Source organism: Microtus oregoni, unplaced genomic scaffold (genome assembly GCF_018167655.1).
Source record: "Microtus oregoni isolate MIOR12 unplaced genomic scaffold, Mior012 000050F_010, whole genome shotgun sequence".
Taxonomy (NCBI): Eukaryota; Metazoa; Chordata; class Mammalia; order Rodentia; family Cricetidae; genus Microtus; species Microtus oregoni.
Genome location: NW_024543234.1, coordinates 5,093 through 126,988, shown reverse-complemented (window position 1 = coordinate 126,988; position 121,896 = coordinate 5,093). Strand labels below are relative to the sequence as shown.

Below are 121,896 nucleotides of genomic sequence, written 5' to 3'. Positions count from 1 at the left end.
AACATTGCCAAGATACCAAGAAATGAAGGCTGCCCTACAAGGAATTTTGTTTTTCTTTAAACAGTGTAAGAAAAGAAAATACCCTCATAAGTAGTTTGAATACCTAAAATGTTAGATTTTCCATCGTTTATACCAGTAAATAAACAGAGGCGGCATGGGGTAAGGGAGAGTTGCAAGGTGTGAAAACAGTATGTGGTTTCGGAGTTTTCTAATTTTCCATTTTTGTGTGTGTGTGTGTTTTTTTTTTTTTTTAGTTTTTTCGAGACAGGGTTTCTCTGAGCGAAAAGAATTTAATTTAGGCAAGAATTTTGAACAATGAATCTTATTACCAACTGTGAGACCTTGGATAAGTCACCTCACTCTCTAGCGCTTTCCATTTATGAGCGAGCGCAGTGGAGGGTCTACTTGTAAAGACTTCAGGGAAAGTTACCTGAGAAATCACCTGCTACCGAGTTGGCGCTGATTAAATGCAAGTTGCTGCAGGCTATTGCTTCCTGGATGGGACATTCCTCAAAAATGTCGGAAACTTTGTTTTCAACTAATTAGTCCTCTCACTATAAAACAACTAGAAGCATTGCTATCATACCCTGGGTTAGCCTATTTGAAGCAAAAACGTCTTTAACTTTACACTACAGGAAAAACTCACTCAACTGGTGGCGGGACCGCTTCGAAGGCGTCCCCCACCCACCCAACTCTTACCCCAATGCATTGCGGGAAATGTAGTCTCTAGCTAAAATCGAAAGGGTGCAGGAAAACGGATAGAAAACTACAACTCCCAAGAGGAGACGAGGCGGGACTATTTCCCAGTCTGGCGGTTGCTCCGTGGGAGGGAGTTGGCACTCTCTGCCTACGTGGGAGAGAAGGCAGGGTTGGGGGGGGGGGAAGTGTGGCAAACCTCCCGAGGCACCGCCGCCAAAGGCAGATTTGGTGGGAGGAGAAGTAGAGGGGTGAAAACAGGCTGGGAGGGGAGAGGTAAGGAGGACAAATAGGTCGCCGCTCCTGAGGCGGCACAAAGTTCTTCAAGATGTGGCTGAAGCCCGAGGAAGTGCTGTTGAAAAATGCGCTGAAGCTGTGGCTGATGGAAAGATCCAATGAGTACTTTGTCCTGCAAAGGCGTCGAGGCTACGGGGAAGAAGGCGGAGGGGGACTTACAGGTAAGTGGCGGCCAGCAGTTGCGGCCGGCTACACCTGAGTTAGGACTGTGCCCACCGTCACTTAAAAGGTGGCGAGGCGAACAGTTATTCGTCGCCACCCGCCGTCTTGTCCTAAACCCGCGGCAATGGACGAGGGACTCTGCTCCCGCTACCACCTTTCTGCGGCTACCACAGAGTCCCGACTGTACTGCCCTGGACTAACAGTTGTTCTTTGGGTCGGACCGGGGATGGGGACAGCTATGGAGGAATCCAGTACCTGGGGAGAGGTTGCTCCCCATGGGGGAGGGGGCTGGAGGCCAGTGTCTGCTAGCTTGACTAGTCCCCTTAAGACCAGCTGTGGGAGCGGGTTCGCGATTGTGAGCTTAACTTTTTTCAAAACATACACAAATAATCACCACCCTGGGGAGTGAGTGCACGGGGTGGTGGTGGGGCGGGGTGGCATTGTGAGGACGTGGGAATCTTAAGGAGAATGAAATTCCCGTCACACACTGAGAGAGCGGCTTCAAGTGAGATTTGGGTCAGGGCGTGGGGATGCTTGATGCTGGGGAAGTGGAGGAACCCTTAGAATTACTCACCTCTCCCAATTTTGCATCTTTTGATATATATATATATATATCTTCCAATTTTCAGTCCTTGGTACCTCTGTTTCTGTTAAGCACACGTTTCTCTCCAGTGAGTTTGGCACTGCCTCTTCTTTCAAAGATGTGTAAGTCAAACCAATTAAACAGAAGGAAGTTCCTTCCTAACCCATCCTCCCACAGTTCTTAATTTTAAAAATTCAAAACGGGTCCATGTCTGAAGAATCCAAAGAAGGCTATTTTGAGATCCTTAGTCTTGGGCAGAGGCTTTCAAACTTTTGGTCTTTGGGGGAGGCAAGAGCTGTTTTCATGCTAATTCCTGGCTTGGTATTAGGACCTTGAAGTGGTCGACCCGACCAGGCTTAATTTGGGAAAGGTGATGGATGTAGAGGAAAGAAACAAAAATCTGAAAACCTACATTTTGAGCCTCTCAATTTTTACCTGTTGGATGACATTTGTCAAATTCTTTAATATATGCAACCTTAAAGCATATTGTATGCTACTCTGACGTTTGGCAATTATAATTCTGTTCTCAGCCTTTAAAGTGCTTGATTAAGGGAGGAAGGTGGGAGTAGAGGAGAAAGATCAGCTAGTTTACTAGAAGATTATAATGAGAACCAAATGACTGAGGCTTGAATGAAGAAGATTCTTGGTTTAAGTGGCATTGATTTCCCTCTTCAGTTAAAAACAAATACCATTGCATGGCTGGGACAGACTGCAGAGCCACTGGCAGTGGCACCAGGATTTATCCCATTGCTTGTACTGGCTTCTGGGGAATTATTCTCTTTACAGGGATACCTTGCTCAGCCTAGATATAGTGGGGAGGTCTTGGACCTTCCCCAAAGCAATGTGCCTTACCCCCTCTGAGGAGTGGATGGGGGGGGGGTGTAGAGGAAAGGGGAGGAGGGGAGGGAGTGGGAACTGGGATTGGTATATGTGAAATGAAAAAAAGATAGTATGTTTTTTTTTAAAAATATAAAAAATACTGGTGCCAACTTTATGGAGATAAGAGTATAAAATGGAGGATGATGGTCACAAAGATATATTTATGTTAAGGCAAGCCTCCCCTAATGTGGATAGAATTCATATGTTCAATGAGATATATAACTTTATAAGTAACATTCATCTTATCCAACTTCTAATGGCCTCCAGGCAGTATGTAAACAAAATTTGCCCTAATAAACCCGGCATCTAACGTTTTTAATCTTTCAAAATTACAATTTATTTTACAGAAAAGTTTTCATTTAAGTGGCAATTTCATTTAAATGAGAATTTCTTATGGCAGGTCAATTATAAATGGATTTTTTCTCTCTATCCTATCTACCCCTCATATTACTTCCCCATTTGCTAGAAAGCAAGGAAATTTGTCTGAAGAAGTAAAAGATTTCTATCAATCGTGTATGTATGTAGTGACTTATGGCACATTTGTTTCTGCATGATTGTTGTACCTGTGAAACTGCAAGATACCTGAAATACCCAAAGTCATGTAAATTAAACAGAAGGACTCCAAAAGGAGCAAAGAGCTATTTGCTGGGCTGTGCTCGTTTGCATGTGCTTTCATCAGAGCATGAGTGTAGACTGGCATAAACTCACCTTTGTCCATCTTATTTCCTTTATGTGTTGTGTTCTGTGCTACCCCTTTATACGACTACTTTCCAGGTTTTATATAATGGAGAAATGATAATGCTCACCAAGAAATGTTCATTATTGTACTTTAAGATTTGTTTTCGCCAGGCAGTGGTGGCACACGCTTTTAATCCCAGCACACAGGAGGCAGAGACAAGTGGATCTCTGGGAGTTCGAGGCCAGCCTGGGCTACAGAGTGAGTTCCAGGACAACTAGGGCCATACAGAGAAACCCTCCCTTAAAAGACCAAAAAAAGTTCTGTTTTCTTTGGTATGTGCTAACTGACAGTAACCACCCAGTACTATAATGTCTTGAGTATGGATTTGGGGAAGTGAGTTGGCTTCATTTTGGGAGAGAGGTCTAATTATATAGCTCAGGCCAGCTTCGAACTCACTGTTGTCCTTCCTCAGCCTCCCACCTGCTGGTGTGATAGGCACACCACCGACACACCAAGCCTCGTGGACTCACCTTTCTTCCAGAATGATGGTTCTATCAAGAGAATTTTGACATTAGAATCACAAGATCCCTTTTCTAAATTTTTTAGAGACTTAGTGGACATCTGGTAGATAAGTAACAATTTATCAAACTTTGTTCTCCTTAATTATCCTGGTCACAGCAGAATGGAATTTTTTTTTGGAAATTTTTGTTATATCTAAAGTGGTGGTTGTTGTTCTTTTGGTCCCTGCCCTAGCCACGCCCACTCCTTTTAACTCCTGACCTCCGCCTTGCCCGCTCTCTTCCTGCTTTTTCTCTCACACGGGGCATTTGTCTCTCTCTCCTCTCTCTCCTTTCTTTTCTCTCTCTCTTCTCCTCTCTCTCTCTCTCTCTCTCCCTCTCTCCTCTCTCTCTCTCTCTCTCTCTCTCTCTCTCTCTCTCTCTCTCTCTCTCTCTCTCTCTCTCTCCCTTCCCCTTTTTAATAAACATTTATGGCTATTTCCTGTGTTTGTATGTCTGACCGCCGCCACCGCCGCCGACTGTAGTCGCTTGCTCACCCGCCGGAGTTTGCTGCGGGGCAGGGGGACCCCAAAGGGATATTTTTTAAAGAATAAGATTGGTGCCGCGTGACTCGGATGATTCGTCCGCCCCGGATTTTCACCTGGGGCCGAAGTTCCGGCTTTCGGCGCCGTCCGGGACTCAGCTCCCTCCCGGGGCAGAATCAGGACCTGAGTACGACCACGTGTTCCATCTGCTTGGATCAACTAATCGTGAGTGTCCCCATCTCGGCCAGCTTAACCATCTCTTTTAACCTAAGGGTTTGACCGTTGAGCTCCCGGCAACCCTTCACGGTTTCTAGGGATGGGGGGACCTCCAACCGCGGGCTTTCAGGGCCTCGGTTGTTCCCTTCGCTGGCATTCAATTCGGCTTGTCTCCTGTGCTAAGCCTGTGCCTGAGACGGCTGGCCTTAGCCAGCCCCTCAGCTCACCCGCGCCTGGAGGCCCGGGGTCTCCAGTTCTCCCTCTTTTTCTTTTTTCATTCCTTTTCTTCCTTCCTTTCGTCGTAACTGCTGCTACGGTGCAGCACGCCGCTCGGTGCGGCCTGACCTAGGCTGGATCCCTCTTGGCTGCGAGTCGATTCAGCTAGGTTATAGCCTCCCCCCCTATGGAATCGGACGCCTTTCCATAGGGCCCGGAGGTTCGTGCCATCTGCATCTCGCCTTAACGGGGAGCCGTTCTCGTTGTAGGCTTGAGGTGCCACGGTTTTTGCGGGTATTTGCACGGCCTTCACCATGGGAGTCAAGCTATTCAGACCTATCACTCCGGTCTCATGCTTTAATGCCTTACACTTACACAGCCGTTTTTTGGTTCCAGCCTTTTGCCCCTTCCCTGTGCGGCTTTTATTGTGGCATGGCGGGCTCTAGCAGAGCAGACTACACGTGGTGGTCGCCATCTTGGCTGAGGGCCAGACCACGTGACCACACTCTCCCGGTTTTACTCCCGGTTTTACCCTGCCTTCTCACCCGGTTTTCACTAAAATCCTGTTAACTCTGTTACATGTGTTTTGAGCAATGGCATGTCTCTGACAGGGCCCATCAGAGTCGTCCACTTGCCCAATTCCTGTTCACTCTTTCTATACACAATAATACATATATTTTAAGCTGGTATGTACCTTTAAGTCTCTTAAGCTGTTCTCTACCATTGTCAGTAATATAACCTTATATTACAAGCTTTTTTCCCCTCTATTTGCCTTTTTACAAATGTAAATCTTACCTGTTGAGAGCCAGTGTGGTCAAGCTCAGACCCAACTTTCCAAACAAATTCTATACTATAGTTATACCTGATAAACAGCCCTCAACTGCTCAGAGATCTGGGGAATGTGATATTTAAGTATTTAATTATTAAAAACTTTTCACAACAATAAAAAAGAGACAGGTTGGCTCCTAGCAGCTGCTCTCTGCTCCCTCCAAAGAAGACAGAAGACAGACACACGCAGAACAACGTCCTTCTGCATTTCGCATCGACTGCAGAGCGCTGACCATTGGGAAAACCTGCCTTTCATCTAAAGTAAAGACCTCTAGACGTGGACGGAATCACTGGAATCGACAGCCTAGCTGCTCAGGTCAAGGTAGGCCTGTCTTCCTACAGATTTCTTAGCCCACAGGATCTTCTGCAGTCTGGCAGGCCCTGCGCTAAACAGCAAAGGTCAAGTGCAACCTTCAGTGACCATGGAGGAACCAAAAAGAGTAGCTCTGGGTGCCAACCAAGTAAGTTCTCTGTCATTTTTTTAATCAGTAACTCAAGTAAAATCTTATCCTTCTCAAAGATCTCTGACAGTTTGACAGCTGAGAGGTTTTGCAAGGTGACCTCACCAAACAAATTTCAAAACAAGTTTATCTCTTATGCTACAGTCATTATGTGTCTAAAACTTCTGTTTTCACAAATCCAAGGAGTTCTCGTGAGTTCCAGGGAGCCGAATTAAAGAATCCATCTTAAACAGGTCAGATACCCCCTCAATCCCCTGGTCCTAAAAATTTTTTTTTCCCTTAATTTAACTTTGTTCTTTGTTCTGCCAATACCTTAAACAGGGAAAGAGATACCAGACATTTCCATGCCACAGACATCGGTCAAAAGCAAAGAGACCAGCTATGCCAGGATGTTCCCAGCACCCAGCCTTCTCTCGCGCCCCCCCCAAAGACGACGCCCACAATCAGCCGGAAGCAGTCTTGAGAATTCACCGCCCCAATTCCTTCAAACTGGAGCGTCTAATTTGCTTTTTATTAAAAGCAAGATGTGGGAATGTTGTTCTTTTGGTCCCTGCCCTAGCCACGCCCACTCCTTTTAACTCCTTGCCCGCTCTCTTCCTGCTTTTCCTCTCACACGGGGCTTTTGCCTCTCTCTCTCCTCTCTCTCCCTTCTTTTCTCTCTCTCTTCTCCTCTCTCTCTCTCTCTCTCTCCCTCTCTCCCTTCCCCTTTTTAATAAACATTTATGGCTATTTCCTGTGTTTATATGTCTGACCCGCCGCCACCGCCGCTGACTGTAGTCGCTTGCGCACCCGCCGGAGTTTGCTGCGGGGCAGGGGGACCCCAAGGGATATTTTTTTAAAGAATAAGAGTGGTGGTGATGGTGGTGGTTGCTGTTTTTCATTAATTTTAAGAATGTTTTATTCTGGATTTCTCTAGTTGCCTCACATTCTCTCATGGTTGATAAAGGTAAAGACTTCACTATTGAAGCTAAATTTAGAACCTTGCTTTATATAATTAAAATAATTTGTGCATATTTGGCTTATTAAGCACAAATCAACAATTTTCTCTGCTTGGCGCATGAGAGGCACTACAAAGACTGCATCCTGTTAAGTACTCTACTGAATGAGGCTTAGGAAGACCTGCCAATCAGGAAGTCTTAGGTAGTTTGCCGACACTATTTTCCTCTTTAATTTTTCATACCTGACTAGTGGTAAGCAGGTTCTTAGACATTAGACTCATAATTTCCATTAAGCAGACCTTTTTTATTCCATGTAGAGCAAAACTAGATAGTATACATTCAAACAAAAGATTTTAAAATATTCTCTTTCCTTATCCCTTCTTTTATCTTGGCACTGTCCCTTTGAAATTAAAGCATCTGTATAAACTAGAACATGGTTAAATTTGAAGTAAGCATTTTATTTTAGAATATTTGAAGTAAGTTCTTCATTTTATATTTAGACTTTATAAATCACTGTGAATGATTTACTCTAAACATATATATAATAAGCAGAATTTATAACCATTTAATGATCATGTCACAGAAACCCTAAGTTTTTCTTTTTTTAAACCTTCAACTCAAGAGTCCAGCTCTGAAAATGTTCATACTGCATATGTATTAGCAAAATACTGTGGCATTTCATGCTCACAAAGGAATCATCTGATAAAATGTTTGGTACCCAAAGGGTAAACATGTGATTTTTATGATAGGAAAATCCTGCTCCCTATACATATACAACTCATGCTAAGGGAAAATTATCATATTGGCTTATTAAAAAGAAAATCCCACAAGGCAAACACTAAGAAGGGAAAATCACATTTTGTGCCCATGCCCCAATCCTTGGAGCATCCGATCCTGGTAAAATCAAGTAAAAATTATCTTTAAAGATCTCCTGGGAGTTAGAGAGATGGGTCAATGGTTAAGAGCAGTGACTGCTCCTCCAGAGGACCAGGTTCAATTCCCAGCACCCACATGGTGGCTTATAGCTGACTATAACTCCAGTTCCAGGAGATCCAACATCCTCCTTTGACTTCCACAGACACCAGACATGTATGTAGTGCACAGAATACATACAGGCAAAACACTAATACAATAGAAATAAGTAAATTAAAAAAAAATCTTGGAGCAAGAAAAAGAACCTTTATAGGTTTTGAGAACTAAGATGGTCAGTGTTAATCAATTTTCTAGTTTTTAAAATTAAACTAAAGTTACTTTTATATTTGACATATGAATCTATATGTCTCCCCCAAACCCTTTGCACATGATCTGAGTAATTATGACTTTGGTTTCATGGCCCTAAGGTGCACAGGAGCAAACATTCCAATCTGTGCCACAAAGGAAGGAGCCCCAGGGGCAGATCGGGGAAGGAAAATAGTGAGACACATATCAACCAATACCTAAAAAGCATGAGGCTTATAGATCGGCAGTCAATCTTACTTCCATCAGGAAAAAAAAAATGACCAAACTGGCCATCTTTATTTTTCAAAACTTCAACCTGGCCTTTCATATTTAAATACATTATATATAGCTTTGGGAGATAAAAAATATATAGATATAAAACACATGTCACACACATACACGGTGTAGTGTGGTGGTGGTGGCGGTGGCGGCCGTGGTGGTGGTGGTGGTGGTGGTGTGTGTGTCTTTAAAGGTATTAAGATATTCCAGGCAGGCAGGTGAGCACGGTGGGAAAGATTCCTCCTCTCTGGATGTTACATTATGGGATTTTTGCCAGCATTCACATTGTGCAAATGCACCCATCTTCATTAGAAGATTCAAAGACCGCACTGACTTTATTAAGCCTGTTTCTTTTACCTTCTTTGATCCTTTAATATGTATTTGGTTTCTTTACAGATGTAATATTTTTTTACAAATAAAGGCTTAGCATATTCATCTGTGAAAGGAAGATAACATCTTCTCTATCTCAGATCACTATAGTGTTAGTCAAATGGGTTTTGAAATCTGTAACAGTCATTTCATATTAAATGTTACTTTAGGTCCTGAAAAACCAAAGAAGTCCGTCTCAGTCCTGTCACCCTCTTTCTTCCTCTCCCTCTGTCTCTCTCCCTGTCTCCCCACTATTTTGCCCTAGTAATTATTTTTTTGTAAATTCTTCAATAAGTAAAGATTTCAGTTTGAGAAAGAACTGTGTATGCGTGTAAAAACTTCTAGTTTTCAAGTATATGTCTTTTAAAATGTTCAAGGATGAAAAACACAACCTAAAAATTATTTTTATTAACCGCTTTCTGAAGCTCTTAGTGTAAAATTGGCAGTGTTCAAAATGCCATGTGGCTATTGGGTTAGTCTAAAATAAGCACTCACAGTTCTGTTTGCAGGGCTTAGGTCTGGTAGCACAATAGTAGAATCAGGAAAATGTACCACCTCTGTCGTATTGGAATATATTTTTTACTAAGTGCATTGCCAGTTTACTAATTAGTTTTCTCATTAACTTTGAATGAGGTTGACATTATAAAAAATTCAGTAAAGGTGTACTGGCCAGACTTTGTAAGCATGGCAGCTTACAATTAAAAAATCAGCTGTAAGGTTACAGCAGTTATTACTGTGGACAAAATTTCTAAACAGGCATTTTACAAAGACTAGAGATGAATCTTATTTGTAATTAGAAAGTTCATTTACATCATTCTTTTGCAGCTAGAGCAGTGATGTCTTAAACAGTGCCTTCAATCTCCTTTATAAACATTTGTTTGTGTGTTTGTCATCTAAGCTAGCACATTGGTAATGAACACATCAAAGTTTGCTTTCTGTTGCTGTGATAAAACACTCTGACCAAAACCAACTTGGGGAGGAAGGGTTTATGTCATCTTATAGTTTACAGTCCATCATCTGGGCAGGCCAAGGCAAGAACCCAAGGCAGGAGCTTGAAGCAGAAACCAGGGAGAAACACTGCTTACTGGCTTGCTCCCAGACCTTTACCTTTCTTATAGCAGCCCAGGCCAACCTTCCTAGGGTTGGCACTTCCCACAGTGGGCTGAGTGCTCCTACATCATAAGCAATCAAGAAAATGCCCCCCAGATGTTCCTGCAGGCTAATTTGATGGAGGCAGTTCCTCAGTAGCTGTTCCTCCTTCCTAAGCGTATCAAGTTGAAAGCCAGTATTAGCCATCACAAGCACGATCTTTAACTTGTAGCTGTGTTAATGGCCTTTTCTTTAACATCCAACCCTTTATAATTCCTAGTTTGCCACCTATAAATTGGAAGGGGCAATTAATGCTATTGGTCTGTGTATTTTTTATTAGATTTTATTTGTTTACTGTAGTGTGTGTGTGTGTGTGTGTGTGTGTGTGTGTGTGTGTGCGCGCGCGCGCGCGTGCGTGTGAACAATAGAACAACTGAGAGTCAGTTCTCTCTTTCAACATCTATGTCTCAGGATCAAACTCAGATAGTCAGGTTGGGCATCAAGTACATTAACTCACTGAGCCATCTTGCCAGCTGAGCTCTGTGCTCTTAACACTGGATCCTGTTACATTTGACTGAGGAACATTTAAAAGCAACTAAATGATATTGGTATATTTGTGGAGAAATTAATGTCTTGGATTTAATTTAAAATATTTCTGGAGGGAACAATAAATAAAAGTTGATAATTATTGAAACTAGATTATGGATACATAGAAGTTCTGCTATATTTTATTTAGTGCTTGAAAATTTTGTAATACACAGTAAAAAAACCAGAATAATAATATCCTTATAAAAAGATCAATTAAATCATAATCCCTGGGCTTCAGTGCTTTCAAAACTTAAGTTGTAAAACTCTTCTAAATGACTCAAATTCGTAGTTTGAGTTGAGAATCATTATCATGAGAGATAAAAACAATCAAGATTCAGAAAGATCTGAAAAATTTGAAGTGCTCTAAAGCAGTGATTATATAACCAATCAAACTGCAGAGTATGCAGCCCAGTCTCAACTGATATATCTATAACATAACTGCTGCACCTAAGGTCAGGGATCATTGCAGAAGAGGATGAGAAGATTGTAAAAGCACTAGGGATAAGGAGTTTGTGTCTCCTAGAAATGTAGGAAGCTACACCTGGGAAGTCTCAGTGAGAAGACTACCAATTACATGAAATGAACAAGGACAATAACTGTAGACATGCCAAAGTAGATGGGGGAAAGACCACGAAGCCTCAGCCCTACACAAAGAACTATTAGTAATTAAAGAATTCTGAGAATGAGAGAAACAGTCTTTCCCAGGAAAGAGCACACCAATGGATTAGCCAATACCAAATGGTCGGTCCCGAAAACATGTGTACAAATGGCATTTTATACAGACTAAACAGGTTGTATTTGTGCATTATACGCATAGACGACAACCACAGCAATCAAAAAGAGGCCATGAATTTTAAAGAAAGCAAGGAGATGTACATGGAAGTAGTTAGAGGGAGGAAAGGAAAGGGAGACATGATAGAATTATAATATCAAAAATTAAAAGGTTATTAAAAAGAAAGATTTAATTTTTGAACAAAAAACCAATTATTTAAAATGGGTAAATGTAAACATATATACACCATTTTAATATATATATATATATATTCTCTACTGTACAAATAATACCTAGGTCAGTGCTTACATTTATAAAAAGGATCAGTGTATTTTTTATCACAAGCGTAATTTAATAATGATGTGGTATCCAAAACAACTAGTCATCTTAGACTACATTAAAAGAATTAACTAGAGATGGTGCTTAGTGGTAGAATGCTTACCTAGCTTGCACAAGGCTCTGTATACTGAAAAACACAATAAAATATTCATGGAATCCGTAATACAATGGTCTATGTATGTTCAGACCTTATCTGGAATCGAGGTGAGTTTGTTTTGATTTGTTTTGGAGGTAAGTCTCAGGTAACCCAAGGTCTTGAACTTCCTGTGTAGCTGAGGATAACCTTGAACCCGTTACTGTCCTTCCTGCCTCCAACTCCAAATGTTGGGATTATAGAAGCTACCATGTCTGGCTTAGTAGTCATGTTTGAGTGACACTTTTAACCACTATATCCAGGATAGGTATGTAGTTGGTGAAAACTAAATTGCCCTTCAAAATGGAAAGAGTTTAAGACACTGACAACAGGCCATTAAACAAAGCACAGAGTCATTCTACACATAGAGCTCTATGTACAGATCATAAACCCAAATAGCAGGCCCTGGCTATAACCTTGGCAAATACAATTCCTTTTGTATTTTAGAAATAGGCAGCCTTGGAGAAGTAAAGTCCAGGGATACTGTATAGGAGGTCAATGTGCTAGAGGTTAGATTATATGACCAGTCAGGATATTTTTCATTTCCAAAGTCTGTGGTTCTTTTTCCAGTTAAAAAGATTGGCTTGTGGATAGTAATTATTGTTCACAAAAATAGTATCTTTTGAAAACCCTCATGTAACTTGGCATTTTTGGTAATTTTCCTGTGACATTTAATAAAAGTATAACTCACATTAATTAATGAACTTATTTCCTTAAAAATGTGGGTGTAACTTGCTTTTTTCAGGATGCTACAAAAACCCATGAGTCTTTACCAGGGTCTGTAATGTTGATTGCTATGTTAGTTATAGTCATTAGAAGGATGATTTGCATATCTTTATATTCTGAAATTTCTTATTTGGCCATGCCGCTGACAGTGTCTAGTCTATTGTGAATTCGTGGTAGTTACAAAGGTTTCCCATGAGTAGGCTGATTCGGGGCCTTCAATGTTCAGGCAGGCACATGATGAACCTCTGTGTATATGGAAAAGCCACCCAAAGTTGTTTGCTTATTTTCTTGTACTTTTAGAACTCAGGGATTGGCACATATTAATTCCTGTATGGCTTGCAGGGACTGATGATGATTAGAGCTTAACGAGCTTGAAGAGTTCCCCAAGTGACTAGAAATGTATTCTAGTGCTAGCTTCCAAATTACTTGTTGCATAGTTTCATATTAACTGCCTAATTCATGCACTTAGAAAATCCTAACAGTTTCCTTCTATATTATGTAAGACATAATGCCGTCAACATTTCTGTTGCCAAAAAAGATGTTAGCCTTTCTTGTCAGTGATTTTGACCACTTTGTCCCTAGGGTCACAGGCCATCAGAGGATTGTTGTATCACTTGGAAATGATTTTGTGGCCTCTCCTGTCTGTCCTCTCTTCCTCCTCAGATATCCACATTGCCACTGTTCTTTCTGCTAAACTTTACCCATTTAGTTTTCGCCAGTTCTTCTAACACTACCTTTCATAATGTGTGAATAAAGAAATAACAATTGAGCTAGTTTTATTAAAAATTTCATGAATAAATAAATAGTTTTCCTTGCAACTGTTTTTTTGTCTTTCCAAATGTTGCTTAAAATGAACCTCTTGGAAGACAAGTGTCAAATAAAGTGGCAGTGCAACTGCCCTGTGGTAAATGAATACTTTTCCGCCTTTGAGAAAGGATCTCAGGCAGCCCAGTCTGACCTCACACTTGGCATATAGCCAACACTGGCTTTGAATTCCTGCTCTTCCTCAGTGGTGGGATTCCAAGTGTGCACCCCACATCTAACTTTTAGTAAATACTTTCATAAGTTTTAATTTTTTTATCCTGACAACTTTGTCAATTTATTTATTTATTTATTTATTTATTTATTTATTTATTTATTTATTTATTTATTTATTTATCTTTGGTTTTTCGAGACAGGGTTTCTCTGTGGTTTTGGAGCCTGTCCTGGAACTAGCTCTTGTAGATCAGGCTGGCCTCGAACTCCCAGAGATCCGCCTGCCTCTGCCTCCTGAGTGCTGGGATTAAAGGCGTGCGCCACCACCACCCAGCCTTCGTCAATTTATTATATGCATATTTGTATACATATGAATTGATTTTTCAGCCAATCTCCTTTTATATTTTGCTACTTACTCTTTGGTCTTGGAAATATTTTTTAGGCTCCTGCCTTCAAATTGAGAACATTCTCCCTTTCTTCGTTTCCTGCGTAATTTCACTCCCATTACTCTGAGAAGACTATCTGCATATGTTTAGCTCCTCTTTCCTTGATCCTAGAGCAAATGTCCAGCTTCTTATGGCTTCTGCTTTGATGTTTAATTACCTTTCTTTTTCTGCTGAAATCCTCTGATATTTCCCTCCTCATTAGTTGAAGTATAATCATTTCCTCTCTCTCTCTCATTACCACCAGCTCTTATCCAGTACCTCCTCTTAAATAGTATTTGTCTAGATTTTATGATTCTTGGTGCTTCAATAAAATCTTCCATTCATACCTTACTTTGATTTTCCTTTTGCAGTGCTGAAGATCAAACCCTGGGGTCTTATGCATGCTAGGCAAGCACTCTGCTATCAAATGAAATCAGCTCGATCCCCAACCCACACCCTAACTTTTGACTGTACCTAAGTAACTTCTTTCCTTTATAATCTACATGCTGCCATTGCAGAAGTCTTCGTTTTAAAAATCCTGCTTCATTTTCTTGTGTAAGGGTTGAAATACCTGGAATATGGACTAGGAAAGCTTGCCATTATACAATTTTAAAGAGGCTTGATTGAAGTCCACTAAAGGGTGCTATCCTAATTTGAAGCATACCAATAGGCAAAACTTTATCCTGCTTGATTTTGTTATTAACTTCTTTTTATATAAAGAATTTTTCTTCAGATTATATCATTTCCCCTTTTCTTCTTTCCATACCCTCCCATGTACCTCTCCTTGCTTTCTTTCCATTGTCATTTGTATGTATATCTTCAGGGCTGAACATTTGGTTTTCAGGTCATATATATTTTCTTTTAAAATTTCATTTTTAAAAAATTATGTACAGTATATTTTGGCCATATCTTTTCCTCATACAACTCCTCCCAGATTCTCTTCTCATCCCTATATACACAGCTCCATGCACTATCTCTTTTCCTCATACAACTCCTCCCAGATTCTCTTCTCATCCCTATATACACAGCTCCATGCACTATCTCTCTCTCTGTCTCTCTCTCTCTTTATCTCTCTCTTCCTCTCATAAACAAATGTCAAACAAATGTTTAGATTCGTTTATTATATGTACATGAGTGATTTTCCTGCATGGATGTCTGTGCACCACATGCATGTCTACAGATGGTTGTGAGCCATCATGTGGGTGCTTAGTCCTCTGCAAGAACAGCCAAGTGCTCTTAACCACTGAGCCATCTTTCCAGCCCCCAGAAATCTTTGTTGAGAATTTTTCCCACTATCAAAATCCTTGATCATATTACTGACATTATGCTATATTTGTGACCCTTTTGTTGTATTTTTAGTCCCATATCCACACTTCTATCTTTTCAGCTGAGTCAAATTTCCCTTTCTATCTTCTATTCTCCAGTTTGCTTCCCTTCAGGATTGTAATGATTTCCTTTCCCACATATGCCAGCTTACTTATATTTTCAATGAAACCTAATGGGAAATCTGAACTCTTTACAAGTGGATCAAACTAGAAGAAGAGCCAAAAGCCTGGTTTATAATTGTTTTTCATTTTTCCTGAAATTACACATGCTGAATTAAAAAGAAATGCTCATAGAGCAAAACTGTCTCTCAGCCAACCAAAGCTTTCAAAATAGAAAAGTAGATGTGTATATTGGAACTATTCTATAATATAATAAGGTAACACCTTATGCCTTATTGTGCTTGTAGTTAACAAGCCCAGAGATAGGAAACATAGTTACCCTCAGAGACCTTATATTCCAGAGAAGGAGGCACATATTATATATGAAACACTTAGAAAGTAGTTGTAATAACCAACCTACTAAGTAAATACTCAGTTCTGGAGTCTAGAGTTTAAGTGTTATAAGTATTCAGAGAACAGGGGAAACATTATTGCTTGGCATCGCTACTAATGATTTCATAGGGGAAGTGGATCTTAAAGGAAATATGCAATTTGGATTAGCTGGACTTAGCTAGAAGACTTTTGTTAACATTTCTCAGTAAAAAGATAATTGTTCGGCAAAGACCCATGGGGAAAAATTAGCTAGCTATTTAAGAAAACAGAAATTTTTGTTCCAGGAAGTAGTAGGGAATAAAGTCAGACAATTACAAAGGAACTAATTGAGCAAGAACCTTGAATTCAAAATTGAGGAATTAGGAATTGTTGAAAAGAAAATTATTTTACTGAATCATTCTTAATAATGAAAATTTTACCTTCAATTTACATATTTAAGATGTTCTTATACAATACAAAAAAGCTAATATTGAATGTTCCACTGTGTGCCAAGCAAATTGCTTTAAGCTGGTAATTCTTACCTTGTGGCTTATGAACCAGTTGGAGGCTGAATGACCTTTTCACAGGGGTAGCATTAACAAAATTAGTTGTGAAGTAGCAACAAAAATAATGCTCTGGTTGGAGGTCACAACAACATGAGGGAGGATATTAAAGGGTCACAGTGTTAGGAAGGTTGGGAAGCCCTGCTCTAAGTGGTGTTTCCTTTCACCTTTATAATGGATTCTTTATTGTCACCCTTATTTTACAAATGAGGGTGTAGAGATGGAAACTACTTTAACAGGCTCAAATTGGAGAAAGTCACAAAGCCAGAATTCATTCTCACATAGTCTTTGATACTAGATTCTTGTCTAATAAATACACAGCCTTCTTAAAGAACTTCTTAAGTACTGGAAATAAGATATTTGGACAATTGAGCCTCGCATGTTTTTATTGAAAGATTATTTTCTTAAACACATCTTGTTTTGATAAATATTAGTCTTTCCATTACCCCAAATATGTATTTCTTGTTTGGTCTGTGTTATGTCTGGTTAGGTGTGGGTGTTTATATGTGTGTGCATGTGGTTTGAGGCCAGAGGACACCCTTGGGCATTGTTCCTTAGATGTCATCTATTTTTTCCCTTTGAATTGTGGTCTTCTGTTGGTCTGGAACTCACCAGATAGGTTAGGCTGGCTAACCAGTGATCCCCAGGGACCCAACTTGCCTCTGCCTCTCCAGTAGTGGAATTACAAAGTATGAGCCATCATGTATGGCACTTTTAATGTAGGTTCTGAGGATTGGAATCAGGTCCCTGACTGAAGTATCTCCTTATCCTCTATATATATTGACTTTAACAAAAAGGTCTCAAAAAGACCCTTTAGAGTAGAATTTTTTTTAAAAACATAAGTTCATAAATTGTCATTTGAATTGATACTTTTTTTTTATCTCTTATAAAGTTTTTTTTCTATTATCACAGGGCTTCTAGTTGGGACTCTTGATTCTGTCTTAGACTCTACTGCCAAAGTGGCTCCATTTCGCATCCTACACCAGACACCAGATTCTCAAGTTTACTTGTCAATTGCATGTGGTAAGTATGATTGTTTAAAAAGCCTTACAGTTCAAATATAAGCAAGATACTAAGATAATTATAGCAGAACTCAATGAGCTTCAAATTCCAAATTGAAGAGTTAATAATTACAGAAATGAAAATACTTTTGCTTGGGCTGGAGAGATGGCTCAGCGGTTAAGAGCATTGCCTGCTCTTCCAAAGGTCCTGAGTTCAATTCCCAGCAACCACATGGTGGCTCACAAACATCTGTAATGAGGTCTGGTGCCCTCTTCTGGCCTGCAGGCATACACACAGACAGAATATTGTATACATAATAAATAAATAATTTTTTTTAAAAAAAGAAAATACTTTTGCTAAAACATTCTTATTAATGAAGATTGTAATCTTATTTAAATGTATAAGATATTCATAAAAAAGGATATTCATATCTAAAAACAAAATCAACTAATATTGAATGTCGCTGTATACTAAGCATTGTTACAAGTGCTTTGTATGTAGGAAAACTGAATATTCAAATTTCCTTATACTCCTCAGTTGTTTTAAGATTTGGAAGCAAGTTAAATGCAACTGTTCTTTGTGAGACTAGCAGTCCCACTTCCCTTTAAGAATGATTACAGGTTATTAGGAAATTAAAAGGCTAGTGAGCAGGCATTGGTTACTGTGACTGCCACCTGACTCCTTTATAAACTTAGTAATTCTTTACCAAACTGCTGGGAAGATTGGACCTTCCCCATTAAATACCAGTGTTCTTTCTTCTTCTAATAGTAACTGAGATAAGGAGAACATGGTTATGGTAAGCCCAAAACTTAAAGATTCTTCCCTGAAAAAGTAGAAGTCTGACATTTGAATTTTTTATTTACATACCTGATGTTTCTCAAAACTTTGAAATATAACTTTGAAATAGAAAGAATGATTTGCAGGTACAGCTACATTATCATTCATACCCCGGTGGTCCAGAGCTTTCCACAGAGTGTATTGTGGGTAGCGTGGGAAAGAGATTATGATGAGTCTTCCTAATAATACAAATCAGAATAATTTTAACTCATATGCAATATTTGTCTTTCATTTCTATGTCATTTCATTTCCATTGTAATATTGAACAAAACTAGAATCTCATATTTATGGTCTTTTTAAATATTGACTGATCTCTTCTTTTCTCCTCCCCTCTTTTCTAAAGAGTGTGTGTGTGTGTTTGAAAAAATACACATGAATTTGTAGACACGTCATGTTTGTGAACATACAGCATACAATTACATTTATTAGGATGTGTAACTATGAAAGAAATTCCCCTCTATATTTCCTTTAGTCATCCTGCTAAGTCTGTTCTCCTAACTCTTTTAAATTACATTCTAGCAAAACTAAATGCAGATAAGATTAAGAGAATTTTATAACCTCAGTTCTGAAACTTATTAGTCAAGATGGTTTTGAGAAGTTTTTTCTACTTTAAAAAAGTAAAATCTTGCTATTCTTGCAGATGAAACTGATATATAAGTATAATTCTTATTCATAAGATGAATAAATATCTAACTGGATTATAGAAAATGAACAATTTTGCAGTGTCAATAAAATTTTACTGTGATCCTCTCTATATCATGAGAACATTCTGTGCAGTCAAGGTTATTTCTTTTTAATGATATCTGTATAATCCATATTTCCAGAAAGATTTTTAAAGATATTTGGTAATAAGAGAAGTGGGGCTGGATAATGAAAGTTTCTCCAAGTGAAAGCAAACCTAGCAATAAGAATATTTAATATAACCCTCAATAAGACAGCTAAGACTGACGCTGGTGCAATAGGTCTTATGGTTTAATATTGCCACAAGGTTTCTGACTTTCATCATGCAATGTCTGTAAGTTTGCTGCGTGTTTTAGCAAATTCACTGGCTCTTACCAAAGGGTTTGTATGTTTAGTAACCATAGTAAAGAGTCCACATTTGTACAGCAATGTGAAGGACTGTCACATGCTTACTATTTTCAGTCTTGAAGAATTTAGACACAATGCTAGTAGTTGTATTTGACCAAGGGGTAAAATGTGAGTGTGTGTGTGTATCTGTGTTTCCTACATGTTTCTTTGTAAAGATAATGGTTTCTTCTGGGCACTAATTACTGTTATCTTATTTTCAGAATTTTTATATTTCCTTATGAGTTATTTTTCTCCCATTTCATTAAGTATTATATTTTTCTATTTCTAATAAATTTAACTCTATTGTTTGTGCTCATATATTCCTATGAAATAGAGAATAAATATATTAATTTCTATATAGCCATCTTTTGTGAAAGTGACCAAGTAGTTTCATTTCCTTTTAAACTGAATTTGTTTGAATATAAAGAGAAGGTTTATTAAGGCGTTTCCCTTGAATAATTTTTCTCTATATTATTAATCAGGGGCCAACAGAGAAGAAATAACAAAACATTGGGACTGGTTGGAACAAAATATAATGAAGACTTTATCAGTGTTTGATTCAAATGAAGATATTACTAATTTTGTACAAGGCAAAATAAGAGTAAGTGGAATGGACGGGTGAATGAAGAAGATGTGGTATATATTCACAGTGGAGCTTTATTATCCCATAAAGAAGAAATTATATAATTTGTAGACAGTGTGTAGAATTGAATACAACTATGTTAAGCAAAAAAACCTAGTCTCAAAGTCAAGTAGCCCGTGTTTCTTTCATATGCAGAATTTAAATTCTACATCACTCACACAAAATGAAGGATGCTACTACCTGGAGGAAGAAGGGGAACTAATGGGAACAGAGAGAAATGGGGATAAAATGAAAGACAAAAATTACATGTTTCTCTCATACACAGATTTAAATATATATTAAAATTTAGATTATAGAAATAGAAATACCATCAAACAACAAATATTGCATGTTTTCCTCATGCACAAATTTAAATATGTATTAAAATCTACATCATATACATGTGTATATATGACATTGAAATTGGGAGTAAGAAGGGATCTGTGGGAATGGAGATAGCAGGGGACAAGAGAGGGTGATGGACGTGAATTATGTGCAAAGTACAATGATGTGCATTTATGGAAATGTCATAATTAAACCCACAGGATTTCTCACTGTAACAGTCCTGGCTGTCCTGGAACTAGCTCTTGTAGACCAGGCTGGACTAGAACTCACAGAGATCTACCTCTGCCTCCCAAGTGCTAGGTTTAAAGGCATGTGCCACCACTGCTGGCGTTTTATATATTTCTTAAACAATAAGAAATTTTGAAAATTAACTTACCTTTAGTTTCATCATTACTTAGTTGGTATGAGTTCTGAGCCCTCAGATAAAATGTGCATGATTCCAAAAGAGAATAAGTGATATGGATGTATTCTGTAAATGGAGCCCTAAAATGGAGTCTTCTTCAGGAAAGATTGGGGTGACATAGAAGGTCATCCTTTTACTGGCACTTTTTATGCCCTTCAGAAGCACATGTCTGGATGCCAGGATAAGTGCTTCAAGAAATTGTGCAATGGCTTGGTTTTGGTGCTCTCGTGAACATTCCCAGCGGTGTTTTCATTTCACTGTCGCTTAAATAGGATTTTGAACAAAGCTTTTGTTTATTCAGAAGATGTTTGACACCTACATTTGTGATAGCTTCTTATAAAGGAAAAAACACTGCTACAAAACTAAAGACAATGTGCTCACCTCTATCCTAAGAGAAGTATGCATATGCAGACATGTATACATACAACCTATATATCCATAGAGATCTATTTGATCAATACCTAAAATGAGAAACTTAAAATCTATACTTAAATATGAAAAATATTTTTGTTGCTAGGTGATGGTAAGTTTTCTGAAGCTATTTTATCTCTTCCAGGGACTAATTGCTGAAGAGGGAAAAGATTCTTTTGCTAAAGAAGATGATCCTGAGAAATTTCGAGAAGCTCTTTTGAAATTTGAAAAATCTTTTGGTTTACCAGAACAGGAAAAATTAGTAACGTATTATTCCTGCAGTTATTGGAAAGGACGGGTTCCTTGTCAGGGTTGGCTCTATCTAAGTACCAACTTTCTGAGTTTCTATTCTTTCTTGCTAGGATCAGAAAGTAAGTGTCTGTTTATTGCTTATTATGGCTTTCAATTTTCTCAATGACCTATCAACTCAGTGGTGTTAAGTTCTGTGTACAGTAATGAGATTGATATTGAAAGTAATTAAATTATATGTTCACATCAAAGAGGTTTCAACCACAGAAAGAATTTAAGAATCTCTATGTAACACAGGGAACAATTAAAATGTGGATAGAAAATCTTAGACATAAATTGAGTAGCAGATGAATTTTAAGCGATAAGAAACTAGCATATAACCACTTCTATCTTCTTAGAAGCTGCCTGCTTGCTTTCATATGTGTTTTAATTCTTGTTTTAAACATACAACATAAAGTAAGCCATTGCACCTCCTGATCTACATATCATTTTGCAGCCACAAAGGATCAAATGGTATTATTTATAGCATATGTATAACTTTTACATCAGTGGTTATATAATGAGATGATTATATATAAAGAAACAGATTTAAACGTCACATCAAAATCTTTTTCTAATTCTTTAAAATGGTATCTGTCCCAAGTATTGGATACATAACTCAGTGGTAGCACATGTCTGGCATGCATAAGGCCTTGGGTTCAATCCCAGCACCATTAAAAAGAAAAATCAAAAAGTCAAGAATATATACCTGTTTTTTAGAATCACTGATTATTATATATTTATTACAATGCTTCAAAATCTTAATTAACTTTGACTTATAAAGTACTGTATTATTTTTCCAGTGGTCATGATATAAGAACTGAATTATGAACATAAATCAATATTGAAAATGTAATTGCACTTACAAATCTTATTTGCAGTTAAACTCATTATCTCCTGGGACGCAGTCTCAAAACTAGAAAAGACTTCAACTGTTATACTAACAGAGAGTATTCATGTATGTTCCCAAGGAGAGAATCACTATTTTTCAATGTTTTTGCACATTAATGAAACATACCTTCTTATGGAACAACTGGCAAACTATGCCATAAAGAGACTTTTTGATAAAGAAACATTTGATAATGACCCAGTCCTTGATGATCCTCTACAAATTACCAAAAGGTATTTCAATATTAATATTTACTTCTCTTTTCATCTCTCATTTGTTGGGGATATGGGGGAGTCATGCATGCCCAGGCATAGGGACAAAGGTCAGAGGATAAGTTGCAGAAGTCAGTTCTCTTCCTTCCACAGTATGGTTTGTGGGGATCAAGCTCAGCTCCTCAGCCTTGACAGCAAGCACCTATACTCTCTGAGCCTTTTCACAAGCCCCAATATTTACATTTTATAGTATTGTTTGGCTGTAAGAATGGTTTAACAATGATTAACATTAAAAGTTAAATGCTCTATATTATATGATAGTTTTTTCTTTGGCATTGATCATTGATGTTTATATTTGTAAGTTTATTTGAATACATTTCAGAACTACTCCTCCTCCGTGAAATTTAATTCTAAGATATAATGGAAGTTAGGTTTGGAAATTATTTTCTTAATTAAATAGGATTTATATTAGAGTATGTCTTCGTTCTGATTTCTGTTGCTGTGATGAATCACCATGACCAAAGCAACTTGGGGAGGAAAGGGTTTGTCTTAAGCTTCTTTATCTCTGTTCATCATTGAAGGAAGTTAGGACTTCTCAAACACGGCCAGAGCCCGGAGGCAGGAGCTAATGCAGAGGCTGTGGAGGGATGCTGCTTACTGGCTTGTTCTCCATGGTTTGCTCAGCCTGCTTTCTTATAGAACCCAGGACCACAGCCCAGGGATGGCACCACCCACTATGGGCTGGGCCCTCCCCCATCATTCACTAACTAAGAAAATGTCAGGCAGTGATGGTGCAAGCCTTTAATCTCAGCACTTGGGAAGCAGAGGCAAAGTGAGTTCCAGGACAGCAGGGGCTACACAGAGAAACCCTGTCTCAGAAAAAATAAAGGAAAGGAAAGGAAGGAGGGAGGAAAGGAGGGAGAAAGGTAGGAATTAAGGAAGGAAATGCCTCACAGGCTTGTGTTCAGCCTGATCTCATGGAGGCAGTTTCTCAACTGAGGCTCCTTCCTCTGATGACTTAGCTGTGTCAAGTTGACTAGTGAGCACAAGGTAATTTCCAAAATGTAGAGAGTTTAATGTGGTTAGGTAACCCTAAATTTGTCTGTTTGTAGTCTAGATAATTTAAGTTCTAGAGTAGTTAAGCATATTGTTTAAATTAATTTAGTGATACTATTAACATTTTTTTCTGTAGAGACAACTCCCCTTCAGACTGGAGAAGTCTCTTAAAGTTCCCATTTCTCAGAGTCTTTGTTTCCTTCTGTCATTTCTTCCTCTGTGGGCCCTTATTAGGAATGAATGAAATGTGTGGTGGTTAAATATAAAAGAACTACACAAGTACTAATCATTATTAGTGCCTACATCAGAAGTATCTGACTAGTGGGAATGGGGGCATGTGTATCTAGTCCCGGTACTTGGAAGGCTGAGGCAGGAAGGTCATTAGTTCTGGGTCAGCCTGAACTCTACAGGGAGGCCTTATCCTCCAGGAGGAAAAAGACTGACTGATCATTGTTCATCATTATATTCAGTTTGCTGAAAGTGGACAGAGCCCTTTCGTCTACTCAACACTTAGACAGTTGACTGAAAGGGACTTGGCAAAGGGGAGGAGGAAAGAAAAGCATTCAGAATTAGCTAGTGAAAGTCGTTTGGGGCAAGGAAGGTGAGGATATAGCCTGGGAAAGTTTAAGAGAAACCTAATCCAGAGCCTTTGGATAGACTAGACTAAGTGATGCGGAGGTTTGTCATATACTAACTAGGCCCGATTGGGTAGCTAGTCATTTCTCACACAGTTCCTAAACTATTCCCAGCATTCAGATGCAGAAAGATTACTTGATGAGTCTGTAAGCTGAAGTTTTATACTTTACCAAAGTTAGGTCTCTGCATGTTTTACAAATGGAACTCTTTCATTGAGAATTTAAGGCTCAGGGCTGGAGGGATGACTCAGAAGTTAAGAACACCAGCTCCTCTTGCAGAGGCCTGGGGTTTGATTCTCAGCAACCATATAGTGGCTCATAGTTGCCTGTAGCTCCTTTTCCAGGAGATCTGATTCCTTCTTCTGACCTCCATGGGGACTAGGTACACAAGTGGCAAACAGACATCCACGGAGACAAAACATTCATACAATAAAAATAAATATACGATTTTTTTAAAAGAAAGGGCTTAAGGCTGGAGAGATGGCTTAGTGGTTCAGAGCACTTAACTGCTCTTGCAGAGGACCCAGGTTCAGTTCCTAACACCCACATCAGGTGACTCATATCCACTTGTGTCTCCAGCCAAGGGATCTGCCATGCCCTGGCCTCAAACATCTACATGCACATGCTCCAAATAAACTCATACGGGCATACCCACATTCACAAACAAACACAATTTAATGATCCACTTCATATTGCATTAATGTTAGGCATTTGCTTTTGTAACGTTTTTCCTCGATTGACCAGGAGAAACGTTCTTTTAAAAAAGTATTTTCTTCTCCTTCACAGGACCCCACCCCTAGGTTAAGAAACACAAGTAATTAATGACTGCTAAGAAAGGGAGAGCTAGTTTTCCCCGGGGATGAGCTCCTGATTGGTTCACTAATACCAAGTGACCAGCCCTAAAATCATATGCGTGCAAGTAATACTAGACAGATGCAGGAAGTTGTATTTATTTATTTTTTCATTCATATATATTAATACATGATATATAATAAGGAACATATATATAATAAAAAAGGGGCCATGAATTTGAGAGGTTGATGGGAAAGGGTGGGGCTGGAGGGAGGGGCGATATAATATTTTAATTAAATATAAAAATAGGGGACTGGAGAGATGGCTCAACAGTTAAGAATACTGACTGCTCTTCCAGAAGACTTGGGCTCAATTTACAGCCCCTACATAGTGGTTCACAACCATCTGTAACCCCAGTCCCAGGGGATTCCAACACCCTCTGGCCTCTTCAGTACTGTGTACACATGATACACTGGTTCATAGGCAGGCAAAACCCCCATACACGTAAAGGTAAATAAAAAGGGGAAAGAATCCAAAATTAAAAAAAAAAACTTTTAAAAAGTAAATTTGTTTACCTTACATGTCAATGAATTGTCCATTACCAAGTCTTTATTTAAATGAGCATTTTGAAAGCCACATATATCTAAATCTCTTTTTCTGGTCAGTGAAGAATAAACATCTTCCTGAAGAAGTCCTCAGATCCCATTTGTAATAGAGCATCTTTATTGCTTCCGTTTGCTGTACAAGTAAGTGCTCTATAGTGGGAACAATCTGCAAGCACAATTGCAAGCATTTAGTGTAGATCCATTCATGCGTTTTTAATAAAATCAACTTGAAAATGTTTGCAGAAATAGGGCTTAACACAGCAGACTCCTTTTCCTTTTATAATAACGTGTCACAGAAACTTTTCTATACACATGAATAGACTGTGTGATAAATCATCCATTTAGTAATAGTGAAATAACCCACCAAATTCCAACTTAAGTAGAGTAAAACTTTGGGTTTCTGGTTATATATATCAGGATTAATTTGTTAGACATGATAAAGTACTACACTTTCAAACAGTAGGTGCAGGAAGGCTGAATTTAGTTTCCATTTAGCTGGCTTTGAGTTAGGCATAATTTTCTTACTACCCCAGATGGCATTGCTGCTTAGCACAAGGTATTTAGTGCTCCTGGAAAAATCATGCTGTTTAGAGCAACAGCTTCGTATTCATCTATTTATCTGTCAGTTAACAAGGTTCATCTTTGTTTACCAACTCATGTCCCATGCCCAGCATGGTGCAGGCAGTGTTGTTCTGTTCTGCTCCAATCTTGGATGCTTTAAACAATCTTGCAAAATTCTGCCGAACTGAATCTTGATGTTCCGTTTTATACTCTGCTTTTCCTCTTTGAACTTTAATGCCACCAATTTCAATTACTTAATCTTATTTATATAACTGCAGGATTTTCTAATAACCATATATGTAAATTACTGTATTCCAAGGTTGGTTTTCACCATTATTAGTGTTATAATACTGGTCCTTCAGGAAATCACCCCTAACAGATTATTTTGAGACCTATAGTTCTCTAACTTTTGTGCATCTTAATTTATGAAAATGAAATTAAAAAAAAACAATAAATGAAATGATCAGGAATCTGTTATTTTATTTTTCCATATAAGAATTTATTCAAGAACATACTACTTGATGTTTAATCTTTATGCTTTATGGTTTCTATTGATTAAATCAATATGGATATGTGTATACTTTAGAATTCATCATTTGAGCTTTCTTTCCCATTTCTCTTTCCTACAGAGGTTTGGAATATCGGGCCCACAGTGAGCAATTCAAAGCTTTTTTTAGGCTACCCAAAGAAGAAACTTTGAAAGAAGTACATGAATGTTTCTTATGGGTACCATTCAGCCACTTCAGTACTCATGGAAAAATGTGCATTTCAGAAAACTACATCTGCTTTGCTAGCCAGGATGGGAATCTATGTAGCGTAATCATTCCATTACGAGAGGTAATATAAATTTCGGTGCATCTAAGTTTGTAATTCATGGCATACCCTTTCATTCTGTGACTTAGCAAAAGGCCCAGTAAATGTGTCCTCTTAGCAATGTACAATAATCATTGAAGTTCAAAATTACTTTTCAAGTTAAAAACACTAGCATGTGAGATACTTTTAGTTTCCTTTCAGTAAAGCTTTGCCAAAAGTGAAAGTGGGAAAAAATTTGAAAGCAGAGAAAGGTTTAGAGTGGCACAAAATAAACTTGATCATTCTGACCCTTAAGATAAGATCACCAAAATTTAGACTGTCACATTTGATGTACTTGTTTAGAAAGAATGGATTTGGAGACTTTCATGACAGTGAAAAATCAGTACTCATCACTGATTGTTTTGTCCATGTTGTCAATTTTAAAGGACATATTACTTTAGCTTTTTCTTTGAAAGGTAAAATAACTTGAAATGAGAAGATTTGTATCATCATTAGCACAGATGTCTCTCTGAGTAAGTCATACCCCAGACCAAAACTTTCAGCCATGACAGAGAAAGCCAAACACATACTATCTGAATGTGTCAGCACTGGGAGAAAATGTGATTCACTTATTTATCTTCTTACTCCCCAGGTCTTAGCTGTAGATAAAACTGACGACTCCAACAGATCCGTCATCATCAGCATCAAAGGAAAGACAGCTTTTCGTTTCAGTGAGGTTAAAGACTTTGAACAACTGGTGGCAAAACTCAGGCTCAAGTGCCGAGCAGCTTCAAGTCGATGTGACCTTAGTACAGAGGTGATTTCTATAGCCATCACAGAATTTTGCAGAAAAGCTTGTGTTTACAATAGTCTAGTCTTTCAAAAAGGAATTTCTAGTAATTGTTCTATTTGTACCTTTATTTCTTTTTTTTTTTTAATATTTATTTATTTATTTGTTATGTATACAATATTCTGTCTGTGTGTATGTCTGCAGGCCAGAAGAGGGCACCAGACCTCATTACAGGTGGTTGTGAGCCACCATGTGGTTGCCGGGAATTGAACTCAGGACCTTTGGAAGAACAGGCAATGCTCTTAACCGCTGAGCCATCTCTCCAGCCCCTGTACCTTTATTTCTTAATATAAAAGCCTAAATCTAAAGAAATTATATACTCTATACTATGCACAGAAGTAAAAATGAAGGACTTTAACGTGTTTAGGAACTAATACTTAAGAAATGCTATTAATTTGATCTTCCTACTGTACATGCTGTTTTTCAGTAAGCACAACTTATATGTTCTTCCAACTTGACTTTTAACCCAGTCTATGTTTGGAGAATATAACAGGACCTTACTGGGGCTGAAGAGATGGCTCAGTGGTTAAGAGTACTGGCTGCTCTTACGGTGGACCTTGATTCACTTCCCAGCCCCCACACTGGTTCTGTCAGAACCGCCTGTTACTTCTGTTCCAGGGGAACTGGTGATTTCTTCTGGTCTCTGAAGTTATTGAATGCACATGGTGCACATACATAATATGCAGGCAAAACACCCATCTACATAAAGTGAAAAATTGAAAATTTCCTCTTATTACTACAGAAATGCAATTTTAAACCATAATTAATATTTTAATGCCTAAATGTTTAGCTTTACCAACAGAATTTGATTCTAGGAAGAACAGTGGCATAGTCATTTACTAGCAAAGTATTACGGGAGGGGGATGATGAGATGGCTTCGCAGGTACAGGGACTTGCCACACAAATCTGACAAATATGATTCTTAGACTCTAAAGTAAGGATGAAAGAGGAGAACTAACTTCACACACACAAACACAAGAATAAGTCGATAAAATAATTTTTAAACACAGAATGATTTTTCTATGAGTTTTAAATTATAAAAATATAGCGATGATAAATACTCTGAACAAAGAGTAGTTAGGACCTGATCTTTAATGTCTTTCCAGGAAAGGTAGACTGATTGAATTCAAATGAATTTTCAATTCAGAATCCAGGAGCTCTGTGTTTTTACATATTTATAAAATGTATCGAATTGAACCATATATTTTAATTAAGGATTCAAAGGTAAATAATTAAAATTGACTTTGATGGTTATATTACTTTATTTAGATTGACATAGAGAGCCCTTTCTCACTGTAGAGTGAAGACTGAAAATATGCCAGTTCATTTATAGTGCAGTATTGGTAGATGAAGCCTTCCCTCCAGGAAACCATGCTGTTTTCATTTATGTCATCTTAGTACCAGGTGCTGAATCCTCATGTAGGCCACGAAGAATTTTTATTGCCCATACTTTCACATAGTTTTTTTCAAATTTCCTTATCCAGAATACTCCTTAGCTTGATGTGAAAACACAAATGAAATCTAATCAGTCTTGATAATTACTTTAATACTCTCATATAATTGCTTATATAAAATTTGTTATGTCCTTACTCCTTCAGATTTAATCTGTGTTAGATCCAGTATTCTGAGTATTCTTCCCTTTTCTTTAATGTATTTGCCTCTGTAATGTGGGAAGAACTGCAATTTTTTTCTTGGAGGCCTCACATTTCTCTGATAGCTGAGTATCTGCCATTGTCAAGGAAAGATTTTGTTTCAAAATGTTTCCCATTTCTCTGGATACATCAGAATGCTAAGGATTTCTAGTTTTTCTTATCCGTTTTAGAGCCTTTGGTATAGATACATTCAGAAAGCTTACTAATCATTATAGCAGTTTGCATGGAAGCATGATTTTGAATTCTCATATTTTATTTTCATTGAATTTTAAGTCTCTCTGTCTCTCTCTCTGTCTCTCTCTCTCTGTCTCTCTGTCTCTCTCTCTGTCTCTCTGTCTCTCTCTCTGTCTCTCTCTCTCTCTCTCTCTCTCTCTCTCTCTCTGTGTGTGTGTGTGTGTGTGTGTGTATACTCTTGCATGAACACACATGTCTTAGTGTTCATGTGGCTATCATAGGTCAACTTGTGGGAGTCACTTCTTTCCTTCCACCATATTGGTCCTGGTGATTGAACTCAGGTCATCAACCTTGGGAATAGGTACCTTTACCTGCTAAGCCACTTCACCAGCTCAGAACTGAAGGTTTTCATCTGAGCAGTGATGAAGAATTTTGACCCATTTTAGTATTATCTGTATATCTCTAGCTATATCTATATTCATCAAAAATTAGTAAAGAGAAAGCCTTTTAAAATAAGAGATAGGGGCTAGAGACATATCTCAGAGGTAGACTACTTGTTTAGAATGGGTAATATCCAGCATTAAATGCCTAGCACTTTTTAAAAAAAGCCAGTGCAATTTGATTTCTAAATAACAAAAGTTGTTGCTTCATTCTTCTATAGCTATGATCAACTTACCTAAACAATGATAAAAATGCATTGTGTAATTTTAATAAATCCAGTGATTTTTATACTACAAAACTCTTAAAAATCTAAATCCCAGAGTCTAAATCAACAAATCTAAATCTCACTATAGAAAGGACTGCAGGAAGTTTGTCCTTTATCATATGAGGACATAAATGCCACCAAAAGTAATAGGGATTATGCATAAGCACCAGCTCTGTCCAAATTTTAACTAGGTATCAATTACAATGTTCCATGGTTTCGTAAGTTACACTAAAACCTGGGTGCATGAACAGGTTTTATAAAATTCTGACCAACTGCTTAAAAATATATTAGTCTTGTTTTTGAGGTGTACAGTAAAGAAATATTACTAAATTTTTTTTTTTTGGTTTTTCCAGACAGGGTTTCTCTGTGGTTTTGGAGCCTGTCCTGGAACTAGCTCTTGTAGACCAGGCTGGTCTCGAACTCACAGAGATCCGCCTGCCTCTGCCTCCCGAGTGCTGGGATTAAAGGCGTGCGCCACCACCGCCCGGCAAAATATTACTAAATTTTAAAGCCACTAAATATGAGAAAATTTGACTCTTTTAGCTTAGCTTGGGGCTAGACTAGAAAGCACTGCTGGAGCTCCTTTTAAATTGCATTATAAATTAATCCTGACTATAGAACAGTGGTCCTCAGCCTATAGGTCTCAACCCCTTTGGGGGATCGAATGCCCCTTTCACAGGCCTCACATAATAGACCATCAGAAAACATAGATATTTACATTAAAATTCATAACCGTAGCAAAATTACAGGCATGAAATAGCAACAAAAGTAACTTTATGGTTGGCGGTCACCACGGCATGAGGAAATGTATTACAAGGGTTATAGCATTAGGAAGGTTGAGAACATCTGCTCTAGAATATCAAGAAATGTCGAACTGGTTTTATGCCTTACTGTGTTTAGATAGGCAAATTTCAACAAATTATCAAGGCATATGTAAATGTATCTAACTGGTGCTTGATTTTGCTTTAATTTCTATGTTTTTAATTATAAGTATAGAGTTCCAGGAACGCTTATTCTTGATAGAATGATATATTGCCTAATTCTAGAATTGCAAATAAAAGGTGATAGAGCTGGAACCTGTAATCCCAGCTACTGGGAGGATAAAGCAAAAAAAAAAAAAAAAAAAAAAAAAAAAAAGATTGCAAGTTTAAGCAGACCCTATGTAACTAAGGGAGACCCTGTTTAAGAATTAAAAAAACTAAAAATGACTAGGAATGTGTGTGTCTCAGTATTACTGCACTTATTTAGCATGTATATATCCCTGGATTCAATCCATATTTAAAAGACAAGGGAGGTTTCTTTTCACCAAGGACATTTCACCAAGGACTATTATTAATACATTTTATTATTTGAGGACTTCATACATGCGTAGAATGTATTTTGATATATTCACCCTTACTCCTTGTTACTCCTCTCAAATCACTTCCCAACCCCTCCCAACTTCACGTTTTTTCTTTTTTTAAAGAACCTACTGAATTCAGTTTGTGCTGCCCATATATGCATGGGTGTGGAGTCATCAGCACAAAGAAGCATTTTTGATGAGGAATGAGAGTTGTACTAATGTATAGCTATAAGAATATGTGTTTAGAGGCAACTTCATATTATATCATTCATTTAGCCAAATAATAGTACTAGGTTCACGCTGAGACCTATGCGCTTCCCCAGCCATGGGTTCTTTGTCACATTTACAGTGCTAGCCATATGTTTCTTCTTTTGGAGTGGGCCTTGAATCCCATCAGAAAGCAGTTGATCACCCCTGTGATATTTGCGCCAATATTGGACCCATCAGTGTATATTACTAGGCCACTCACAGGGGTCACAGCTAGATAAAACTGTTGATATATTTCTCCCTCAGCATCCTGAACAGCAGCACCTTTTGGTACTATGCAAGGTACCCAGTAGGGGGAATTCTCCCTAGGCAGTACTAGCTTAATTCTGCGTGTCCATGAGCACAGTGTGTGGTGCTCAGGAGCAGCAGCCTTAGCATCAGGTAGCCTGTACATTTAGGTGTTTCTAGGATAACTTAGGAAAGTAGCCTGGTACTGGGCTGTTTATTTGAAACCCATGGCTTCTGAGAAGAACGTTTTCCCTTGTGCTGAGTAACTCCAAGGTGTGTGTGTGTGTGTGTGTGTATACCCTCTCATCACCTCTTCCATTTAATATCACCTGTGTTCTACTATTTTTTCCCCGAAGGAAAACAAGAATACAGACAGAAATAGTAGTTAAACCCACATAACTGATTTTTGCTTACCTTAAGAATAAGGCAATACTAGCTAGAGACATCCCTCTTTAGGTAAAGGCACTTGCCACCACGTCTGACACCCTGATTTTGATCCCTGGTGGAAAAGGAAAATTGAGTCCAGCAAGTTGTCCTTTGACACAGACACACACAGAGACACTCCCCCCCCCTCTCTATATATATACATATAATTTTATATATATGTATATATATATGTGTGTATATATGTATATATATACACACACACACATATATATACATATAATTTTGTTAAAGAATAAAAATGTGTGTTTACTGTGGCTACAATTAAAAATAGGTATATAGATTAATGTCTGAGTTAGGAAACCAGAAATTTTGTTAGAAATATAATTAGCAACCTATTTTAAATTATGGAGTATGCATGGGATGCCATTTACTGTAAGCTTCTGGTATTTGAAAGAACTGCTTCTCTGTAAATTTTGTCTTTTTAAATTTATAGCTCAACTCTGTCTCCCAATCACTATTGATTGTGCTGTGTTTATAAGTTATTTAAGTCTGTTATTTTATAGAAAGGTTATACACAAAGAAATATTAACCTTTGCCCTATATTTCCTTCACTGTTAAAGCCATATCCTATTTCTAAAATCAGTGTTTGATATAAAAAAGAAAAATGGAAAAAAAGGCTTAAGGGTACATGCCATAAAATAAACAACCTCTATTACTTTCTACTTGGGATCGGATGTTGCTCAGGCAACAAAATGTCTGAGTGCCAAGTTTATTGCTTTCATAATTGTGAGACCCAAACCCGTGCCATTTAGAAGTGGTATTAGCTTGAGTTCCAGGACAGCCAAAAAGCTACACAGAGAACCCCTGTCTCAAAAAACAGAAAGGAAGGAAGCAAGGAAGAAAGAAAGAAATGGTATTAGCCATGAAGTAAAAGTCAGAGAAAAAAAAAGCAATTCACAAGAATAAAGCTTTGTTGCTTAAATAATCTACTTCATTGCACTCTTTAACAATTCAAATGTTAAATTGTTTCACACCACTGTCTTTGTGGATGAATGTGATTTTCTGACTGCTTCAGAGGTAGTTATGGATGCAACTAGAATACTTGCTAGTGCTCTTGTAAACTTATATTTAGGTTTTTTTTACTTAAGAGTATTTTTTATTCCTCTTCTTGAATACTTTTCTAATACTTTGAATAGTATTATCAATAGATAATCGGTGCCTCGGTTGTATGGTTTAAATTAAATAATGTGCATTGCTTGAGATTCGACTTGCAAACATCAATTTTTCTGTCTATATTTACAAAAGATGCTACTTTCCATCTTCCCCATCCATGAACATCATTTTTCTCTTTCTAAAGCTGGTAAAATTTGAGGGGGTCAAATGATTTTTCTTTGAAATCACTTAAAATCTCTGGCATAGTAAATTTTCAGAAGCAATGTAAATGGTATGTATAAAGTAAACACAGATGTAATAAAATCACGTGGAAATACAAATAACGTAGGATAGATAAACCAAGATTAAAAGCTGGGCAAGGTGGTCCATGATGGTAATCCTAGCACCCCAGAGACTGAGGTTGAAGGATTCTAAGACCCAGGCAAGCTTTAACTATGAGACTCTCTCAAAAACAAAAGTAAAACAAGCAAACAAAAAAATTTCTGTTGTAGAAAATCAGGGCTTCCTGATTTTAAAATGTACTATTCAGCTATAGTGAACAGCATTGTGATTGAAGCATTAGGACAGACACATATGAATGTAATTTTTTTTTACTCATTGGGAGGCCTGCCACCCAGCTCCCAAATCATCACATGGAGACATTCTTTCATGTGAATACCCGACCTAAGCTTGGCTTATTTCCAGCCACTTTTTCTTAACTTAAATTATCCTTTTGCCTTAAACCAACCTTTTGCCTCTGGGCTTTTACCTTTCTCTATTTCTGTGTATCTTTTGTTTCCTTCTTACTCCATGACTGGCCGTGTGGCTATGTGGCTGGTCCCTGGCATCCTGCTCTCCCCCCCCCCTTTTTTTCATCGCTCTTCTCTTTTTCTCCTATTTATTCTCTACCTGCCAGCCCCAACTATCGCTCTCCTGCCTAGCTATTGACCATTCAGCTCTTTATTAGGCCCATCAAATGTTTTAGACAGGCACAGTAACACAGCTTCACAGAGTTAAACAAATGCAGCATAAAAGAATGCAACACATCTTTGCATCATTAAACTAATATTCCACAGTTTAAATGAATGTAACACATCTTCAACTAATATTCCACAACAGTAATGGAATGAAGAGTATAGAAATAAACCTTACCATTTATCATCCATTGATTTTCCAACAAGGATAGAAGGCAATTCGGTAAGGGCTTAAAGTCTTTCCCCAAATGATTTTGGGACATAGATAAATATTTACAAGAAGTGTACCTGGACTCTCCCTTTAAAACACCTATAAAATGGATCAGAGAACAAAACTGAGTCTGAAACTTCACAAGTCTTAGAGTAAATGTAGCAATGAGTCGTTATGCCCTTGAATTGAGGACCGATTCCAATAGGCATTTCTCCAAAAGAAGATAATGAAATAGCCAAATAAGCACATGGAAACTTTTTCTGTATTGTTTGTTGCTAGGGAATTTCAACCTAAAACCATAATAGCATGCTATTGATTCATACCCACTAGCATAGCTATTATTATAAAGGTTGCTAATAACAGTTCAGGAAGATACAAAGAACTTGAAAATCCCGTGGACTGCTGCTTGGAATGTAAAGTGGTATACTGCCTTGGAATACAGTTAGTTCCTCAAAATGTTGACCATATATTTGCCATATGCCCAGTAATTCTACCCATCGATATCTACCCATGAAGACTAACTGTTCTCACAACGACTGTTCATAGAAGTGTCCAGTGAAATATTCATAATCACCATTTTTTTAAAAAAAACATTGTCTACAAAATGATGATTAAATGTAATATGTTCATACAGTGGCATGTTGTCTTAGTTAGGGTTTCTATTGCTGCCACAAAACACCATGACCTAAAAGCAAGTTGGGAAGGAAAGGGTTTATTAGGCTTATGCTTCCATACCAATGTTCATCACTGGAGGAAGTCAGGACAGGAACTTATGGAGGGCAGGAACCTGGAGGAAGGAGCTGATGCAGAGGTCATGAAGGGGTGCTGCTTACTGGCTTGCTTCCCAGGACTTGTTCAGTCTGTTTTCTTTTTTAAAATAAATTATTTTGCTGCGCACCGCGGCCCTGGTCTGCGCTCTATGCGCTAGACCCCAGTTTGCGAGCTTCGGGCAAGGGACTAGAGGTTGAGAACACGGACTCAGAGACAGACCGACACATGGACCTCCAAACGCTGGTTCAGAAAGCCCCACTTTAATTAACACCATGTAGGCTTAAATGCACTGCAGTCAATGGCCAACAGGTGAAAATCCCATCCTCTGATCCTCTAAGCTAGGCACAGCTTCTAGTAACTTTAATTAGAAGGTTCTAGGAGGGAAGAGCAGCAGAAGGCCAGGACTCATTAGTCCTAACATATTTTATTTATTTATTTTAAAAAGAAAACAATCTTTTCATTTTAACATACCAATCCCCGTTCCCACTTCCTCCCTTCCTCCCCTTCCCTCCACCTTTTCCCCCACCCCAGACTCCATCCACTCTTCAGAGAGGGTAAGGCACATTGCTTTGGAGAAGGTCCAAGGCCCTCCCTAATATATCTAGGCTGAGCAAGGCATCCATCCAAAGAGAATAGGTTCCAAAAAGGCCAGTAGGAATAAATTCTAGTGCTACTGCCAGTGGTCCCTCAGTCTGCCCCAGCCATACAGCTGTCACCCACATTCAGAGGATCTACTTTGGTCCTATGCTGCTTCCTTCCATGTCCAGCTGGAGTTGGTGAGCTCCCATTAGCTCAGGTAAACTGTTTCAGTGGGTGTGCCCATCATGGTCTTGACCTCCTTCCACTCTTCAACTGGATTTTGGGAGCTCAGTCCAGTGCTCCGATGCAGTTCTCTGCCTCTGTTTCCATCAGTTGCAGGATGAACGTATTCATCAGTCTGACTACAGGGCAAGGCCAGTTCAGGCACCCTCTCCTCTATTGCTTAGGGTCTTAGCTGGGGTCATCCTTGTGGATTCCTGGAAATTTCTCTAGTACCAGGTTTGTTGCTAATCCCATAATGGCTCCCTAAATCAAAACATTTCTTTCCTTACTCTCATCTCTGTCCTTCCTCCTTCTCAACTATCCCATTTCCTCAAGTTCTCCCCCCCTCCCCTTCTCCCCTCGTCTTCCCCTCTGCCCTCTCTACTCCCCCACCCCCATGCTCCCAATTTTGTCAGGCGATCTTCTGTTTCCTCTTTCCAGGTGGATCTGTGTATGTTTTTCTTATGGTTCACCTTGTTAGCTTCTTGAGGATCATGAAGTATAGGCTCAATATCCTTTGCTTTACAGCTAGTATCCACTTATGAGTGAGTACATGCCATGTTCATCTTTCTGGGTCTGGGTTATCTCACTCAGGATAGCTTTTTCTAGTTTCATTCATTTGCATGCAACTTTCAAGATGTCATTGTTTTTTACCACTGAGTAGTACTCAAATGTGTAAATGTGCCACATTTTCTTTATCCATCCTTCGGTTGAGGGGCATCTAGGTTGTTTCCAGGTTCTGGCTATTACAAATAATGCTGCTATGAGCATAATTGGACAAGTGTCCTTGTAGTATTATCGAACATTATTAGCCTGTTTTATTTTTTTACAGAATCCAGAACCACCAGTCCAAGGATGGAAGTACCCATAATAGGCTGTACTGCCCCCCATCAATCACTAATTAGGAAAATATCTTACAGCCAGATCATATTGAGCATTTTCTCAATTGAGGTTCTCTCCTTTCAGTAGTTTGTGTGCCAAGTTGACGTAAGACTTCCAGCATACATATTATTATAGGGCAATAACAAGCAATGACGTGCTGATTTATGTTATTCCATGTGTAAACCTTGACAATGCTATGCCAAATGAAAGAACACAACACATGTTATAGGATTCCACTTATATGGAAGTCTGAAATAAGCCTATTTATAAATACAGGCAGTTGTCTAGAATCTGAGTGGAGTGGAGAAGGTGTACAAATGGTACAGGATATTTTTTGTCAGTTTAAATTATGCGAGTAAGACCATGCATGTGAAATTGGAAATGTTTCTGTTTTCCTAGGGAAGCTATTTAAGGGTGAAGTTCCTGACTAGTGTGATAATTTTAACATTTTAAGAAGTTATTTTTAGTAGAGTACATGATTTTATATGTGACAGTTCCCATTTTATAACTGCTTCAATGAATTTATACCCCCCCCACACAAACACACATACATAGTTAGTTAGTTAGTTAGTATGAATTTGAGACAGGATCTCACTTTGTACCCTAGACTGGCTTTTAGCTTGCAACGTTTAGTTTAGCCATTTTTTATTCATCTTATATGGTATTTCACACTGGTATAAATTTGTATTTTTTAAAACAACTTATATCATTGATCCTATTTTGTGTGCTTGTAGCTTTAAGTTTTTGCAAGATACTTTTGTTGGCTAGCATATTTTGAATAGATCACCTCTACTGTATGCTCCCATCCCAGGCTGCTGACACTCTGCTCTTGATTTTACTGAGAAGTCTTTTTTTTTAAACATGCTGCTTTTTTTAAAAAAAAAATTGAGGCAAGGTCTTTGCCTTCCAGCCTGATCTAGAGTTCACTATGTAGCTTAGGCTAGCCTAGATTGGCAGTAATTTATTGTCTCAGCCTCTTGAGTACTCAGATTATAGGTATGGACATCCACGTCCAGTTTAACACACGTTGTTTATCTCATTTTGGTTTCAGAATTCTCTCTTTGTAGTTGACTTTCATAGGCTTTGCTATGATAAATGTCGGTAGCTATTCCTAATTTCTTTCTCTGAGTTTGCTGAACAGCTCCTTAGTTGGGATTTCGTGAGTAATATTTTAGGAAAATTGGAGTGTTTGTTGCCATTGTCTTTTTTTCAGATACTTTCCTCTCCATTTTACCTCTTATTTTCTTTTAGAACTAGTATTACACATAGATCGTCGATCTAATGGTTTCCCACAAGTCTGAGACTCCATTTATTTTTCTTTATTTTCCTTTTTCACCTGAGGGTAATCTCTACCATTTGCCATTCTTTGTTCATTCTTCGAGTGACCCTTTCAGTTCAGTTATCCTCTATACAATTTGTATGTTTACAGTTTCCATACCTTTATTGATATCCTCTTATTTTGTAGAACATAACTATCTTTTGTATATTTTGCCTTTTAAAATAATAGATTTTATTTGAGCACTTTTGGGCATATAGAAAACCAGGAAATAGTTTCCCTCTACTGTTAACTACCTTGTCTTCTGACTATGATTTCTCTTTTTACTAATATATTCTCTTGTTTTGGTAAATCGGTTAACAATTGATGAGCCAGTACTAATGTTACTATTAAATGATGTTCATAATTTACAGTAAGTTTCATTTTTATACTGTACAGTTTTGTTGCATTCAGACTGCAATATTGCTGCCATCACAGCATCATATAGAAAAATATCAATGCCCTAAATATCCCATGTGCTTTTATATGTTAAACCCCTTTCCAGCTTCTGGAAGCTATTCATCTTTTTATTGTCGCTATAATTTTGTATTTTCTAAAATGGTGTAGAATTGAAGCATATCAAATGTAGCCTTACAAATCGACTTCTTTCACTTTGAAAGATGAATTTGTCTTTTCTCAATAATATAATTTGATATCAGATTTATTTTAGTGCTTAAACATACCCCATGTTTAGATGTACCACAGTATTTATCCTTTCACTCTCTACAGGACATCTGGTTGCTTCCAGCTTGGGGCAATTAATGAGTTACTATGAGCATTGGCGTGTGTGCTTTTGTGTAGATGTGAGTTTTTAACTCACGGGTATATGAGTGGGAGTACCATTGCTGAACTGTGTGTTAAACATGTGTTACCTTTGTAAGAACTGCCAAACTCTCCTGCAAAGTAGCCGTACCTTTTTAAAAAACAGAAATGAATTACAGTTCTTGCTTCATATTTTCAAAGTCGCTTACTATTGCCAGCGTTTTGATTTTAGTAGGTGTGAATTGCTTTTCAAAATTTATTTACCTAGTCCTGTGTTGTGTTGAATATTTTTGTATGTTTATTTGCTGTTTATTTCTTTTTATCTTTTGCGTACTATTTATTGGATTATTTATTGTATTTTTCCTCTCAGTTCCTTCAGTTCAAGCTACAAATAGTCCCTGTAAAATTATTTGACCTCTTATGAATCCTTATAAATACTACCTCCTTTCCATTGAAAATGCCATAGTCTGACTTTTTTCCTTTGCCTCCTTGAGTCTAGCCTTTTCTTAATGTTTAACAGGAGCAGTTGTTAACATATTCTTAGATAAAGGGTCTAGGAAACACCAGCTTAATCTTTACCATATGTTACTCAAAGCTTCTTTAGTTGTGCACTTGGATTTGGCTTTGCTAATAGTTGCTCTAGCTTTTTTGTTTGCCTTAGAAGCCAGATCTTGTTTTGAGAATTGTCTTGTCATGTAGGGAAACTGAGAATGAAGCAATACATTTCTAAAACCAGCAAATTATAGCTCATTTATGTTTAATAATTTGTTCCTTAGCTTCCTTTATTGAGAGAGCCAGATTTGAACTTATGCCTGTGTGGCTGTTATGAAATGGTGTGAGTGGAACCCTTGCAGGTATCCCTATGACTGGTGAGGGACAAACATGGCCAGGCAGATAGAATTTACTGGGAAGTTTTATTGGGGGAACGGAAGGGAGTTGGGAAAGGGAAAGGAGAGAAGCAAAGAGGAGAGAGAGAGAGAGAGAGAGAGAGAGAGGGGGGGGGGGGGGGAGGGGAGGGGAGGGGGGGAGGGGAGGCGAGGGGAGAGGAGAGGAGAGGAGAGGAGAGGAGAGGAGAGGAGAGGAGAGGAGAGGAGAGGAGAGGAGAGAACAAGAAAAGTTCTGCCTTCCCCTTCAGAGGAACAGTGGGAAAGAGAGAGCAAGAGTGGGTGGAGCTTGTCTTAAAGGAACCTTTGCACTTGCATACATGCTAGTGATGTAGCAGCCATAGGACCATAGGATTGTGGGCTGGCTAGGGTACTGCCTGCTAGGTGACAGGGGCCAGTATAATGCCTGAATCCTAACAGTAGCCCCCAAAGCCTTTCCCTGGGGGCTGGTGATGTGGCTTGTGGTAGTGTCCTGTAATCTTGAGATCCTGGGTTTATTCCCTAATGTGGGATTTCCCCTCTGTATACTGCAAATATATTTTATTAGCATTGGTGAATAAAGAAGCTTCTTTGGCCTATGGCAGGGAACAATAAAGCCAGGCAGGAAATCCAGAGATATAGAGAGAGTAGGCGGAGTCAAGGAGACGTGATGTGGCTGCCAAAAGAGATGCCCTGGAAACTTACCAGTAAACCACAAGGCTCGTGGTAAAATACAAAATAATAGGAATGAAGCTGGGCGATGGTGGCACACGCCTTTAATCCCAGCACTCGGGAGGCAGAGGCAGGCAGATCTCTGTGAGTTCGAGACCAGCCTGGTCTACAGAGCTAGTTCCAGGACAGGCTCCAAAGCCACAGGGAAACCCTGTCTCGAAAAACCAAAATAATAATAATAATAATAATAATAATAATAATAATAATAGGAATGGGTTAATTCAAGATGTAAGAGATAATTAGTAAGAATCCTGAGCTAATGGGTCAAGCATTGTTTTAATTAATACAGTTTCTGTGTGATTACTTCAGATATGAGCAGTCAGGAAATGAACGAGCAGCCTGTGCCTACAATTCCCCACATGCCAATAATTTAAACAAACAAACTTGTACTCTTGCCAAAGCCCTTGTTACCTCTTTGTACAGTGGAGCAAATAGACATTTCATAAAAGCCCAGAGAAGCGTGGGATTTAGACAGAGAGAGAATAAATGTCAAGGGTTCTGCTTGAGTCAAGCTATAGAAATGGAGAGAGATGCAAAGTGTGTTAGCAGACAGTTGGAGAACCAAGAATATAGTGCAATTCTATTCCTCTTCCCTTTGATTTCTTCTTAAAACATTCGATTCTTAGTTTCCATCTCCTGGTGGCCATTTCTATATCCCTTTCCTAGTGTAAATACTTCATTCCAATCTTCTGTCATTTGGTTCACATGGTTATCTTTATTTCAGATACCCTTCATCCTGCCTACCAGGACAGTGACTTACCTCTCAAGACATAAAATGAATTCTACCTTCTCTCTAAGGCCTATGTATTCACCCTCCCACGCATGTGTGCAGAATAAAGACATGTGCAGTACAAAGCTACAGTACCCATATGGAGGTCAGAGGTCAACTTTGGTGTCACTTCTCTCCTCTGACCTTGTTTGAATCAGACTCATTCTTGTTCGCTCTGGACACCCCACTTCTGGCCTTGTTTGAGGCAATCACTCTTGTCACTGTAGCTGGTTTGCAAGCCTGTAATCTGGCCTAGAAGTGCTGAGATTGTACACATATAGTACTACGTACAGCTTTGCATAGGCTCTGAAGATCTGAAGTTGGATTTTTATGCTTGTACAGCAGGAACCTTTTGTTTTTGTTTTTGTTTCTAAAGATTTATTTATTTATTATGTATACAGTGTTCTGTCTGCATGTGTGCCTGCAGGCCAGAAAAGGCACCAGATCTCATTACAGATTGTTGTTTTTTGTTTTTTTGGGTTTTTTTTAATTTATTTATTTATTAATGATTTCTGCCTCCTCCCTGCAACCGCTTCCCATTTCCCTCCCCCTCCCCCGATCAAGTCCCCCTCCCTCATCTGCTCGAAGAGCAATCAGGGTTCTCTGACCTGTGGGAAGCCCAAGGACTGCCCACCTCTATCCAGGTCTTGTAGGGTGAGCATCCAAACTGCCTAGGCTCCCACCAAGCCAGTACGTGCAGTAGGACCAAGAACCCCACTGCGATTGTTCTTGAGTTCTCAGTATTCCTCATTGTCCGCTATGTTCAGCTAGTCCGGATTTATCCCATGCTTTTTTAGACCTAGGCCAGCTGGCCTTGGTGAGTTCCCGATAGAACATCCCCATTGTCTCAGTGTGTGGGTGCACCCCTCGTGGTCCTGAGTTCCTTGCTTGTGCTCCGTCTCCTTCTGCTCCTGATTTGGACCATGAGATTTCTGTCCGGTGCTCCCATGGGGGTCTCTGTCTCTGTCTCCTTTCATCGCCTGATGAAGGTTAATATTCATGAGGATGCCTATGTGTTTGTCTTTGGATTCACCTTCTTATTTAGCTTCTCTAGGAACATGAATTATAAGCTCAATGTCCTTTATTTATGGCTAGAAACCAAATATGAGTGAGTACATCCCATGTTCCTCTTTTTGGGTCTGGCTTACCTCACTCAGGATAGTGTTTTCTATTTCCATCCATTTGAGTTTGTTTGTTTTTTTTTTTTTTTTTTTTTTTTTTTTTTTTTTTTAATAATTTTTTTATTAAGAAAAGAAGAAAAAAAACATAAACAAAAAACAAGTTTCCACCTCCTCCCAGCCTCCCATCTCCCTCCCCCTCCTCCCACCCTTCTCCCCCTCCTCCCACCCTTCTACCCCTCCCCCCACTCCTCTCCCCCTCCCTCTCCAGTCCACAGAGCAGTCCAGGTTCCCTGCCCTGTGGCAAGTCCTAGGTCCTCCCCCCTCCGTCCATATCTAGGAAGGTGGACCTCCAAACTGGCTAGGCTTCCACAAAGCCAGCACATTAAGTAGGATCAAAACCCCGTGCCATTGTCCTTGGCGTCTCATCAGCCCTCATTGTTCGCCATGTTCAGAGAGTCTGGCTTTATCCCATGCTTTTTCAGTCACAGTCCAGCTGGCCTTGGTGAGCTCCCAGTAGATCAGCTCCACTGTCTCAGTGGGTGGGTGCACGCCTCGTGGTCCCGACTTCTTTGCTCATGTTCTCCCTCCTTCTGCTCCTCATTGGGACCTTGGGAGCTCAGTCCAGTGCTCCAGTGTGGGTCTCTGTCTCTGTCTCCATCCATCACCAGATGAAGGTTCTATGATGATATGCAAGATATTCGTCAGTATTGCTCTCGGATAGGGTCATTTCAGGTTCCCAATCCTCAGCTACCCAAGGAACTAACTGGGAACCTCATGTTGGGCACTTGGAAGCCCCTCTAGGGTCAAATCTCTTGCTCACCCTAAAGTGGTTCCCTTAACTAAGAATTGTGGTTCCGTGCTCCCCTATCCACCTTTCCTTTATCCCAATTCTCCTGATTCCCCAAGTCCCCCCTCCTTCCCTTCTACCTTTTCTCTCCCCATCTCCCCTTACCCCCATCCCACCCCACCCCCAAGATCCTAATTTTCTCCCCGGCAATTGGGTCTACTTCCCTTAGCCAAGAGGATAACTATATGTTTTTCCTTGGGTTCACCTTCTTACTTAGCTTCTTTAGGTTCACCTATTGTAGACTCCGTGGCCCTAATTTATGGCTAGAAACCAATTATGAGCGAGTACATCCCATGTTCATCTTTTTGGGTCTGGGACACCTCACTCAGGATAGTGTTTTCTATTTCCATCCATTTGCCTGCAAAATTCGAGAAGTCATTGTTTTTTACCGCAGCGTAGTACTCTAGCGTGTATATATTCCATACTTTCTTCATCCATTCTTCCATTGAAGGGCATCTAGGCTGTTTCCAGGTTCTGGCTATTACAAATAATACTGCTATGAACATAGTTGAACAAATGCTTTTGTCATATGATAGAGCATCTCTTGGGTATATTCCCAGGAGTGGTATTGCTGGGTCCAGGGGTAAGTTGATCCCGAATTTCCTGAGAAACCGAAACACTGACTTCCACAGTGGTTGCACAAGATGGCATTCCCACCAGCAATGGATGAGGGTACCCGTTCCTCCACAGCCTCTCCAGCAAAGGTTATCCTTGGTGTTTTTGACTTTAGCCATTCTGACAGGTGTAAGATGATATCTCAAAGTTGTTTTGATTTGCATTTCCCTGATTGCTAAGGAAGTTGAGCACGACTTTAAGTGTCTTTTGGCCATTTGAACTTCCTCTGCTGAGAATTCTCTGTTCAGTTCAGTGCCCCATTTTTTAATTGGGTTAATTAGCATTTTAAAGTCTAGTTTCTTGAGTTCTCTATATATTTTGGAGATCAGACCTTTGTCCGTTGTGGGGTTGGTGAAGATCTTCTCCCAATCAGTAGGTTGCCTTTGTGTCTTATTGACTATGTCCTTTGCTTTACAGAAGCTTCTCAGTTTAAGTAGGTCCCATTTATTCAATGTTGCCCTTAATGTCTGTGCTTCTGGGGTTATACATAGGAAGCGATCTCCTGTGCCCAGCTCCTGTAGGGTACTTCCCACTTTCTCTTCTATCAGGTTCAGTGTGTTCGGGCTGATATTGAGGTCTTTAATCCATTTGGACTTGAGTTTTGTGCACGGTGATAGATAAGGGTCTATTTTCATTCTTCTACAAGATGACATCCAGTTGTGCCAGCACCATTTGTTGAAGATGCTTTCTTTCTTCCATTTTATACTTTTAGCTCCTTTATCGAAAATCAGGTGTTTATAGGTTTGTGGGATAAAATTCGGGTCTTCTATACGATTCCATTGGTCGACTTCTCTGTTTTTATGCCAGTACCACACTGTTTTCATTACTGTAGCTCTGTAATAGAGTTTGAAGTCAGGGATGGTAATGCCTCCAGAAGATCCTTTATTGTATAGGATTGTTTTGGCTATCCTGGGTTTTTTGTTTTTCCATATAAAGTTGATTATTGTCCTCTCCAGATCTGTGAAGAATTTTGATGGGATCTTGATGGGGATTGCATTGAATCTATAAATAGCCTTTGGTAGAATTGCCATTTTTACTATGTTGATCCTCCCAATCCAAGAGCAAGGGAGGTCCATCCATTTTTTGGTATCCTCTTCAATTTCTTTCTTCAATGCCTTAAAGTTCTTGTCAAATAGATCTTTCACTTCCTTGGTTAGATGTACCCCAAGATATTTTATGCTGTTTTTGGCTATTGTGAATGGTGAAGCTTCTCTGATTTCCCTCTCTGCTTCCATATCCTTTGTGTATAAGAGGGTGACTGATTTTTTGGAGTTGATCTTGTATCCTGCCACATTACTAAAGCTGTTTATCAGCTGTAGGAGTTCTTTGGTGGAGTTTTTGGGGTCGCTTATGTACACTATCATATCATCTGCAAATAACGAAAGTTTAACTTCTTCCTTTCCAATTCGAATCCCCTTGATTCCATTATGTTGTCTTATTGCTATTGCTAGAACTTCAAGCACTATATTGAAGAGGTATGGGGAGAGTGGACAGCCTTGTCGTGTTCCTGAGTTAAGTGGGATGGCTTTGAGTTTCTCTCCGTTTAATTTGATGTTAGCTGTCGGCTTGCTGTATATAGCTTTTATTATATTTAGGTATGACCCTTGTATCCCTAATCTCTCCAAGACTTTTAACATAAATGGATGTTGAATTTTGTCAAATGCTTTTTCAGCATCTAATGAAATGATCATATGGTTTTTTTCTTTCAGTTTATTTATATGCTGGATTACATTGATAGATTTTCGTATGTTGAACCAGCCCTGCATCTCAGGAATGAAGCCTACTTGATCATAATGGATAATTTTTCGGATGTGTTCTTGGATTCGATTTGCCAGTATTTTGTTGAGGATTTTTGCGTCGATATTCATGAGTGAGATTGGCCTGTAGTTCTCTTTCCTGGTTGAGTCTTTGAGTGGTTTTGGTATCAGAGTAATTGTGGCTTCATAAAAGGAGTTTGGTAATGACCCTTCTGTTTCTATCTTGTGGAATACATTAAGGAGTATAGGTATTAGATCTTCTTGGAAGATCTGGTAGAATTCCGCATTGAAACCATCTGGTCCTGGGCTTTTTTTGGTAGGGAGGTTTTTGATAACCTCTTCTAATTCTTCGCGACTAACAGGTCTATTTAGATTGTTCACCAGGTCCTGATTTAACTTTGGTATATGATATTTATCTAAAAAAGTATCCATTTCCTTTACATTTTCCAATTTTGTGGCATATAGGCTTTTGTAGTAAGATCTAATGATTCTCTGAATTTCCTCTGTGTCTGTGGTTATGTCCCCCTTTTCATTTCTGATCTTATTAATTTGCAAATTCTCTCTCTGCTGTTTGATTAGCTTGGATAGTGGTTTGTCAATCTTGTTGATTTTCTCCAGGAACCAGCTTTTTGTTTCATTGATTTTTTGTATTGTTTTCTGTGTTTCTATTTTGTTGATTTCAGCCCTCATTTTGATTATTTCCAGTCTTCTACTCCTCCTAGGTGAGTCTGCTTCTTTTTTTTCTAGAGCTTTCAGGTGGGCTGTTAAGTTTCCAATGTGAGCTTTCTCTGTTTTCTTTAAGTGGGCACTTAGTGCTATGAACTTTCCTCTTAGGACTGCTTTCATAGTGTCCCATAAGTTTGAGTATGTTGTTTCTTTATTTTCATTGAATTCCAGGAAGACTTTAATTTCTTTCTTTATTTCTTCCTTAATCCAGCTATGGTTCAATATTTGACTGTTCAGTTTCCATGACTTTGTATGCTTTCTGGGGGTAGCATTATTGTTGAATTCTAACTTTAATCCATGGTGATCTGATAAGACACAGGTGGTTACTAATATTTTTTTGTAACTGTGGATGTTTGCTTTGTTACCGACTATGTGGTCGATTTTCGAGAAGGTTCCATGAGCTGCAGAGAAGAAGGTATATTCTTTCCTATTTGGATGGAATGTTCTATAGATGTCTGTTAAGTCCATTTGATTCATTACCTCCACTAATTCTCTTATTTCTCTGTTAGGTTCCTGTCTGATTGACCTGTCCATTGGTGAGAGAGGAGTGTTGAAGTCTCCTACTATTAGTGTGTGCGGTTTGATGGCTGCCTTGAATTTTAGCAATGTTTCTTTTATGTACGTGGGTGCTTTTATATTAGGGGCATAGATGTTCAGGATTGAGACTTCATCCTGATGAACTGTTCCTGTTATGAGTATAAAATGCCCCTCTCCATCTCTTGTGATTGATTTAAGTTTAAAGTCAACTTTGTTAGAGATTAGTATGGCCACACCTGCCTGTTTCTTAGGACCATTTGCTTGATAGGCCTTTTCCCAGCCCTTTACTCTGAGTAGGTGCCTGTCTTTGTGGTTGAGGTGTGTTTCTTGTAAACAGCAGAATGTTGGATCCTGTTTTCTTATCCAATCTCTTAGCCTGTGCCTTTTTATAGGTGAGTTGAGTCCATTGACATTAAGTGATATTAATGACCAGTGGTTGTTAACTCCGGTCATTTTTTTTTAGTCGTAGAGTTTGTGAGTTTCCCTTCTTTGTTTTGTGTTGGTGAAGGGTCTCTAGATGTCTGAGGTATTGTGGTCATTGTTGGACTCCTTGGTTAGTGATTTTCCTTCAATTACTTTCTGTAAGGCTGGATTTGTGGCTGCGTATTGTTTAAATTTGTTTTTATCCTGGAAAATTTTATTTTCTCCATTTATAGTGAATGAAAGCTTGGCTGGGTATAGTAATCTGGGCTTGCACCCATGGTCTCTCAGTTTCTGCAGTACATCTAACCAGGACCTTCTGGCTTTCATGGTTTCCATGGAGAAGTCAGGTGTAAGTCTGATAGGTTTACCTTTATAAGTAATTTGGCCTTTTTCCTTTGCAGCTCTTAATATTCTTTCCTTATTTTGTATGCTTTGTGTTTTGATAATTATATGGCGAGGGGATGTTTTTTTTTGATCCAGCCTATTCGGTGTTCTGTATGCTTCTTGCACCTTCATAGGAAAATCTTTCCTTAGGTTGGGAAAGTTTTCTTCTATAATTTTATTAAATAGATTTTCTGGACCATTGAGCTGCCCTTCTTCTCCTTCTTCTACTCCTATTATTCTTAGGTTTGGTCTTTTTATTGTGTCCCATATTTCCTGAATGTTTTGTGATGAGAGTTTGTTGGACTTGCTGTTTTCTTTGATCAGTGTGTTTATTTTCTCTATGGTATCTTCAGAATCCGAGAGTCTTTCTTCTATCTCTTGTATTCTGCTGGTTATGCTTGTTTCTGTAGTCTCTATTCGTTTACCTAGATTTTCCATGTCCAGACGGCCCTCTGTTTGTGTTTTCTTCTTTGCCTCCATTTCAGTTTTCAGGTCTTGAACTGTTTCCATTATCTGTTTGATTGTTTTTCCTTGGTTTTCTAGGGTATCATTCACTGATTTATTCAATTCTTCAAACTTTCTGTTATATTTCTCATCCATTTCTATAAGGGCGTTTTTTACATGCTGTTTAAGGGTGTCAATCACTTTCATGAAGTCAATCTTTTCTCCTTCCTCTTGATTAAGGGGTTCTTGTCCTCCCGTTGTGAGGTCGCTTGTTTCTGGTAGCTTCATGTTGCTTTTCAGCTTGTTGGGCGAATTCTTGCCTTGACGTCGGCCCATCTCTTCTTCCAAATGCTCCCTATGGATCTTCTTTTACCGGATTAGGTCTCCTTGCCTACCAAACGCTGTCTCTCCCCAATGTTGGCTCTCCCAATGCTGGGTCTCCCCAATGCTGGGTCTCCTGGCGCCGAAAGATCAGGCCTCCGTGCTGGTTGGGCAGCTCGCAGACAAAGCGCCTACCCCGCTTGGTGCAGGCAGGCCACAGAAACAAAGGAGCTGCTGCCCGCCCGGGAGCCCCGGGTACTCGGACCCAGCGCCCAGATAGGCTGCGCTGGGCAATGCTACGCGCCAAAAGAGGGCAGTGGGGGCGAAGTGGGGAGGGCTCTGGACGGAAGCTGGGTGGGCCAGGAAGAAAGAGGCAGCAGAGAGCCCAAGCAGGACAGGGGGCCAAGAAACCCCCGAGCTCCCCGTCCCAGGCTGGCGCCGTGGGCCAGAAACTCACCCCAATGCTGGGTCTCCTGGCGCCGAAAGATCAGGCCTCCGTGCTGGTTGGGCAGCCCGCAGACAAAGCGCCTACCCCGCTTGGTGCAGGCAGGCCACAGAAACAAAGGAACTGCTGCCCGCCCGGGAGCCCCGGGTACTCGGACCCAGCGCCCAGATAGGCTGCGCTGGGCGATGCTAAGCGCCAAAAGAGGGCAGTGGGGGCGAAGTGGGGAGGGGTCTGGACGGGAGCTGGGTGGGCCAGGAAGAAAGAGGCAGCAGAGAGCCCAAGCAGGACAGGGGGCCAAGAAACCCCCGAGCTCCCCGTCCCAGGCTGGCGCCGTGGGCCAGAAACTCACCCCGATGCTGGGTCTCCTGGCGCCGAAAGATCAGGCCTCCGTGCTGGTTGGGCAGCCCGCAGACCGAGTTTGTTTGTTTTTTGAGACAGGGTTTCTCTGTGACTTTGGAGCCTGTCCTGGAACTAGCTCTGTAGACCAGGCTGGTCTCAAACTCACAGAGATCCACCTGCCTCTGCCTCCCGAGTGCTGGGATTAAAGGCGTGTGCCACAATCACCCGGCTTACAGATTGTTGTGAACCACCATGTGGGTGCTGGGAATTGAACTCAGGACCTCTTGAAGAGCAGCCAGTGCTCTTAACCTCTGAGCTATTTCTCCAGCCCCCTTGTTTTTGTTTTTTGTTTTTTTTTTTTTTTCGAAACAGTTTCTCTGTAACTTTGGATTCTGTCCTGGAACTAGCTTTGTAGACCAGGCTGGCCTTGAACTCACAGAGATCCCTTGGCCTCCCAAGTGCTGGAATGAAAGGTGTGTGTCACCACCGCCCAGCACAAGAACTTTTTTATATAAATTTATCTATCTTACTTTCCAACCACAGCTTCCCCTTCCTTTTCTCCTCCTCCTGCCCTCTGCCCCCCCCCCCAATACACCCCCTTCATAACTGCTCAGAAAGGGGCAGGCCTCCCATGGACTTCAGCAAAGCATAGGATATCAAAGCTGTCATAAGATCAGGCACCTCCCCCTGTACTCAGGCTTGGCAAGGCAATCCAGCATGAGTAGTAGGTTCCCAGGAGCCAACCAAAGCACCAGGGACAGCTCTGTTCCCATTACCAGGAGTCCCACATATAGACCAAGCTACACAACTGTCACATATATGCAGAGGGTCTAGGTTGTTCCCTTGTTGTGGTTCAGACTCTGTGAGTTCCCATGAGCCAGGCTAGTGATTTCTGAGGGTTTTCCTGCAATGTTCTTTATCCCCTGGTTTCCTACAACCCTACCTTCTTCTCCTCAGCAGGACTCCCAGAACTCTGCCCAGTGTTTGGCTTTGGGTCTCTAAAGCTGCCTCCCAGTCACTGGATGAAAGCTCTCTGGTGACAACTGGTCATCAATCCTATCCCAGGGTATGGTCAGTTCAGGCTACAGCAAGAACTTTTGTACACTGAATCAAAATACCCTATGAGGTATTTTTTAAAGACACACCCATAAGCCTTCCTTAATAGTTAGGGTATATTATAATAAATAAATGCTACCCCCAAATCTTTGAGTCTTAACATTAGAAGCATTTATTTTTTAGGTCACAGCTGAATGAGAGCTAACTAGGGCAGTGCCAATCAATCTCACCCCCTAAAGTTCACATGGGGTTGCAGGTTCCTAATGGCTTCACCACCTTCTAGTATTGAGATTAGCAACCTATAACCTGTTCTTGTAAATAAAGTTTTGAGATATAGCCATGGCATTCAATTATGTTTTGTCAATGAGTGCTCTAATACCACAAGGGGAAAATTGATTAGGGACTTTATGGTTCATAAAATCTTTGTCCTTTGGGCTTTTGCAAAAACACTTTTGTTGATCCTTCATCTGAGGCTTTCTGGACCTGTGAAGAGAGAATCTAGATCCTTTATTTTTTTAATGTAATTTCTTCAACTCTTTAGATATGCTTATTATCTGCTTCATAATGTTTGTATATGAAATCTAACAACTAGTCACTCTCAGGGACGTTTTCTGTAGGCTGCTTTTTTAAGTTCTTGATTTTATTTTTAAGCCTGCCTTCCCAAGATCAACTTCTGAGTTAGCAGAATTTAGTAATCATTCGATTAGAGATTAGGTTTCCTTAATTGCCTTGAACCTTTAAGTCTTCCATCTTTTATCTGAGGAAATATTTTGTGTAAAGATGTTTCTCCAACTTCAGAAGTTTATAAATCACCTTTCTTTTCATTTCCCACATTCAAAGACAGCCAGAGTTGAATAACTCTTTTCTGCACATGTATTTCCTTGAGCAGCTCATTGCGTACTTCTAGATACCTAAGAATATGTCTAAACCTTTCAAAGTGCCATATGGTTATCTGGTTATCCATATCTTTCTTTCGGATTTCTAGCTGCACCCCCCCCCACACACACACACTTTTTAAGCCCCAAATGAAATCACAGAGTTAAACAGCTATGATGTTAGAAGCAGGTCACTGGGGTTTTCTTTAATGCCCTGGTAACAGGGCTCTTTTTCAGAGCTGAGCTGTGATTCAAATCAAATAACACCTTAGAAGTAGAGACTTGCCAGGAGCTGCCAGTTTGATCAAATATTGATCAAATTTGATCCTATGCTAAGGATAAGGTGGCACTTGGGAAACTCCAAAAGATGCACCTGCTGCCTTCTTTCTGGCTTTTCTCAGTTAGGGCAGGGACAGCCTCAAGTTAAAGCCACTCAGGCTCTGATGTTCTTACATGGAGGATTTTGTGTATCCTTCAGCTCATGGGAGGATTTTGTGTATCCTTCAGCTCCCTCTCCTTTTCTACATATGCCGGGGATGGATGCTTCCTTCCGCTTCCCCTCCTTTTCTGTATGTGCTAGGGATGGAAACTTCTTTTGCTTCCCCTCCTTTTCTGTATGTCCTGGGGATGGATGCTTCCTTCTGCTCCTCCTCCTTTTCTGTATGTGCTGGGGATGGATGCTTCCTTCTGCTTCCCCTCCTTTTCTGTATGTGCTGGGGATGGATGCTTCCTTCTGCTTCCCCTCCTTTTCTGTATGTGCTGGGGATGGAAGCTTCCTTCTGCTTCCCCTCCTTTTCTGTATGTGCTGGGGATGGAAGCTTCCTTCTGCTCCCCCTCCTTTTCTGTATGTGCTGGGGATGGAAGCTTCCTTCTGCTCACCCTCCTTTTCTGTATGTGCTGGGGATGGATGCTTCCTTCTGCTTCCCCTCCTTTTCTGTATGTGCTGGGGATGGAAGCTTCCTTCTGCTCCCCCTCCTTTTCTGTATGTGCTGGGGATGGAAGCTTCCTTCTGCTTCCCCTCCTTTTCTGTATGTGCTGGGGATGGAAGCTTCCTTCTGCTCCCCCTCCTTTTCTGTATGTGCTGGGGATGGATGCTTCCTTCCGCTCCCCCTCCTTTTCTGTATGTGCTGGGGATGGAAACTTCCTTCTGCTTCCCCTCCTTTTCTGTATGTGCTGGGGATGGAACACCAGCTGTTTAAGCTTGCTGGAGAGTCACACTTCCACTGAGTGTATCTTCATCCTGCATTAGTTTTCCTTGATTAAATTCTTTAAAGTCATTCTTTGCCTTTGGTTAGCTTGTGGTGTTCTAAAATGATTTGTGGTTGACAGTATTTTGTTGCTTTTGTTGAGGAATGGACTCACTGAGATTCTGACAGCCTTAATTTTGGCAAGAAAATAATGCTTCTGAGACATTTCCTTAATATTTAATATATCCGTAGATTGTGGCTTATGAATACCAGACAGAACATTAACACATTTTTCTTTCCTTTTTTGTTTTTTGGGGTTTTTTTTGTGTTTTTGGTTTTGTTTTTGTTTTTCAAGACAGGGTTTCTCTATGTAGCAGCTGTGATTAGCCTGGGACTTGCTTTGTAGACCAGGCTGGCCTCAAACTCACCGAGATCTGCCTGCTTCTGCTTCCCAATTGCTGAGATTAAAGTGTGTGCCACCACTGCCCGGCAACACATTTTTCTTAATGAAACCTGTGAACATCCACTGAGGGCAATCACATTTTGACTTTCCTTTCCAGGTTGCTGTTAGCTCTGACTCTACAGGCCCAGCTGATAATTTTGAGGAGCAACCTTTGACCTGCCAAAAAGAATGCAGCAAAACAGTGAACACTGAAGCTTTAATGACAGTGTTTCACCCTCAAAATTTGGAGAATCTGGATTCTAAAATGGTAAGGAAACAAAATAATTAAATCTATGGATTGGAACAGTCAATGAAAAAAATCTTAGAACATACTAGATCAGTGGGTCCTCAACCTTCCTAATGTTGTGACCCTTTAATACTGATGACCCACAACCATCAAATTGTTTTGTTGATACTTCATAAATGTAATTCTGCCTCTGTTATAAGTCAGAATGTAAATATCTGTGTTTTTTGGTGGTTTTAGGTGACCCCTGTGAAAGAGTCATTCGACCTCTAACCCCTAAGGGGGTTGTGACCAATAGGTTGAGAACCGCTATACTGGATGGTATCAGAACAGAAAGATTTACTTTTGAGGTTTGAAGTATGTCTAGTTGGGCTCAACGACACTCAGACCATTATCAATAGTGATAATAGTGGTTATTGAGTCTTAGTCGCTTAGATTTCTAATAATTTGTGATAAAACCAAGTTGATTTGGAAAAAACGGTAGTTTGGAGCTTTTGCCTCCTAGGTGTTAGACTTTTGCAATTTTTAGAAGTTTAACTAGTAATGATAGTAAATTAAAACTGTTTGGTGTTGGTAGAGGCCGCTTGTTCATTTCCAGGCTGACCAGACTCCTGAAATAACCACACAGAAATCTGTATTAATTAAAACACTGCTTGGCCAATAGCTTAAGCACATTGCTAGCTAGCTCTTATATCTTAAACTAACCCATTTCTATTATTCTGTGCAACACCACAAGGTCGTGGCGTACTGGCAAAGTTTCAGCTGGCAGCTTGCTACTTTCTCTGGGGGCAGCTACATGGCTTCTCCCTGACTCCGCCTACTCTCTCTATATATCTGTTTCATCCTGGCTTTACTCTGTTAAGCCATTGGCTGAAAGCAGCTTCTTTATTAACCAATGGCAATAAAACATATTCATAGCATATTTCACCTCTTACATCAGTTAAGTTTGTGTGGGTTTAAGTTTTTATGTTAAAGGTCTAGTATTTTACAATGTGAATATGATTTTTTATTTTGTAAGGTTTTGGTCTGCATAAATGATTTCATGGTAAATAGGATGAGCAAATTATTTTAAAGGGATTAATTTTTCACTCTTTACTTTGATTTTTTCTATCACAGTTGAAAGAAAAGATGAAGGAACAATCTTGGAACATCTTATTTTCTGAATGTGGGCGTGGTGTTAGCATGTTCCGGACAAAGAAAACCCGAGATCTAGTTGTAAGAGGGATTCCAGAGACATTGCGGGGAGAGCTCTGGATGCTTTTCTCAGGTATTACATTATTTGCTTTATTCATTTAACAGGCAGACGTTAAGTATGCCGCTTCTAGTCGTTATGTTCTATGCACAAAGATGGCCAGGATATAAGTTGAGACTAGTCAAAAAGGGAAAAAAACTATATTTATATGTACTTGCCTAAATATCTACATATCTACTGTCTGACAAGATTAATTTAGTAGGCAAGATGTGTATAGTTGGTGGATATAGTGTTCATATCTATACCAATAAGAGAAAATTAAAAGAAAAAACTTAATTAAAATGTTATTCTCTGATAAATAATAACTTGGTGTAGACTCGTGTTATGTTTCCCTTTTTCTTCATTTTCTTTGTTTTTGTGTATTCGGATATTATTAGAGCATAAACCTAAACCTTAAGGTAATAAAATACAAATGTGTCACTATCTGCAGATCTCAGCTGTGTTTTATTGTTCAGTTTGAATGTGGATGTTATTGTCCTTGCAGGTGCTGTTAATGACATGGCTACTAATCCTGGTTATTATGCTGAAGTAGTTGAACAATCCTTAGGGACCTGCAACCTGGCTACTGAAGAAATTGAACGTGATTTACGCCGCTCTCTGCCTGAGCACCCAGCCTTTCAGAGTGATACTGGCATATCTGCTCTGAGGCGGGTACTGACAGCTTATGCATATAGGAATCCTAAAATAGGATACTGCCAGGTATAACTTCACTGTGATCTCAAATATTATGTGCATATTTCAAATGTTATTATCAAATTCAACTCTCGAATTTTGGGACATATGATAATGAGAGCTGAGATTGATAGCGGATATTATTAAAATAAGTAGGTTGATAGTGGGAGCATTTTTAACTACTGATATATTTACTATTTTCTTTTTTAATATTTGTTTTTATTTATCCATATGTGTGTATCTCTGTGTGGATATTTGCCACATGGAGGTCAGAATAGGGCACTGGATGTCCTGGAATTGGAGCTACAGACAGCTGTAAGCTGCCCAACATGGGCACTGAAAACTGAACTCAGGTCCTCTAAAGAGCACCAAGAGTTTCTAACCACTTTCTTTTCGTTTAACAACTGGATTATTGTTCTGTAAAAGACACTGTGTCACATATTTAAGGCTATATAAAGATATATCATATAAAGATCATATCAGCAAAAATATATGGATCAGGTCTGAGGAAGTAAAGCTAAGTGGGTAACATGCTTGTAGTACAAACAGGAGAGCCTGAGTCTGAATCTCTAGCATCAATGTAAGAAAATCCAGGTATGGCAGAGTGCATCTGCAAGTCTAGTGCTGGGGAGAGGTGGATCCTGAGGGCTTGCTATCCAGCCAGTCTAGCTGATACAGCAAGCTTTGGGTTCAGTGAATAAACCGTGTCTCAAAAATAAACAAACAAACAAATAGATAAATAAATAAATAAATAAAATGGAATAATAATTGAGGAAGTACTCACAACATCGATCTTTGGCCTTCACATGTGCCTGCAACAGAAGAGCACACCCATACGCATGTGTCCATATGCATATGCAGACAATAGGTAGTTAAATGAATATTCATTGGGAAATTGAAAATCCAAAGAGACAAACTATTAGATGAATACTAAGTATGGTCAGGATTTATAATAAATTATTTTCACCTGGGAGGATCAGGGAAGGCTTCATGGAAGAGGTAGCATTTGCAGGTCTTGGCAGTTTATGAATCTGGGACATATAGAAATGGAATTAGAGAACTTTCTAAGTGGAAGGATTGGTGCAGCCCAATACAAATAGAGGGAAATAAAAAATATGCATAGGGCCAGGTACTCATGTACTATTTAATAAAGGAGAAGATGAATAATGCAATAATTTATTTGAAGAAAGCACTGGGTAGTTTGGGGTTGGTCAGGGGTGTGAATTTTATTTTCGAGGCAATGGGGGAGTCCTTGGTAAAAATCCTTTAGGGGTACACTGTGTTAACTGGGTAGTTGCCTGCTACTAAACACAAGCAGATAATAGCTGAAGTATTACAGACTATTATTTATTAGATGAGGAAAAACAATCATTTAAGTCAGTAGACAGTTCTCTTTTGTGGGATTATTAAGGGGCTTAGGCTATGGGTTGAAAATATACTGTCATCTTAGAAGTAAAACTAAGATTTTGATAGCCATTACATGGACTCTGCAGATCAACTTGGGGAATATTGCATAGTAACAATATTAAATTTCTCAAACTATAAACACAGGTTGTTTCCTTCTTTATTTAGTAGATCTCTAGTTTCTTCTTCTTTTAAGATATTAGATAGCTTTCAATGTAAATTCTTTCTTTTTGGCTTTTTTGAGACAGGGTTTCTCTATGTAGCAGTTCTGGCTGTCCTGGAACTTGCTCTATAGAACAGGCTGGCCTCAAACTCACAGAGATTCACCTGCCTCTGCCTCCCAAGTCAATGTAAAATCTTAAAACTTCTTTTGATGATAATTTTGTTTCTCAGTATTTTAATCCTTTTGAGATTATAGTAAATGCATTTTTATCTCTTTTTATTAGTTCTTGCTAGCATATTAAAATACAAATTCATCTTTCTATATACTAATCTTGTCTTCTTTAGCCGTGCTCAGCTTATGTTGGTTTCAGAAGACCATTTGTAGATTTCTTTCAAGTTTCAATATATGTGTCTTGGGGTTTCTATAGCTGTAAAGAGACACCATAACTACAGCAACTCTTAAAAAAGGAACATACTTAATTGGGGTGGCTTACATTTTCAGAGGTTCAATCCATTATCACCATGGCAGGAAATGGCGGCATGTAGGCAGAAATGAAGCTTATCACATCTTGATCAGAAGGTGACAGGAAGTGGTCTAAGACACTGGGTGGTATCTTGGGCATGTGTAAGACCTCAACTCTTGCCTCTACAATGACACACTTCCTCCAACAAGACCACACTTCCTCCAACAAGGTCCCAACTTCTAATAGGCCACTGCCTTTGGGGCCATTTTCTTTTAGCCCACCATATTAAGAAATCATGGAATCTGAATAGTGACATTTTTCTTGATTCCAATCTGAATACTGTTCTTCCTTTTTTCTTGCCTAAATGGATATATACCTTCGATATAATGCTAAATGGAATTGTTAATATTATTATTTAACTTTGTTGAGCTGGCATCTCATTATTTTCCTGGCTTGTCTCGTTCTCCTGGGCTTCAGTGATCCTCTCACTCCGTCCTCTTGAGCAGCGGGGATTACAAGTGTACCCCAGCACATGTGATTTGTTATTTATCTTAGGGAGAGCCACCCTTTTGTCATAAAGTATACAGTGAACTGTGGAGGGTTTGTGTAGATTATCAGGTTGAAGAATTTCCTTTCTATTTCTAGCTTCTGAGAAGGAGTATAGATGTGAGTGCAGTGAAACCCACCTGCAATCCTAACACTTAGGGGCTAGGGTAGGGCTGTCTTGAATACAAGTCTAGCCTGGGCTGCATACTGAGACTCTGTCTCAGAAAATCAAAGCAGGAAAAGGAGTATTGGATTTTTAATATTTTGATATTATAATTTAATTGCAATTTCTCCCTTCTCTTTCCCCTCTCTAAAACTACTCTCTCATACCCCTCCACTCTCCTTCAAATTCATGACCTCTGTTGTCACTACTTGTTATTGCATGTATATATGTATATGCATATATTTTCCTAAATATAATCAATTCAGTCCATATAATTTACTCATATGCATGTTTTCAGGACTGACCATTGGTACTGGATAACCACTGATATCTCCTCCCTGGGGAGGACCACCTCTCCTATTCCCAATTTCCTCACTTGCCAGTAGTTCTTTGTGTAAGGCTGAGGCCTCATGAAATTTTGTCAGATATTTTTTCTTTGTGTGCACTGACATTATTATATGATTTTTATTAAAATGAAATATTTCATTAATTGGTTTTCATATTTTGCACTCCATTTGCATTTCCAGGATAAATACCAGTTGCTCTTAGTATTTATTTTTGCATGCTCTCTAGTTTGGTTTCTTATTGTTTGGGGGGGATTTTACATTCATATTTAAAAAATACATTACTGTATAGTTGTCTCATAACACCTTTCTCTAATTTTGGTGTCAGGATTTTTTTAGAATGAGTTGGATAATGATTCTTGCTCTTAGATTTTACATGGTTTGTGAAGGACTGGTATTACTTCTTTAAATATTTAGTAGAATGTCCCAATAAAGCCATCTGTTCTTCATTATCTTTGTAAAAAGTGTTTCCATTACTATTTTAATCTCTTATTGTATATCCATTCTGATTTTTCCTTCCTCTAGAACTGGTTTTAGTAGGTGGCATTTTTTCAAAAACAATTGTCCATCTTATCGAATTTGTTAACATATGGTTGTTTGCAATGTACCTCTTTTCAGGTGGCAATAATTGTTGTTCACTCTCTCTTTTTTATCTTTTTAGTTAGGGTACCTAAATGTACATAATTTTAGATAATTTTTTAATATTTTGGTGATCCTAACTTATTTGTTAAAATTTCTTTTTAATATATGTTTTCATTAATCTTTCGAGAAATTTGTACAACATGTCTTAATCATTTTGACCCCCCTGCCCCAACTCTTCCCAGATTCACCCTCTTTCCCTTCCTACCCAACTTTGTATTCTATTTTCTTCCCCTGCCCCATCAAGGCCAATTTGTGCTGCTTAAATATTCTTGGATGTGTGGCCTCCCACTGCAGCATGGTAGGCATATCAAGGGATGCATTCATAGAGAAAATTGACCCTTCCTCTCCAAGCAGCTAAGAATTACCCATAGCCACTCAAAGAGGGTTGGAATTTTGTGGAACTTTATGCCCAACTACCCTATATGCGCTAGGATTTGGGCTGCCTTAAGCTTGATTATGTCTTGTACATCCTATCACAACCACTGTGAGTACATATTTGCAGATGCCCTGCTGTATCCAGAAGACACTGTTTCCGTGTAGTTGTTCATCACCTCTGCCTCTTACCCTTGTTCCGTACCCTCTTCTGCAATGATGCCTGAGCTTTTGGAGGAGGTGGTGCAGTATATATGCTTCCATTATGCCTTAATATTCTATAATCTCTTATTCTCTGCACTTTGGCTAATTGCAGTTCTCTGTGTTGATCATCATCTACTGCAAAGTTTCTCTGATGAGGATTAGGAGATACTTTAATGTATGGGTATGATATCATTAGGCATTGGTTTAATACCATGTTCATTTGACAGAATAATAGTAGTAGATTCTCTACTAGGATCTATGATATCTCCAGCTATAGATTCTTGACCTGATAGTGGTTTCAGGTATAGGTCTCTTTTTGTGGAATGGGCCATAAACATATGATCAGAAAGTGGGTGGTTACTCCCACAGCATTTGTTCCACTGTTGCACCAATGGGCAATGTCTTGCAGGGCCAGCCATTATTGTAGTTCACAGAGTTCACAGCTGAGTAATACTGATGATACTGAACTTTCTTTTCTTTTCATTTTCTATTCCCTACCAGTTTATGATTGCCAAAAGCCCAAAATTTAGCCAGTGATGAGCGCTTGGTCTTATTCTTTCTTAACATATGTACAGGCTGGAATATAGTTCAGTGTTACAGTGCTTGCCAAGCATATACAAAGCCCTGGCTTTCAGCCCATGTAGCTCAGAAAAAGTGTACATAAAGCTATAGATGTGTCTAAAGCAATGTGCATGAACATGGGCTTCTAGATTGCTAAAGATATGCTAGAGTTTTTCAAAGCCCCCAGATTTTCCTCAAATGTTTTTGTTAATTTCTTGTTCATCCCAGCTGTTAGCCATTGTCTCGGGCAGCCACATGCTCAATAGCCACCTCTGATTATTTTTAAGAAACACTCCAGAGAAAAGGCTTTTGTGCTAGATGAACTCTGCGTCAGGTCAAGTAAAGACAGCTTTGTAAATGTAGTCTTCCAGAGGAGTACCAGACAGATTGAATAATGACAGTACTCTACAAATGGTACTTTGAAAGAACTCCAAGCCCTTTCTCATCTGTCCAATATAAACAGGAAGTTAGGTAGCAATGCAATGGAAAAGAAAGAATATATGTAAAAATCATTTGTTAGTAGAAAATCTAGAATTTGAATCAAAATTGCATGTACCGGATAAAGAGTTTCTGCAGTGATGAGAATCAGAATATCTAAGAAAACAAAGTATTTAATAGGGAGGTGGTGTTAAATTTTGTGAATTAATGAAGTGATTGATTTGATTTGGTATCTAAGGGATAATCTCCAGGAAATAGTTATAAAGGTTGTTTTCTCCAATATTAGAATATCATCCACAATTATGTGTTTTATTTTAAAGACTCAATAATTGACATTTTAACGCATTGAAATCAGCCTAATTGGTTTTTATTTATGGTGCTTTATATCCATGATATTACTGCTTCATTTTCCTTTAATATTGCTGTATAAAATACCTGGCTAGCAAATGTTAACCTAACTATACATTGCTTTACTTTGGATTAACTTCAAGTCCTCATATTTCCTTTATTATCACTCACTTATCATTATTGCTAGTCAAAAGTTCTATGCTTGAATAAGAAGTGCAGTTATTACCTAAGCAATAACCACTTTTTTGTTTCTTTTCTGGGAAATTTAGGCGATGAACATTTTGACTTCAGTATTGCTTCTATATGCAAAAGAAGAAGAAGCTTTTTGGCTTCTGGTTGCTGTATGTGAACGAATGCTGCCTGACTATTTTAATCGCCGAATCATTGGTAAAAAAGAAATACAAAAAGAATACTTACATATAAGCACGCATACATATATCTACACATGAGCACTGGCTTCATCTATTTCTGCTGCATCGCCAAATGGCACAGACAGTAATTTATATTGTTTTAATTAGTGATAAGAGGCAGGGAAGTCCAAGAGCATGGTGCCAACATCTGCTCAGCATGTTGGCAGGGTCTTACTACATCATAATAATGTGGCATAGGATATCATATGGCCAGACAGCAAGCACAGTAGAATTAGCTTTCTTTATATAATAAATCTGCTTCCATGAAAATTTACCTTAATCCATGCATTAACTAATCTATTCATTAAGGCAGAGACCTTGTGAACCAATCACTTCCGGAAGGTCTTAACTCTAAATATTATTAATACATGAATTGAAGAATACTTTAGTTTCTAACCTAAGAAATTTTTTCAACATCAGAAGACTTAGTCTTTTCTAAACTATGTTAATGTCTATTGTCTATTTCGTAGGAGAGTGATTTTGTTTGTGAATCTGGGGGACTTTTGCTTGTTGAGACAAGGTCCAGCTGTATAGCTCAGGGTGCATAGCCTCGGCCTCCCAATTGCTGAGATGACCCAGACTTCTTACCTATTAAATTGCCAGTCAAACTGAAGAGTTGGTAAATTAGATTGAAAAAGACATAAAACGTAAGCCATGTCAAAATGTCACATTGACTGATACTCTAGGGCAAAGATCTTTGAATATTGGATGTGTACTTGGAAAAATGTTTGTTACTTTTTCAAAATTAAGGACCTGGCTTGCTTTTTAATGAAAATGAAATTTTAATTTGTGTTTATAAACACTAGATTGCCAAAATAATAATGATTTGAGACATCGAGAACTACTAAGGAAATTTTAATAGTTTCTTGATGGGAGGGAGATTTTAATCAACTTAAAGTTTCTATATTTGGATGGGTTCACATAGAAAATGAATCAAATTTTTCTTTGTTAATTATGTGGCATTGTCTTTAGTTATCATATATATAAGCATCTGTGATCCCATTTTAATACCTATAGGTAATCTACCCTTTGTACCTTCTTAAGTTTTCAGTGCTGTGACTAGGTCTTGATTATGTTGACTTTTGTCGTAAGTTCTATGTACGTTTATTTTTACTTCTATCAAGATTGAATTCTTTTTGCACTAAGGCTATATAGCTGAGTGATAGCATGTTTGTCTGGTATGCACAGGCCCTGAGTTCCATCCTACCACCACAAAAGGTAATAAATTCTTTGAAGATGATCTCACCTCATTAGTAGTATCTAGTGCATGTCTCTGACTGTAAGAAGGACTCAGGAACTCCTCAAATGAATTAAAATGGAATTTCTCAAGTGTTCTTAGGTTCATGACACTCAACTCGCAGCTGCAGACATGTGCAAATTCTAGGAAGGCAATAAAGGGCTCCTGTTTGAAGGAATTGAGCTGAGCTGTACCAGGAAGCGGATGAAAATGGAGCAGAGGCATAAAGAAAGCTTTTCAGGAGGTGGTCGTTTTTTTAACTTGCTTTAATGTTTTCCAGGTGCCTTGGTGGATCAGGCAGTGTTTGAAGAACTTATTAGGGATCACCTTCCTCAGCTGACGGAACACATGACCGATATGACCTTCTTTTCCTCGGTTTCTCTCTCGTGGTTCCTCACACTCTTCATTAGTGTGCTGCCTATTGAAAGCGCAGTGAACGTGGTGGACTGTTTCTTCTATGACGGGATAAAGGCCATTTTACAGCTGGGATTGGCAATACTTGACTATAATTTAGACAAACTTCTGACGTGTAAAGATGATGCGGAAGCTGTGACAGCACTAAACAGGTATTGTAAGAACTCTAGCATTTAAATCTGGAGGTAGGCGGGGGGGAGATGGGTTAGCAATTGAGAATGTTTGCTGCTATCTCAAATGAGTTCGGTTCCCAGCACCCATGTCAGGCTGCTATCCAACTCAAGGGTTCAATAGCCTCTTCTTGCCTCCATGGGCATTCCAACATGTATGTTATATGGACAGACATACACATAAGTAAAAATTTTAAATCCAGTGGAGATAGGAGTGATTACATTGTTCAGTCTGCTTAACTTACCAGTGAGGAAACTGAGTCCTAGAAACTTCAAGCAATTGGCTTTAAGTCATAGAACTGGTTGAAAGAAAGGGCTAGGCCCAAAGTCCTGCCCTTTGTCTTTAAATAGAGTACAGCAAAAGTATATCACTCTGATGAGAACAGTTAGGTTCCTTTCATATTTGTGCTAACATCATTAATTCAGTAAATCCTAACATTAGCAATTCTACTTTAAACTAGAATGTCTATATAGAAAGTAATGTGAGGGGCAAAGAGCTAGTTAGTAACCAAGTATCCAGTAGGGGAAATTATCCTGCTTTCCAGGTGATATCAGTAAGGTAGGTTGAATTTTATTTTCCTGGTATATTTTGTATGAATGCTACTTTGTATTGGGGCACATGGGGCTTTGAGTACTAGATGTATTACACATACATGTGTGTGAGTTAAGTGAATGAAAATGAATTGGCAACTGTTGTAATGCTTCATCAAACCCCATTCTGTACAGAATAATATATACATCTCCCTTTGGCCTCTGGAACTCTAAAGATAAGGCCTCAGTTTTCCTTTTGAAAACTGGTTTCCCCTTTCAAGCCTCTATAGAGCTGATATTCAGTCCATTCTGGATGGGTTTGGACTATTTGCAAAGTGTGCTCTGAACCTGTTCACTTCCCGCATGTTCTTTTTCACTGCCATGCATCTAATCCTTCTATCCACTTTCGGAATTCCCAACCATCTTTTGATTCTTCTTCATACTCCTTCCCTCGTGTTCTCATTTAAAATTGACCTCTGACTGACTTAGGAACCATTAGCTGTGCTGTTCTCTGCTACAACTATTTTAGTTGCACTAATTCTTATGTTATTGTCATTTTGGATAGGTTCTTTGACAATGTCATTAATAAGGACAGCCCATTGCCTTCAAATGTTCAGCAGGGTTCAAATATCAATAATGAAAAAAGCAGTCACACTAAAGTGGATATTACAGATTTGATTAGAGAATCCAATGAGGTAAGTTTTATGTACCATAAATATGATTACTTAGCATATTTAAATATTATAAATAATTGCATGGCATTCTTGTATATTAAGAACAGCAATGCGAACAAAGTAACAACTTAAAATCTAACTTTACTATAATATTGAGTTCTGTGAATTGACCTTAGGTTGTGTAATTTCCTCTGCCTCAACTTGTTTTTCATTAAATGATATTAAATTCACTTGCTTTCACAAATGATGACCACGTCTAAATATGTCTCACTCTAGAAAAAGTTAAAAAATGATTTTCCTTCACAAACTAAGACTTTGACCAGTGTTCTTACTCAAGACACACTGTAGATAGATACAATTTTCTCTAGTGAACATATTTAAAACACTGAGATGGAAATGTGCAAAGTCACTGATAGAAATAGAATCAAGGCCTCAGAGAATTGAGTCTGATGAAATTCAATTGTAAGAGAAGTGGATATTTATTATGAATGAGTAGCCACTGCAATCCTTTCTTGCAGAAATATGGTAGTATCCGCTATGAAGATATACACAGCATGCGCTGTCGAAATCGGTTGTATGTGATCCAGACCCTGGAGGAAACAACAAAGCAGAATGTGGTGAGTATCACCTGGGGCAGGGGGTGGGGGACCCTCAAGGAACTTTGCTCTCTCTTCTTAAAAGATAACTTTCCATGTGAATAAAATGAAAGACGGTAACTTACAGAGCTAGGTTCGGGCCTTGTAAGTTTTTAGAGGAGAAATAGTTGTTTGCTTCTGGCTGAATGCTTGTGTTTATTTCAGTGTGATTCTGTTATTTGACCTTCAACTGTACTGTGGAGCAGTACTGAATTAGCATTTGAGCAACAAACATCTGTGGTTCAGTTAAGAATAGCTTGGGCTGGAGAGATGGCGCATTGATTAAGAACTTGTACTGCTCTTCACAAGGACCCAAGCTTCCTAGCACATGTACCCAGCAGCTCACAACCTTCTAGAACTCCAGCTACAGTGAATCCAGCACCCTCTTCTGGCTTCCATGGGCATTACACTCAAATGCACTCAAACCATATACACATAATTAAAAATTAAAATTAGAAGATAGCTCTCATAATAGCAAATGCTTCTAATAAATATTATTTCTCTGTAATACTTAAAAGAAAATTAAAAGCGTATAAAACAGAATTCACTCTTAAAGCATTGCTATGATTCCGTAGGTAGCTGCTAATATTGGTTTCCTCTGGTCAGTGAGATTACTAGATCACTGATCCCAAGGTGAAGAATTTTACTTTGCTGTTTATAATCTTCTACACTGTTTAATTTTTATCATTATGATTTATTGTTTTATAAACCTCCTCACTTAAAAACTGGGTCCTCTGCTGGCCAGTGGTGACACACACCTTTAATTCCAGCACTGGGGAGGCAGAGGCAAGTGGATCTCTGTGAGTTCCAAGGCAGCCTGATCTACAGAGTGAGTTCCAGGACAGCCAGAGCTGTTACACAGGGAAACCCTGTCTCGAAAAACGAAACAAAACAAAACAAAACTGCCGGGCGGTGGTGGTGCACGCCTTTAATCCCAGCACTCGGGAGGCAGAGGCAGGGGGGATCTCTGTGAGTTCGAGGCCGGCCTGGTCTACAAGAGCTTGTTCCAGGACAGGAACCAAAATCTACGGAGAAACCCTGTCTCGAAAATTAAAAAAAAAACAAACAAAAAACAAAACCTGAGTCTTCAAAGATGCAATCTAGGAAAATTAACATTTCTGACGATCCTAGTTTAGATTTCAATTAAATAATTCAGCAATGTTACTGTGACATGGGACAGAGAACCTTTGTTTTTGCTTCAAAATATTAACTTAAAATATTGGTTACATACATTTATTACAGACAATTCAAGCATTACAGAAATATCTCAAAAATGAAGTTTTCTTACCCCAAGTAACTATGGTAAAATGTTTCAAGTGCATCCTTACATTTCTTTTTACTGTGTAAGATCATAAAACATATTCAGGCTGGTGGAGAAAGAGAAGATAGATTTTGAAAATGAGATCACACATTATACCAGTCATTCAAATATATAATGATCATTGCATATCAGTATAATTAGATCTAACTCACTCTTTTAGTGCACAAAGTATATACCATGATATAATTAATTCTTTGAGAATTTCATACAATGTATTTTAATCATGTTCATTCCCCTTCACCAACTCCTCTGAAATTCTTCCCACCTCCCGATCCACTTATCTTCATGTGCTGTGTCTCTTTTAAACCCACTGAGTCCAGTTTTTCTGGCTGAGTAATCCTTGGAATGGGGCTTGCCCTGGAATACAGTCAACATACTAGAAAACTGTCATTGCCCCTCCCAGTACTCATCAAATGCTAGCTCCTCAGCTAGGAATAAGGCTTTGTGTCTACCTCCTAGGATTGTGTCTGGTTTGACTTTTATGGGTCCTGCGCATACTATCATAATCACTGTGAGTTCCTATGTACACCTTCTATGTTGCATCTGAAAAACAGTTTCCATGACCTTTGTATCTTACAATGCTTCTGTCTCCTCCTCTGCATTGATCTCCAAGCCTTGTGAAGTAGGGTGTGATATAAACATCCCACTTAAGCTTAACACTCCAAAGTCTCTACCTATTGACCACATGTAGGTTTCTATATTAATAACTGCCCACTGCAAGAAGCAGCTTTCTTGAGTGCACTGATATATGGGTAGTTGAATATTGAATATTTTCTTTCATATGTTTGATTGCTTTTTCTTGGTTTTCTTTAAGCGATTTGTTGATGTCTTCTATTTTTTGTTTGTCTTTTTTCCCATTTCTTTGAGGGAATTTCTCATATTCTCTTTAAGGACCTCAATCATTCTCCTGAAGTTACTTTTTAGGTCATTTTCTTCTGCTACATCTATATTTGTTGTTCAAGTCTTGCTGCTATAGAGTCACTAGATTTTACTGGTGTCGTGTTGCTCTTTGTGGTATTGCGTATGTTCTTACCTCATCTTTTCCTCTAATTGGTGTAATTGGGGCTGCCTGTGACTCTGGTGATCAGTCTTCCAGATGCCAGTAGCTGCCTGTGACTCTGGTGATCAGTCTTCCAGATGCCAGTAGCTGCCTGTGACTCTGGTGATCAGTCTTCCAGATGCCAGTAGCTCCAAGGCTCAGATGGATGCTCATCGTACTGTAGTCAGTGCCATGGTTCCAGTCACCCTGTTGGTCACTCCATGTTCCTGGAGGTTGCCCAGCACTCCTGGGGTTTGCTCTATGACATTGAAGTTTGCTGTCTCAGTCACACTGTGGCCTAGGTTGCCAGCTCAGTCCTGGTCCTGTGGAGCTCGCCTCTTCAGGCATGCTCCAGCCTAGGTCGCTGGCCCAGTCCTGTACCCACAAATATCCCTGGTATAGATCTGCTCCTGTTCCCATGGAGTTCACTGTCCCAGGCCCACTCCAGCCCAAGTTGCTGGCTCAGTCCTGCTCCTCTGGAGTTTGTTACCTCAGGTCTGCTCTGGCCTAGATGCTGGCTCAGTCCTGCTTCTGTGAAGTTTGCTGCCTCAGGCAAGATCTGGCCCAGGTCACTGGCTCAGTACTGCTCCTGTAGAGTTTACCCTCCCAGGTAGTAGCATTTCTTTGACAATTATATTTGTAACCTATCATTTCTTCCTCGTTATTGTTCATGTTTTATGATGTCTGTCAGAGTCTTCAAATTACAGATTTTACATAGTCAAGTCTTTCCTTTTTCTTTCATAATGACTGGTTTTCATTTAAAACTTAAGCCTTTCTCTAGCTAAAATTATACAAATTATAAAAGTACCTAGTTTTTATAAGCTCACAGTACTGATGATAGTTTTCATTTTAACATTTAGCATACAGGTTAATATACCTGGAAGATTTTGTTATATATGATATCAATATTTTCCAACTAAAAACTTTCATTGAAAACTATTGCATGGTCTGTTCTTATTGTATTGTACTTTTCATACCCTGAATTTTCATGTGCATATGTGGGAGCAGTTCTTTATTTTACTTTTTGTTATTACAACTATGTCTATTTGAATTAGTGTACCTTTATAGTACATTTTGAAATCTGGTGAGACTTTAAATTTTTCTTTTTAATATCCATTATAGTTATCTGACTTTTTAGATGTCCTTTAGCAAGCATTTATGATTTTGATCCTGTACATTGTCCTAGTTAGGATTTCTATTGTTGTGATGGAACACCATGACCAAAAGGTACTTGAGGAGGAAAGGGTTTATTTCTTACATTTCATGTTACAGTCCATTATCAATGGAAGTCAGGGCACTGACTTGGTCATCATAGTTTGCTCAGCCTGCTTCCTTCCAGAACCCAGGACCACCAGCTCCAGGGTATTCCCACCTACAATAGGCTGGGCCCTCCCCCAGCAATCACTAAATAAGAAAATGCCTTAGAGGCTTGCCTCCCTACAGCCTGATCTTATGGAGAAATTTTCTCCAATTGGGGTTCCCTCCTAGCAGATGACTTTAGATTGTGTCAGGCTGACAAAAAGCTAACCATCACATAGGTCTTAAATATTTCTTATTGATTTTTTTCATAATGCATTTTGTGGCAAAAATGACTGAGATGTTTTTCTTTACATTTTTTCAGTTATTTATTGGTATAAGTGCAAATCTCTTGATTTGGGTTTCTTGCATTTTGTTGTGGCCACAACACTGGTTGACTGATTGTTCCACCTTATACTAGCACTTTTGGTGTCCTAAATAAAGAGTGCTTAATTTTCAGTGCTAAGAATTTTGGCCCTTCCTAATAAGTAATCTTCTTTTCTTTTGTGTGTTTATTACTTCATGATCTTGAAACCTTGAAGTAATATTGAATAATAGCAATAGGAGTAGGCCTTTTAGTCCTACTCCTAAATTTAATAGAGATGCCTCCCATATTTTATTACTATTGATTTCAGAAGGATGTCCTTTATTAAACTAAAGAAATTTTATTAAGTTTCTAGGTTGAAAGGATGAAGATATAGCTCAGTAGTAGAGTGCACACACAGAGTTCTAACTGAAATGGGAACAATTCTTTTTAAAAATTAATAGTGAGTTAATTTTTAAAATTATCAAAAGTTAACTTTGATACAATGACTTTCATATCTTCAGATTGTGTGGCTTTTTATTTACTAATATAGTAAATTTTATTAAAGAATTATTGGAATTCCAGAAACAGAAGAAGCATTGCCAAATTCTTTCTATGAGGCCACAGACACCCTGATACCCAAACTACAAAAAAACCCAACAAAGAAAGAGAATTACAGATCAATTGCACTCGTGAACATAGATGCAAAAATACTCAATAAAATACTGATAAACTGAATCCACGAATACATCCAAAATACCATCCACCATGACCAAGTAGGCTTCATCCCAGAGATGCAGGGATGGTTCAACATATGAAAATCTGTCAACCCATAATATAAACAAACTAAAAGAAAAAATACCACATGGTCATCTCATTAGATGCTTTAAAAGCCTTTGACAAAATCCAACACTCTTTCATTAAAAAAGTCTTGGTGAGCTCATAGATACAAGGAGCATATCTAAACATAATAAAAACAATATATAGCAAGCTGACAGCCAAGATAAAATTAAACAGAGATAAACTCAGAGCAATTCTACTAAAATCATGTATAAGACAGGGCATTGTAAAATGAATCTGGCTATAATATCATTAATGTTCTATTTTGATAATTTGACTAAACAGTTTAGCAAGGTTCTCTGTGTCTGTGTTAAAATAACATTGATTTCAGAATTTCTTTTGCTTTTTTAGAGACATGGTCTCAGTATGGAGCCATAGTTGGCCCTGAAGCTGGCTATGTAGGCCGGACTTCCCTAAAACTGTTCTTGTCTCCCAAGTATTGGGATCAAAGGTGTGTACCACCATGACCATTAAGGATTTATTTTTTGTGAATGCTAATTTTATGCCAATTTAGCTTATGTTGCATAATAGATTTTGTAGTAAACTCATATTTTCTATGCTCTGAAATACTTTAATGTACATAGGATATCACTGTTATTAGAAAGTTTGAGAAAACAAGCCTCTAAACCTTTGGGTCTGCTAACTTTTGATGATGGGAGCTTTTCGTTGCCATTTCTGTTCTGTTTATTCAAATTGTTTGCACATTGAGTTAATTTTGGTGACATATTTCCCAAGGAAATTATCTATTTTAATCTCAATCTTCAGATATATTTGCATAACACTTCAGAATTCATTTAGTTGATTTTATATGCTGCATTCTGTATGATGAACACCTTGATGACTTTCATATCCATCTTTCCATGTTATCCTTCTTAAGTTTGTATTACATTTATTTACTGGAGGGGTGTACTCATGTGCCATAGCATCCATGTGGAAGCCAGAGTACAAATTATGACATTTGTTCTCTCCATCTACATGGGTCCGTGGGATTGAACTCAGGTCATCAGTCTTGGTAGCAAGTACCTTTATCCACTGAACCATTTTGTCAGCCCATATTTATACTTTGCTTCTCATTGATATTTATTCGTGATATCTTTTTATCACACCAAGATCTATTTTACTTTTTCAATTAATTGACAAAGTAGTAATATAGTACTATATTAATATTAGTACACTAATGTTGAAATAGGAGCGGCAGGGCTGCATCCCTGGCACCCGGCCGCCCACATGGCTAGCTCTAGCTTATGCCCCGAAATAATTACACGGAAACTGTATTCTTTTAAACACCACTTGGCCCATTATATCTAGCCTTTTCTCAGCTAACTCTCGCACCTGGACTAGCCCATTTCTCATAATCTATGTAGCCCACGAGCTGGCTTACCAGGAATGATCTTAACCTGCGTCTGCCTGGAGTGGGAGAATCATGGCGACTCCTTGACTCAGCTTCTTTCTCCCAGCATTCTGTTCTGTTTTCTCCGCCCACCTAAGGGTTGGCCTAACAAATGGGTCTAGGCAGTTTCTTTATTAATAAGAAATCACTCCCACATCATTTCCCCTTTTTCTGTTTAAACAAAAAAGAAAGGCTTTAACTTTAACATAGTAAAATTACATATAACAAAACAGTTCTCAAGCAAGAATTACAGTTACAATATTTATATCTACTTTATCTTTTATCATAACTAAGGAAAACTATAACTATCTATCCATTCTTCAACTCCATCAAAGACTCCAGAAGGATATAATATTACCTAAGCAAACAAGAAATCCAAACTCTAGAAATGACAGAGACATCTCACTGCCTGGACAGTCACCCAAAGTTCCTCTGTATTGTTGGGGCATCCATCTTCGGCCTACAGGCCCATAGTTTCCAGCAGACATTTCCATAAAGCAGGAAATTTCAAAGGCAGTCACTATCTGCTTGTCCTGAAGAATGTCTTGCAGACTCTTTCATGAATCAGGAACCCCGAAAGGCCATCTCACCTTTAGGCAAGTTTAGCAGTCCTCTCTCTGCAAGTTCTCTTTGTCCAGTTTATGCAACAGTCCAGGCAAGAACAGTTTCTTGCCCAAATGGCTATCCAACTCCATAAGGATCCTCTTCGATGCCCATCTTCCTCTTTAAGTAGATTGGCGCTGTCAGGAGCAGACGTGTCTCATTGTCATGAAAAGCCCTAAGTTATTAAAACATTTAAATGCTATATTCTGCAGTCTTTGAAAGATATGAAGAATGCCTATCTGAAGTATATCTCTATATATCTAGAAAATCTAAGTAACATGACTACAAACTTGACTATTATTTATGATTATCCATCAACAACCTATATTTCCTAATTATACATTACATTTTTAAATGAACTACACAATCACAATACGTTAATCAAGATCAAGAAATACATATACATATAACAAAATTGACCTTAAAATCCATACCAATGCAAATTATTCATATCTATATCATATCCCCCATTAAATGTAAAAGAACATTTATAAACAATATTTTGGGAACATGGGCGCAGGTTTTTCTCTCCAAACTGCTTCCTGCTGAATGGGGGCGCTGTTAATCAGATCATTTAGGGTGTAACCTGTATGCCAGGTTTATCTCAGTTGGCAGTTGAGTGAAGTAATTTTTTGAGGGTGTTCACAGGAACTTTTCGGGAGGTCGTGGTCTATCATACCATATCGGGATAGATGCAATCCACAGGGTCTGGTCCTCTGTGAAAACAAAAGAAGACCCTCTCCAAAGCATCATATCCTTAGACCCAAATTTTGAAATCGTAATATCCTTATATCTATTCTGGTTTCGCTTGGCAGACCATGTAATGAAATGTCTCTCTGTACTTAGCTCCTTCACAGTCAAAAATTTTAAAGAAAACACAATGTACACAATCCAGACTCTCTGTGAATTTTCCATTTTTATGTGGCTTATTTTTCTTTATTTCTTTTAATCTCTTAACTATCTGTACTCTGTCTCTTTAAAGACTTTACCTTTTTTTATAAACCATTAACTTTATTTTCTATATTCTTTTTCTTTTCTCTCTCAAGCCTACGTACATTCATCCAACACTGTGATCCATAGAGGTCTTTTATGTCTGAATCTGTCGTATTGTGAATCTGTAATTATTTTACTATCCAGGAGCATTTCTTAAAATGTTAAGCACTTCTTAAAAACTTAAGTTGCACCATGTACAGGTAATATGGTACTGTCTGTGTCCTGCCCAGTCTAAACCTTAACTGCGCTGTTATTACAGTAATTACGGTAGTACCTGCCAACCAGCACAGTTCAGCATGGAGCAGTCACTCCTGCCTCAGATCCATTTGGTGCCCCTGAGCTGCGCACAGTTCCAGGCACACAGCAAGTCCACATTGGAGCCGCACTCAGCAGTTTAATTCTGAGACTGAGCGTGCAGCACAGAAACTCTTTTTATCCAAGTTACAACCAAATCTGACATGCAGAGCACTGCGCAGTATGGCAGCAGGAATCCGTCATGCTCTTCCTCCTGCCTAAGCCTGATTCTGCTGTCTGCCCAGATGCAGGCGGGGAGCGCTGAGCCATCTGCATGGTCTCAGAGCTCTCTCCTTCTGATCCCAAGCAGGAACACAAACATCCAGTCCCATGAAATCCATTGAAACGCTTTATTTTTATTTTTTTTAATTTTTTAATTCATTTATTTATTAAAGATTTCTGTCTCTTCCCCGCCACCGCCTCCCATTTCCCTCCCCCTCCCCCAATTAAGTCCCCCCCCCCCCCTCAGCCCGAAAAGTAATCAGGGTTCCCTGTCCTGTGGGAAGTCCGAGGAACCCCCACCTCCATCCAGGTCTAGTAAGTTGAGCATCCAAACTGCCTAGGCTCCCACAAAGCCAGTGCGTGCAGTAGGATCAGAAACCCATTGCCATTGTTCTTGAGTTCTCAGTAGTCCTCATTGTCCTCTATGTAAACGCTTTAAAGCCAGAGTTTGTGCTGGCCGCACAGTCCCAGGAAGCCGCACAGTCCCAGGAAGCCTTACTTTAAAATGACGCAGCTTTTTTTCTGCTGCTGTTGCCGAATCAGGAAATCTCTCTACAGCACGCCACCAACAAACAGCAAAAATCTGTGTTAAACTCTCTCTCCCTTATTTTTAAGCCTTCTCAGGTTTTTTAAGTGGATTTAGTCCATCACGTCGGGCGCCACTCTGTTGAAATAGGAGCGGCGGGGCTGCATCCCTGGCACCCGGCCGCCCACATGGCTAGCTCTAGCTTATGCCCCGAAATAATTACACGGAAACTGTATTCTTTTAAACACCACTTGGCCCATTATATCTAGCCTTTTCTCAGCTAACTCTCGCACCTGGACTAGCCCATTTCTCATAATCTATGTAGCCCACGAGCTGGCTTACCAGGAATGACCTTAACCTGCGTCTGCCTGGAGTGGGAGAATCATGGTGGCGACTCCTTGACTCAGCTTCTTTCTCCCAGCATTCTGTTCTGTTTTCTCCGCCCACCTAAGGGTTGGCCTAACAAATGGGTCTAGGCAGTTTCTTTATTAATAAGAAATCACTCCCACATCACACTAAAGTTAAGTAGTAGTTATATCGGAAACACAAGGTTAGTTCAGCAACTAACTAAAAATCAAGAAATAACTTAGCAATTGTTACTAGAGCTGCAATAAAAAAAATGATGTGTAGGTTTAAAAAAAGAAAAGAAAATATTTTCTCCTTGTAGAGGAAAACACCAAGTGAATTCAAAGACTTTTTAAAAGGAAATGCTGAGTCTAAGTTGCTTTTGATCTTTTTAAAGTTGCGTGTTGTATCACAAGATGTGAAGATGAATCTTCAGGAATTGGATGAACTTTATGTCATTTTTAAGGTATGTTGTTCCTTTTTAACGAAAATTAATCTTTTAGCGGAATTTTATCTCCATTGCTCTTAAACATTTTTATGTTTTAAGAGACATATTTAGAAAAATTCTTTGACTTTTTTCTGATTTAATGACTCTCCTTTTCCATTTTTTTTTTTGTAGAAAGAGCTGTTTATATCTTGTTATTGGTATTCGAGTTGTCCAGGATTGAAGCATCATGACCCCAGCCTGTCATATTTGGAACAGTATCAGATTGACTGCCAGCAGTTCAGAGTGCTGTATCACTTGTTGAGTCCCTGGGCTCATTCTGCAAACAGAGACTCACTAGCTTTATGGACATTCAGATTGTTGGATGAAAATTCTGATTGCCTTATAAACTTCAAAGAATTCTCCTCTGCAATTGGTAGGCTGATGCCCTTCTACTTTCTAAAGCAAAACATAACTATGTTCTCTATGCCCCCAAAATATTCCCTACTACCCCAAAATATTTTATCTTGCTGCCTATTACTGCTAGTTTAGGTCAATTTTGGATTACATTGTCTTCAGGTTTAGTAATTATGAGCCTTTTTTAAATGTGCTTGCTGTTAAACCTATGCATCTTGATCTCTTTTAATAATTTATTTTTACTTTATGTTCATCGATATTTTGCCTACATTTATGTCTGTATGAGGGTGTTGAATCACCTGGACCTAGAGTTACAGATGGTTGTGAGCTGGCACATGGATGCTGGGAATTGAACTCAGGACCTCTGGAAGAACATCTAGTGTTCTTAACCACTGAGCTATCTCTCCAGGCCCATATATTGATTTCTTTTTTGCCCAGCCCTCTCAATGAAACAAGCTGTTTGATGTGGGTGTTTTAATGGTTTAACATGAAGAAAGAGAATGTCTAGGATTTTTCCACACCAGATAGATAGATACAACAGAAGGATTTTCCCCCTGGGTAAAAATCTAACCACATAGCCTAGATAAGTGATACAGAAATACTAAACAAATGAGTTGTGCCTATAGTCGATAAGTCATAGGTTTTGTTCCTTTGTTTTACATACCCCCCCCCCCAGCAATGATTTCTTTTCACTCATTATCTTGCAGAGCAGTTCTCTCCTCAAATGAATCATAAAGCCCCATTCCAAAAGAAAAGGGAAATATGAGGTTGGGAGAAAGGCGCTTGTGAATAGAGCATGCTATTCCCCTGGTGGAGTGTTTCGGTTATGTGCTTGAAAGTGAAAATCTTACTGACTGGGTAGTTAATTGTTAGCTTAAGAAACACTATGTTGCCTGGTGGTGGTGGTGCATGCCTCTAATCCCAGCACTAGGAAGGCAGGGGCAGTTCAAGGCCAGCCTGGTCTACAGAGAGAGTTCCAGAATGGCCAGGGCTGTTACACAGAGAAACCTTATTTTGAAAAACTAATGAGAGAGAGAGACAGGGCTGGGGGTGGGGGAACAGACTGACTGGCTGACTGTGTTTTAGATCCTAATTCCTGTCTACTGTCTGTATCTTAATCACTTTGGGTGGAAATGGTTGAATGTTTAGTTAATGTTTAGTTACCTGAGTTTTCTAACTGAATTTTATTGAACAGATATAATGTACAATGGAAGTTTTACTGAGAAGCTTAAGCTGCTTTTTAAGATGCATATTCCTCCAGGTAAGACTTTACCAGTCTTTAATGGTATATAGTAAGAGTTCATTCCACTGTAACAGGCATCATTGTACATATAATTTCACTTTAACAAATAAAACAGTTTTCCATATAATTTAAAGTTATTGCTTTATTGTGGTCCTCAAGTAATATCACAAGTATTTTTGGTGGTGTAGGTATAGATATAGACAGGATGAAATCTGTAGAAGAGATTCCATATATCAGTTGGATCTTTACTTTCCTATTAGTAGGCAATCATCTCTGTCTGTCTCTTTCTCTCTCTCTCTCTCTCTCTCTCTCTCTCTCTCTCTCTCTCTCTCTCTCTCTCTCTCTCTCTCTCTCTCTGTGTGTGTGTGTGTGTGTGTATGTATGCAGTTTAAGATATAGTCTCAATATATATCCCAGACTGAGCTCAGTCTCAGAAGTGCAAGGATAACAGGCATGTGCTACCATGTCCTGCTAGCTAGCTCTTAAATGATAGCTTGTATAAGAACTTATGTATCGTTGGAATTTTGGGATACTGTTGAATTTGTGCTGTTGCAGATGGGTCTAAATTAGCATGTGCACAACCTTTATTTTATATCCAGTGTCACCCTTAGACCCTCACACAGGCTCATGGTTGAACGCATGCATAAACACACACATAAAATATATTTTATATGCACTCTCTTATTTTAGCATCATAATCTTTGAAAGATTATATTATCCTTCCAATTTTTACAAAAGGAGACTGAGGGTTGGGGAGATTCAATTATGTCCCAAATATACTTGATATGAGGCCCATCCAACTCCAAAAGTTTTTTTTTTCTGTTTTGCTCTACTTCTCCAAAGTCACCATGCCCTTTCAGTTTTCATAAATTTTTTCCACTGTCCTTAGGATTATTTCCCAACACATCCCTACTGTTAAAAAATATATTGCGAAAAGTGGCTTGGATTTAGTAATTCATTAAAATCAAATAGCACTTCATAATTTGTCTAATGTTCTCCCTGGCTTCCTTTAAAAGCTTTTTAAAGGCTTTTCAGGTTAGCAAGGAATCATTTAGCAGACCAACAAACTAAAGCCATGTTTAATCCTTCAGACGCCCAAATCACTAACACAGCATTAAAAACAAAAGTCAAACCACATAATAATTTAATTATAAGAATAAATTTTATTAGATTATGTTACCATTTAAATGTTTAAATTTTCCATGTAATACGTTATTGATGGAGAGGTTGAAAGTAGGAATATTAAGTAGGATAAAATATAAGCTAGGAAACACTGTGTCTCCGTTGACTAACAGTGGGGAACAGTAAAGCTCTGAGCTTCAGGTTTCCTTATTAGTGCAGGAGTTTTAGATTTCATGTTCAGAGCTAATCTAACTACCAGATTCGTCTTTCCATGACTCTCTAAAAACTGGTAAAAAGCAAGGAGGTTACCCGTGCTCCCGTAGATGACCTCGGAAGCAAAAGGACTCAGTGCGTTTACAAAAGAGTCCACGGAATTAGAAGGGATTAATGGTGGTGGAAGAGGGAAGAAAGAAATGGGGCGATGGATTTGATCATATACATATATGAAGTTCTTAAGCAATAAAAAAGAAGAAATGCAAGGAAGAAAAATTTTAGAATTCAAAGTGATGAAATGTTTATTTGGTACACAACAACAGAGCAATAGTATTTCCACTTTTCTGTATGTACACATTTCTTATATACTTCATCTAATTTCTACTTTTCAATTTGTCTGCATTTAAGAACCACTTCTCTGCCTTCACTGCTAGTAAATGTGATTTGGCTTATATGCTTTCAGCTTATACTGAAGTGATGTCTAAGACTTCTTCCAAGGGCGATGAGCTTTCCACCGAAGAATTGCTTTATTTCAGTCAGCTCCAGGGTAAATAAATATTCCTTTAAACTTTGAACTGAATTTGTGTTGTTTTAAATTGGGTCTCAGACTGATCTCAAACTCTTGGGCTCCAGTAATCATCCTGCCTCAGTCTCCCAGGTAGATAGGTAGACAGGACCATGGGCATCTTGATGACTAGCTACTTGTGGAGATCTTATTGAATTGGAGTCACTGTACCTTTTACATTGTGATACTACGATAGCAGTTAGCATAGTCTGTAAATATTTGACTGATTAGACTGTGCTTAATAATTTTTATTTTTTGAAATTTCTTATTATTTAAAAGGAAGTATATATAAAAGATTTTTGCTTTTAATTGTATTAAAGAAATTTTGTATCAGGCCATTTCTATGCTTTGATAAAGGATGGTGAAGCTGATAGAATCATTGATGATTTACAATCCATAACTTTTATTTAAATAGTGAATACTTCTTATAAATCAAGTGTACAATAGAAGAATCTGCTTTCTCACATAAATTGGAAGTGATACACACTTGTGTGTGTGCTTTTCGCATTTGTTTCATTTTCATAGGTACATGGTCTTACAGAGAACATGTGTGTGTCTATTTGGTTACTGTATGTAAAGTGAGCATTAACAAAACCTCAAAACCCATCTATTTAAGTCTGCCCACTTTATATAGAAGAACATTGAGTACAGAAAGCAGTGAATTGTGCAGGGTTTCACAATGAGTTCTTGTCTTACCCAGGGCATATGGCTTCTTCTTCAGACCTCCATTATGCATAGGGCTTTCCTCCTGGTAATAAACATAATGCTTCTTAATTTGAAGGCAGTCAAATAGAGAAGCTATCACTCAGAAGCAAATACTTAAGTTTGATGTATTACCATCTAGGATTTTTTAAATATTAATATACAATGTTCTTTTCTTTTACTATGAATATTTTTGATACTTTGCATTCTAAGATCAGGAGATCAGGTCACATAAAATTGCTTTGGTGGGTCAAAAGCATAGTAAGTGCTTATAAGTCTTTATACAAACTATTCTTTTATTATTTTACTTTTAAAAGATACTTAAACATTTTATAATATACAGTTGCCCTCTTTTCCCTTTAGTTTCCAAGCATGCAGATGAGAAGGAAGCAGAATCAGGAAAAAATACACCTGAAAAAGGTACCATGAAACAATCTAGGAATATCATTCAATTTATTAAATTATTAATTCTATAAATAGTAATAGCTATAAAGGGGGAGGGGTTAGGTTTCTTTAAAGGCTGTAGATTTGTCCTGATATGGTTTTCTAATTACATAAAAGAAATTTATTATTTCTCTTTTGTTACTTACATCTCAGAGGTTATAAAAATTTAATAGTAAGTGATCCATATTCATTTTTTTATTATTTTAAAGATTTCATTTGAATTGCAAAAATAATAGATAATCTTTGTGGCAGAAATTCAGGCAGCATGTAGTCTTTCTTACCCCTAGACAAAGCGAGCCAGAAGGAGAGGCTGTAAACATTTTATGCTATATCCTTTTTAGATTTGTTTCTTTGTATACGTGGACATATGGAGTCATCTCTCTTTAAAATATCTATAAACACTCTTCCACTAGGTGCTTTTTTTTCTTATGACTGCCTGGCCTTGGCTTGTTTCTAGCCATCTTTTCTTTTTCTTTTTAATTGTTTTTAATTGAGCTATACATTTTTTCCACTCCCCTCCATTCCTCCCCTCTCCCATTCTACCCTCTCCCGTGACTCCCACCACTCCCAGTTTACTCAGGAGATCTTGTCTTTTTCTATTTCCCATGTAGATTAGATCCCTGTATGTCTCTCTTAGGGTCCTCTTTGTTGTTTAGGTTCTCTGGGGTTGTAAATTATAGGCTGGTTTTCTTTGCTTTATGTTTAAAAGCCACTTATGAGTTAATACATATTTTATTTGTCTTTCTGGGTCTGGGTTACCTCACTCAATATGTTTTTGCCTACAAATTTCAAGATGTCATTATTTTTTTACCACTGTATAGTACTCCGGTGTGTAAATGTACCACATTTTCCTTATCCATTCTTCGTATGAGGGGCATCTAGGTTGTTTCCAGGTTCTGGCTATTACAAATAATGCTTCTGTGAACATAGTTGAACACATGTCCTTATGGTATGATTGGGAATCCTTTGGGTATATACCCAAAAGTGATATTGCTGGGTCTTGAGGTAGGTTGTTTCCTAATTTCCAGAGAAATCACCACACTGATTTCCAAAGGGGTTGTACCAGTTTGCACTCCCACCAGCAATGGAGGAGTGTTCCCCTTACTCCACATCCTCTCTACCATAAGCTGTCATCAGTGTTTTTGATCTTGGCCATTCTTACAGGTATAAGATGGAATCTCAGAGTTGTTTTGATTTGCATTTCTCTGATAGCTAAGGATGTTGAGCATTTCTTTAAGTGTCTTTCAGCTCTGTGAGATTCATCTGTTGTTTAGGTCTGTACCCCATTTTTATTGGATTACTAGCTCTTTTAATGTCAAGTCTTTTGAGTATTTTGTATATTTTGAAGATCAGTCCTTTGTCCAATGTGGGGTTGATGAAGATCTTTTCCCATTCTGTAGGCTGTTGTTTTGTCTTGCTGCCCGTGTCCTTTGCTTTACAGAAGCTTTTCAGTTTCAAGAGGTCCCATTTATTAATTATTGCTCTCAGTGTCTGTCCTACTGTGGTTATATTTAGGAAGTGGTCTCTTGTACCAATGTGTTCAAGTGTACTTCCCACTTTCTCTTCTATGAGGTTCAGTGTGGTTGGTTTTATACTGAGGTCTTTGATCCATTTGGACTTGAGTTTTGTGCATGGCAATAGATATGAGTCTAGTTTTATTCTTCTACATGTTGATATCCAGTTATGCCAGCACCACTTGTTAAATATGCTTTCTTTTTTCCATTTTATGTTCTTAGCTTCTTTGTCAAAAATCAGGTGTTTGTAGGTGTGTGGATTGATATTCAGGTCTTCTATTCAATTCCATTGGTCCTCCTGTCTGTTTTTTATGCCAATACGAGGCTGTTTTCATTACTATAGCTCTATAGTAGAGTTTGAAGTCAGGGATGGTGGTGCCTCCAGAAGTTCCTGTATTGTACAGAATTGTTTTGGCCTGGGTTTTTGCTTTTCCATTTGAAGTTGAGTATTATTCTTTTGAGTTCTGTGAAGAATTTTGCTGGGATTTTGATGGGCATTGCATTGAATCTGTAGATTGCCATTTTTTTACTATGTGAATTCTACCTACCCAAGAACATAGAAGATCTTCCCATTTTCTGGTGTCTTCAATTTATTTCTTCAAAGATTTAAAGTCCTTGTCTTACAAGTCTTTCACTTCTTTAATTAGAGTTACTCCAAGATATTTTATGTTATTTGTGGCTATTTTGAAGGGTGATGTTTCTCTGATTTCTTTATCATCTGTGTGCAGGAGGGCTACTGGTATGAGTATGACTACATGACATTATTGTTGGACCAAAGTGTGCTGTTTTGATCTAAATACATCATTTTCCCTCTTTTTCTTTACTTTTGATATTCATCAAATTTCCAAAAGTAAGTTTTTGTCTAAATAGAAGTGGATAATGTTTTCTGAAAGCCAGTGAGTGAGATCAAAGCTAAATTCAGATTGTGTCCTGGACTGAAAGAGATGGGCTCTTTTACCTCAGAGATATTTTTTTCACTTTCACTGATTCTTTTTGAGATTTGGGGAAATATTAGTTGTTCATTATAAAATTGTTTATTTCTTTTATTTAGGCAAAGGAAAAATTGATATTCAAGCCTATTTAAGTCAATGGCAAGATGAGCTTCTTAAAAAAGAAGAAAACATTAAAGATTTACCAAGAATGAATCAGGTATAGAATTTTCCAAGTAAATTTTTTTTTAATTAATGCGAGTGCATGTAGCCCCATGGTTCAGTCACCAATACCACAAAAGAAAAGGAAAAGAAAAAAAAAACTTACATACTATTGAAAAAAATAGTTAAATAATCTGCAGGTTGTCAACTTTAGAAAATTCAAGTAATCATGAAAGAGGTCAACAGATTTTTTTATATTGTACATTAATTGCTTAAATGTATTTAGTGTTTCTATAGAAAATTTTTATATGTGGCATATTTCAGCATTAAAAATATACATGTATTAAGTAACATTCAGTTAGTGCCTACCTGATGTCAAATCTATTGCTACGTACTAAGAAATTACTAAGATAGATCTTATGTAATCCCCAGTGACCTTATATTTGATGCTGCATAGGCGATATTAAGAACTAGGGTAGACATTATTTAAATTGATCTCTTTCTTATACATTGCCCACGTGTTCTTATAGTCTTAAAAGAAAGGCTGGTTGATTGAGATACCGAAGTTCCCCAGAACTTTACCAAAACAAAACTATCCAATAGCTTAGAGTGTCTTAATGAACTTTCCAGTTTGATGGTTAAATAAAGGCTTCCTAAAATAAGCCAATTTGGGTTACTTATTCGAAAATCATTATAAATGAAAAGGACTATAAAAAGGAAGGCGGAAAGCATTTTTATAATATATTTTTATGAAGCATATTATTTGTACTTGTTTTATGTACATACAAACATGTAAGGTTGAACAACTGAGTTGTAAAACTCTTGGATTTGAATAGCTTTTAAATTGACAAGTACTTTCCAGGAATATTTAGAATTTCCTGAGAGCAGTTTAGCAAACTAACTAGAGTCTCTTAACTTTGGTCCCGTATCTGCCTTTAAAAACACGTACATCCAAAGGGATTTCTTAAGAGTTCTTACACTACTAGGTAGATCCCAGAAGTCATTCTTCCCTAATGTTAAGGCATCTAAGTTCAATGTCCATTGCAGCCCTTTAATATCAAATTAGAAGTCCTTAATCCTTTTCTTAAAATTGATTGATGAGAATTACATGAAAGAAAATATGAAAGTTTACATAATCAAAATTGTCACCCAACAGTAAATAAAGACAACTTCTTAATTTATAATATTCTTCATTTATAATATTCTTCAATTTGACAATTATGTGAGAGGGCTTAAATGAAATATTCTTTCATGGTTCATACCTCCCTTCCTAGAGCAAAGATGTATCATGGAATTAGTCCTCAGTTCTGTGGTGAAGGTTGTATATTACAAATTTTATACAGGATTCTCTCCACTTCTGAGTTCCCCTTCTAAGTTTCATTTTTATTTGCTAAGTCTAATGTTAAAATGTTATATTTCCAACTTGTGTCTTCTAGTCACAATTTATTCAGTTTTCAAAGACCCTGTATAATTTATTTCATGAAGACCCGGAAGAAGAGTCACTCTATCAAGCCATTGCTATTGTTACCAACCTTTTGCTCAGGATGGAAGAAGTTGGAAGGAAACTCCATAGCCCTAAATTAGCAGCTAGAAGATTCTCCGGGACAGCCTGTGATTCTGGAGTCCGTGAGGGGAATGCAGAGAGCAGTGTGGAGAAAACTCCTTCCTCTCCCAGGGAAGAGCATCAGTGGTCTTTTGCATTTGAACAGATTCTTGCTTCCCTGTTAAATGAACCAGCTTTGGTGAGGTTTTTTGAGAGACCCTTAGACTTAAAGGCAAAGCTGGAGCATGCAAAATGCTCCCAGTTAAAGTCTAGAACCAAGGTCTAAATCTCTGCCGCTGTTAGCTTTACCAAGATTCCTATACGATCAGCTTGATTCCTGAGACTACTCAGGGATGTATGGCATTGCCTATGTGCTTGAAGGCAAAAAGAAAGGTACTCAGAAGCACAATGATTCATTCCTTTGTATTAATTGCAGTTAAAAAAATTCTATGTGTCCCAAGATATCCAGCATCAGGGTCACATGCTCAGTGGAACCACCAGAGGGCACCACCATATCACTTTAGGGAGTCAGTTTCAAGTTTGTGCTGCTGTTTCCATGGGATTAGCGGCTTTTCAAAAGGCAAAGTGTTTATTAGTGATGCTGTTATGGCATATTGGTGAACTTTGCTTTTCAAATTGCCCCAAGCCTGTCAAAACTGAGCTTTAGAACTGTAGCCTTAATTATCCAGGAAATTGCCCATTTAGGGCTTTGCTTTCTATGTTATGTTACTGGAACTTTATTAACTTTTAAAGCTTAATTTTGTTCAACACAGAAATATAAGTTCTTAAAAAGCAGCTTCTGCACTTTCTGTTCTTGAGGGTTCACAATTTGCTGGTTGACACTACTAACTATGCTACTGCTAAAGACAAATGAAGAAGTCAATTCTGGACTGATATAAGGAAAAACATCACTGGGTTTAGGGTTACATAGAATAAAGCCACTGTTTTGAGAAAGGTTAAGAGACAGTTCAGTTGACTATATAGCTCTTTCGTTTACACTGAGACATAACTAAAACTTCTTTAGTGTACTGTCATGTGCGGCCTCTTCTCAGAATGGCTTGTGATTGCTTGTGTCCCAGCTTTATATTTTGAATTTTCATCAGCTGTGTTTTAATTTATAGGAGGTAGTGTGGAACAGTTACACTAATACTGAACTGCTTCATTAGTTTCACAAGCACATGAAGTATAGTTCACATAGACTTTTACTAAGGCACTATGTACAATTGCCAGCATCTACCTAAAAAGGTTCGACTCTCTGACTTAGATGAGCAATTTTTTACATACTTTAGGCTTCTTCTAGGTCAGACATTACATGACAGTCCATTTAAATATAAATGGACTTTGATAGCACTTTATAAAAACTAACAATCAAACCACATGGACCTGTCCTGTCTTCTGCCTTCTCTGACAAGAGTAATTTATTAAGCAGTTGACTTAGGGAATGGGGCAGGAATCAGCCTGAGGAGTTTCTGCTTTCATGCTAGGCTTTGATTTCAAGCCCTCTTACTTAACTAGAAACAAAGAGAGAGAGAGAGAGAGAGAGAGAGAGAGAGAGAGAGAGAGAGAGAGAGAGAGAGAGAGAGAGAGAGAGAGAGAGAGCAGACCTTCATGGTGACCAAAGAAGTCTCCCTTTCTGGGAAGGAATTGGTGTGGTCAGGCTTTAGCAAGAATAGACTGTGAATAAAACAGAGGGCTATGCCATGTAGCATATATTCTTTTCAATGAAGCAAAAACACTTTTCAAGTTGAGTCTTTGAGAATCTGTAAGTTGGAATCTACCAAATACTGGTAGCATCTTTAAGATTTGATTATACTGTCTTTTCAAGGAAATTGCCACTTAAAAGAGATAATTTAGAACTAAGCCTTTCTGCTTTGACTCAGAATTGATGTGCTAAAATATGTCCTGATTTTCAATCTTAGTTAATAGTTTATATGCGAACTGTCACATCTGCTCTTATGTAATGATTGTTAAATTATACGACAATAGCTCTAGAAAAACATATGGTCTGTGCTTATATACAAAAGCACTGTTACACACACTGTGTTGAATATTTCGTCAGTTGTATTTACAACAAATCCTTTCTTAAAAATATGCTGTTAATTTTTGATATTATTTTAAAGTCAGAATAGTGAAGATTACTGAATATTGTATTTTAAGCTAGACTAATTGAAAATAAATACTTAAAAAGATTTTTAGAGTTTCAAGAAGATTATAAATGAAGGTTAACAAGCCAATAATGTATTTTCTGGTTCTGCAGGGAAGATAAGCTAAACACATTATAGTTTTATAGCTGCTGCCTTGTTAAGCAAATGAGCTGTTCCTAATATTCAGAATATTTTGTTGTGTCAAACTGGACCAGTGCATTATGACTTTTACATTAAATGTTATAAAGTGACTTTGTCTTTATAAAACTAAGTATTAAAATCTATTATATTAAATATAAAATGTTTATTTAAAAAGTGAATGTCGTGTATTATCCATTTTACGTACACATGGTTAAAATATCATTTGAGGGTGTCCTTTCTACTGCAGTTTAGAATCTTGTTGCCAGAAAACCAGAATTTATTCTCAACTAGATTAGGCACAAAACTGTTTATTACTAGATATTAAGTGGCATGTATCTTTATTAGAAAGACCAACTTACTTGAACTTTCAAAAGCAAGATCCAAGAGCACACCACTCCCAGGCTACCAGGACAGCTGCTAATTCTTTTGTAATTAGGAAACTTTCAGAATGAAAATACATCACTACTCCTGCTCCCTCGAGAAGGATCCATCTGCAAATGGATGCCAAGCTCCTCGCCCCCTCAGCACCCAGGTACTCATGACCAAATGGCTGTAGGGCAGCCAAACATCTTCACAGTCATCTTCAGCAACAGAGATGTCAGAAGCACAGAGTCCAATTGCTTCTGCGAGCCAAGTCTCAGATGTCTAGAATCATAATTGTAAAGGAATGTGGGAAATGGACTTTTAGCTTCTGGAGTACAGGAAACACTCCAATAGACTAGTATAGATGTTAAGAATTGTGTGAGTTTTTTCCCTTCTGTTGCTGCATAATAATTAGTACAATGAACATTTATTTTCTCACTGTTTTAGTATGATAGGATGGGGTTTCCGGGAGCTCAGCCTAGCTAGATCCTCTGGATAGGACTACAAGGCTGTGACCAAGGTATAATCAAGACTAGTCTTCGGGTAAAGGTTCGACTGGGTTAGAAAACACAGCCTCTTGTAGGTGGCCCCCTCTGCTCCTAAAGGCCTCCCATAATCCCTAGCATCTGTAGGTCTTGCCACATGGGCTTTTCCAACATGGCTGCTTCATTGTGCTAGAAAAGATAGCCTCGAGGGTGAGTCTGCCTGGAAGAGTATCTTATATGTGACATAACCCCGATAGCTGTACCCTGCCTTTGCCATGTGCTTTTGATTAAAACCAAGTAACCAGTTCTGCTTATGTTCAAAGCGAGAGGATTGCATAAAAGCATGAAAAGCAGCAGGCAGAGATAATGAGAGGTGCCCCTATCTGCTGCCGGAGCTGATCGGTGTCATTATCTATTATCTTCACAGTGCAGCACACTAAATAATCAGTAATAGCAGCAGCTGCTGCCCCTGCCCATCATCACATGAACCTTCCTCCTGTGAACAGGAGTACACTAATCTCTCCTAAAGGAAGATCCAAGTCTGTTGGTTACTTGAATTCATCTATGGCTGATGTTCATTCCTCTTTATTCATTCTCAACCCCATCTTAATATTCCTACCACGTGTAAACTAAATTATAGAATTACTTAGTGTCAGCTGATATAAAAAGCAGGAGAGACTATTGAAGGAAATTGATTATTGTGTATAAAGAGATGCCTAAAAGAGATGGAGAAAGTGGGTGGGGGTGGCGCCTGCAGTCCTCATTATACAGCTAGTCGGGGCTGTCATTGTGGTGGGGAGGCTTTGGTCTGATCACACCATAAACTTGCTCTGGTATATACATTGATGAATTTGAACACATGCGTATTTGTATCACATCAAAAATACAGAATACTTCCTTCACCCTAAAGACAAACTCCCTCATGTCATCCATGTATGTATTCTCTCACATCCTAGCCAGCAACTGATCAGTTCTTTATCAAGCTTATAAAACACCTGATGATTACTTCACCAGCATGTCTGTCCCTTAGGACCATGTAACTAAGGAATGGTTGCTTAGATACTTGTTACAAGAATGTCTGAATGTCAGCAAGCCGTAGGAAAGACAGAGAATACAGTTCGTCTGGTGATGGAGGTCTTGCTATAAAGCACTCTGATTCTGAAGTACGGGTTAAAGGGATTTTGAATGTCACACATTAACCCCCACCCATTTTCAAGAAGATCTTATTAGTATTTTAGTAGTTTTCATTTGTCTTTGTTTTGTTTTGTTTTATCAGCTATAATCTCTTTGGGGGGCTTGAGGTAGACATACAGGTGACATCGATGCCGGTCGCACGGAATCTCTAAAGGCAAGGCAAATTATTCTGGTAAGTACATTGCTAGGCATGTAATCAATCATCAGAGAAAGCATATTTTATTCTTAAGCTCACATTATGCTGCGGCTTCTATTTCTGTCAGTAGAACTACATTTTCCCAACCATCTCATCCATCAATAGACTTCCGAATTCCATTCATCTCCCTTTGCAGGCAGCATCTTTTCTTGTGGCTAATTTTAAGATCTTTTTTAATTTTGCGTGGATACGTGAGGTGGGTGTGTACACGTGAGTGTAGTTATCTTTGGAATCCAGAAGAAAGCACTGGGTTCCCTGAAGCTGGAGCCATGGGCCAGTTGTGTGCCATCTGATATGGTACTGGGAGACCAATTCCAGTCCCTTGCAAGAGCAACAAGTGCGCTTCCTTGCTGAACCATCTCTCTGATACATGCTTTTAAGAAATTTTCAGAGTAGAAGGAATGAGAATATGAGCAAAGAGGTCAAGACCATGAAGGGTTCATTCACTGAAACAGTTTGCCTGAGCTAATAGAAGCTCAACCAACTCCAACTGGACCGGGAAGGAACAAGCATAGGGCCAAACTAGTTCCTCTGAATGTGGCTGACCATTGTATGGCTGGGGCAGAGTGAGGGGCCATTGGCAGTGGCACTGGGATTTATCTCTACTACATGTACTGGCTTTTTGGGATCCTGTTCTCTTTGGATGTATACCTTGTTCAGCCTAGATGTAGTAGGGAGGGCCTTGGACCTTCCGCAAAGCAAAGTACCTTACCCTCTCTTAGGATTAGAGAGGGTGGGGTGGGAGGGTGTGCGGAGGGAATGGGAGGAAGGGAGGGAGGGAGAATTTGGATTGATATTTTTTAAAAATTAGAAACTAAAAAGAAAAACTTTTTCAAAAGATATATTTCTTTTGATTTTATGTGCATAAGTGTTTGCCTATGTATCTGTACCACATTCATGTCTGGTGACCACTAAGGCCAAAGAGGGTATCAGATCCCCTAGAACTGGAGTTACAGGTGTTTGTAAGCTACCATGTAGACACTGGAAACTAAACTTGGGTCCCCTGGAAGAGTAGCAAGTGCTCTTAGCCCCTGAGCCCTGCCTCCAGCTTCTTGTTTTTAAGATCATGATCTTTCCAGTGTTCTGAAGTTGCTTATGATTTATCTGCTTTTTAAACATTTTTTTTAATTTTCTTTTGTGTATGGGTGTTTTGGCTGCATGTATGTCTGTGGACCACTGTGTACCTGTCACTCACAGGCCGGAGGGGGCATCAGATCCCCTGGAACTGGAGTTACAGATGATTCTGAGCTGCCGTGTGGGTGATGGAAACCGAGCCTGGGTCTGTTGGAAGAGCAGCCAGTGCTCCTAACCACTAAGCCATCCCTCCATTTCAAGTGTGTTTACTGTTCAAAGTATTAGAGAATGGAAATAGAGTTGGACAGAAAGCCATGGCATTTCTCCTTTAGTGGAGAGCATATTTTTCCTGAGCCTCAATTCCAGAATCACAGGAAACCAAGAACTACTCAAGTGATTCTGTCGCTGTTCTCATGTTTTCCTGGATCAGTCACTGCTTCCAAATGTTCCCAGACTTTATGAGGCTTCTGTCTTAGTTAGGGTTACTATTGCTGTGATAAACACCATGGCCAAAACCAACTTGGGAAGGAAAGGGTTGGTTTGGCTTCCACTTCTTTGTTGCTGTTCATCACTGAAAAGAGGCAGGACAGGAACTCAAACAGGGCAGGAACCTGGAGGCAAGAGCCTTGGAGAGGTGCTCCTTGGGGCTTGCTCAGCCTGATTTCTTATAGAGCCCACAATGGGATGGACCAACAATCATTAATTAAAATGTCCTTATGGGCTTTTCTACAACCCAATCTTATGCAGGCATTTTCTTAATTGAAATTGCCTCCTCTCAAATGATTCCAGCTTGTGACATATTGATATAAAACTAGCCTTTATGGCTGCTAAGACGGTGACCCAAAGCTCTACCACCTCTAACAGAAATGAAACCACATTCTCTCATGATCTGTTAGGTCATAGAAGGTCACATCAAGGAACACATGAACATCTTCCAACTCACTGGGTCCAACCCTTTCTTTTTATCTTAAAGTTGATCCCCTGAGGATCACATGTTTTGGAAAGGTTGCCCTCTTCATATATGACTTCTTTAATATGAAGCATTTTGAGAAACTGTATACTCCCTCCCTCACTCCCTTAACATTTTTGAGTGGGGAATCCTACTAGGCCTGTGACCATTTTTCTCAGGGCCTAGTGTGGGAAGTCCATCTGTATATGTGTTGCTTTTATTGGTTAATGAATAAAGAAGCTGGCTTTGCCTGTGATAGGGCAGAGTAGAGCTAGGCAGGGACAACTAAACTGAATGCTGGGAGAAAGAAGGTGGAGTTGAGAGACACCATAGAGCCGCCAGAGGGGAAAGCCATGAACTGCCAGCTAGAACCTAGCCTGTAGGCCACAGGCCTCATGGTAAAATATAAAACAATAGAAATGAATTAATTTAAGATATAAGAGTAAGCCAGAAATATGCTTAAGCTATTGGCCAAACAATATTGCAAATAATATAGTTTCTGTGTGATTATTCCAGTTCTAGGCAGCCAGGAACGAACAAGGGGCCTCTTACAACAAGGACCCCCTGAAATTCCAGTGAACAATGATTTTTTTTATTTCCATTACATGTGTTTGAATTTTTCTAATTTATTTAATTTTTAATAATATATTTTATGAAAAGTAGCTTATTTTTGCATACATTCTAAGAGAGTAAGTAAGGGAAAATTAATTGAGAACTGATATACATAGGTTATAAAAAATAATCTTGTTCCATCCCACCTATACTATCTTATGACCTCCGGAACATATTAGAATTGCTTATTCTGTAGTTCATGATTGCTGGTATCCTAAGTGTCTGATTTCAACTAGTGAGACTATCTCACTTCCTTGTCTACCACTCCTGGAGGAATCTCCTTATATGATTGCAATTAAAAGTTGTAGTTATCTATAGCTCTTATTTACACTAGCAGTCAAAGGCCACAGGTTATTAATTGTTCCTCTCTCCTGAATCAAGATATGAATGAAAACACTGAAAGTGATTAAAAATGGGCTCTTTGTCTGATCCCTGGTTTGTAAAATACCAACAGTGGAATACAGCAAGACTGAAATGGGAACCCATGAATTTCTATTTTCTGTCTTCCATCCTCTCTGGATTTTTCGTCATTTCTTTAACAATATTCAGTAGAAGTAACTCCTCTATTACTAAAACTTCTTCAACAATAATTGTGGGTCTGCGGGCTGCCCAACCAGCACGGAGGCCTGATCTTTCGGCGCCAGGAGACCCAGCATTGGGGTGAGTTTCTGGCCCACGGCGCCAGCCTGGGACGGGGAGCTCGGGGGTTTCTTGGCCCCCTGTCCTGCGTGGGCTCTCTGCTGCCTCTTTCTTCCTGGCCCACCCAGCTTCCGTCCAGACCCCTCCCCACTTCGCCCCCACTGCCCTCTTTTGGCGCGTAGCATCGCCCAGCGCAGCCTATCTGGGCGCTGGGTCCGAGTACCCGGGGCTCCCGGGCGGGCAGCAGTTCCTTTGTTTCTGTGGCCTGCCTGCACCAAGCGGGGTAGGCGCTTTGTCTGCGGGCTGCCCAACCAGCACGGAGGCCTGATCTTTCGGCGCCAGGAGACCCAGCATTGGGGTGAGTTTCTGGCCCACGGCGCCAGCCTGGGACGGGGAGCTCGGGGGTTTCTTGGCCCCCTGTCCTGCTTGGGCTCTCTGCAGGGCCTCTACTCCCCGGGTGCTGCCTCTTTCTTCCTGGCCCACCCAGCTTCCGTCCAGAGCCCTCCCCACTTCGCCCCCACTGCCCTCTTTTGGCGCGTGGCATCGCCCAGCCCAGCCTATCTGGGCGCTGAGTCCGAGTAGCCGGGGCTCCCGGGGGGCAGCAGTTCCTTTGTTTCTGTGGCCTGCCTGCACCAAGCGGGGTAGGCGCTTTGTCTGCAAGCTGCCCAACCAGCACGGAGGCCTGATCTTTCGGCGCCAGGAGACCCAGCATTGGGGTGAGTTTCTGGCCCACGGCGCCAGCCTGGGACGGGGAGCTCGGGGGTTTCTTGGCCCCCTGTCCTGCTTGGGCTCTCTGCAGGGCCTCTACTCCCCGGGTGCTGCCTCTTTCTTCCTGGCCCACCCAGCTTCCGTCCAGAGCCCTCCCCACTTCGCCCCCACTGCCCTCTTTTGGCGCGTGGCATCGCCCAGCCCAGCCTATCTGGGCGCTGAGTCCGAGTAGCCGGGGCTCCCGGGGGGCAGCAGTTCCTTTGTTTCTGTGGCCTGCCTGCACCAAGCGGGGTAGGCGCTTTGTCTGCGAGCTGCCCAACCAGCACGGAGGCCTGATCTTTCGGCGCCAGGAGACCCAGCATTGGGGAGACCCAGCATTGGGAGAGCCAACATTGGGGAGAGACAGCGTTTGGTAGGCAAGGAGACCTAATCCGGTAAAAGAAGATCCATAGGGAGCATTTGGAAGAAGAGATGGGCCGACGTCAAGGCAAGAATTCGCCCAACAAGCTGAAAAGCAACATGAAGCTACCAGAAACAAGCGACCTCACAACGGGAGGACAAGAACCCCTTAATCAAGAGGAAGGAGAAAAGATTGACTTCATGAAAGTGATTGACACCCTTAAACAGCATGTAAAAAACGCCCTTATAGAAATGGATGAGAAATATAACAGAAAGTTTGAAGAATTGAATAAATCAGTGAATGATACCCTAGAAAACCAAGGAAAAACAATCAAACAGATAATGGAAACAGTTCAAGACCTGAAAACTGAAATGGAGGCAAAGAAGAAAACACAAACAGAGGGCCGTCTGGACATGGAAAATCTAGGTAAACGAATAGAGACTACAGAAACAAGCATAACCAGCAGAATACAAGAGATAGAAGAAAGACTCTCGGATTCTGAAGATACCATAGAGAAAATAAACACACTGATCAAAGAAAACAGCAAGTCCAACAAACTCTCATCACAAAACATTCAGGAAATATGGGACACAATAAAAAGACCAAACCTAAGAATAATAGGAGTAGAAGAAGGAGAAGAAGGGCAGCTCAATGGTCCAGAAAATCTATTTAATAAAATTATAGAAGAAAACTTTCCCAACCTAAGGAAAGATTTTCCTATGAAGGTGCAAGAAGCATACAGAACACCGAATAGGCTGGATCAAAAAAAAACATCCCCTCGCCATATAATTATCAAAACACAAAGCATACAAAATAAGGAAAGAATATTAAGAGCTGCAAAGGAAAAAGGCCAAATTACTTATAAAGGTAAACCTATCAGACTTACACCTGACTTCTCCATGGAAACCATGAAAGCCAGAAGGTCCTGGTTAGATGTACTGCAGAAACTGAGAGACCATGGGTGCAAGCCCAGATTACTATACCCAGCCAAGCTTTCATTCACTATAAATGGAGAAAATAAAATTTTCCAGGATAAAAACAAATTTAAACAATACGCAGCCACAAATCCAGCCTTACAGAAAGTAATTGAAGGAAAATCACTAACCAAGGAGTCCAACAATGACCACAATACCTCAGACATCTAGAGACCCTTCACCAACACAAAACAAAGAAGGGAAACTCACAAACTCTACGACTAAAAAAAAAAATGACCGGAGTTAACAACCACTGGTCATTAATATCACTTAATGTCAATGGACTCAACTCACCTATAAAAAGGCACAGGCTAAGAGATTGGATAAGAAAACAGGATCCAACATTCTGCTGTTTACAAGAAACACACCTCAACCACAAAGACAGGCACCTACTCAGAGTAAAGGGCTGGGAAAAGGCCTATCAAGCAAATGGTCCTAAGAAACAGGCAGGTGTGGCCATACTAATCTCTAACAAAGTTGACTTTAAACTTAAATCAATCAGAAGAGATGGAGAGGGGCATTTTATACTCATAACAGGAACAGTTCATCAGGATGAAGTCTCAATCCTGAACATCTATGCCCCTAATATAAAAGCACCCACGTACATAAAAGAAACATTGCTAAAATTCAAGGCAGCCATCAAACCGCACACACTAATAGTAGGAGACTTCAACACTCCTCTCTCACCAATGGACAGGTCAATCAGACAGGAACCTAACAGAGAAATAAGAGAATTAGTGGAGGTAATGAATCAAATGGACTTAACAGACATCTATAGAACATTCCATCCAAATAGGAAAGAATATACCTTCTTCTCTGCAGCTCATGGAACCTTCTCGAAAATCGACCACATAGTCGGTAACAAAGCAAACATCCACAGTTACAAAAAAATATTAGTAACCTCCTGTGTCTTATCAGATCACCATGGATTAAAGTTAGAATTCAACAATAATGCTACCCCCAGAAAGCATACAAAGTCATGGAAACTGAACAGTCAACTATTGAACCATAGCTGGATTAAGGAAGAAATAAAGAAAGAAATTAAAGTCTTCCTGGAATTCAATGAAAATAAAGAAACAACATACTCAAACTTATGGGACACTATGAAAGCAGTCCTAAGAGGAAAGTTCATAGCACTAAGTGCCCACTTAAAGAAAACAGAGAAAGCTCACATTGGAGACTTAACAGCCCACCTGAAAGCTCTAGAAAAAAAAGAAGCAGACTCACCTAGGAGGAGTAGAAGACTGGAAATAATCAAAATGAGGGCTGAAATCAACAAAATAGAAACACAGAAAACAATACAAAAAATCAATGAAACAAAAAGCTGGTTCCTGGAGAAAATCAACAAGATTGACAAACCACTATCCAAGCTAATCAAACGGCAGAGAGAGAATTTGCAAATTAATAAGATCAGAAATGAAAAGGGGGACATAACCACAGACACAGAGGAAATTCAGAGAATCATTAGATCTTACTACAAAAGCCTATATGCCACAAAATTGGAAAATGTAAAGGAAATGGATACTTTTTTAGATAAATATCATATACCAAAGTTAAATCAGGACCTGGTGAACAATCTAAATAGACCTGTTAGTCGCGAAGAATTAGAAGAGGTTATCAAAAACCTCCCTACCAAAAAAAGCCCAGGACCAGATGGTTTCAATGCGGAATTCTACCAGATCTTCCAAGAAGATCTAATACCTATACTCCTTAATGTATTCCACAAGATAGAAACAGAAGGGTCATTACCAAACTCCTTTTATGAAGCCACAATTACTCTGATACCAAAACCACTCAAAGACTCAACCAGGAAAGAGAACTACAGGCCAATCTCACTCATGAATATCGACGCAAAAATCCTCAACAAAATACTGGCAAATCGAATCCAAGAACACATCCGAAAAATTATCCATTATGATCAAGTAGGCTTCATTCCTGAGATGCAGGGCTGGTTCAACATACGAAAATCTATCAATGTAATCCAGCATATAAATAAACTGAAAGAAAAAAACCATATGATCATTTCATTAGATGCTGAAAAAGCATTTGACAAAATTCAACATCCATTTATGTTAAAAGTCTTGGAGAGATTAGGGATACAAGGGTCATACCTAAATATAATAAAAGCTATATACAGCAAGCCGACAGCTAACATCAAATTAAACGGAGAGAAACTCAAAGCCATCCCACTTAACTCAGGAACACGACAAGGCTGTCCACTCTCCCCATACCTCTTCAATATAGTGCTTGAAGTTCTAGCAATAGCAATAAGACAACATAATGGAATCAAGGGGATTCGAATTGGAAAGGAAGAAGTTAAACTTTCGTTATTTGCAGATGATATGATAGTGTACATAAGCGACCCCAAAAACTCCACCAAAGAACTCCTACAGCTGATAAACAGCTTTAGTAATGTGGCAGGATACAAGATCAACTCCAAAAAATCAGTCGCCCTCTTATACACAAAGGATATGGAAGCAGAGAGGGAAATCAGAGAAGCTTCACCATTCACAATAGCCAAAAACAGCATAAAATATCTTGGGGTACATCTAACCAAGGAAGTGAAAGATCTATTTGACAAGAACTTTAAGGCATTGAAGAAAGAAATTGAAGAGGATACCAAAAAATGGATGGACCTCCCTTGCTCTTGGATTGGGAGGATCAACATAGTAAAAATGGCAATTCTACCAAAGGCTATTTATAGATTCAATGCAATCCCCATCAAGATCCCATCAAAATTCTTCACAGATCTGGAGAGGACAATAATCAACTTTATATGGAAAAACAAAAAACCCAGGATAGCCAAAACAATCCTATACAATAAAGGATCTTCTGGAGGCATTACCATCCCTGACTTCAAACTCTATTACAGAGCTACAGTAATGAAAACAGTGTGGTACTGGCATAAAAACAGAGAAGTCGACCAATGGAATCGTATAGAAGACCCGAATTTTATCCCACAAACCTATGAACACCTGATTTTCGATAAAGGAGCTAAAAGTATAAAATGGAAGAAAGAAAGCATCTTCAACAAATGGTGCTGGCACAACTGGATGTCATCTTGTAGAAGAATGAAAATAGACCCTTATCTATCACCGTGCACAAAACTCAAGTCCAAATGGATTAAAGACCTCAATATCAGCCCGAACACACTGAACCTGATAGAAGAGAAAGTGGGAAGTACCCTACAGGAGCTGGGCACAGGAGATCGCTTCCTATGTATAACCCCAGAAGCACAGACATTAAGGGCAACATTGAATAAATGGGACCTACTTAAACTGAGAAGCTTCTGTAAAGCAAAGGACATAGTCAATAAGACACAAAGGCAACCTACTGATTGGGAGAAGATCTTCACCAACCCCACAACAGACAAAGGTCTGATCTCCAAAATATATAGAGAACTCAAGAAACTAGACTTTAAAATGCTAATTAACCCAATTAAAAAATGGGGCACTGAACTGAACAGAGAATTCTCAGCAGAGGAAGTTCAAATGGCCAAAAGACACTTAAAGTCGTGCTCAACTTCCTTAGCAATCAGGGAAATGCAAATCAAAACAACTTTGAGATATCATCTTACACCTGTCAGAATGGCTAAAGTCAAAAACACCAAGGATAACCTTTGCTGGAGAGGCTGTGGAGGAACGGGTACCCTCATCCATTGCTGGTGGGAATGCCATCTTGTGCAACCACTGTGGAAGTCAGTGTTTCGGTTTCTCAGGAAATTCGGGATCAACTTACCCCTGGACCCAGCAATACCACTCCTGGGAATATACCCAAGAGATGCTCTATCATATGACAAAAGCATTTGTTCAACTATGTTCATAGCAGTATTATTTGTAATAGCCAGAACCTGGAAACAACCTAGATGCCCTTCAATGGAAGAATGGATGAAGAAAGTATGGAATATATACACGCTAGAGTACTACGCTGCGGTAAAAAACAATGACTTCTCGAATTTTGCAGGCAAATGGATGGAAATAGAAAACACTATCCTGAGTGAGGTGTCCCAGACCCAAAAAGATGAACATGGGATGTACTCGCTCATAATTGGTTTCTAGCCTTAAATTAGGGCCACGGAGTCTACAATAGGTGAACCTAAAGAAGCTAAGTAAGAAGGTGAACCCAAGGAAAAACATATAGTTATCCTCTTGGCTAAGGGAAGTAGACCCAATTGCCGGGGAGAAAATTAGGATCTTGGGGGTGGGGTGGGATGGGGGTAAGGGGAGATGGGGAGAGAAAAGGTAGAAGGGAAGGAGGGGGGACTTGGGGAATCAGGAGAATTGGGATAAAGGAAAGGTGGATAGGGGAGCACGGAACCACAATTCTTAGTTAAGGGAACCACTTTAGGGTGAGAAAGAGATTTGACCCTAGAGGGGCTCCCAAGTGCCCAACATGAGGTTCCCAGTTAGTTCCTTGGGTAGCTGAGGATTGGGAACCTGAAATGACCCTATCCGAGAGCAATACTGACGAATATCTTGCATATCATCATAGAACCTTCATCTGGTGATGGATGGAGACAGAGACAGAGACCCACACTGGAGCACTGGACTGAGCTCCCAAGGTCCCAATGAGGAGCAGAAGGAGGGAGAACATGAGCAAAGAAGTCGGGACCACGAGGCGTGCACCCAACCACTGAGACAGTGGAGCTGATCTACTGGGAGCTCACCAAGGCCAGCTGGACTGTGACTGAAAAAGCATGGGATAAAGCCAGACTCTCTGAACATGGCGAACAATGAGGGCTGATGAGACGCCAAGGACAATGGCACGGGGTTTTGATCCTACTTAATGTGCTGGCTTGGTGGAAGCCTAGCCAGTTTGGATGTTCACCTTCCTAGATATGGACGGAGGGGGGAGGACCTAGGACTTGCCACAGGGCAGGGAACCTGGACTGCTCTGTGGACTGGAGAGGGAGGGGGAGAGGAGTGGGGGGAGGGGTAGAAGGGTGGGAGGAGGGGGAGAAGGGTGGGAGGAGGGGGAGGGAGATGGGAGGCTGGGAGGAGGTGGAAACTTGTTTTTTGTTTATGTTTTTTTTCTTCTTTTCTTAATAAAAAAATTATTAAAAAAAAAAGAACTAAGAATGTAAAAAAAAAAAACAATAATTGTGTATATTTATGGAACACAATGTGAAAATTTCATTTGTGTATATTGGAATGAATAAATTAAGCAAGTTGGCATATAACACTTCAAATTCTTTTTGTGATAAGAATACTTAAAATGTACTCTTTCTGGAAATTTAAAACACATATTACATCATGATTAACTATGATCCCTATGCTCTGCAATAAATCCATAAAACATTTCACTTTGACCCTCATACCATCTTCCCTCATTTCCTTCTCACCTATGAGGCTGTGACCTCCAGTGCACTCAGGGCACCTGAATGATGGCTTGAAGGAAAACACAAACCATTCTTGTATCAACTTCTTTCAGTTGAGCTTTTTAATATGTACATTACCTTTATGTTATTTGTCTTTCTGTACCTGGTGTATTTGTTACAGGAAGTGAACTAGATGAAGGCAATCATTTTAAACAGGTTTCTCTTGCTAATGAGTTTACATTTACATTTGACATGTTTTGAATATTGGCCCTTTATCAGATGAATAGATTGCAAGTACTTTCTTCTAATCTGTGGGTTTCCTTACTCTCCTGGCTGTTTCCTCAACGATACCAGTGCTTTTAGTTTGATGCAATCCCATGGTTTTGTTGTTGCCTGGTTTTTTTTTTATTTGGATTCATAGTCAGGAAACTGCTTATGGCAATTTCATAGAGTTTTATAAACTTTAGGGCACTTTGAGGTGACTTTATATGGCAGATATTCAATTGTCCTAATTTTTTGAAAAGACTTTCTGATCTAATCAACTTCATTAAAATCTCCCAGCCATAAGATGGGTGTGGTGGTGAAGGCCTTTAATCCCAGCACTCAGGAGGCAGAGGCAAGTGGATTTCCTTGAGTTTGAGGGCAGCCAGGGCTACACAGACAGACTTTCAAAAAAAAAAAAGAAAACAAAAACATAAATAACTGGAATAAATCTTCAGATTTATTTATGTACAAAGCCTTATTCAAAAAATTGTTTAGGGGGGTGATATAGTCATTGGTAGAGCACACGTACACTGCCCTGTGTTATAATCTCAGCACCATAAAAATTAATAAGTGAAGAATTTTGTAAGGAAGGACATGCCCTATCTTCTCTTGATATATACTTCAGTGAGGAGCAGTCCTGGCTGCCCCTAAGGTGTGTCCTTCTGTATGCTTCTTGGTGTAAATTCTTGTGCTGATTCTCAGTACTGTTCAACTGTCTTCTTTGCATATATTACATTATTTTCAAATAACAAAGTCTAGACAGATATTCTTGAAAAGCCAAATCTATAGTGACAAAGAAGAGCCCAATGGTTGCCCCAGGGTACTTACTTGTAGATGTGACCACAAAGAAGCAACCTGAGTTTTAGGAATTGATGGAACTTTCCTGTATCCTGTAGTTAAGACTGGCCTCAAACTCATAATCCTCCTGCCTCTACCTCCTCAGTGCCACCTGCCTCACTACCATGCCCGACTTTGTCTTTTTTTTTTTTAATAATTTGGGGGATGTTTTACAATTCTTAACCAGTAAGACAGAACATGTCTAGGCAAAGCAATATGAAACAAAAAGTCTCCAAAAAATACCATTGAGTTTGTCTTGGCTTGGCCATCTACTGCTGATAATGAGGCCCATTTTTAAGTGTGGTAAATGTACCCAGTGATTCTCCATTAAAGAAAACTCGGTTTTCCTTTGCAAGGAGATCTCAATGGAGATAGATTCTTGGTTGGGTGTGGGCATCCATGTCCACTTTCCTCTGTCAAAACTAGGACCCCAGTCACAGGCCCTGGAAATTCTAAATGACTTCTTTTGCTCTATGAACCCCAAGCACACAGTTCAATGGATGCAGTCTTGCTGAATGGACATATATCTTGGATACATTATAGAGCCCCGCCCCCTGCTGAGCCTTAGCCCTTTCCCTTCCCTCCAGAGATAAAATAATACTGATTGATTTCTAAAACCACAAAATTGTTGTGCAGATTTTTGAAAACTATATACATAGAATCTCACAGCCCTGATGAAATAAATATGTATTCTTTCGTGTTTAGCTTCTTTGACTCAGCATTGTGCTTATGGAATGCTCTCCTATGGTGTCTCAACACAGCTCCCTTTATTATACTGTGAGATTTCATTGTATAGATATAGTAAAAAAAAAGTCCTTCTACTTTTGATGGAAATTTGCCTGTCCAATTTGGGAGTATTATAAATAATGTGTCTATGAGGATTCTTGTATTTGGGTTTTTGTGCCCATATTTATGCATTTCTTTGAGGTGTTTATATATCTAGAAATAGAATTACTGAGGCATATGGTAACTCCGTGTTGAATATTTTAAGGCACTGGCAGATTGTTCTCTAATGTGCTTAAGCAGCTTTACATTTTCAGTAGCACTGGATCAGGTTTCCACTGTCTCTGCATCCTTGCTAGCACCTGTTCTTTTCTGTCTTTTCATTACAGCTCTCTTAGGATATAGTAATATTTAGTTGCAGGTTTTAATTTGTCTTGCCTTGATGCTTAATATTGACCACCATTTTATGATCTTATTCTTTGTTATCCCGTGTCCACCTCAAGTTCAGATATTGAAATCCAATCCCCATTACCTCATAATTTGACGATATTTGGAAACAAAGCTTTTAAGGAGTTGATTAAATCAAATATAAGGCCTTGTCCCAGGGCCAGTAGTGCCCCCAGGGAGAGACAGGGTCCCATGAGTCTTGCCCTCATTCATGACTGACTGTGCTCAAGCCCAGTCTTAAAGCGGCTGGGAAGGAGAAAGGAGAGAGTGGAGGATAAGAATCATCAGGATACATTACATGCATGTGTGATGTTGTTGAACAATATATTTAATTTAAAAATGAGGCCTTTACATTGGGGTGTTAATCCAACAACAAATTGTTTCGGGTCAAGAAAGACAGACTTGCACAATTTTATACATATGTAAAATTATCTGAAGTTGTTTTTGAGTAATTGATAAAAAAAATTCCAGCATGCATGGGGAAAGTGTTCACAGGGCACTGGGGAGTAGTGGGGGGGGTGGAGTGAGGAGTGAGGGGTAAATATTACCAGTATATTGTATACCTACATGAAAATTTCAAAGAATACAGATATTTTTACAATATTTTAATTTTTTTAAGAAAAGAAGGTTAGACACCAGGGGTGTGTGTAAACAGAAGGATGAGAACATGAAGAAGCCATGGGAAGGCAGCCATCTCCAAGCTGAGGAGACAGGCTTCAGAACCCAGCACTGTTAACATCTTGGTCTTGGCTCTCTAGCTGCCAGAATTATGAGACAGTTATTTGTACTGTTTAACTCACACAGCCTGCCCTATTTTGTTATGGCAGACCTAGCAATGGAATGTCGCTGATGATGCTGGACATCTTCCCATGTGCTGATTTGCCATCTGTATACTCCCATGGGCGAGGTGTTTGTTCGTGCCCTTTGCCCATTTCCTAACTGGTTGGCATATCTACTTCTCTTTTTTCTTGTTTGGTTTTTGCTGTTGCATTTTGAGGACTCTATAATCTAGATGCCAGTACTTGTCCTTTGTCTCATGGAAATCGTTTCTCTGACTCAAAGTCTCTTTAACAGAACAGGAGTTGTTATTTTAATGAGATCCAGTTTAGCCATTTTTTTCTTTGCAGTATCATAAATTTAATGTTGTGTTGGCACTCTGCCTGCTTGGGGACCTCAAAGGTTTACTAGTTTCCATTGCTCTATGATGCATTTTTTTAAAAATACATATATTTATTGTGTATATTACCATATATTTATTGTAAGTGTGTATGTGCATGCACACATGCCATGACACCTACACACATGTAGGTGAAAGTAGCTTCTACATAGCCCGAGCTGGTCTGGAATTTACAAACTATCTCAGTAATGCTTTACACTTAGAGCAGTCCTCCTGTCTCAGCCTCCCAAGTACAGGTATTATACAGTGGTATGTGCCAACATGCCCGGCTCTGTCAGCATTTTTCAAAACTACAACATATTGTCCATAACCAAAGTTATCCTGCTATACAATAGGTCCCTTGAACTCGTTGTCAGTAACTGAGATTCTATGTCCTTCCACCAATATCTCTCCAGCCTCCTTTCTTTGCTCTCTATCCTCTGCCCTAAGCAACCACCATCCTGTCTCTACGAGGTAAACTTTAGGAAATGAAATCAGTGTGTTGAAAAGATAGTTATACTCCTATGGTCCTTCTAGCACTGCACACAGTAACGTACAAATAGAATAACTCGCAGGTGAATGGATGAGGCAAAGATGGTATGCATGCACCATGAATGCTGTTTGGCCTTTAAATGGAAAGCAACCCTGCCATTTGTGATGTCTGACTGGAGGGTACCATCTTAAGTGAAGCCACCCGCAGAGAGACAAATGGCAGATGATCTCACTTATATGTGGCATCTGAAAGAGTTGATTCATTTTGAATTTTTTAATAAAATAGGAGGTTAAATTCAAGCTTTGGGTTTTGTGCCTCTGCCTGTGCAGTTGTTCCAGCACCATTTCTTTTTTCTTTTGGACAAAGTCTTTTTCCCCCAGAATTGCTTCTGTGCTTTTGACAAAACTCAATTTGCTGTATGTATGTGGGTGGATTCACTTTCATTTTTAAAAGGCATTTTTGCTGGAAATCAACTTCTAGATTACTTTTTTGTGTCTGTTTATTGTTTCCAGGACTTTAACAAGATTATTCTATTGTGTTTGGCTTTTATTGATTCCATGCAGCTGCTAGTTCTATTGTGTCTCTTGTGAGACTAACGTATCTGGTGTTTTTTTTGTTTTGTTTTGCTTTTTTTATTTTTTTGACCTCTAGCAGCGGAACCCGTGACTTAAATCATAAAAGACCAATGTAAGCCTTCTAAGGAACACTTGGAAAACACCTATATATAAATTAAAATCTCACAGATATGCACTCATAGATATTGTTTGTGTATTTTAAATGGTTAGTTTTCAACCCACCCCTTTCCTTTTGAAAATATCTATTACTTATTTATGAATTAATGGCAGGCTCTCACTATGTAATTAAGGCTAACCTCAGACTCACAGACTTCCTGCCTCCACCACCAGAGTGCTGGGATTACTGTTTAAGCCACCGTGCCAACTTTGTTTCTCTTTTCTTTTTAACAATGTGTTTTTATTTTATTTTAGTGTGTGTATATGTGTCACATGTGTGGATGCTCAAAAAGAAAAGAAAATGACATGGGATCCCTTGGAGCTGAAGTTATAAATGTTTGTGAGTCAGCAGCACAGACAATAAGAGCTACAATGAATAAATGTGACCTCCAGAGACTGAGAAGCTTCTGTAAAGCAAAGGACACTGTCACTAAGACAAAAAGGCAACCTACTGACTGGGAGAAGATCTTCACCAACCCCGCAACTGACAAAGGTCTGATCTCAAAAATATATAAAGAACTCAAGAAACTAGACCGTAAAAGGCTAATCAACCCAATTATAAAATGGGGCACTGAGCTGAATAGAGAATTCTCAACAGAAGAAGTTCAAATGGCCAAAAGACACTTAAGGTCATGCTCAACTTCCTTAGCGATCAGGGAAATGAAAATCAAGACAACTTTAAGATACCATCTTACACCTGTCAGAATGGCTAAAATAAAAAAACACCAATGATAGCCTTTGCTGGAGAGGTTGTGGAGAAAAGGGTACACTCATCCATTGCTGATGGGAATGCAAACTTGTGCAACCACTTTGGAAAGTAGTGTGGCGGTTTCTCAGGAAATTCAGGATCAACCTACCCCAGGATCCAGCAATACCACTCTTGGGAATATACCCAAGAGATGCCCTATCATACAACAAAAGTATATGCTCAACTATGTTCATAGCAGCATTATTTGTAATAGCCAGAACCTGGAAACAACCTAGATGCCCTTCAATGGAAGAATGGATGAAGAAAGTATGGAATATATACATATTAGAGTACTACTCAGCAGTAAAAAACAAAGACTTCTTGAATTTTGCATACAAATGGACGGAAATAGAAAACACTATCCTGAGTGAGGTAAGCCAGACCCAAAAAGAGGAACATGGGATGTTCTCACTCATATTTGGTTTCTAGCCATAAATAAAGGACATTGAGCCTATAATTCGTGATCCTAGAGAAGCTAAATAGGAAGGTGAACCCAAAGAAAAACATATAGGCATCCTCCTGAATATTAACCTTCATCAGGCGATGAAAGGAGACAGAGACAGAGACCCACATTGGAGCACTAGACTGAAAACTCAAGGTCCAAATCAGGAGCAGAAGGAGAGAGAGCACGAGCAAGGAACTCAGGACCGCGAGGGGTGCACCCACACACTGAGACAATGGGGATGTTCTATCGGGAACTCACCAAGGCCAGCTGGCCTGGGTCTGAAAAAGCATGGGATAAAACCGGATTCGCTGAACATAGCGGACAATGAGGACTACTGAGAACTCAAGAACAATGGCAATGGATTTTTGATCCTACTGCACGTACTGGCTTTGTGGGAGCCTAGGCAGTTTGGATGCTCACCTTACTAGACCTGGATGGAGGTGGGTGGTCCTTGGACTTCCCACAGAGCAGGGAACCCTGATTGCTCTTTGGGCTGACAAGGGAGGGGGACTTGATTGGGGGAGGAGGAGGGAAATGGGAGGTGGTGGTGGGGAGGAGGCAGAAATCTTTAATAAATAAAAAAAGAATACAAAAAAAGAAAAAAAAATAAATGTTTGTGAGAATCCTTCTTGTTCCTATAGAGGATGCAGGCTCACTTCCCAGCCATCACATCTCCATGTCAGATGTAAAAATTCTCTTCAGATCTGGAATTTATTTCAGCTTTGTTGACTGCAACATGCTTCTTCCTCTTGGGCTGGTTCTACTCCCTGTTAGCAACTTTCCTTGGCAGGTATCCCATGGCCTTGGCATTTCCAACATCTTGGGGTCTCCAAAGCTATCCAGGCTTCAACCTCACAGCCTCACACGATGGCCTCTCTAGTCTTCCTATCAGGGACACCCCTGACAAATGCAGCTTTCCTTAGTTGAGGTGGCAAATTCCATAGCCCCTTTCTTCTATCATTAACTCCAGAACCACATGGCTGAAACTTCCACGTTCTGCTGATTGCTGGGGCAATTTTTATAAAGAAAAATATTTAAATGGGTGGCTTACAGTTTCAGAGGTTCAGTCTATTATCATCGTGGTTAGATATGGCAGCATGCATACAGACATGGTGCTGGAGAAGGAACTGAGAATTCTACATCTTGAGCTGCAGGCAACAGGAAGTGAGCTGAGACACTGGGCATATCTTAAGCATAGGAGAACTCAAAACCCCCCATGTGACATACTTCCTCTAACAAGGCCACACCTTCTCCAAAAAAGTCATCCCTCCTAATAGCAATACTCCTATTGAGCTTATGGGGGCCATTTTCTTTCAAACCACCATAGGAGCAAAGTTAGAAGCAAGAGGATCTATAGCTCAAAGTTATCTTCTGTGGCTGCATAAAATACGCAAGACAAGCCTGTCATACATGAGACCCTATCTCAAAAAACAAACAAAAGAGAATAATTTTGTGTTGTAAGCCTGTTTTGCTTTGTTTTAGCATAGGTCATAGTTTCCCAAGAATGTCCTAGTGATCAAACAGGTTTCCATGGTTATGTGCAGATGGAGTTTTCACTGTTATCCTAAGGCACAGTCCTTACTCCCAGACTTACTACATGATGACTATGAACAACTATGAATGCTGTGAACAACTGGAAGCTTGGCACAGCACTTAAATAAGAGAAGCACAGAAAAGCAAGTGTCATGTGTTCTTATTGTCATGTGGAAATATTAGAGCATCTCAGAGCACTAGAGGATGGCAAGTACATGAGAGGATGGGAACTGACGATTATTAAAGGGCATAAGAATACAGTTGAGTAGAAAAATGACTCCCTATGTTCTATGTAGAATGGAGGAATTACTGACTAATAAGGATCAATCAAATAATTCAAAATGACCAGTACAGAGTTTTTTTTAAATATATATTTATTGTGTATATAGTGTTCTGCCTGCATGGGTGCCTATACACCACCAGAAGAGGGCACCAGATCTCATTACAGATGGTTGTGAGCCACCATGTGGTTGCTGGGAATTGATTGAACTCAGGACCTCTGAGAGAACAGGCAATGCTCTTAACCTCTGAGCCACCTCTCCAGCCCCCAGTACAGAGTTTTAATGTTCCTAACATAGAAGAAATCTTCGTAGGAGATAGATAAGCCAATTACCATGATGCTGTTTTTACTTGGCGTTATAAAAGTACCAGAATCCCCAATGATAGCATGCACCATTAGTGTGTCAGTTTAAAAGTTATTAACTTATAAAAAGAATTTGAATTAAATTTGAATGTATGCTCCGGTTCCTCAGAAGTCAGTGATGGATGAGAAAGATGAATATGTGCCCCCTTTCTGCCTACGGTGGACACAGGCTGAAAGAGACTGAAACCCTAGGTGCTGTGGGTTCAAAGTCAAGTTTCCATACCAGAGTCTTAACACCCGCCCTTCTCTCCGATGAAACAGAACATACTAATAAAACTTGATTTGAGAGTCCAGCATTGCCTTATTGACCTCTTCTTTCCCCCAGTCTTTCAATTCCAAGGGGATTCTGATTTGGAGGAATTGGGAAAAGGCAGCATAAGGACCCTTCTTTCTGAGCCTGAGAAGCCAAAGTCTTCCAAATGGATTTGGCCTGACCTAATAATCTAGGAATGGATGGACTGTGTACTCACAGATGGGTATCAGTTCTTGCTGTGATGACTCTGTTCACTAATGACAGGAGACCCAGTGCTTGATCTCCAGCTAATCCGATTAGTAACTCCCATGTAGAAAGCCTGAAGATAGGGACATATGAAGTGCCTGGAATTATGAGTGAAAGTATTTGCCCTCTGCCGTAGACCATGGCTGAAGCACGGAGAGAGGGTTGAAAACGTTCTGCTTCCCTAATATTAGACAGTGTGCACTTGCTGTTCCACAAATGCCTATTGGTAAGGCATTGATCTCAATGCTGGCTCCATCGCTTGGGTTGTCATGGTGATGAGAGAGTGAAGATCAAGTGACAGCACAAAGAGAAATTCTGTCATTCAGAAATACAGCAGGAGAAAGTAATAAGATTTCCCCTCTCCACAGAGCCGTGCTTGCCAGGGCTCCCATGTCAAATAAGGGCTAGGGAGGGGGTCTTTGGGCTCGGTATTTTATCTCAGTCCTGCTTGGATGATTGCCAGTGTGTTAGAATAGGAAGAGACAGCCTCTCGTACTGACTGTCAAGCCTACATTCTCTGCCCCTGAGTCATGTCAAGTGACACTGAGAGCTTTGAGTTGTTTATTATCATTCCTCTTCCCCCACCCCCATGCCTGCAAAGAGATGCTGCCACGGGGATTCGTGCTGACGACAAACATCGGCACTTTGCAGTCTTTGCACAGGCTGGAGACAAGTTGCCCTTCTGAGACCCAGTGGTTAGTTCTAACACGAGACAAGAGGCTGACCCAAGCTGGCTGTGAGCACAGCCAATTGCTCAGAAGTGCAGAGTACTCGACCGAGGAGATAATGTTCATGTCGCTTCAGACCTGTCATCTAGCCGTTGAGTGTATTCTTGCCATGGGCTCGAGATGTGGCTAGTTTTGGTCACCAGGCCTGACAACATGCTGCCATTTCTTTTATGTGAAGATTTGTAGTTTGACCCTCTACCCGGAAGACAACCTCACCATCTGTGGAGTATCAGAGTCCAGTGATGTGACTTTCAAGAGTCGGTCATGTCCTGGGGTAAAAATGCCTCATACCTGGGCAGAACTCAGGGCCATGGGTGACCACAGGGGCTGCTGGAAAATGCTGAGCTTGGCATGAAGGCTCTGGGCACCGGTCCTGACTCCTGTGCAGTCTTGAATACAGCATTCCCTTTCTCACCGCTCTCCAGTTCTTTAGTGAGCAAGAAAAGAACCAGACGAGAGCGTGAATGCAAAAGTACTCTAAAAGAGAAAGGGAAGCACCTGTGTGAGGCAATAGTAGCACCTGCAAGAGACAGGATATGCGCAGCTGAGAGTCTTAAAAATATACTTGGAGAAAAACAAGCGCGCTAGCCCGTCTGGCCCACATGTGCTAAGTCAGGCATCTGAAACTGTTTCACTTATAACCCCTTTTCATTCAACAAATTTTTTTTTTTATTGAGAAAAGGAGAAAAAAAAACAAGTTTCCACCTCCTCCCAGCCTCCCATTTCCCTCCCCCTCCTCCCCCCCTATGCCCCCTCCTCCCACCCTTCTCCCCCTCCCCCCACTCCTTTCCCCCTCCCTCTCCAGTCCAAAGAGCAGTCAGGGTTTTCTGCCCTGTGGTAAGACCTAGGACCTCCCACCTCCGTCCATATCTAGGAAGGTGAACATCCAAACTGGCTGGGCTCCCACAAAGCCATCACATTACGTAGGATCAAACCCCCGTGCCATTGTCCTTTGCGTCTCATCAGCCCTCATAGTTCGCCATGTTCAGAGAGTCCAGTTTTATCCCATGCTTTTTCAGTCACAGTCCAGCTGGTCTTGGTGAGCTCTCAATAGATCAGCTCCACTGTCTCAGTGGGTGGGTGCATCCCTCGTGGTCCCGACTTCTTTGCTCATGTTCTCCCTCCTTCTGCTCCTCATTGGGACTTTGGGAGCTCAGTCCAGTGCTCCAGTGTGGGTCTCTGTCTCTATCTCCATCTATCACCAGATGAAGGTTCTATGATGATATGCAAGATATTCGTCAGTATTGCTCAAGGATAGGGTCATTTCAGGTTCCCTATTCTCAACTGCCCAAGGAACTAACTGGGGACCTCAGCTTGGGCACCTGGGAGCCCCTCTAGGGTCAGGTCTCTTGCCAACCCTAAAGTGGTTCCCTTAACTAAGAATTGTGGTTCCGTGCTCCCCTATCTAACCTTCCTTTATCCCAATCCTCCTTTTTCCCCAAGTTCCCCCCATTCTCCCCTTCTCCCTTTTCTCTCCCCATCTCCCCTTACCCCCATCCCACCCCACCCCCAAGATCTCAATTTTCTCCCCGGCAATTTTGTCTACTTCCCATAGCCAAGAGGACAACTATATGCTTTTCCTTTGGTTCACCTTCTTACTTAGCTTCTTTGGGATCACCAATTGTAGACTCCGTGACCCTTGTTTATGGCTAGAAACCAATTATGAGTGAGTACATCCCATATTCATCTTTTTGGGTCTGGGTTACCTCACTCAGGATAGTGTTTTCTATTTCCATCCATTTGCATGCAAAATTCGAGAAGTCATTGTTTTTTACCGCTGAGTAGTACTCTAATGTGTAGATATTCCATACTTTCTTCATTCATTCTTCCATTGAAGGGCATCTAGGTTGTTTCCAGGTTCTGGCTATTACAAATAATACTGCTATGAACATAGTTGAACAAATGCTTTTGTCATATGATAGGGCATTTCTTGGGTATATTCCCAAGAGTGGTATTGCTGGGTCCAGGGGTAGGTTGATCCCGAATTTCCTAAGAAACCGAAACACTGACTTCCATAGTGGTTGCACAAGATTGCATTCCCACCAGCAATGGATGAGGGTACCCGTTCTTCCACAGCCTCTCCAGCAAAGGTTATCGTTGGTGTTTTTGACTTTAGCCATTCTCACAGGTGTAAGATGATAGATATCTCAAAGTTGTTTTGATTTGCATTTCCCTGATTGCTAAGGAAGTTGAGCATGACCTTAAGTGTCTTTTGGCCATTTGAACTTCTTCTGTTGAGAATTCTCTGTTCAGTTCAGTGCCCCATTTTTTAATTGGGTTAATTAGCATTTTAAAGTCTAGTTTCTTGAGTTCTCTATATATTTTGGAGATCAGACCTTTGTCTGTTGCGGGGTTGGTGAAGATCTTCTCCCAGTCAGTAGGTTGCCTTTGTGTCTTAGTGACAGTGTCCTTTGCTTTGCAGAAGCTTCTCAGTTTTAGTAGGTCCCATTTACTCAATGTTGCTCTTAATGTCTGTGCTTCTGGGGTTATACATAGGAAGCGATCTCCTGTGCCCATCTGTTGTAGGGTATTTCCCACTTTCTCTTCTATCCTTTTCAGTGTGTTCGGGCTGATATTGAGGTCTTTAATCCATTTGGACTTGAGTTTTGTGCACGGTGAAAGATGTGGGTCTATTTTCATTCTTCTACAGGTTGACATCCAGTTGTGCCAGCACCATTTGTTGAAGATGCTTTCTTTCTTCCAATGTATACTTTTAGCTCCTTTATCAAAAATGAGGTGTTCATAGGTTTGTGGGTTAAAATCCGGGTCTTCTATACGATTCCATTGGTCGACTTCTCTGTTTTTATGCCAGTACCACACTGTTTTCATTACTGTAGCTCTGTAATAGAGTTTGAAGTCAGGGATGGTAATGCCTCCAGAAGATCCTTTATTGTATAGGATTGTTTTGGCTATCCTGGGTTTTTTGTTTTTCCATATAAAGTTGATTATTGTTCTCTCCAGATCTGTGAAGAATTTTGATGGGATCTTGATGGGGATTGCATTGAATCTATAAATTGCCTTAGGTAGAATTGCCATTTTTACTATGTTGATCCTCCCAATCCAAGAGCAAGGTAGATCCATCCATTTTTTGGTATCCTCTTCAATTTCTTTCTTCAATGCCTTAAAGTTCTTGTCAAATAGATCTTTCACTTCCTTGGTTAGATTTACCCCAAGATATTTAATGCTGTTTGTGGCTATCGTGAATGGTGAAGCTTCTCTGATTTCCCTCTCTGCTTCCCTATCCTTTGTGTATAAGAGGGCGACTGATTTTTTGGAGTTGATCTTGTATCCTGCCACATTACTAAAGCTGTTTATCAGCTGTAAAAGTTCTTTGGTGGAGTTTTGGGGGTCGCTTAAGTACACTATCATATCATCTGCGAATAACGAAAGTTTAACTTCTTCCTTTCCAATTCGAATCCCCTTGATCCCATTATGTTGTCTTATTGCTATTGCTAGAACTTCAAGTACTATATTGAAGAGGTATGGAGAGAGTGGACAGCCTTGTCGTGTTCCTGAGTTAAGCGGGATGGCTTTGAGTTTCTCTCCGTTTAATTTGATGTTAGCTGTCGGCTTGCTGTATATAGCTTTTATTATATTTAGGTATGACCCTTGTATCCCTAATCTCTCCAAGACTTTTAACATAAATGGATGTTGAATTTTGTCAAATGCTTTTTCAGCATCTAATGAGATGATCATATGGTTATTTTCCTTCAGTTTATTTATATGCTGGATTACATTGATAGATTTTCGTATGTTGAACCAACCCTGCATCTCAGGAATGAAGCCTACTTGATCATAATGGATAATTTTCCTAATGTGTTCTTGGATTCGGTTTGCCAGTATTTTGTTGAGGATTTTTGCATCGATGTTCATGAGTGAGATTGGCCTGTAATTCTCTTTCCTGGTTGAGTCTTTGAGTGGTTTTGGTATCAGAGTAACTGTAGCTTCATAAAAGGAATTAGGTAATGACCCTTCTGTTTCTATATTGTGGAATACATTAAGGAGTATGGGTATTAGCTCTTCTTGGAAGTTCTGGTAGAATTCCGCATTGAAACCATCTGGTCCTGGGCTTTTTTTGGTAGGGAGGTTTTTGATAACAGCTTCTAATTCTTCGCGACCAACAGGTCTGTTTAGATTGTTCACCTGGTCCTGGTGTAACTTTGGTATATGGTATTTATCTAAAAAAGTGTCCATTTCTTTTACATTTTCCAGTTTTGTGTTATACAGGCTTTTGTAATATGATCTGATGATTCTCTGAATTTCCTCTGTGTCTGTGGTTATGTCCCCCTTTTCATTTCTGATCTTATTAATTTGCGTATTCTCTCTCTGCCGTTTGATTAGTTTGGATAGGGGTTTATCAATCTTGTTGATTTTCTCCAGGAACCAGCTTTTTGTTTCATTGATTCTTTGGATTGTTTTCTGTGTTTCTATTTTGTTGATTTCAGCCCTCAGTTTGATTATTTCCAATCTTCTACTCCTCCTAGGTGAGTCTGCTTCTTTTTTTTCTAGAGCTTTCAGGTGGGCTGTTAAGTCTTCAATATGTGCTTTCTCTGTTTTCTTTAAGTGGGCACTTAGTGCGATGAACTTTCCTCTTAGCACTGCTTTCATACTGTTCCATAAGTTCGAGTATGTTGTTTCTTTATTTTCATTGAATTCAAGGAAGACTTTAATTTCTTTCTTTATTTCTTCCTTAATCCAGGTATGGTTCAGAAGTTGACTGTTCAGTTTCCATGAGTTTGTAGGCTTTCTGGGGGTAGCATTGTTGTTGAATTCTAACTTTAATCCATGGTGATCTGATAAGACACAGGTGGTTACTAATATTTTTTTGTAACTGTGTAAGTTAGCTTTGTTACCGAGTATGTGGTCAATTTTCGAGAAGGTTCCATGAGCTGCAGAGAAGAAGGTATATTCTTTCCTCTTCGGGTGGAATAATCTATAGATGTCTGTTAAGTCCATTTGCTTCATTACCTCCATTAATTCTCTAATTTCTCTGTTAGGTTTCTGTTTGATTGACCTGTCCATTGGTGAGAGAGGAGTGTTGAAGTCTCCTACTATTAGTGTGTGTGGTTTGATGGCTGCCTTGAGTTTTAGTAATGTTTCTTTTACATACGTGGGCGCTTTTATATTCGGGGCATAGATATTCAGGATTGAGACTTCATCCTGATGAATTGTTCCTGTTATGAGTATAAAATGTCCCTCTCCATCTCTTCTGATTGATTTAAGTTTGAAGTCAACTTTGTTAGAAATTAGTATGGCCACACCTGCTTGTTTCTTAGGACCATTTGCTTGATAAGCCTTTTCCCAGCCCTTTACTCTGAGTAGGTGCCTGTCTTTGTGGTTGAGGTGTGTTTCTTGTAGACAGCAGAACGTTGGATCCTGTTTTCGTATCCAATCCCTTAGCCTGTGCCTTTTTATAGGTGAGTTGAGCCCATTGACATTAAGTGATATTAATGACCAGTGGTTGTTAACTCCGGTCACTTTTTTAGTAGTAGGGTTTGTGTGTTTCCCTTCTTTGAGTTGCGCTGGTGAAAGGTCTCTAGATGACTGAGTTATTGTGGGCATTGTTGGACTCCTTGGTTAGTGATTTTCCTTCTATTATTTTCTGTAAGGCTGGATTTGTGGCTACGTATTGTTTGAATTTGTTTTTATCCTGGAAAATTTTGTTTTCTCCATTTATAGTGAACGAAAGCTTGGCTGGATATAGTAGTCTGGGCTTGCATCCATGATCTCTTAGTTTTTGCAGTACATCTATCCAGGACCTTCTGGCTTTCATGGTTTCCATAGAGAAGTCAGGTGTAAGTCTGATAGGTTTACCTTTATAAGTAACTTGGCCTTTTTCCTTTGCGGCTCTTAATATTCTTTCTTTATTCTGTGTATTTTGTGTTTTGATTATTATATGGCGAGGGGATGTTTTTTTTTTGATCCAGCCTATTTGGTGTTCTGTATGCTTCTTGAACCTTCATAGGTACCTCTTTCTTCAGGTTGGGAAAGTTTTCTTCTATAATTTTATTAAGTATATTTTCTGTACCGTTGAGCTGCACTTCTTCTCCTTCTTCTACTCCAATTATTCTTAGGTTTGGTCTTTTTATTGTGTCCCAAATTTCCTGAATGTTTTGTGATGAGAATTTGTTGGTTTTGCTGTTTTCTTTGATCAGTGTGTTTATTTTTTCTATGGTATCTTCAGTGTCTGATATTCTCTCCTCTATCTCTTGTAATCTGTTGTTAGTACTTGTTTCTGTCATTCCTGTTCGTTTACCCAGATTTTCCATCTCCATTCTTCCCTCGGTTTATGCTTTCTTCATTGCTTCCATTTCATTCTTCATGTCTTGAACCGCTTCCCTAACCTGTTTGATTGCTTTTTCTTGTTTCTCTTGGTTTTCTTGCGTGTCTTTGAGCGATTTATTCATTTCCTCTACCTTTTTGTTTGTAATCTCTAATTGTTTATGGCAGTTTTTCACCTCCTGTTTAAGGTCCTCTATTATTTTCATATAGTTCACTTTTGAGTCGATTTCTTCTATTTCTTCAGGAGTAGGGTGTACAATTCTTCTTATTTCGGGATCCCTGGTTTCTGGTGGTGTCATGTTGCCTTTCAGATTGTTGGAGGAATTCTTGTATTGGCGCCTTCCCATCTCTTCCTTCAAATGGAGCCAGGAGAGGCCTGGTCTCTTGGTCCAGACTTTGCTGTGATTGACTCTCAGGGTATATCTCTTCAGTGTAGAAGCAGGAACCGTTCCCGTCCAGATGGGATTCCTCCGCAACCGTCCTGATGGGATTCCTCAGCAACTAAACAGGGCCGCTGGTAGCCCAATGATCCAGGGCCAACAGGATGAATGGAGCAAGTGGGGGGGGGGGGGTATCCAGGAGCGCGCAGGAAGCCTGGCGCCGGAGCTGAAGGTGCCCGGCTCCCTTACAGGGGACCCTGAGGCCTGCCTGGCTGGCAGGCACTCACCGCTCTGGGTGGGTCGCCTTAGTTTAGGAGCTTAAGACTGTATTGAGCACTGGTCCTAGCATACAGCGGGGCAGGGTTGGGGAGGGGTGCTGGGTCGTGCGAAAGAAAGACAGCCCTGCAGAAGGAGCTGGGGGAGGGGGTTTGTGCTCTCTTCCGGGACAGTCCGCCCGCCCCTGGGTAGCACACACTCACCCGTCCTGATGGGATTCCTCAGCAACTAAACAGGGCCGCCGGTAGCCCAATGATCCAGGGCCAACAGGATGAATGGAGGGGGGGGGGGGTTGGGGGGGTGGTATCCAGGAGCGCGCAGGAAGCCTGGCGCCGGAGCTGGAGGTGCCCGGCTCCCTTACAGGGGACCCTGAGGCCTGCCTGGCTGGCAGGCACTCACCGCTCTGGGTGGGTCGCCTTAGTTTAGGAGCTTAAGCCATTCAACAAAATTTTGCATAGCCCTGGGTACGCAAATATATAAGATAGTTATACACATCAAAACATTTACCTAAAATAAATCATAAAGATCTGTTGTTTTTTAACTCTTTGGTAGATATATAATTTTACCATTTATTAAAGCAGGGCTGGTTTTTTGGTTATAGACTCAGGAGGTAAAATACTTGCTGTGCAAACCTGATGACTTGAGTTTGATACCCAGATTCTATGATGGATGGAGAGAGTTGACTGTGACAAGCTGTCCTCTGACCTCCACATGAGCACCGTAGTATGCTCCCTCACACAGACATCATGCAAGCACACACAAGAACAGCAACAATAGGAAATATAGAATGAATAAACCTTGCTTGCAGGTGAGATAGATGTGCTTGTCTGTTTTTACATAAAGAAGGAAACCTTAGTGGAACATGTGGTCCTGCAGGCTGGAGAGCATCTTTGCCATTTTGCAGAGTTGGCCGATACATGTGGATTTCATAATTGTGGGTGCTGAGAATGCCGCTTTACCTAAGTATGTACTTCGAAACGGTAACATGTTTCGGACCATTGCAGAAATTGTTGGAAATGCCGTATTAATTCCAAGCCAAAGTTAATATGATGATTGTTTTACTGCACCTCAAGTCGGCAGCACCAGCCACAAATTTTAAAATCAAACATTAATAAAATTCAAAATAAGCGCTAACTTGATGCCGGCTGAGAAACGATGGGAAGAAGCTGGTGAAAGTCTGTTGACCATAATCAGACAATAATATCTCTGTAAGAACAGAGAACGCTTTCTGGATTGGAGAAGCACTACAGTTTATAAATGCAGTAATCTTGGATCTGACCCAGGGCGCTTCAGACCGCAGTCACTGGCGCTGCACGGTGTACCAGCATGTGCAGCGGGAGGGTCACGTGTTAGCAGTGACACTCCACAATGCTTTCCCGTGGGCCCTGCACAGAGCACCCCCGATACGTGCCGTGTTTGATCGGGGAAGTAATCCTTCACTTCTTTTATTTCATTTTTTCTGGCAATGTGTTTCGATGGTGTTCCCTCTCCTCTAATGCCTCCAAGATCTTCCCCTCCTCCCCACCCACCCAACTGGATGTTCTCTCCCCTTTATCTTTCTCCCTCTCTCTCAAGAAAAGAACAAAAATGAAAAGCAAAACGAAAAGAAGTCCGATAATACAAAAAATGTCAAAACAAAAAATGCACATAGACACACGCACACACATGCGTACACACACAAACAGTGGTAACAATAACAACAAACCACAACCAGGAAGTTCCTTTCAGATTGACCCTAGAACCTGCCCTGGAATATGGTTGCTATTTTCAGTGACCCTCTGCTGGGAGAAAACTGATTTGGGGAATTACATGTTGATATACACATTCAAAAAACTTTTATTGTTGCCTAAAAAAATTTCTACCCCCTGATTCAGTTACATAACCGCACCCAAGGTCAGGACCCACAGTTCAAGAAGCTATGCCTTACATGATCATTGGCAGTGAATCCTTTGTGCCCACTGGAGACATAACAGAGAAAAATGAAGACGGTCACCAAGGTAGGGGCGGGAGTGGAAGTCAGAGATGTGACAAAACCATCAGCCTGATATGGCAGCACATACCTGTGACGCCACCAGTACTTAAGATGAAGTCAGGGCGTCATGTTCATCACCTATGTAGTGAGTTCGAGGCCAGCCCAAGCCACCTGAGATTGTCTATAAACACGTGTGCATGTGTGTCTATATGTGTACATGTACATGTAAGGTGTGTGTGTCTAAAAGGAAAGTCAGAAGGGAGGAAAGAAGGAAAAGAGGAAGGAAGGAGAACTAAGCCTTAAGAATTAATGTTCTAGTGACTGCTTCGCTAAAGAAGAGTGTTTGATTGAGATTTATTAATTGGCACAGCCCATTCCCATAACAAGCAGGCACTGAAAATTGCTGCCCGGGTCTAGTGGCGCCTTCCCATAGGCTCAGCTTTTTAAGTGTCTGACGTGGAAGGATAGCTTAAACTCAGAAGATGAAGTCCAACAAGGCCCACAAGAGCAACAAAACAACTTGCAATGAGGTGACTTACTCTTGTAGGTTTTGTTGAAATTTGATGGATGATGTATTTTTATATCAAACCACATATTAAGCCTTTCTACTTGCAGTTTAAGCTGTCCTGGATCTATGGACAAATTGAAAATAGGCTAAATTTTATCTTGTTTTTGAACCGTGTCTTACTGAACTATTGGAAATGACTTTCGTCAATATTAATGGTTCTGTTCTAGTCTCATGTGGCAAGTTCTTAACATTTTGTGTAGCCCTTCTTTTTCATGGAGACATTTTAAGTGATACTTTTTCTTTTTATATTATTTTCGTCAGTTTTTATGTAGACCTTATTCAAACAAGATTTCTGAACACGGTTTTTAGAATTTTTGCTGTTGCAGACAACTTGTAGATGTCAGCTTTTTTTTTCCCATTTACTCAGAAAATACACGCCGTTTTTTTTTTTATATCATAATCGCAGATACAAGAGCAAGTTAGAGCCCTAAAACTGTAGGTTTAGGACTCAGCCACGAGAGGGCGCTGTGTCTCTTTCTGGTAATGAACACCAGTTGAAGAGGGAGCTCAGGGCTCTTTCTGTCTTGTGATTCTAGTTTGTTCTAGGGTTGTCTCTCTGTCTTTTAAAATCTGCACTCCTCCTCGGGCTTCGGGTGTCACCAATGACAGGTATAGGTGACAGTTTACACACTTTTTCCTGTAGTCTGTGGGAGGTAGCTTGCCTGCAAGGCTCTTGGGGCTTCTCTGGGGAGTAGAGGGAGGACCCTGCAGTCACAAGTCGTGACTCTATAGTTGCACTGTCGCAGGTCTCCAGCTGTCCCATTGCGTGACTGTTGCTCAGGCCACTCCACTTCTGTGAGTCAAAAGCATGTGTGTATGAGGACGATCTCGCACACTCTACCGGGAAAGGCGCTTCCTGAGCAGAGTAAGAAGGATGAAAAACACCACACTTATCGTCTAGGGAGCACTCAGCAGCCGGTAGTTGTGCATAGCTTCCCAACCCAGCGGGAGCATCGTCTGGGCAGCTAAGGCCTGGCCCATTCCCAATCAGCATAGCATCTCTCATCAGTACGCCACCCCGGTAGCACTGTGCCTTATAGCTAGAATTGTGAACGCTTGCTTTTCTCCACCCAGCACCAGACCCCCAAAGTCCCTACTCCTTCTGTGACTCCTTTCAGTGGCCTTCAGTTTTTTTTTTTTTTTTCTGGCATCTGGCCCAGAGTTCTTCACACCCTCTGACTCACTTCCCTCCGGGCAGCACCTAAACCTTTTCTTCTTGGCCCTCACACAGAACTAAACCTTTGCCAACTCCTGTTCATCTTCTCCTTCTAGATATAGAAAGCTTCAGACCTGAGGAGCCTCAATTCTACTACCACTTCCCATCACTGTAACCGTGGGCCAATGCTGTCGTTTCTCAAATTTCTGCTTAGCCACTCAGTATATGTGTAACTGTGAGTAGGCGCCATATTATCCCTGAACCTCCACTTCCTCGTTAATAAAATAAGGATGGGTCAGGTGGTGGTGATGTATACCTTTAATCCCAGCACTCAGGAGTCATAGGCAGGAGGATCTCTGTGAGTTCGAGGCCAACCTGGTCTCCAAGAGCTAGTTCCAGGACAGCTAGGGCTGTTACACCGAGAAACCCTGTCTCAAAAAAACCAAATAAAATAAAATAAAATAAAATAAGGACTGTGGCTATTATACTAAGGGATGTTGGAAGGGTTAAACGAGGAGATTCACATGAAGACCTTGGCATTTACAAGTGCCTAGGTTATTGGTTCTTCTAAAACTATGCTAAGCCTCAGCTTCCCTAACTATCCATCCCTCAGGGATATATGAAAGTTTCATGTCAAATCTCCAAGCCTACTGTTTAGCAACGCTTCAAGAACTATCTGTGGTTCTGCCACGCCTCCCAGTCATTTTTGCACCTGAGCCCTTTGGGGTGCAAAAGAGTTGCCTTTTCTGTCACTCCCAGACTCTCAACTGGACCTCTGTGGTTAGAGTGAACAGTTTGTCACCTTTTCTCCTCAGTCTCTGGTAGTAAAAATTTGGGCCTTGAGACCGGAGAGATGGCTCAGTGGTTGAGAGCACTGGCTGCTCTTCCAACTGATTGGAGTTGGAGTCTGTGCACACAGGGTGACTCACAACTTGTCGGTAACTCCAGCTCCAGGGGATCTGATGCTCTCTTCAGGCCCTCCACAGTTACTGCAGCCTCATGGTGCATTGATATAAAAGTATGTAAAAATCCATACATATTAAATTTTTTATTATTAACTTCTTTTTCATATTATATATTTTATAATATTAATTCCCCTCTCCCAACAACTCCTCCCAGCTGTTCTCCACCTGTATTTTGTTTTGTTTTGTTTTGTTTTTCAAGACAGGGTTTCTCTGTAGCTTTGGAGCCTGTCCTGGAACTAGCTCTGTAGACCAGGCTGGTCTCGAACTCACAGAGATCCGCCTGCCTCTGCCTCCTGAGTGCTGGGATTAAAGGCGTGCGCCACCACTGCCTGGCCTCCACCTGTCTTTTCTTACATCTCACCATTCACTTTGTTTTTATACACGGCATCCTTCATTGTTTTGATCTCTCTGGGCCCTGGCATTTGTTGAACCGTTGTCCATATTTCAAGGCCCAACTCAAATACAGCCTCACCTTCCCCAAATGTCGTTACCCAGTAGGAGACAATCCATGCTGGGGTGATGGTGGATGGAGCACTAAGGGTGGGTGGGACAATCAGAAGGCACTAGAGGTCCTCTGGGATTATGTGGACATTTTCCCCGGGATCAAGGAGGTGGCATAGAGTTGCTAGAAAGTCGGGATCACTGGCTCTGCCTAGTTAGAAGAGAAAAATTCTAGTCACTAGGCAACTGTGCAGGGGGAGAAGGATTGGAAGCCATTTCAGGACACGAGCCTGGGAGGAACATAAGACAAAATGTCAGTCTAGAAAATGGCATGTGAGGAGGGAGGGGGAGGGGGACGAGGGAGAAGTGCTCCCTCGGAGTTGAGAATTACTATTCCACAGGATTTAGGGTCTTTAAGCCCATGAGGATTTAAGGATTTGTAATTCTATGCTATATAATACCTTAAAAGCAAGGATATTGGGATTCCAAGGATTTTAAAGCCCTATAACCTATGGTAGAAGAAGAACTTAGGCAATTTATGAGCTATGCAATGCTAGGAGCTTAGGACTCAAAACAAGGTCTTTAAGCGGAACACTGGACATGTGAAATTACTAATTAATCCTCCTTGGGTTTCAAACCATTCTTGACTTAACTCTTGGGTCAGTGTTTCCAAATTGTCTCCCCACAGTCTGAGGATCCTTGAAGGTGTTTCTCACAGAGAAAAATGAGAGAGTCAACTTACAAGAGATAGTACCACTCAGGGAGGGAGCTTCTGCCACCCCACCTCACAGTCCAACTTTTGGCTTCCCTGGGGCAGCTCTATTTTTATCTGATTTACATGCTAGTCTTTTGCGTTCAATTTAAATGAAAGGGTTTCTTGGTAAAGACTATGAAGTTTTATAACCTCTGTCCCAGGATAAAGAAACCTCAGACCTAGAGACCACTTGAATGTAGAGTGGTCCAGCAAGTCACAGCAGGCTTTTCATGTGTCTTCATTGTCTATAAACGCTGCCATCTTTGCTTTGGCTGGTGAGCCATCAAATGCTGACAAAGGTTAACCAAAGAGACCTGAGACATACTCATTAGTTCAGTAAGTCAGTCACCATCATACTCAAGTCTGGAAACCAATATCGTTTATACTATCAGCAATTCCTAGTTACAGATGCTTTCCCTGTGAACAGCTCTGTCTTGCGAGCAGTCGTCCGATGTGCCAGGGCCAGTGCTGTTTCTTCGTTCCCTCTCACGTAATTGGCACAGCCATGCTGACAAAAACTCTCACCCGTCTCTTCATCATGATACACAGAGAAAGAGAATGGAGCTCAGGGTGAAGAAGCAACTCACCCAGGTTCATGCATCGAGCTCCCGGGAGATTCTGCTTCACTTACCAGACAAAAGAAAATGGGCCAAAGGAATAGAAGGGGTCAAAGTTCAACTGCCGGCTAGCCTTCTTCCAAGAGCAAGGTTCAATTTTAACTGATAGATGGAAGCCTGTCCATCCCATTTAGGGAAGTCCCAACTAGGGCTCAGAACGGGAGCAACTATCTTAGGTTGAGACGGAAGGGCAAGGGAAGGAGGCGCCATTTTGCTTTTCAATAAGATGCCCTCACGGTTAAGGTAAGATTTGAGAAAGTAGGCAAGTTGATCAATCAACAGTGCTTCTCCTGAGAACTGCTTTGAGAACACCTGGGTGATTTTCCCTTATGATATTCTGAGCCATCTTGTTGTGAGGGGTGCTAGGCTACAAAGTTGCATGGGATAGCAAACGCGAGTTCCTGCAAAGGCAAGGAGAAGGCAGGCGCTGTCACAGATGAGACCGTGGGCGTGTGAGGATATCCGTCCTGGACTTGGGGGCGTAGAGACGCCCCCCCCAAAAGGTAATGTAAGGCACTTCTGTTGAATGAATCAGAGCTTAAAAGGCTCAGGAGAGTGGA

General features: G+C 39.7%; 1 protein-coding gene across 1 annotated transcript; it reads left to right on the top strand.

Moving 5' to 3' along the window:
* The first annotated feature begins 894 nt into the window (after positions 1-894).
* LOC121436947 (TBC1 domain family member 8B) lies at positions 895-85,933 on the top strand. The gene is made up of 21 exons (XM_041636859.1): positions 895-1,154; positions 17,182-17,292; positions 19,659-19,777; positions 21,103-21,328; positions 22,127-22,367; positions 26,625-26,832; positions 27,440-27,604; positions 53,263-53,412; positions 54,505-54,655; positions 55,125-55,339; positions 61,230-61,347; positions 62,888-63,173; positions 64,288-64,417; positions 64,915-65,013; positions 74,602-74,670; positions 74,824-75,064; positions 76,241-76,306; positions 78,087-78,170; positions 79,254-79,310; positions 81,900-81,997; positions 83,376-85,933. Exons 1-21 carry the CDS (start codon positions 1,025-1,027, stop codon positions 83,766-83,768), a joined length of 3,357 nt encoding a protein of 1,118 aa, XP_041492793.1. The 5' UTR covers positions 895-1,024; the 3' UTR covers positions 83,769-85,933.
* Positions 85,934-121,896: the final 35,963 nt, after the last annotated feature.

Excerpts from the sequence above, each read along its gene's own strand:
- LOC121436947 (XM_041636859.1), top strand. The coding sequence starts at position 1,025 with ATGTGGCTGAAGCCCGAGGAAGTGCTGTTGAAAAATGCGCTGAAGCTG. Across the intron at positions 26,833-27,439 it reads TAATCATTCCATTACGAGAG|GTCTTAGCTGTAGATAAAAC; the intron begins GTAATATAAATT and ends CTTACTCCCCAG. Across the intron at positions 63,174-64,287 it reads GCTGTGACAGCACTAAACAG|GTTCTTTGACAATGTCATTA; the intron begins GTATTGTAAGAA and ends CATTTTGGATAG.